At 50.0% G+C, this 121,683-nt stretch overlaps 6 protein-coding genes and 1 long non-coding RNA gene across 24 annotated transcripts; 5 read left to right on the top strand and 2 right to left on the bottom strand.

Moving 5' to 3' along the window:
• Window positions 1–4,162: 4,162 nt before the first annotated feature.
• MYOG (myogenin) lies at window positions 4,163–7,729 on the top strand. Its single transcript, XM_031608677.2, has 3 exons — window positions 4,163–4,666; window positions 6,750–6,831; window positions 7,245–7,729. Exons 1-3 carry the CDS (start codon window positions 4,187–4,189, stop codon window positions 7,364–7,366), a joined length of 684 nt encoding a protein of 227 aa, XP_031464537.1. The 5' UTR covers window positions 4,163–4,186; the 3' UTR covers window positions 7,367–7,729.
• Window positions 7,730–8,112: 383 nt separating this feature from the next.
• Window positions 8,113–51,766, bottom strand: PPFIA4 (PPFI scaffold protein A4). 2 transcript variants are annotated; one of them, XM_090124705.1, is made up of 31 exons: window positions 51,685–51,766; window positions 33,501–34,315; window positions 28,023–28,124; window positions 27,736–27,900; window positions 27,300–27,374; window positions 26,906–27,001; window positions 26,528–26,749; window positions 25,981–26,127; window positions 25,741–25,879; window positions 25,018–25,097; window positions 24,048–24,179; window positions 22,605–22,667; window positions 21,211–21,302; window positions 19,147–19,288; window positions 18,689–18,894; window positions 18,046–18,286; window positions 17,829–17,864; window positions 17,101–17,234; window positions 16,815–16,978; window positions 16,133–16,226; window positions 15,828–15,909; window positions 15,123–15,323; window positions 14,157–14,219; window positions 13,044–13,070; window positions 12,516–12,691; window positions 12,059–12,156; window positions 11,237–11,412; window positions 10,947–11,015; window positions 9,991–10,168; window positions 9,688–9,779; window positions 8,114–9,243 (listed from the first exon to the last, which is right to left on the bottom strand). In XM_090124705.1, the coding sequence occupies exons 2-30, from the start codon at window positions 33,735–33,737 to the stop codon at window positions 9,721–9,723; spliced, it is 3,696 nt and encodes a 1,231-aa protein (XP_089980831.1). In that variant the 5' UTR covers window positions 33,738–34,315; window positions 51,685–51,766; the 3' UTR covers window positions 8,114–9,243; window positions 9,688–9,720. The 2 variants fall into 2 exon arrangements, with proteins under 2 accessions (XP_089980832.1, XP_089980831.1); XM_090124706.1 differs by lacking the exon at window positions 13,044–13,070 and having other exon boundaries at window positions 8,113–9,243.
• Window positions 51,767–53,517: 1,751 nt separating this feature from the next.
• On the top strand, window positions 53,518–65,139 carry TMEM183A (transmembrane protein 183A). Its single transcript, XM_031608519.2, has 8 exons — window positions 53,518–53,678; window positions 54,133–54,222; window positions 57,097–57,252; window positions 58,100–58,259; window positions 59,613–59,793; window positions 63,060–63,140; window positions 63,784–63,939; window positions 64,672–65,139. The coding sequence occupies exons 1-8, from the start codon at window positions 53,582–53,584 to the stop codon at window positions 64,855–64,857; spliced, it is 1,107 nt and encodes a 368-aa protein (XP_031464379.1). The 5' UTR covers window positions 53,518–53,581; the 3' UTR covers window positions 64,858–65,139.
• Window positions 65,140–65,232: 93 nt separating this feature from the next.
• On the top strand, window positions 65,233–72,934 carry LOC116238699 (alpha-1,6-mannosyl-glycoprotein 4-beta-N-acetylglucosaminyltransferase). 11 transcript variants are annotated; one of them, XM_090124709.1, is made up of 6 exons: window positions 65,233–66,654; window positions 66,960–67,026; window positions 67,711–68,347; window positions 70,353–70,492; window positions 70,755–70,899; window positions 71,272–72,803. In XM_090124709.1, exons 4-6 carry the CDS (start codon window positions 70,379–70,381, stop codon window positions 72,411–72,413), a joined length of 1,401 nt encoding a protein of 466 aa, XP_089980835.1. In that variant the 5' UTR covers window positions 65,233–66,654; window positions 66,960–67,026; window positions 67,711–68,347; window positions 70,353–70,378; the 3' UTR covers window positions 72,414–72,803. The 11 variants fall into 11 exon arrangements, 10 of the variants coding, with proteins under 10 accessions (XP_089980835.1, XP_089980834.1, XP_089980836.1 ...); XM_090124708.1 differs by having other exon boundaries at window positions 67,711–67,814; XM_090124710.1 differs by having other exon boundaries at window positions 65,233–66,134; window positions 67,711–67,814.
• A 254-nt stretch (window positions 72,935–73,188) lies between these two features.
• On the bottom strand, window positions 73,189–76,709 carry TMEM9 (transmembrane protein 9). 3 transcript variants are annotated; one of them, XM_090124717.1, is made up of 7 exons: window positions 76,656–76,709; window positions 76,104–76,205; window positions 75,673–75,764; window positions 75,216–75,324; window positions 74,639–74,770; window positions 74,289–74,480; window positions 73,189–73,593 (listed from the first exon to the last, which is right to left on the bottom strand). In XM_090124717.1, the coding sequence occupies exons 1-6, from the start codon at window positions 76,707–76,709 to the stop codon at window positions 74,331–74,333; spliced, it is 639 nt and encodes a 212-aa protein (XP_089980843.1). In that variant the 3' UTR covers window positions 73,189–73,593; window positions 74,289–74,330. The 3 variants fall into 3 exon arrangements, with proteins under 3 accessions (XP_089980843.1, XP_031464380.1, XP_031464381.1); XM_031608520.2 differs by having other exon boundaries at window positions 73,189–73,916; XM_031608521.2 differs by lacking the exon at window positions 76,656–76,709 and adding an exon at window positions 76,590–76,636 and having other exon boundaries at window positions 73,189–73,916.
• Window positions 76,710–76,828: 119 nt separating this feature from the next.
• Window positions 76,829–85,711, top strand: LOC149915059 (uncharacterized). Of its 2 annotated transcripts, XR_016459859.1 has the most exons (6): window positions 76,829–77,141; window positions 77,716–77,877; window positions 81,981–82,129; window positions 82,347–84,115; window positions 84,906–85,108; window positions 85,616–85,711. It is a non-coding gene; the product is annotated as an uncharacterized LOC149915059 (long non-coding RNA). The 2 variants fall into 2 exon arrangements; XR_016459858.1 differs by lacking the exon at window positions 82,347–84,115.
• A 3,099-nt stretch (window positions 85,712–88,810) lies between these two features.
• IGFN1 (immunoglobulin like and fibronectin type III domain containing 1) lies at window positions 88,811–118,566 on the top strand. Of its 4 annotated transcripts, none has more exons than XM_090124451.1 (25): window positions 88,814–89,016; window positions 97,086–97,154; window positions 97,640–97,762; window positions 98,990–99,129; window positions 99,594–99,693; window positions 100,534–100,581; window positions 101,100–101,145; window positions 101,450–101,624; window positions 102,235–102,348; window positions 103,263–103,434; window positions 104,008–104,280; window positions 104,943–107,753; window positions 107,838–108,665; window positions 109,167–109,291; window positions 110,122–110,263; window positions 110,827–111,123; window positions 111,688–111,987; window positions 112,401–112,574; window positions 112,990–113,118; window positions 113,548–113,850; window positions 114,335–114,423; window positions 115,265–115,460; window positions 115,780–116,079; window positions 116,569–116,895; window positions 117,639–118,566. In XM_090124451.1, exons 2-25 carry the CDS (start codon window positions 97,136–97,138, stop codon window positions 117,650–117,652), a joined length of 7,245 nt encoding a protein of 2,414 aa, XP_089980577.1. In that variant the 5' UTR covers window positions 88,814–89,016; window positions 97,086–97,135; the 3' UTR covers window positions 117,653–118,566. The 4 variants fall into 4 exon arrangements, with proteins under 4 accessions (XP_089980575.1, XP_089980577.1, XP_031464479.2 ...); XM_090124450.1 differs by lacking the exon at window positions 88,814–89,016 and adding exons at window positions 92,430–92,550; window positions 92,642–92,781 and having other exon boundaries at window positions 104,943–108,665; XM_090124449.1 differs by having other exon boundaries at window positions 88,811–89,016; window positions 104,943–108,665.
• The last annotated feature ends 3,117 nt before the right edge of the window (window positions 118,567–121,683 follow it).

Genomic DNA, 121,683 nt, shown 5'->3' on the forward strand with positions numbered 1-121,683 from the left:
GCCCGGAGTTCGCTCTGTTCAGAGTTCGGGACACTCTGGGAGGAGCTCAGCTCTCCGCCAAAGGGCAAAACCTACAGCCACCCCGTTATCCTGAGCACGGAGCGGGGCTGGCAGCATCCACCGGGAGATGCAGGGGTGGGAACGGGATTTCCCTGGGGGGGACCTTTGGAGAACCCTCTCTGGGTCTCAGTGCTGTTTGCCCGTCCCCGGGGCTTGGAATGATCCGGGAACCCCTTAGCCGGGGCTGACGCTGACAGCTGGGCATGCAAAGCTCATCCCGGGGAGGGGAAAACCAGCCTTGGGCGGGGGTGCCCAGCCGGGGGGCACATGGGGGAGCTGCGTCCTCATGATGGGAATTCGTTGGGTGAGGCCAGTCCGGAAGGGCTGGGTGTCACCACTGGCATGGCATTGGGTGGGGAGGAGGGAGCTGTTGGTGCTTCCCCCATTCCATTGCATCCCTGAGTGAGGAAATCCCCAGTGCCTTCTTCACCCTGCTCTCTGAATTGTCCCTGTGGAGATTTCAGCCATTTCAGTGCTGATATTTGTTATCCCACGCAGGTGGGGCAATGCAATGTCTACTCATTTACCCTCCTCTTTCCCAGATCCCCATCCCACAGGGCCAGGTTGATCCATTGGGGTCACCTGAACCACACTAGGAATGTGCCCAGGATGGGGACAATGGGACAATCCAATCATCTCCCACTCAAGAGATCCCTCCCTGCTGCCCTGCTGCTGCTGTCCCCAGCACTCGTCCTCGGGCCCTGCGCCATCACCCTGGCCCAGACAGCTGTCCCTCTTGGGGGGGGTCAAATAGGCACCATATGTCACTGCTGAATCCCTTGCATTCATGGGTTTTCCTCCAAGAACCCACCTGTCCTCCTGCTCACTGAGCCAGACTCTGCCACCCCAGGAGAACAGCCCTTTGTTGACAACACGAGTGCCCTGGTCCCTGTGTAACAGCAGGGACGTGGCACAATGCTGGGGATGGAGGAACTGCTCCCGCTTGTGCTGTAGATGCCCCTTGTGTGCAGGATCCGATGGGAGTTGTGGGCATCTTGGGGGTGAGCACCCCTTCACTTGCAGTTTATGGGTGAGGATGGAAAGGGTTCTGTTCAGGCTTTGGGGCCATGAAGTGGAGGGAGTGGGGGGATGGGGAGGCGTTGTGGTGGTGGTGGGGCCAAGCATTGCTTGGTGAGTGTAGAGGGTAAGAGCACCCGGTGTGATCCCTGAAATTGGAACCAGCAAATGAGCACCTGGGTTGATCCCCAGGTGTAATCCAAGGAACTGGGGGTGGAGGTACCCAGTGTGGCTGAGGGCCAACATGCTCCATGATTCCCAGACTGAGGGTTCTTGAACCTGGGGACATAACTGACCAAAATATGGCCATTCAGCTGGGCTTTGTACTCCAAGGATCACTGTTATCCCTGATTTCCTGATGGACAGACGGAGGCACAGAACCCGCAGTGATGAGAGGGAGCTGAGTGTGCTGAGCGTGGTGGTCCCGTCACCTCCCAGCCCAACAGTGAGCCCAAAGTGGGGGAGCTGACACAGAGGGGTGAGGGGACGCTGCTCCCACCCCAGCTGGGGACAGCAACTAAGACACCATCCCCCATTGCTCCCTATGGACCGGACACGTGAGAAGTCCCAAATCCCCATCAGGCTGAGATTTGGCCCTGCAAAGCTGCTGGTTTGCAGTGCTGGGGCCGAAGGGGCAGGCAGTGCTGCGGCCCCACCATGGCCAAGCAGCTGTCACCATCCCAAATCTCTGCCGAGAAGGCACGTCGGAAATCCCGGGTGTCGGAGGAGAGGTCTGCTCTGCATTCCTCATCCAGGAGTGGGGAGCAAGCCAAGCATCTCCCCGCCGCCTGCAGCTGCTCCCAAATATGTTATGACTTGTCAGTGCGGCAGGAAGGGATGTCGGCGAGCCTGGAAAGCAAGAGGGGATGTGGGGCAGCGGGGGCCGGGGGTCGGTGCTGTTGGATGTGGCCTTTTGGAGGGAGCGGTGCAGGATGGGCCCTGCTGGATGCATCCCAATGCCCATCAGTGGGATGGTGCCAAGGTAGGATGTTCCTGCACCACCTGGCTCACTTCATCATCCCATAAAACCACCCCATTCTCCAGCTCTTTCCAACGGAAAGGACTCTACTAACAGTGCTCCATGCAGCGAGCTCACAGACTTCACCAAAACCCCAAGAAAGCCACCACGGTGAGTTGTGGTGTGAGAGCCATCAGCCCTCAGCCACCACCTCTCCCAGGGCCGAACCTGCTGTGATTTTCTCAATGGAGATCAGTATTTTTAGCTCGTGGTGCTGTCGGGGTGAGCCGTCCCCACGAGGCCGGGGCCCCCTCCTCTGCCCGCAGGGGAAGGTCACCCCGTGACGGATTGCAGCACGTTCTGCCCGGCGCACACAGCCCTGCTTTGTGTGCAGCCCAGCCGCCGCCATCCATCACAGGATAACCTGACAGCCGGCAGCACAGCCCTAAGCCCCTGCTGGCTCTGAGCTACCTGGGGTGCAGCCAGCAGCTGCTGTGGGCACCTATGGCACCCGGGGGAAGGTGCCCTGCTCACCCATCCTATGGCTTTGTGCTGTGTGCAGGGTGATGGGTACCCCTGGGGATGCTCAGGGTGATGGGAGCCTCAGATTGTTTGGGCTGCTGGGGGCCCCTGGGAGTGCTTGGAGTGGTGGCAGCTCCTGGGGTGCTCAAGGTGATGGGAGCCTCAGAGTGATGGGGGTGATGGGGGCTCCTCGGGTGCCTAGAATGATGGGGGCCCTCTGGGTGGTGTTTGGGATGCTCAGGATGCTGGGAGTCCCTGGGGTGTTCGTGGTGCTTGGGGTGATGGGAGCTCTTCGGATGCTTATGGGGCCGTTGTGGGGCTGATGGATGCTCACTCAGCTCTGGGGGTGTGTGAACCCACTGGATGCACAAAGCCCATGGGGCCCTGGGGACCAGTTCATCCCCTTCTCCCCATGTTCCCTTTCTGATCGGAAAAGCCCTGGCGCTGCTGCAGAACACTGGCCATGTTTTATGAAGTGCTAAATGCTTGGCCACTCTGCTATATGGCCCTGCCACGTGCTCAAAGAGCTGTTGTTTCACCCTGGTGTCCTCACCCTCCAAACACACTCTCAACATTAAAAAACCCATCCAGAGCTGGAGCAGTGCCACTGGTTTCCCTCACCAAGGCTGTGGACACCAGCAAGTCCCACCAGTGGGACACAGATGGAAACCACTGGCTTGGGTTCTCCCGTCCTAACTGCTTTGTGTCTGCCCCTCATCACCATTTTCATGATTTTCCTCATGGCCCCAAAGAAATCCACGTGCTGGCAGAGGGCTGGCCTCCAAGTGGAGATCACCATGATGAGCCCCAGAATGGCACAAAATGAACCCAAAGTCAGGCAGGGCGCTGCTGAGTGGGTGTGGGGAATGTGCTTCCTCAGAGAGGGTGATTTGGGGAGTAAAATCCCAGCAGGGTCAGCTCTGCTCTTGTCTGACATTCTTTCCACTGACCGATCCCTCCACTGGAATCCGGCCCAGAGCAGGAATAGGAGGAGGTGGGAGATGGTTTCTGACGTTCCCAGTGGAAAAAAGCCCTCAGGATTAGCGACAAAGCCAGGGAGATGTGGTTGGAGTCCTGAGGAAGAGTGAAAACCCATCCCATTGTGCTCACCAAAAGCCCATCGCCGTGCCTCAGTTTCCCCATTAGGAAGGTAGGAACTGTCCCTCTCAGGGCTGTGTTCCTCTGCTGTCCCACAGCTCTGGGGGGAGCACAGGGGGCACAGCACAGCACTGGGGAGCACTGAGCAGCACTGCGTTCTGCGCCCCATGGTGCAGCTGCCCTCACCCTGAACACCTCATCCCATAACTGAAGGGACCAGATGACGCAGGAATTCAGGCTGGGGCCGGCAGCCCCGGTGCCACCCGTGGGCTCAAACAAAGCCCCCGTTGGGGCAGCCAGGGCAGCTCCCACCATGCCAACCCCCCCACCCCCCCTTTGGGCCGTGCAGTCCTCGTGGCCACAGCCGGACAAGTTTTGATGCGAGGCAGCAGCTTAGGGTGGGCTCAGGTTTCCTTTAGGTTTTCTATATTTATCTCTGTGATTTAATGCCAGCGCCGGGGTTTAAATGGCACCGAGCAGTTGGCGCAGGGAAACGGAGCAGCCGTCCCCGAGCCGTGCACACGTCCTCCCATGGAGCTCTTTGAGACCAACCCTTACTTTTTCCCGGAGCAGAGGTTTTACGATGGGGAAAACTTCCTGGGCTCCCGCTTGCAGAGCTACGAGGCAGCCGCATTTCCCGAGCGGCCCGAGGTGGCTCTGTGCCCCGAAAGCAGAGGGGCTTTGGAGGAGAAGGACTCAATGCTACCCGAGCATTGCCCAGGGCAATGCTTACCGTGGGCTTGCAAAATCTGCAAGCGCAAAACTGTGTCCATCGACCGGCGTCGGGCGGCCACGCTGCGGGAGAAGCGGAGGCTGAAAAAGGTGAACGAAGCCTTCGAGGCGCTGAAGCGCAGCACTCTGCTCAACCCCAACCAGAGGCTGCCCAAGGTGGAGATCCTGCGCAGCGCCATCCAGTACATCGAGCGCCTGCAGAGCCTGCTCAGCAGCCTCAACCAGCAGGAGCGTGAGCAGAGGGAGCTGCGCTACCGCCCCGCTGCACCACAACCTGCTGTGAGTGTGGGGATGGGGGGCGATGGGGGGCAGAAGCCAGGGTGGGTGGTGGTGGAGGAATGGGGTGGTGATGCTCAGGTTGCTGTCCGTATGGGCGGGTGTTGGTGGGCAGTGGGCTGATGGCCATTGCATTGAGCGCAGTGGGTTGATGGTGATTGGTGAGGAGTGGGAAGGTTTAAGTCATAGAAACAATCGTAGAACCATGGGATCATAGAGTCATGGAATCATGGGGACACAAAACCATGGAATCGTGGGATCATAGAACCAAGGAATCATGGAATCGTGGGGTCATAGAACCAAAGAATCATGGAATCATGGGGTCATAGAACCATGGAACCATGGAATCATGCATGGGGTCATAGAACCATGGAATCATAGAACCATGGAAACACAGAGTCATGGAATCACGGAAACATATAGTCATGGAATTATGGGGTCACAGAATCACGGAATCACGGGGTCATAAAAGCATGGAACCATGGAATCATAGAACCAGGGAAACACAGAGTCATGGAATCATGGGGTCACAGAGTCATGGAATCACAGAGACATGGAATCATAGGGTCACAGAGTCATGGAATCACTGGGTCATAGAGTCATGGAATCATAGAGTCAAGGAATCATACAGTCATAAAGTCATAGGACCATGGAATCACGGAATGATAGAACCATGGAATCATGGGGTCAGGGAATCTTTGAAGTCATGGACTCACAGAACCATGGAATCATGCAACCATAGGATGTTTGGGTTGGATCTCAAAGATCCCCCAGTTCCAATCCCTGCCTGTGGGCCACAAAGTGGGGTAAAATATGGTAAAGTAAAGTGGTGTGGTGAAAAATATAGTGCAATACAATGCATTACAATACAGTATGGTATTGTATTGTATACAACACAATATGGTACAATACAGTACAATACAGTAACAAAATACTGTAACAACAGCAGTGTAATGTAACATAACAGAAAGTAATGTAAGGTAATACAACCCACCAGGTCTGGCCCCCTGGTGCATGGGGACTTGTCCTAGTGGGGAACCCACTGATTTCTCAGTCCAGTGGCTCCAAACTGGGATCCAGGCAAGAATCCTTCATCCTGCCCTGAGCACACAGGGTGTGGCCGGGCTCTATCCTCCCCATCATGAGATTCTGGTGGCTTAAGCACGTTTTTGGGGGATATTTTTGTCTGCTGGGGGATGATGGCATGCACCTCCTGGCTGCTGAGGCTTTGTACGTGGGAATGTGGAGCTGTGGGTATAGGTATGGGTATGGGTGATACGGATATAGATGAGAGATGTAAATGATATGTAGATATAGGTGATATATAGATTACATATGCATAGGTATGAATAGAGATTGTATAGATGACAGGCATAAATGATACAGATATAGATATGTGCACATAGATGACATTGAGATAGATATAAATTATGTATAGATACAGATACCAGTTATCTACATATTGATACTGATATCAATGGACTTTGTAAGAGGGAGAGACTTGCAGAAATTCATCCTCTTCCAGACCTTGGCACTGGAGGAACAATTCTTTGGTACTGCCAGGCTGCTCCTCCAGGTCAGCTTCACATCCTAACTGCAAAATCAATGATTTGGGGCAAAACCAAAAATCCAGTTTATGCGACTTTCCAGTGTCAGTGGGAGACAATTCCAAGCATTTGTGAGCTGGCTGTGCTGGGGGCCTGGAGTGAGCAGCAAGCTGAGGTTTGGGGGTTCCCCAGCAGCTCTTTGATGCCATCTTTTATTTAACTCAATGAAGTGATTTTCAGTGTTTTGCCCAAGGATGCTTGCCTGTTTTTTTTCTCATAATTGCTGCCTACAGAAATACTGCATAGCAAGCAGGTGGCCATGCACCCTGAGCCCAAATTGGGTTTTTCCAGCATTCATGGAGATTAATGATGAGCCTGGCACTGATGGATCCCTAGGACCCCAAATTTCACCATCTGCTGTGTGTCTGTGACCACACATTGGTGCTGTGCTGTGGGGATGGGGGTGTTGGTGTTTGGGGGCAGGCAGTGGGGTTTGGCTGATGGAAGTGGACCCATGGGTGGCATGTTGGTCCTTGCAGGCACCCAGTGAGTGCGGCTCCGGCAGCTCATCCTGCAGCCCCGAGTGGAGCACACAGCTGGAGTTCAGCACCAACCCTGCGGGTAAGGAACTCCCCTTCCTCAGCCCTCCATCCCAGGGACATCACAGAGCTGGGGCTGAGCATCCCTGAGCCAAAACCCCCACCCTCATGTTGGGTGAACCCTCCAGCACTGCCTGAGTGCCCTCAGGTTTCTCCCATTGCCTGATGTGCTGGAAGCAGCCCGCAGCAGCTCCACATCCCTGTCCCATCAAGGATTCATCTGTGTCTGCCCCATAACCCAGCTCTGCCCACTGCAGCACAGAGCTGCCTCTCCCACCCCCTAAACGCTTCCCCAAGTTTCGCTGCCCGTTGCCACCTGTGAGGAAAGGTCTCAGCCCTCAGGATGGGTTCTGGGAGCAGATCCCCATGTCAGTGTGGTCACACAGGGTGGGGTCATGGGGTCACCATCCCATTGCCCTCCCCCTCCTCTCTCAGATCACCTCCTGAGCGACGATGCAGCGGAGGACCGCAACCTCCACTCGCTCTCCTCCATCGTGGAGAGCATCGCCGTGGAGGACGTGGCCGTGACGTTCCCGGAGGAGCGGGTCCAAAACTGAGCTGGAACCAAGCCCCGCAGCTCTCTGAGCTGGAAACAGGGTGGGATTGAGATGCTGGAAGGATCCAGCAGCTGGAAATCATAATTACCCCTCCAACACTGTGGACCGCAGCGCTGAAACCGCCCAAATCCTTTCCCACTCCTCTCCAAAAACTCCCACCGGTGGAAAAAAGAAGGGGAGAAGTGTGATGGCGGTGGCTGGCGGTGGCCCCGGGTCTCCCAGGCTGGGGGCTTTTCTTCCTTGGGGGCCAACACATGTGCCACAGCCAATGTGGCTGTTTCCAAGTTGCTCTTCGACCAAGGTCTCTCTCCGGCGGGCTGCCTTCGCCGGCTTTCCTACTGACCGCTGTGTGCAGTTGCCATTTGTTTGTGTTTTCTTTTTTAATTATTATTTTTGCTAACTTATTTGGATTTTTTTTTTTTTTTTAAATAAAGGCATTCTTGTTTGAATTGCTCAAGATTTCCTTTACCACTGTTTCATGTCGTGTTAACTTCTCCTAACTCTTAGGTTGTGTTTTTTTTTCCCCCCATATCCAAAAATCCAAGGTCTTTGGATGGACATCAGTGGATGCTTCATGCTTAAATCAGCCCTGCAGAGACAACTGAGCTCACTGGTTTGCTACTGGGGCTCAGCCCTGTGCCCCAAAAGCACTCAGGGCAGCAGGTGATGTTAACTCTGTTCCTCAGTTTGATTATATTTCTAATTTGGGCTCTAGAAAGAAGGCTCAAGCCAGTATTGCTTTAAAATCCTGTTTATTGGAACACACATACATCCTTTCCTGACCCGATCCAGGGTTTGGAGTCCATGCAGTACCAATAATATGACGAAAGAAGTAGGGCATTGATAGAAAGGGTTCACCGACTCTTCAAATTAAAAAAATATTTAATACTGTATTAGGCAAATAATACACCGAAAAGACATTGTGACTGTATAGCCTCTCAGATATTGCACTTCCAGACAGCACATGATAAGTATAGGTCATTCCAGCCATCAATAAATATCACATCAGAAATAGGGGCCACACAAGGCAAACGTGGCATGAGGAGATGAAGAGATCCTACCCTACGGGGAGAAATGGGAAGGGCTGAGAGCCTCCTGGATCACCCCTGCCCGTAGCTTGGAGGCAGGAGGGGAGAGCATCTCCTCTGCACCTGGAGGGAAGGGACGGGTGGTCCCAGGGTGCTGGGTGCCCCTGCTGTGTTCCCCTGGTCCCCACGGTCAGGCCTGACAGCATCCAGGCCAGCAGCAAGCCAGATTGGGGCAGTCCAACCCTTCCCCACTTTAGGGCACAGCACACCCCAAAATGCCCTAACCAGCACCCCAGAATGCTCCTTGCACCCACAGCAGCCACTCCCCACTCTGCCCTGTGCAGTGTCCATCCTGGCGCTGGCTTCAGCCCCTCTGTCCCACCCAGGGCAGCTCCTTGGTCATCTCCCCCAACGTCAGGATTTTCACGCAGAGCTGAGCCTGAACCCTCCTCATGATGCCCGGGGCTCCGGTGAGCTGGTGTGACAGTCTATGGCATATTGGCAACATGAACCAGGCAGGAGAAAGGTTTCCAAATATTGCAGCCCACTTCTGGGGCATCTCCGCTTCTCTGATGGGCTGCACTTCCACCAGGGATGGAACAGGCACCTGGTGAGCACATCCAGAGCCTGGCTGGTGCGAGGTGGGGTGGGCAGAACAGCCACAGGCGGGAGGCACGGGGAGCCAGGGACAGCAGTGGGGTGCACAAGCAGAAGGGAGAGCAGCCTTTTCGGTCCATGGCAGTAGCACTGCGACATCTGTTGGTTCGGGCCGAGAAACAGGCACAGGCTGAGCTCTGGCCTCGTCCTGAAAGGCAGCTGGCACTTGGCCGGATGGATAGTGGGGATGTGCTGAGAAACAAGGTGGGAAAGGCTCCATGAGGACAAGGGTTCACCTCCATCTGGGGACCAACGTTCCAACAAACCCACAGCTCCTGGCACTGGAAGCCATGCCCTGAGGGACAGCAGTGTCCCAGGAGAACCTGCCACCCTCACTCCAATGGGACCCCTCATTTAGGATGGCATCCTTGGAACACCAGGGACTAGACAACTCATATGTACCACCCAGACCAGTGCTTGGGATGCTGAGAATCTCTTCTGCATCATCCCAGCATCGTGCGAGCCTCAGGAAGCAGCAGGCTGTTCCCCAACTGCACCCCTGCGATAGTGAGGCAGACCGTGGTGACAGCAGGCACCCTGCCTAGGTCACACCAGCAGAGCATGCTCCCTTGTTGGTTCCCACCCCTGCTGCTCCCCTCTTGGTTCCCACCCAGCTCTGGTCCTCCTCGCACATACCCAGGGCCGGGCTGGCTCCCATCACACTGATCCTCAGCATGAATATGTCCGGACCGTGGAGGTCTCCAGCCGTGGTGACCCAGAGGCACCAACTGGAAGAGAAACAAAAAGCAGAGCATGGAATTAGCGACTGCCCCAATTAGTCCTCAGCTTCCCACCAACACATTTATTATAGTTGTGTACTAAAGCCACGCGAATCAAAGTGAGAGGCTTTGTACCTTTGGGGATGGGTCAGAAGGTTTAGGACAAGTGGCATAGGGCTATCTGGTCCAGCAGGGAGCCTGCTGGGATGGGGTGGCATACCTTCCGGGGGCATTTTCTTGGCAGGGGCGGACGGAGGTGGCAGTGGCACCAGGCTGGTGACGCGGAAGCCGGCGGGCAGCGTCTCAGCTGAGCCACTGAGCATGTTGATGCTGTGAACATCCCGCGGGCGGAAGCGCTTTCTCCAGGACGGGGTCCGACGGAAGGTTTTGTCATCACCCTGGGATGGAAGAGCAGGTTGTGAACCCAGCAGCAAGAACCTCCCACCCTTGTGAGATATCCTCACTGCTTTCATCTAATTGTGTGGGTGCCGGTATGCCAAGATCAACACAAGCTGTGCAGAAGTGTGTGATCTGATTGGGGCAAGGACATGGGAGTGTTCTCTGGCATCCCATGAGCTGGGCTTCATTCTTCCCAGCATGCCCATCTCCTCTCCACCCTGCCTGCAAAGATGTCAACACAAAAGCCCCAGTAAAAACCCAAAGGGAAGCATCTAACTGTGTACTTATCTGGAACTACCTTGTCTTCATGCTCTAAAGAGAGCTCTGACCAGCTCTGCTATCATATCTCATGCAAGAAAGCTGTATGTAGGACAGATCTAGATAAATTCCCACCTTCAGTGACTCAATGTGAACAGCTTTCTGGCTGCATAACAGGGTATCTCCAACCCACGCTTTACCAGCTGCTACGTGTCATGCCCAGAACATCTGTGCCTCTAAAAGGCTACAAAAAAAGTAGCTGGCAAGGAAAGCTGGGTGATTCCTCCCCAAATTCAACCCTCTAAGCACTAGAAGAGGTACACAAGACCCTACCTCACTTGCTTCCATAGACAGTTTTGAATTTTAAATGATTTAGTTTTAATTTATTCCATTGTTCTTGCAACTGCTAGTTGTCTTCCCACGATAAGCTGGGAGAGAGAAGCAGTTCTGTTTCTCCCATTTCTTAAACAAGAACAGGTACCCAGCACAATTTGGGCATGGGAGAGGTTTGGTACTCACATCGTCCAGCCTCCGATCTGTGCCCAATGCAAGCAGATTGTTGAACTCCCTTTCCAACACTTGTCGAGCCTGAAAATAACATCAAATGAACACTCTCCATCTATGGGAGCAGCTCTAAGCACAACTCCCCAACCCAGCCCTGAGAACGATGGAGAAAAAGCACCCATGCACCATCAGAGCGCTCTGCTTTGAAAGGCAGAACTGAGTTGGTGGGAATGGTGGAGTCACACTGCAGCTATGTCCCATGCCAGCCATCCTCCTCCAAAATCTCCCATGGAAGCTCTCCTTACCTGTGTGTTCTGCGTGGGGATTTGCAACACGAGAGCCAGACTGTTGTGGTCAAAGTTTTCATCCAGGGCCAGGAGTGCTCCGTGCACCCCGCTCTCAACGAGGTTGTTTGCGTACTCGCGGAGCCCGATGGACTGGATCCAGTGAATGACCTGGTCATTGGTCCACACCAACACATCTACAAAACAGCGTGTTTCAAGGCAGCTCAGACAGTACTCTTGGTTGTGCAGTAGGCTGGGATGTGCTGGAGCCCTGCTTCACAGCCCCAGGCTGAGCCTGGCGCTCTCCTTCCTGGGCCTGCAGCAGTGCCATGCAGCTAAGTGCCAGGAAAAGCTCACTTCAAGTTACCAAACTAAATGCAGAAATGACAGGCAGAAAACAACTGTGAAAATTAATCCTAAGAGGACTGGATTGATGATGTAATTTGGGGCATTATAAATAATGAGTTGAAATCTAAGCACAGGAAATCTCAGGATAGCCAACAAAGAAGGGGATCTTGATAAGCTGGGGGTCTCCTAAGCACCTGAAAGGGGCAGGAGAAGCTGACGTGATGCTGGGACAAGGCCCTTGCTGTCTTGACACCCTACCACCCTACTCATGCCTGACTGGGGTGAGCTTAAAGGTACTTGGAGCAATCTGCTGGGGAAATACTGCAGGGACAACAGCCCTACAGGAGTGAGTATTGCTCAGAAATGCTGACTTTCATTTAGCAAGAGCTGCGTTAAGAATACGAGACAGGAGAGAGACCATTACTGGGCATCTCTTTGGATGTTGGAGATTCTTGTCAGCTTTTCCAGAGCAGGATGGTGGATGTGGCTGCTGACCTTTGATTTCGTGCTGAGTCTCTTCTCGCCTCCTCTCAAGCTCTTTGCGGTCGTAGTTGAGCCTCTTCAGGCACATAATGCCATACTGTAGGCTGGTGCTGCAAGGACACGAGACATCACCCAACCTTCAGGAGGGCAGACGCCTTGGAGGGACCCCACAGAGGGACCCACTTCCCTACTAACTCGCCATGTGCCCAAAGGATGTTTTAGTGTAGGATTGAGTCATCACAGATGAAATTCAAAATAGCCAGAAGCTGGGGAACATCCCTTCCTTTTGTGGTAACCCCCCAGTCCTTCAGTTTTATCCTGTTCTAAGAGCAGGCTGTCCCAGATTGGGCCTAGATGAGCCACCCTCCAGCACGGAGGCTGGCCAAGGGGAAAATCCCTCAAAATTCCTCATCCCCTGATTCACATGCAGGTACTGCACCTCAAGGACTTCCCAAAGGAGAGAACTCACCGGTGGAAACTGTCCACCATCTTCAAATGCACTCTGAGGTCTTTCTTGGTGAGGTGATCCAGCATCCGTGCATCAACAAGACACTCCATGAAGTAGCTGCGATACTGTGGGAGGCCCAGGCTGGGCAGCCACTCATTCCCAATCCACTCGTGGTTCATGTCCCCATAGGCCAGTGTCTGTGAACACAAATGGAGAAGCTAGGAAAAAAAACAGGGCTTAGGAGACCTGCAGACAGCCCCAGGAGATCAGTGACAGCTCAGTGCTGCAGCATGGGGGTCCTGAGGACAACATGTGGACTGGGGGAGTTCAACCCTAGTTTGGGCTGGGGGAGCTGGAGGGAATGGTTCTGTTGGCCATGGCCCATGTTCTGCTCAGAGAGCAAGCACCAGGCACAGGCTCAGCTCCAAGCAGGATTTGCCACATGCTGATGCCCCACGCTCATTCCCTGGGTGCCCCGTGGTGTCCAGCTCTCCCTCCCACATCCACCCCACGTACCTCCCAATGAATGAGACACAGCAGGGACCTCACCTGTGCCCAGCTGCCTTCCTCTGTGTCCTAAGCGTGACACATGCAGCATGTCAACAGAAAGGACAGGTAAAGTCAGTACATGACAGCATTGCACTCTGACAGCTTGTGCCAAGAGTGGGACCCCTCAGTTTGGTGTGATCCTGATGGGCTTGCAGGGCTCAGCCTTGCTGTCAGGGTGCTGGGGACATCCCAGTCCTGCAGGGCGCAGGATTCATGACATCTCTGTCAAGCAAGGATGTTGGATGGGGCTTTTTTAACAGGTCTTGGGCATTAGCTGGGGCTTAGACATCCCTCATGGGAAGTATGGGCAGCTCTCGGGTCATCTCAACAGCTGGAGAGAGACACTTAAGCTTCAGCTCACGGGTCACAAACCATGACAATCTGCCAATTTTGCAGCTTGTTATCATGGACTGGTTTCTCTCAACCTCACAAAACCTACAAGGGAAAGTGTGGCATTCCAGCTGTAACTCTGAACTCTCTGTCCTGCCAATAACAAAGCTCTGTGCCACCCAGACAGCAGGCATGAGCTTCAGTAAAATGCCAAATTAATTCACACTGCCAACCCAAAACGCTGCCCCAGCTCTGAGATTCAGACAGAAGATCATTAAGTTGCTGAGAGGGGAGCATGGCTACATCCCTCCAAAGGACCCAGAGCTCTTGGCAGCGTGGCCACATCTCTCTGAGGAACCTTAAGCTATCAACCAGTGATAATGACAGCAGGGGCAATATTTGGGTGTGCTAATATCAGTGGGATGGTGAGTTCTCTGGGTGTTGGCTGACCAGCAGGGCTTAGTCTCATGCATCAACTGAGATCACTCTTGTATTTTGTCTTTCTTTCCTGTTTAACTCATAACTGGCTCTAGAAACCCAGCAAAACCCACAGGGGCTTGACAAAGGAAAATGCATCTGATGGTTTTTAAGCCAGCTTTAAAAATTGTTGGGATATTGAAGGCTGAAAGACGGTTTCTAGACAGGTGCATGGTGCTGGCCAAGAGCTGACACATGAGACACAGCAAAGATCCCCTTCCCTGTCGGGGTTTTTAGTGCCTCAGTGCACGTCTGGAGCTCAGCTCGGTAACTGATCTGCTGCAGCAGCAGGGCGGCCAGCCTCACCGTCTTGGTAGACGTCGCCATGTTCTCCATCTCCTCGTGGGTCACCCAGACATTTCCAGAGGACTGGAAGAGAAAAGGGCAGAAGGGTCAAAGTGAGCTGCTGTAGAATCAGGGCTCACAGCTACGGTGGACGCAAGCCTGGCTCAGGGTGAAGGAGGATCAGAGCCAGGGGGCATCTTGCAGCAGCATTGCAGCATCCCTGCAGTTTGAGATGGCGACATCTGGGCTGACAACAGAGAGTGTAGCAAGGCCTACTGGCATTTCGTCTGCCTTTATACTTTGGTTTATGTTCACAGAGCCTGCAGGCTTGCCTCTGACAGCTGTGACCCCAGACAGGGCCATGTGAGGGCATGCCTGGGGCTGTTCCTTTTGCTGACTGTATTTCTACAGACATGTCTTGGCTTACTGGGGCACCATTAACCCCTTGGGGGCTTTAGGGACCAGCACAAGCTATAATCCTGCGATCAGCTCCATATCTTATCCAGGGCAAGTGGAGGATCTGCAGTTACTCTGACTTGCCCCAGGAATTTCAGGCAGTCTCAAGGAAAGATTTCTATTGAAATAACTGAAAAAATGGTTGTGCATAACTGAGCTGGCCACGCAAATCAAACATGTGCTGTTTAAGTGGGATCTTATTCCCTCAAGATCCGACAGTGCCCAAGCTTTGCTCTTCACTGGCTGCTCTGCAGGGTCAGCCTCCTGTGTGTGTGACAATAAGAACATCTGATGGGGTTTCAAGGCAGGAAAGTGCTTCTGGCAGTAAATAATCTTTGTGCCAGAGGACACATGTCTGGTGGGTTTACTGGTCCTTGAGGCATGTCACCTCACCCTCAGCCTGCACTGAACACTGGCAAGTCTTTCTTGCCGCACTTGCCTGCAATATTGGGACTCCCTGGGGACCAATGAGCCACTGTGGTCCTACAAAGCCAGGGGATGGGGAGAACAGTTGTGGGGTGGAGTGCTTACCGTCCGTGAGGTGGGTGGTGCTGATGGGCTCGTGAGTGAAACCATCTCCTGGATGGCCAGGCGCAGCTTCAGGCGATGCAGCGCATTGCTGATGCCGATCTCCCTCTGGATCTCAGTGTCAGACAGTGCTGACATGATGGCTCCACTCTTCACGTTGGCTCGGCAAGCAGCAACATACCAGGCTGGCATCCCCACCCAGAGCTGTTGAGACAGGGCAAAGTTGAGGACCCACCTGGCAGGGTGGAGGACACCCTGTCTATAGCTCCACATCAAAGCTGCACACCCATCTTGGGCTCCTTTTCTGTTTGGACCTTGCACAGATTGCATGTGGGCAGAGCAGCTTTCCTATACCTCACAGACAGAGCATAGGGAAAGTACACCCACTGTGCCTTTCAACTCAAAAGCTTGACGAAACCCCAAAGCACAGCCCTGCAGACATGAGAGGGACTTGGGGATCTGCTCTGCTCCCCCAGCTCCACTCACTTGGATGTACAGATGCTCCTTTGCCACCTCCCTTCTCAGCTGGGGAGCATAGAAAACATCTCCGTGCTTTGGGAAGAGATTCTGAGTGGCTGAGCATGGGTTGTTTTGCAACCACCACCCACATGCATGGAACAAAATGGGACTGTGGGGTGCTGTGCCCCTGCCAGGGGAGCACACTGCAGACTGTGTGTGGGGACAGTGTGTGAGCATGCTCTGCCTTACCTCCAGCCAGGACACAACAGTGGGGCCATCCCAGTGAGCAAAAGGCAATCCCTTCCTCCGAGCTTCTTCCAGAAGTTCATGCCTGGAGCAAAGAGAAGCAGAAGAGTGATTTATTGGGATCCTGAGGAAAAGTAAGTAGCTCGCAAAAGAGAAGAGACTATCAGAAGCAAAAACCAGCTGGAAACAAAGCAATTAAGGAGTTAACATGGCTCAAGAGGGGGTGAAGACAAGAAGTCTTCTCAGCCCTGTGTCACAGCTTAGCAGCCAGGGCCATTTTCTTGCTGTGGCAGAGGAGGTTCACTCACTTCTTCCGCAGGCGCCGATCTTTTTCAGCCTGAGCACCCAGCTTGCCGAGTCCCAGAGGGTCCTGAATGCCCAGTTCTGTGTCGGTCAGCAGCACTGTTGGGCAAGCAAGATACTCCCAGGTCAGCATGATGCCCCCCGTGGCACTGCATGGATCCTTGGACTGAGGTTTTGGGCATGCACAATTACAGTACAGGAGGTGATGGTCTCCATTTCCAACCCATCCCCAGAGCACCCTTTGTCACACTGGAGCCCACAGGGATCCCTGCCTGCCAGCTTTCCCATTTCAAAATGCTCAACGTTGATGCAGTAAAGGATTTATGAGCAGAAAACGAGCTCCCACCACAGGGCTGAGCAGCATCAGGGAGGTGCCATGGGGAGGGAAACAGATTTGAGAACATTAGGGATAAGATACAGTGATGGGGGATCGCTATCTCTTGAAGCATTAGCACCAGTACCATGCTCGGGTCAGAAAGGTCCATGGGGCAGAAAGCAGCAGGATCTGCCTGCCCCAGGATGCCCAGAGCTGGTGGCCTCGATGTCCCCAGGCCAACCGAGGGTCCCTGCTCCTCTGCCTGTAACCCCAACACTACTCCAAAGCCAGAGAGGGCCAGAAGGTGTGAGTAGAGCCTGACCCAAGAGAATGCCCGCCCCACATGCACAGGAATGGGGCTGCTCACAGACCCTGCCCTGTGGCTCCTTCTCTGCTCAGCTGAATCAAGCGGCCCTTCTCTTTTTTCCCGAACAAACGCCCGATGGAGGATTTGATCCCCTTCCTCTTGGAGCCCTTGTGCAAGGAGTCCTGGCTGCTGTTGCTGCTGGGGTTACTGGCCTGTTCCTCCAGAGAGCTGGGGATGGAGGAGGAGAGGAACAGCAAAGCCTTAGGTTATTCCCAAGCAGCACGAGAGTCACGGCAAACCCCAGCCCATCTCCACGCCAATGACTGAGATCCAGCAGATGCTCCACGTACCTCTTCCCATCCTCCTGACTCAGTGCGGGGTGGCCCAGCTTCTCCAGCCGCAACGTCCTGGGGGAGGATGGGGGAGAAGTCTCGCATTTGATGGTGGTTTTATCCTCTCGGCTTTCATCCCGAGCTGCAGGTGACTAAACAAGCACAGGAGCTATGAGGTTGGATGGCCAAAGCCCAGCTTCATCCTTGTCCTGCTGCCTGCCCCAGAGCCCCTCTCTCTTGTTCCATGGAGGCATGACCAAAAGTGCCAGCAGTGTCCTGAGGCTTTGCCGTGCTCTAGGATAAGCCTGAAGCAGAGCTCCAGTGGTGGCTTGAGTTGCACAGGCAGATGGGGAGGTTTCAGCCACAGGGCCAAGGTCCTGGGAATGTGGGGAATGAGGAGGAGAGAGGATGCAGCTCCATGGCCCAGATCAAGGTGTAGGGACAGAAGCTGCTGCCACAGCAGAAAGCTCTTAGGAAGACAGATGGGAATGTCCCACAGTCACCCTGTCCCCAAAAGGGATGCTCAGTGTTTGAGGACCCAGTGGCTGTCTGACCCTCCCCATGTCCTGCAGAACTTTAGGCTGCCAGCTGGAACATCTCCAAGCAACTTATGGGATCCTCCTGCTGAATCCCTGGAGTCCCCAGCTCCACCCCACACCTGGTGCATCCTGACCTGGTGTGGGCAAAGCCAGGAGCAGGCTGGAAAAGGGGCTTGGACAAAAACCAGCAGAGTGGGAGCCACTCACTAGCAGTTTCCTCCGGTGCTTCCTCAAGTCGCTGGGCTGATTGCAAGGGAGAAAGCAAGAGAGACACAGAAAGGATGGCAGTTAATGGAGAAACCCCTCAGCAAACGCAGGCATCCTGTTCCACACCACTCAGCTGTATGGACGCTGGGATGCCGCTTCCACCCTAAGCAGCCACATGCACACCCCGTGCCCACGCTCCCATCCGCCCCATCCTCACCAGCGTCATGATCCCCATGCGGTCCAGGTCCTGAGCAGCACTGCGGGATGTCAGCTTTGGGGTGGAGCGGCCGCTGAGAGGTGGGGATGAGCTGGCCAAGGACAGGGCTGTCAGCGAGGTGGGGATGGAGGCTCTTTTGCAGAGCTGGGTGAGGTTGAGGCCTTCCATGCTGCCGCTGGTCACACGGGTTTCCAGCTCCTCTGCACGGAGCTCGGTGGATTCCTTCTCCTCTTGGATCATCCTACAAGAGCAGTGGGCTCAGGGCTCCTGGATCCACACCATTCTGGGGTGGTCTCCAGCTTCTGGCACCTCCCAGCTATGGGATTTACTGACACAATGGAAAGGCAGTCTGGGTGCTGTGACTTGAGCCCCTGATCTCTAGGAATGGCAGTAAGACCCATCAAAATCCACATAAATCAAGGCTGAGGGATGTCCCAGTTTCTCTCCTTTTTTTTTAAACAGTGTGAACCAGCTCTGATGTCACCAAAGGACAGGAAGAACCAAGCCCTATGGATTCCTACCCTGGAGCCATTTCCCTGGCTAAAGTTGGAGCAAGACATCAATTTTAGAGCACCAAATCCTCCTCCCCACTCTGAAGCCATTTCATTTCAAAACAGTTGTAGGTTCGGGCTGTGACCTCTACCTGATCTCCTCGTTGATGGCATCCAGCTGCTCCTGCAGCATCATGGCCAAGGTCTGGGCATCCGAGTGCCCACCAGGGGAGAGCACATCCATGGAGCTGAAGAGCGTCTCGCGGTCATCTTCATCCACATCAGAGATCTCAGGATCGCTGTCAAAGGCGTGAGGCCCCGTGGCCAAAACGCTGCCTGCCTGGGCCTGCTCCCAGTCCTGGGGGAACAAGATGCTCCGGTCCCACATGGCACCTCCACCACCCGGAATGACAAACTGGAGGACTCCAAGCAACACTCAACCACAGCACAACCCCAGGGGGAAAGCAATCTTATCATGTCACTTCTGTTCACTTGCCAGGTGAAGGAAATTGCCCCACGTCTCCAGATCAGGGAGATGTGAGACCAGTGTGCAGGGAGACCCCAGTTCTGACCCCGACCCTGGCTCTGTGCTGGAAGGAGGGTGGGTTACCTTTGCTGGCTCCTCTCTCCGGGTGGCAAATCGACCCTTCTGTGTCCGAGGCAGGGCTGGGGCTGCTCCAAAGGGCTCAGCAGGGGCATGGACCACAGCACTCAGAGGGAAGCGCAGGTCTGTGGCACTGCCCATGTGGGACCTGTGGAGAGAGTTCCATTATGGACATCGCCCATGCAAGGATGCTTCTGTCCCCTGGCTGCTTTCAACATAGCCCTCAGGACAGAGGAGGGTGACAGGGCCATTTTGGAATGACCACCCCTCAATACTTCCCTGCTCTGTTGCAAAATCAGGCTCCAGAAGAGAAAACTGTTCCATTCCCCCAGTCCCAACCCAGCAGACAGGCTGTAGGAAGCACAGCCCCTGGCCCTACCCCACTGCTACCTCCACTTTTGCTGTGGTACCCACTGAACATCCATACTGTTTTGGCCTGTACTGTCCAGTAGTCTGCACCTCCCAACATGTCTGGAGTCCCCTTGTGTGTGACCTCATCTCCACAATGGCAGTTAGATGAGCAGTGCCTCTTTGTATGTTTTCTTCAATATTTCCACAAGAAAGACCCTAATGAATAAAATCCCATTTGAAACCAATCTTCCAGGTACAAGGACATGAGCATCACTGGGGACTTCCCACCAGAAACCATTTGGGACTTCTTTATCCTCCTCCTCCAATCTCGTGCTGGTTCTCAGGAATAAAGCAATGCATCAGCTGCAGTGGGACATGAGGCCAATTATTGCCACTGTGGGACTCTGTGCATACCTCCACGTCACCTGCTCACACCTCCTCACCTTAAAGACCATCCACGTGGCTGAGCAAAGCACCCCAGAGCACAGGGTTGTTCCTCCCTATATGCACAGCAATAGGAGGCACGAGGTTTGGGCTTGCTTTAGGAGGACAAAAGCATTTGCCCAGAGCAATCAGCAGATTTTCCACTATGGTGGGTTTGGTTTTCATCAGAGAGCCAAATCTGGGCTCCCCACCCCCAGCAAAATCACCAACACGAGCAGCTCAGTGTGGTGTCAGCTCAGTGTTTGCAGACGAAGGCACAGCCCAAGTCTGAAGAGGATTTAAGCTGTGGAGCTGCTGACAAGCTGCTCCCAAGCTAAAAACAGATAAAGGCGCCTTAGACAAAAGCTGACATTTCAACTGGGGGATTATTCCAGCCTCTGTAACTCAAGAGTTCTGCTAAACCGCCCTTCAAGAAATAAAAAACTAATCAGTGAGCAATGCCCTCATTGATCTTACAGACCCATACAAGGTCCCATGTATGCTCCAGACACTCCTCCAGCACTCAGCTGTCCTTCATCCTCACACGTTCTTCCTCACTCTCCCTGCTTCTTCTTTCCAGTGCTGAAATGTGTCCTCCAGGCACTTTTGTCTCTGCTGCCAGCAGATTTGAGGTTTGCTGCAACAGCTCCCATTGTCTGACTATCAGAGGCTGAGATCTGATGAACTCACCTCACATCTTGGAGCATTGAACTGGGGCCCCCCTACCTCCCTGCTGACTTTAAATGAAAGTGTGGCAGAGCAGAGGGCTAACGGGGGTCTGCACTGATGGTCACCACGAAAAGACAGGTTCCTCCTTCCCGGTTCATCCCCCACACACTGGGGGAGAAAGGCGTTTGGTGAACACCCTGCTGTCATGGGAGACCTCTGCAGGACTGAAAATGAATCCAAGTGAAGAAAATGGTACATGGCAGTTTGAGCTGGGCAGTGAGAACAGGACCATAAAGCCACGCTGGGGTGACACAGCTGAGAGAGAGGTAACACAGAATCTGAGTCCTTTGTGCAGAAAAAGAAACGTATGTGCAGTGGGTGTGGGTTTTTTTGCCATCAGAAGAGCAAACGTGAGGTCATTCAGTTGGGCTGGGCTGCTCTCCACAATCTGTGTCTCACCCCACTTCAGATCTGCTGCGATGCACCACTGCGCAGCTCTGCATCAAGGCTTGCTGGCACTGAAATACCCAACGCCAACAGCATTTTGGGGCCCTAAAAGAAAAGTTCCCCAAAACCATCGCAGTGGGGCGTGTGTCAGAAAGCAGGGTTTCAGCAGGAGCCTCTCACCTCGTATGTACACTTTCCACAAACGTCCCACTTCTGGTCTTGAGCTGATCAACCTCCAGCCGCAGTTTGTCGATCTCATCTGACAACCTCCGCTGTTTGGGGCAAAACAGATGGGCACAGGGGTTGGTTTCGCACCGAAGAGCAGCCAAGTGTGGGGCAAACCACATCCGTAGCTATTTCCAGATTTTCCCTCTAAAAATCCCCATCCCATCTTCAAAGTACCTTTGGTACACCAGTAAAGAAACAGCTCATGCAGGCGACAGTGAATGGTGATGCCGGGGCAATGCTGCGAAGGGAAGGAGTGATGACAGACACATGCGTGCTCGAAGCGATGCTGGCTTGCAAGATGAAGGAGAACTGGTCCCACTAAGGTGCTCTGGCTTTGCTCCAGGCTGCATGTGCACATTCACCGTGGGAAACAGTCAGCAGCAAGGGATTTACCAGCCAAATTGGTGCTGGACTCATCTCTCCCACTGCCAGCCCCAGGGAGGGGAAACTGTGCCTGCACTATGTGACCATGCTGTCCTGGGGGAGATGCTGGGGAAGCTGCAGGTGGGCAGAAAGGCAAAGGGATGGAATCCTCCAGGCACAGCAGGATCCAGTCCCATGGGCAAATGGGCTGAACTGGGGGGGGACAACATGCAGGCAGCATCATGCGGGTCTCTGGGCTCTGCCTCTGAGAGCAGCTGTGGTTGGGGAGCACAGGCAGCGCCCTCTAACTCTTCTTGTTGCAGGCAGGGAGCATCTGGGAGAGCAGAGGCTGCCAGTGAGGGGGAAAGCAGCTCCCCAGCCTTCCCAGCCATGCATGAGACACGGGGCACGTCCCAAAAGCTCCTGTTGCTGCAAAAGATGCAACCTTCCAGCTTCAGGCTCATCTCACAGACCCTACAGAGATGCTTTATTTGAGAGCGGGGAAGGTGTGAAGACCTGTGGGAATTTCTGCAAGCTGGGCATGGAGCTGGGCATGGATCTCCCCACTAACAGAAAGAGGGGCTGGGACAGCCTTGAGGGTGAAGGGGATGTGGCTGCCTCGGCAGCACTTTGACTTGCGGCCAGGCTGCACCAAAAGCACAGGGGCAAACCCTCCTCTAGAAATGAGGACGAAGCCACCACGACCTCACTGCTGTCCTCGGTGGGGGGATGGATGAGCGTGATAGAAATACAGAGATGGGACTGAAACATGCCTGTTAGGGAACTGAACCGGGGGTCTCCAGGGAGGTGGGTGGCAGCTTCCATCCACTGCGTGGGTTAGTTTATGGCCTCCTGCTGCTGGGTGCTTTGGGATCCCAGCTCCTCCGAAACTAGAGTGTTTTAGGTGGCACGACTGCCACTAGTCAGGGGTTAGGAGTGAGAAAGCGCAGTCACTAGGGCAGGCTCCCTGCAGCAGCAATTACCTTGTCGTGCTGGTGTTCCTCTATCTGCTTTTGGGTATTTTCCAGCTCTTGTAACAATGTGTTCTTTGAAAAATGAAACAAAAGAAAAGGGAATAAAAACAGGAAAGAAGAAAAGACATCATTTAGGAAATGGCTGAGTGGGGATGGCCAGCGTGGAATCATTACATGGAGGGTGGGCTGGGCATCTAGCAGGAGGGACAATGATGGTTCCCAAACTGTTCCTCATCTACTTGCCCATGAACCAGTCCTCTCTGCAAACCTCCTGCTCCTCAAGCAGGGCTGCCAGGCCCAGCTTTGTCCCACACTGGACAATTAAGCAGCAAGTAAGAGATTTGATAGCTAGGGCTTGCAGATTAGGAAGTTTGTCTCAGAGGAGATCAACGCCTCACACAGCTGAATCAAAAAATGGCTCCAGCATCTGCACTAGAGAAGTGGCAGGGAGGAAGCAGAACTTGCAACTGCCTGACCTATTTGGGAGGCCAAATAGCAGCATTTTTGCCCAGGGTTGACCTTGAGAAACATTCTGTGTGCGTCAGTGATGGCAGCAGGCTGGGAGCCCACAGTGCCCCTCATAAGGTGCCACCACTCTGGTCCTTGTTGCTTGTTGGGAGAAGAATTTGAATTCGGTCCTGTGTGTCCCTGTTCTTTATCCAGAGCCACTCAGACATCTGCTGAATGGCTCGACACGCTGGCACAGCCAGGTCTGGTTGAGGACAGGAGGTGCAGAGCAGCAGAGAGATAGATCTGTTCCTGCAGGCATTAGCAAGGAGGTGCATCCCCTCTTTGGTCTGATTTGGGGGACCAGGGGAGTCTGGTCCCTGCAGGAACCCAAATAGAGATGAATTACCATGAGCTAATCTCTCATTGATGGTTCAAAGCTTATTCCTGCTCTGGGTCACCCACTCTCCCAGCTAATTGCATTCATGCAGTTGAAAGGAAAGCCTGGCTCCCTGGGTGAGCAGGGTGGGAGCTGGGATGCTCACAGACACTTGGAGAAGGCAGATTGGTCTGGAAGCAGGGCCTGGTGAAAAGGGAGGTTTCAAAGCAGCACGTGGAGGGCTAGAGGATGAATGCTGCATTTTTTCCTGCAAAATGCAGTAGGGTTTATTCTGACAGCTGGGTACAGGCTGCAGTTGAGGCTGCGCCGATGCAGACACAGAGAAGCAAGGGAATGGAGCAGGATGAATCCTGCTGCTGTCAGAAGTGAAGGCGGTGGGGAGTGGATTCTGATAGGCGAGGGCTGGCTGGAGATGAGGGCACGATGCTGAGCACGTTTCCCTACAATCCCACCAGCCCTGGCACCTGGCTGGCAGCCTGCATGGGATCGATTCCCCATCCCTGCATGGGTGCTTCCAAACTCCTGTGTGCAGCTGGCAGAGGCTCCGTGCTGTAGGGGCTGCAGACCTTGCAGCCCTCCAAGGACCCCTTACTCTTAGCCACTACCTTTTCCTCCAAGGCTGCCATCCTCTCCTTGAGGTGCAGCTGCAGCCGCTCGTTGGACTCGCTCAGCAGCCGGTCCACAGTGTCTGAGAGCCGCTTGTTGTGCTCCTCGTTCATCTTCTCCCTTTGACGAGCCTGCAGCAGCAAACAGCAACCAGTCAGCCCAGATCCAGTGGATTCGCTTCTCCTGCTGTGAGGAGCTCAGTGACCTCCCATCCTGTTCCTGCTGTTGGTGTCACAGATGACCCAGGGGATGAATCTACCATTTAGAGCACAGATTGAATCCTCTGTTGGTTCTCTGCTGGTCTCTGCTATTTCAAGGCCAGGGATGAGAGGACAGTGTCTGACTTCCCACAAGCTTGACCCGTGCACCCCCAGAGCAAGTCACAACATGGTGACACTTTCCAGACTCCAGTGGATCCTCTGGATTTGCAGAAGTTTCTCCAAATCTCTACTCTGGGAGAAAGCAACCAGAGACTTCCCCAGCACCACCAAGCCCTGGGGCACATTTTGCAATGGCAGCTGAGTGACCCAAGAAACACGCATGGCAGCCTCCCCCAGCTGCCAGCTGAGGAACACAGCAAGACTGTGCATCCCATGACATGCTGGCTACATGTTTAAGGCTGTCCCATGTTTGGGGTCTTGGCTTGATGTTTTGTTTGGGCAGTGTGTGGAGTAGCAGGCACTACACAGGATGGAAGGTGTGATGCCAGGACAGGAATGTGGAACGCTAACAGCAAGAAGCGAATACCTAGGAGAGAGGGAAATCACAGAGGACTGGTGTAAGCTCCTAGGTGAGGAGACATTTTGGGCAGGAAAATATTAACCAGGTCCTTCACCTCACTCTGTTTTGGAGATAGCAGTGAGCCAGACCTTTACACTGTCTCTAGGAACCCAGCTGCCAAGGCAAGGGAGAACTGAGGCAAGATCAGGACCTGCAGTGACTCCTCCATCCAGGCTGAGCAGCTCTTACCCTGGCCAGCTCCTGGTTCTTCTCCTCCAACTGGCTCTCCAGCTGCCGGAGGTGCTCCTCGATGCTCCCATGCCTCTCTTCTGCCTGGGAAAAGCAGAGCAGCCCTCTCAGATGGTGTTTTCCAAAACCAAAGAAGCCGTCCTCCATCCCTCTCTCCATCCCTGCATTTGAATCCTTTCCTTAGATGTGGCACTCCCTTCTGCTGCCCGCATCCCCAACACGGCTTGCTGTGCTGTGAGCTTTGAAATGACTGCTAGCAAGTGGATTGGAGATGAGGATGCTCCAAAAGCAAATTGGTACTCATCCCAGCACTCTGAAATGTCAGGGTTGGCCATATCCACAACTTCCTCTATGCCTGCACACTCCCAGATCTAGCCTGGTTCTCTCTTCCTCCTCTTTGTTTCAAAGTGGTCCCAGACACAAATGAAGTTCACCCTGACCATGCAGCATCATCGTCATCACACCTTGGGGAGAGGAGCTGAAGGAAAGAAGCAAACCCTGCATGTGCAGGACTCATCAGGAGTCTTAAAAGCTGTGTATTGTCCCTGCAACCACAGGGAAGGCAGAGGGCAGCAAAGCACAAAGGCTGGGACTGCTAGCAGGGCACCCTGAGCCTACCAGGAGCTGTTGCTATAGGTGGGCCATCAGACCTGCCTCACCCCGTGGTTCCTGCACTGTCCCCTGGCCCCTCTGTCTCCCAGCACCCCCCAGCACCCCACACACTTGCCTTGGTGAGTGCAGCGATGCGCTGGGCCAGCTCTGCTTCCACCTCAGGCAGCGTCTCTGCTTTCCTCATTGTCTGCTGCAGTTTCTGCTCCGCCAGCTCCAGCAGCTCCTGCAGGTGCCGGGCTTTCTCCTCGCACTGTGTGACACATCACGATGTACCACGAGGCACCTGCATCGTGACCCCAGCCTCATTTCTCCCTCCCACATCCCTGGGGTCTCTGGGTCCTGGTTCAATACCTGGCGGTGCAGGGACTCCTTGTTGGCCAGCTCGCTTTCCAGCTTGTCGTTGAGGTCATGGATGGAGGTGGCTTCTCGCTGAGCTGCCAGGTAGCGTTTCTCCAGTGTGGTGATCCTCTCCTCCATGTCCTCCTTCTGAGCCAGAGCCTGAGGAAGTGATGGGACTGTCACGTCCTGATCACCAATCTGGGAACAACTGGGCCACAAAGCTCCTCTGAGCCTGGGACACCCCAAGTCCAAGGATGCAATAAAACCCCTGCTGCACACAAAGATGAGTTGGTGAGGGATAAAGGGAGAGTCACAGGGAAATGCCCTGATGTGCACACAGCTCACTGCCCTGGGTCTGCAGCACACCTGCGTATGACAGTCTGCTATGACATCAGGGCACTCCTGATGGTCTTGGGGACAACCCCCAAAAGCAAAGTCCTCCTCTGGGGAAGGACCTTCACCCTCCTCTCTATGTGTACAATCCCATCCCAGTCTAAAACAGCTGTGAATGTCTCTGCAACTGCAATGGGCACTGCAGTGCAAAGGGGCAGGGTCTCACCTCTCGGAGGTCCCTCTGGTATTTGCTGCTCATCTCTTCGGATTTGATCAGATCCTTCCTGGCAGTGCCCAGATCCTCCTCCAGCTCAGCAACACTGGCAGCCAACGCAGAGATGTGCTCCTTGGCCTGGACCACTTCGAAATTCTGCTTCTCCAGGAGCTCCTGTAGTTCCACCACTCTCCCTGCCTCATCATCCGGGTGGACAGAGCCATTGGAGAGCCTCTGCAAAGCAGCAGAGAGGGATGCGGATGCCTGGCTGCCCCAAAGCATGGGCTGGCACAGCTTGTGGCTGTACAGTGGGTAAACATGGCCCTGCAGGGACCCAGCAATGTGCCTGAGAGGGTGGCATGGGGCTTTTATGCTTTCTGGGGCTCTCACCTTCCAGGGAAGCTTCTGTGCTGGCTCCTTGGGCTCTCTCTCATCCCTCTCAGTTGCTGGGGCTTCCCGAGTGGCACCTTGCTGCAGAGCTGCCACCTGCACACCAACAGGGATTAATTAATAACAGAGAAATGAGTTTGGGTGCTCTGGCTATGAATGAGGCTGCAGAATTTACAAGGTTTCCTCTTAAACATCAAGCCTTCATGGAAATAGGGACTTCAGAACAGCCTTGCATTAAGAATACCCAAATGACACTTTTCTGATCTGCACGATCATCTATGGGCCATAGTTCACCAAATTCAATAAGAATCCACAAACGTGGCATAGCTCCAAGCAGTTGTAGCCCAGCAGTTCCCCAGCAAGGGCCTGGCTTAGGCTTCCAAACAGCTCCTACCTGCCGATGGGCATCCACGAGCTGCTCCTCTAAGGTTGCCACCCGCTCTAAGGATGCTCGCAAGCGCTCTCTGACCTGCAGTTGGGTAATACAGTGGGAAATGTGGTTATTTATTATGATGAGAATGCCCAGGAGCCAGGGAAAGCCCCAGTCTCTTTGATCTGGCTGAGGCCCAGGCTCAGATGGTTTCAAGACCAGGGCACAGGCTCAGGAATGCTCCAGGCTCTCGCTTGGGAGAACAAAAGCATGTTATAGAGGAATAGCCGGGGTTAACCTGGCTTTTGGAGGAGAGCCACGGCCAAGGGAGCTTGGAGATGTCTTTCATCAGAGCAAAATGTTCAAAGCAAATGAATCAGGAAGAACTATACATAATGAAAAGAACAAACAGGGTGCCAAAGGCCAGCAGCCCTCATCAGATCCCAGCAGCCCATCTCACCTTTTCATCCAGTGCCTTGTGATGCTCAAAGAGTGACTTGAGTGCCTTGAGCACTTCGACCTCACTGGAAACCCCAGATGGTGACTGAGCCTGACGCTTCACCACGGTCATCCTCAGGGACCGCTCATGCCTCGACACCAGGCACTCCAGGTGCTCCAGCAAGAGCTGTGAGAGAGCAGATGTGAGTTTTTCACCACCTTGGGGCTGGCAATGCCAATATCAGCTCAGCAGCCCACGGCATCCTATGTTTCTGGGGGCTGAAAGCTAGACAGCGTTCTCACACTCACCCGGGTGTTATTGCGCTCAGCTTTCAGCTCTGAGATCTCCTCTTCCCTCTCCAGGAGCTGCTCCCGACATGCACTGAGCTCCCGCGTCAACGTAGCAAACTCCTGCAGAAATCAGGGCACGGCCATTAGCTGGGAGCTTGTGAGATGGTGCCAGCATCCCAACCCCGCTGCTGGGACCACGGAGCATTTCCCACCCCAACCCAGGCAGCGAGTGAAGGAGACAGCAACACAGGCAAGCTGGGAAGTGATTTATTCCTGGCCTCTCTTTGTGCTTTAGACAAGCGAGGAATGCAACATCCCAGTGATAAACCACTTGGTTTGATGTCCAAGAAACAGCTCTCTGGCTCCAAAGGTCCCCAGTGGCATTAAAGCATGTTTCCCAGTTGCCAACAGTTTGTCCTGAGCCACCAGTCCTTGCTTCCATCACCAACCCCTTATGAGAGGTGATATCCAGCAAGAAAAAGCTGTGCACAGGGTGATGCCACAGCTGAGCTGCAAACCCAGCACAACCCTGGGGATATGCGGACTCCTCAGTGACACAGTGATTGCATCTCTGGCTATGCTGGAGCAGAAAGGAAACCTGCTATGAAGTTCCCATGGTGCAGAAGGGTTCATTTTCTCTTTAAAAAGAAGCACCGTGCACCTGGGTGCATTCACCCACTGCTCCCAGTTGCCTTTTCAGGCACCAGTTTGCAGCATTTTGCAGCTGGGACTTTTTAGGGTGAAAAATGTAAATGAGGAAACGCTTCATGAATTTACACCCATTTCACAGCATGAGAAGGACAGAAAAGGAGAAGGGTTGCAGAAGAGGCTGAGAAAGATTTGCTCGAGCATTAACAAACCAAATTTTGACTGGAGGCTGAGAGCGGCTTCCCAGCATGAAAATCTCTTTCACTCTCATTTTCAAGTTAAACAAATAAGAAATCCTTCAAGCCGATGCAAGACGTTGAGGCTCAGTTTGAATTAAATGCTCTGCTCAGCTCAAAGGGGAACCTCTTGCTGATGTCCCACCACAAAATTAAGAGTGCTTTAATCCCTGGTTGTCCCAGCTGCATTTCCCCTCTCCCTTCTCACATCACGCCCTGAGCTGCCTGCAGTGATGTGGTCTTCAGCCTGCAGTACTGGGGGCAGTGGTGTCACTGGTGGTACCACGACCCCATAGTGGGACAGGACCGAAGTGTGGTGCAGTGGGGAAGAAATCCCAGCAGCCAAGCCAGTCACTGTCCCTATGAACGAGCACATTCCTGCCCATCACCACACCTCAGGGCTGCTCCTGCCTCAGCACTGCTGCAGCACCCAAACCCACCCCCATCACTTCCCCATGGACTGCTCTAGACCTGGCATCATCCCCGTCCCCCACAGTGCTCACGTCACACCAAGACCTCCCTTGCCAGCTCCTACAGCACTCAGGCACCATCCCATGTTTGCTCTTGGATCACCCCACAGCCCCTTAAACCACAGGGACAGCAGTTCTCAGCCAAGGCTCTCCCAGCACTGTGCTCTCCCAGCTCGTGGATTAGGGCTCAGCACAGCGCAGTGCCACAGGCAGATGTGTGCACTGCTGTGTTATGCAAGTGCTGGCACACAAGAGTGAGCAGCTCGTGAGCATCCCCATGGATTACACTGGGGCTGAGAGTGGAAAGGGCAGCAGGGAGAGGTACTGAGGTGGGGTGTCCCCATATTATGGCTGCTCTGGGTTGGGGAGCTTTGGTAGGTCTTGCTGCAGGGACTCAGCACATCCAAAGCCTATAATCTGCAGAGACCTCTCACTCTGCCCCACAGAAGTGGGGGCTGTGGATAGGAACGCTCTCTTTGCTGCAGCTCTTTGGAAACCCACAGACATGGGCTCAGAGCAACAGAGATGCTCAGCAAATTGCAAGGCAGCAAACGGTGCTCCCTGCAGCATGGGGCAGGTGGGGCAAAGCACTGGAGAAGCCAGGAAAGCAGGATGGATACGTCACCATGGGGATGGAGATCACCAGAGCTCAGCCCTCTGCACCCTGCTGTGTCTCCTGGACTGGCAGAGCTGTGAATATTGCACCCACAATGGGGCTTTCATTCCAAAAGTCAAAGAGATTAAAAGAGAGAGCAAAAATCAGCAGGAGGGAGTTCCCTGTTGTAAGGGGCCAGCTTTATCCTGGGCTGCTCAGGGCTCAGCATGGAGCTCCAGCCCTGGCCCCACTGAGTGCCCCCCTTGCTGGATCCCATGTACCAGCAGCACAGCTACCAAGCACAGAGCATCCCAAGAGACAGCAATGCTTGTCCTTCCTTGGGGGAAAGCTGCCAAAAAAAATAGCAAAAAACATAGCAAAAAAACCCCAAACAAAAATAGCAGCACCCCTGAGGTGAGACAGGACAGCAGCATGCAAAAAGGGTTAGCTGAGCTTGCAGGGCTGGGGGGCACCTGCAAACCTCATTTTGATGCTTTGGGAATAAAAGTAGGAATAATTCACTCCATCACCCATATATAAGGTACTTCCATCAGTGTCCCAGCACAACGACAGCCACACCACCAGCAGGCATCCAAGAGGATGTGGGGACAGTAAGGACAAATGTCCCCAGGCCCCGGCTGAGGACAGGCACAGCACAGAGCACAGCTTCTGCCCCGATCCGCAGGTGCTTAAGCCTCAACAGCAAAGGGGAGGCAGAGATTTGCCTGTCCCCTGGCCATGGTCAGATGCAGAGTTGTGCTGCACGCATTGGCTCCAGCAAACACTCAGACTAAGCAGGGACACCTCTAAATGGATTAGAAAGTGGAGCAGAGGTGCCTGATCTTCAATCAAATGAAGGATAATCAGACACAGCACTGAGAGCACCCAGGAGCCCTGTGGGAAGCCCAGCAGCCTGGGAAATGGCTAATTTGGATTAAAACCAAACCACCCAAAGCCGGATGAGTGTGACTGGCCGGGCTCAGCAACAAGCCCTGTGCAGGAGGGATGCAGGGGCACGGATGCTGTTTTACAATGCATGCAGGGCTGGAGACGTGGAGCACCACAAGATGCACTGAAATGGGGTGTTGTGGCTCAGGGGTGGGCTGGGCTCTTTGGTCAGCAATGGGCAAATTCAGGGTTCAGGGTCTTCTGGATGGGAAACAGGTGCATGGAGACCTCAAGGAGAGGCACCACAGTGGCACTCATGGAAGCTGCCATCTTCCTTTGTTCTTTCCCAAAGGGGTGATGGTTGATGCCAGCACCCTGCTCAGCTCCTGGGGGATTCTAGCAGGCCTGAAAGTCCCAGTAGGTCTGCCCTCCCCAAAAGCCCAGCTCTCAGCCCCCTGGGCAGCCCCAAGGAGCAGTGAGGGTGTGACAAGGTGGGGTCTGGAATTAAGAATCGCCAGAGGTTTCCCAGGACATCGGTGGCCCTCTGCACAGCTGCCTTGGTGAAGTCTGAGAGCCTGTGTTCTCCCTCATCACAGATAGGGACAGGGATTCTTGCCAAACCCCCAAGCCCTGGGCAGGGCATAGATAACCGCAGCCTGACGCATGAACACATCTGGACACATCTGGAGTGCTGCGCGTGGCATCCCTGGGTCACACCTGTACACAGCAGCCAAGCAGGAGGGAGTTGACAGATGTGCCAGGGTCCTACGGTACTGCAGAGAGCACCCGTGCCCTGGTCAGGGCTTGATTCCCATTGCCAGCACTCAGCTGCGTGCCCCCATGCAGCCAGGAGGGGAGAGGGATTGGAGCTGAGAGCTTTCAGCCCGATTAAGTCGCGTTCAGCACTCCCACATGAATAAATAAATCATGTAAAGAAGCATTAAGGCAGCTTAGTCTCCCCAGGAAATCGCCCTGGAGTTCTGCCTTTTTGGGGGCTGAGGGGTGCCCCTGAGGATTAGGAAGGGGGGTCTCAGCTATGTGGCAGCCAAGCCCCAAATGGGCACAGGGTAGGGGGACAGGAGCTCCAATAAGGAGCATTCCTGGAGCACTGCTGCCTGCCCTATCCATGGGTCTACTCCACACCCAGCCAATATGCTGGACCCATGGCATCCAGCTGAAAGGGTGCAGAGTGCCCTTCCCCAATCAAAGTATTCCTAAGCTTGCACATCATTCACACAGCCAGGGCCTGGCTCTTTGGAGGCACCAGGAAAGGGATGTCAGCCTCAGGCGGCCACTGAGGTGTGTGGGTGCTCAACCCTGCTCCAAAAAAAGGTTTCTTCAAGCAATCAGTCTGACCTCTCCCTAGTCAACAGGGTCTGACAAACTGCAGTAAGCTCCCGGGCAAAGCAGACATCAGGGAGGAAATACCAAAAAGGAGGAATAGGATGGGACAGACACATGGGAAGTCCCCCTGTACCCTGCACAGCACCCCGGGGCAGAGAACCGCCGCGTCCCACTTACCTGGTACATGCACATGCTGGGATTAATCCCATTGGGCAGGTGAGAGCCTTTGGGTTTGCTCCCCGTGTTCATGTTGAGCCCTCATCTCCTGATAGGGTGGCCGTACCCGGACCCCCCTGCGCCCAAATGGGGAGAAGCAGGGCAGCAGCAGCAGCAGCAGCCCAGGGAAATTCCCCATCTGTCACCCACACTCATGGCATCTCTCACCGCAGGGCAGGGAGCAGCAGCGGGGCACCCAGCCGGTCTCTTTGCAGGCACAGAGCTGCCACCGAGTGCCTCTGTGCTGACCCAGTTTGTTCCGTCTGCACGCTGCCCGTGCGTAGCATGGGGGGACCCTTTATTGGAGCAGGAGCAGGGAGTAAATCCGTGCTGTCCCTTAATCCGAGGCGGCAGGGCGGGCCGTGCGCTCAGGGTGACCTGGTGTGCTCTCTGCAGGGAGTGCAGGAGGAGCAGAGGGGATGTGAGCCCCCAGCATGTGGGAAGTGGCAGCACCGCTGCCTGGCATTTGGGCACGACTCAGAGCAACTCTGGGTCATGGGGACCCCAGGAGCTCCTGGGGAAGCACTGCTGGGTGTTTTGCTTTGGGCAGCCTGTGGAGAGCTGAGAGAGCCCAGCTCCACGCACAGGGACACAGGTTGCTTTCCTGCTGAGCTGCCTTCCCCTGTCTGGAGCAGAGAAGGGATGCAGAAAGCTGGCCGGCCACCAGCCCAAGCTCTGCCTTGGCTGATGCCATTCATATTCACCTCCTGTCTCCCTGGGGTGCCCCAAATCCTGATGCCCAGGTGAGGCAGGAGGATCTGAGGTATCAGCACCAGCAGGAAGTGTTTGAAGCCTCCTGCTTCCCTTGGATGCTGGGATCCCCCCATATTCCACTCACAACGAAGCCCCCAAATCCTGCTTCTCCCCGGTGTGGGATGCTGCAAGACCCCACAGGAAGGTAGTCAACTGCAGTGCTGCTCTGCTACTCTTCTCCTGACCTCATCTCTCCTAGCAGAAGCTGAGTCTGAATCCAAGTCTTTGGAGCACCTGGAGCGGGTCCTACTGGTGGAGGAGCCGGGAGCACCGCAACACCCAACTCTCAGTACAGCCAGCAATCCCAGCAGAGCCACGGCAAGCCCCAACTCCCCCATGCCCTTACCTGAGGGAGGGCTGAATTGAGCTGCCTCTGGAGCTGGTCACGCTCCCGCAGAGCCTCCTGCAAGCGGCTCTGAGTGACAGAGAGCGTCTCGCGGGTCTCCCGCAGGGTGTCCAGCAGCTTGTCCCTCTCGTCCAGCATGTTCACCATCAGCTGCTCGAAGTCGGCATCAGCCTCGGAGCCCTGGGGGGGGCCCAGAGGGTCCCCCTCGCTGATGGTGGGCATCACCTCACACATCATGGTGGGGCGTGACAGGCAGCTGAGGATGCTGGAGGTGCCCGCTGGGGTGCTGGTGGGGGCTGTCGAGCCGTGGGGCCCCGATCACATTGCTATGGGCTCTCACATAGCAGGGAAGCCGGCACTGAAGAGGGTAACGCGATGCTGAAGGTGGGGGGATGCCCCATCCCTTCTTGGGTGCCCACCGAGGGCTAAGCAGAAACCAGCATTGCTTGAGCAGGGGCACAGGGATGGCCTTGGCACCCACCAGGTCCTCACAGTCTTAAATCCCCCTGATCCGCTGCGTGGTGCTGTCAGTGCCGTTGAAGCCTTTTGTGCTGCTGCTCTGATGCCTTTTGAAGGGGTTGGGGCATTTGTGAGCCACGGGGATGCTCAGAGGGGAACGAAGTGACCCTTGGGGACACGTCCCAGTGGTGAGCTTGAGCTGGCAGCAGCACAGGGCAGCTCTGGAGGATACATGGGCTGCTTGGGCATGTTGAGAAGTCAGATGAAGAAGAGTTGCTCCCCTTAAGGTGAGTTGAGATGGTCCCAGCTGGTGCAGAAACGTGTCTTTATTTGGAATTTAAACACAAGGTGGTGACCTGCAGTAGAGATGACAAGAGTTCAGATCCCTCCTGCTGCCCCCAAACTCCACAGGGTACCCACCCAGAACACTGTGCACCCAGTCACACCCTGGTGGATCAAAAAGATGGGCTCAGCACCCACAGGAACGTGTTGTGTGGTACCCTGCTCCCATGTAGCTGCTACATAGCAGCCAGTGTGGTACCAATCAGGCCTTCAAGGGGATGATCCTGGGGCCAAGCAGCAAAACACAATGTAGTGAGATCGATGCAAGAGCCACTTCTCTAGTGCTGGTTATGGGATTGTTACCCCTAACACAGCAAGTTTGTTTTATAGTAGATGAAATGCTTGAGACAATGTCTGAAAATCCCTATCTCACCTCCTTTCAAACCAAAAGGTGCACGCTGACAAAAAGATCTTCATGCAGTTATGGACCAGAGCAGCCTGTTCTGGACTTCTGAACTGGAATAAAAGGCCAGCATCAAAGAGCCTGAGCACAGCAAAGGCAGCGTGTGCAAGGAGATGCTTTTGTGCACAGCCGGCCATGCAGGCACCCGAGACTGAGGGAGCTGTAGCTCCATTCTTGAGCTGACATTGGCTCATCAGCTGATGGGAAGTTTGACACAAAAACCCTCTAAAAATAGAGAAGCTCTGGCAAAAAGCACCAGCCCCTCAACGTGCATCCAGCGCGGGTTACGCTGCAGGCCAGCTCCTGTGCAGGGATACGGGGTGGGGGTCCCACAGGTGGCTGTCCCACAGCCTCTGCCTTATAGATATAAGCATCTTGGCAAAAAGGAGTCTTATCCTAGGGCTAAACCCTATCAGGTTGAGCACAAAACCCATACGGAGTGGCTTTCATATCCTGTCCCACTGCTGTGCCTCTGCCTGTGGGTTGAGAATGGAGAAAGTGTGTCTGTGCCATGGAAAGCCAGATGTCCCCAAGCGCAACGTAATGTGAATGGCAAAAGCAGCCCCATGGCTCATCCCCCCCATGGCTGCTGGAGAGGAAGTGAAGGAATTAAGGCGTGAATTAAGAGACATCAATCACAGCACAGAGGAATGAGCCTCATGGGTGAAGCTTTGAGGGAGCTCAGAGAGGAGAAATGCTGCAGGGAATGACCGGGACGTAAATCTGATGGCAGCGATGATGGGATGGAAATGTATCCCAGCTGCAGGAGAGACTCACATGGCACGAGCAGACTGAGACAGCCTTGGTGGCTCCTTGTACCCCATAAGAGGAATCCAAGGAGCTGGACTCACGGGTGCAGGAGGAGGTAGGTCCGGATTTACCCCATGCATCACACAAGGGTACATTTTCCCCGTCCAGCAGGTACAGGTGTTATGGAGGATGTGCACTATGACACAAGTTCTGCTACAAACCTCAACAGCTGGAGAGGCAGGGATGAGCCTTCCTAGCACCACAAAGCACTGCAAAAACCCCTTTGAAGAGCACAGGTGGGAAGCTGGCACATGTCTGTTAGGGCTCTACAGCTGCCCCATGACAGCAGCATCCCTCTGCCAGTGGGTTTCTAGCAGCTAAATCCATGATGATGCTTTGTCACCTCCAAGCACTGCTTTGGAAACATTTGAGCCACATTCGACCATCTCCTGGCTGAAAGCTACACACCTCTCAGGACTGGGAAACACCCCCTAACCGTGCAGGCATTGGTCACATCCACAACCACTGCAGACACACACTGACACTTCTTCAGCCCAGCATGATTTAGCATGGGATCCTGTAACATAAATCCTGCTGGAGCAGCCAGGATGGCAGCTAAGAAAAGGAGAAGTCACCTCCTTTGAATCCATTCATGCTCCCACTCCACAGACTTGGGAGAGATTATTCTTGTATTATTTCTGGCTTCAGTCATCACGGCTCAAATCAGAGCAACAGCAAAACCACAGTCCCCAGAGCAGCGCAGCTAAAGAGAAGGACGGTCATCCAGGGTCCTTCTGTTGCAGAGGTTTTAGCTTGATGCTGAGTGATGAAGCTGGATCCAAGCTGGGTTTGATTGTCTATTGGGGCTGAAGTTTGCTTGGTGAACAACAAAAAGCTGAGCGTGCAGGGATGTGCACAAACACAGGGACGTGCACATTTGCAGGGAGCTCACCCCAAGTGTCAGCTCACACCCTCCAGAGATGGCTTTGTTCAGGACAGACCGCCTCAAACCACTGGATTTTCTCCATTCTTCAACCTTTTATTTCCATTCACCTTCTCTTCCATGTGATGCTCAGCATTTCTCAAGCAGACCCGAATGCCCAGAGAGCCACCTATAAGCTCCCTGGGGTCACAGGTGTGCACTACCACCCACAGTGTTGCACACTTGCCCGTGACTCCAGCAGCAGCAGGGCAGACCAGAGGCAGCCCTTTATTGCTGGATGGCAGAAGGCTCCAAGCCTGCTTGCAAAATACCGCCTGTGAATCTCAACTTTTCAACTGTATCTGCTAAAACCACGTAAATGCCACTGCCTGGGTTTAGAGGGCCTTATCTGATGGGATAATCATTGGGTAGAGGAGTGGGGATGCGAGGAGACAGCTGGTGAGCTGAGAAAACAGACACTGAGCAGCTCTAGCATTTTGCTGGGTATTTTTAGCCCCGCAGGGCTGCCAGGCACAGCCTTGCTGGAAGCAGGTTTGTTGCCGGTGAAAACGTACTTTCTTTACTACCTCTCCCCTCAAAACTCTGCATTCCCCACATTTTGCTATGGCAAATCAGCACAGCCGTGCACTGCCTGCTCGGCGAGGATGGTTTGCAATGACAGAGCCCAGATGTGGAGTAGCTGATGGAGAACAGGGGCTTGTTTTTTTCGCCCCTGGGCTGCTTATTTGCTCAGTGTGACACCGTGGCAAGCCAGGCTGGCAGTGAGATGCTTGGCACCCACACGGTGCCCTCACTGACAGCCCAGGGAGCACACTGCCTTCTCTTATATCAGGGAAAGAAGCACTCCCAGTATCTATCTATGCAGGCAGAGACAGCCTTGTGGGATTCCTTTGAACGGCTTCGCTCTCATCTCAGCCCTGACAAAGGAAAGGGGAAAAAAAAAAAGCAAGATCATCACCCCAGCAGGCAGCTGGCAAAGCGGGTTTCACGCGCACCTCGGAGGCAACAAGCTCGTGGAGATTGATCATCCCATAAAAACGTCAGTTTGATCTTTTCCACTCCTAGAAAATCCTCGTCAGCTGCCCAGCCTGCCCTCACAGGAGCAGCACTGCACAGCCCACACCGACACCCGCTGCTCACAGAGCTCAGCATGAGGGCGGCTGCCCCTCCATGCTGCCCCCCACCCCATGCCCACTCCTTTGGGAGGAAGGAGGAGGATGATGCTCTTTTGCTGCAGGCTTTTCCTTGCAGCGCTTCTTTTTTTCACCTCTTCCTTGTGATGCTGTGTTAAACAGATCCAGGGTCGTATCCTGCAAGCATCCTGCTGATGGCTCTGGTCCTTCCCAGCTTTGCTGGAGCTGAATGCTGCTTCAGAGCAGCCATTCCTGACCCGTGGGACTGCTCACGGACAGCAGAGCATCCACAGGACCTCATGGACATCTCCACGCCACAGGGCCCACCTTCACTGGGAGATGTGTTAATTACAGGCTGAGAAAATGGAGATCACTCCTGCACATGAGACAAATGGGATGCTGAAACGCCATGGCTCAACAGAGCAAACTGTCATTGTCAGCATAGAGCCTGGAGATGGAAATCTCTACTCATGCTGGGTGTCTGAGACGCCTTTGCCATGTGCTCGTGCAGAGAATGGGCTGGGATGTCACCTCCGGAGGCATTTCTCCCACAGCAGAGCTGCTGCTTGTGGCATGCTGTCCAGATGGGGCTTGTCTGCATTGGAGACAGCTGGCTGAGCCCTGCAAGGAGCTCCCCACATCCCTCTCCAACCTCACAGGCTTCAAGGGTCCCTCTCCATCCTTCCTTTCCTTGCTGTGCTCAGGCACAGACCCCCACCTCTATGCTTCACACAGCTCCACTTAGCAGCACTGTGCACAAACTCAAGCCCCTGGCTTCTCCATTCTGGAGGAGATGTAGGAAAAATCTTCATTTCAATAAGAAAACCAGCAGATCCAGCCTCATCCCAGCAGCTCTCACAGTTCCTTACATTTACACCCTCGCCTCAGAGGAACCACTGGGGTACATTGTGGCCTCTGGGACCTCCAGTAACTGAAGAAGGACAAGGAAGACCCAATATACAATGAGGCCCATATGCTGGTGGCATCTCCACATTCCACACTGCAGCCCTGCTGATGGCAGATACTGCACAGATGGCACTCAGCCGTTGCCAGGGACAGCCTGTGGCCAGGACACCCGGGGACAATGAGGGAAATGGGGCATTCTGGCTCGAAGTAAGGTGCCAATTTTTCAGCAGTAAAAGATTGATTCACATACTAAAGGGTGAGGTGGTTTTGCTCATGGGGAGTCATCGCTGCTGAGATCTGTGCTGTGTGTAACTGAGACCAGGTGTAGTGGTGCTTGCTCTCCTTTCTATCTGGTCCCAGTGCCATGTCCTGGCAGGAGATGTGGCAGGTTTGGACCCTGTCTTGGAGGTGGCAGGGATGCAGTGAGTGGCTCTAAAGCATAATCCAAGGATCCTGCAAGCAGTAAGAAAACAGCGACTCCCAGCATCTGATCTTAACGCTCACCCCTGCTCTGAAGGCTTGCTCCAAACCCACAAAGCTGTTCCCATCCTCAGCCTTTGCTTGTTCCAAGCTGCTAACTCAGAGGAGAAACAAGGAGGAAACATGTCCAGATCTAGCTGCTTCTTTGCAGTAAGTAAGTGTTAGTATTCCACTGATATTTATAGTTCCCTGTGGGAGGGGAGGCATTACACACAACTTCCAGCGGGTATTTTCAGAAAGCCACCTGCTCACCACCACTGTGCACAAACACCATTGTTCTGCAACAAAAAAGTTCGTCAGACGATGAGCTGAAATCTCTGCCACGTCCTTCGGGGCTGACATGGGCTGACATGGGCTGACATGTGTGGGGTAGGGGATGGTGAGCACCTCAGCAGGGGCTGGAACCACATCTGAGCTCAGCCAACTGTGCCAATACGCAGGATGTTACTGCTTGGAGAGCTTTGCATCGGTGATGTTACGGTCCCTGACTTAGTTTCCCTGCTTCTGGATGCAAATCGGGCTGTCTGTCCCCCACCTGACCCCAGAGAAAGGCGAAACCTGTTTGTTGCTAGGAGCAATCTGGCATGCTGGGGTAAAGACACCAACAGGGACTGAAGGCCAGATCCAAGGGAGTGACACTGACTGCAGGTAGGACCCAGAGCGGTGGCTGTGATTTCACGTGGGGGTTTTGCCATGGGCACATCCCTCCTGCCACTGTGACATTTGCAATGAGGAGTTATTTCACCCAGGACACCGCAGAGCTGGGGCTGTCCTCCTCGCTGCCAAACCAGCACCCACGTGTGCTACTTTATTCAGCAACTGAGGAAGAGCTGCCAGCACGAAGGGAGCTGCTGAAATCTGCACCGGGGGTGCAAAGCCATGAGAAAAGCCATGGAGGAGCCTCATCACCCAGCCAGGCATCGGCACCCATGTCACAGCCAGCAGCTGGGGCTCACGGCACGGCCCTGGGCATAAGGGAGGCTGCAGGCTGGAAGGAAACCCGGCTGCAAACACAACCCAACGCATCTCCACACCCAGGAGCATCGTCCTCACCTCTGAGCATGGGCTGCACACTTGGAATGGTGTCGAGGAAAAGCCCAGGGAGGTAATTAGTGAGCCAGAGTGGCAACTTGGGCTTTTAATGTGAAATTTGGGAACTGCTGGCTCATATTCAGAGCTAGCAGCGGGCAGACTGGGGAAGTGCCCAGTGCTGCTGGCTCCGGTTTGGACTGCGGCAGACTTGGGAACACATCACTCAATCTCACTCTGGGGGCTTTCACAGCCAATGCAACCTGAATGGGAAAGCAATGCTCCAAGAGCACGACCCACAGCACTGGGAAGCCTCCAGAACTCAGCACTTCACCACCACTTTAGCACACAAGGAGAGAGAGAGGCAGTGAGACCCCAAGCCTTCCCTGTGCCCCACATTCCACATCCAGGGGCGTGAGGACACCACTTTCTCCCACTCTCCCCAGACATGGGAGATGTTAATTCTTCCTACCCAAGACGAGCACCAGGCTTAGGCTCTGGATGGCCGCAACCAAAGGCATCTCAGTTTTGGTAACTCAGGGATGTGGGAGCTCCCATTGCTTTCATCCCCTGTGCTTTCCCTTCCTTATGCAAAGTGCAGGCTGACACCGTTCTCCTCCTGGCTTTCGTTTCAGCAAGTTGTTTAATCAATTTGCTGATGGCAGAGCAAACGTTAACCGCTTTTCACCAGCTACAGACCCTCCTTGGTGGGGAGCAGAACCCAGCATCGCGCTCAGCTCAGTGCAATTGGGCACCAAGATAACGGGGCCAGATCCACACAAGGACAGCCCTGTGGAAATGCCCTCAAGGTTGCCCTGCAAGGCAGAGAGGGTGCAGGCAGCCGGGTGTCAGCTCCTGGCACCGCATCCCTGTGGTTTATGGCAAGTGACACAGGCAGAAGCAGCCGCACGGGGACATCTGAGGACAGTGACATTTAAAAGGCAGCCAGGGGCAAGGCACAGACACTGGAGCTCTGTCTGCCTCTGTCTAACCCACATTGAGCAAGTCCACATCTCCAAGCCACCCTCTTCATTAAACACGATTAGCCCACAGTCAGAGCTCGCTGGCACACAGCTTGCAGGCACACACAGCGGCCACGTGCCGGCCCCAGCCAGGCAGTGCCGCGCTTTTCAAGCCTGGTTTCTTGCAAGAGGGAATTATAGGTGGTGACTCTGCCTCTGCACATCCCCAAATGTCTTGTGGCACGGGCTCGCCATGCCACTGAAGTGTGCGTCCCAAAGGTGCTGTGCTTTGGGAACTGAGTCGAGAAGGGAGATGCACATCATTGTCCCTTAAGAGAACGGTGGAATCAGCTCAATCCTTATTAGCCACCAGAGAAACCACACAGAGCACATCAAAAATACCCAAGCATGGAAAAGCTCCACCTGCAGCTCACTCCTCCTGGACTCCATCCACAAGGAAATGATAACAGCACGGCTTCCTCCAAAGATCCCAGGGTCTGGAGAAGATGGGGAAGAATAAATCTGGCTTTGTGAACATCACCAGCTTTCAGCAGAGCCCCTGGGCTTTGCCCAGCTCCTCTCACTCCCTTCTTGCTCTCTCTGTTAACCAGCACCTCTTGCTCCAGCTAACAATCTCAAAGTACCCCATCAGGGATAGAGGTGCAATAGGGCAACTGGTCCCTTGAGATGTTCCCAGAGAGGCAGAAGATGATGCTGGCACTCTGGGGCATCAAAGGAGAAGTGAGTGTGCTCCAACTCACGTCGACTCCATGCCCAGTCAAACAGAATTGGGAAAGTTTTCCCAGTGAACCCATTACCTATCCTGCTTGGCATGGCCCCAACGGTGCCCTTGTCCTCATCCTCTGCACCAGCACCTGGCGTGGTGGAGCTCAGCACAGAGCTGTATGAGCAGAGAGTGGGAAACTGAAAAGCATCAGAAGCTCCAAATTGAGCTAACTAACATAACTTTGTTCCTAACTAACATAAAATGGTTCCAGATAGCATGGGGACCGTCATGGTTTGCACTGGGGCTCTCCTCTGTGCCAACAGAGCTCACATCTGACCTTTTATCATCACAAAAAGCAGCATTTGTTCAGCTCAATTTCCAACTCACTCCCTCTTAAAACGTCAGCTCTGTGGAGCCAGGCTGACACAGTGAGATCTGCATCCTTACCAGTGTGCCCCAGGTGTGTATCCACCATGCAGAGCCCTGCAAAGCCAGCCCCACAGCCCACACCCCCATCCTGTCACCAGGCCTCAAGCTGTGCCTGGGTCACCCACAAATCTGCAGAGGCAGTGACCCAAACCACACTGTTGTCATATTTCCTTCCATCAGCCCAAAGGGCACGAGCTGGTTTCCATACTTTCCCTCTGCCTGAGGAAGGCTCCTGTGGGCACTCGAAATGTGGAGGTCAGGAAAGCTTAAAATGCTTGGAGGGTGGATGGGGGCATGAGGGTGAATCCAGTGATGGGTGCCTTCTCTATTCAACACATGCAGCACAATAAAGCTCACGAGCTGAAAGGATGCACACAGGGTTAGGGTAACAGGGAAGTGGGTTTTGGAGGATGCTGCAAACTCTGTTTTAAGAATGTCTGAAGTGGCAATACTGAGTCACAGCCTGAAGCAGTGATGGAACACCTGGTGGGAAAACAGGGCCAACCCAGGAGAGCTCAGGTGCATGCAATGCTGCTGAGTGATAAAGGGGTGGAGTCAGGATCCACTCCTTCCCAGACCATATTTAAGGGCTGGCAGTGTAGGTAAGGGGATTTTGTTGGAGATCCTTGCATACTTGAAGCCCTTCTGAAGGTAAGCAGCTTCTTTCCTTTATTTCTGTGCCTACAGCTGTTGCATTTGAGCAAATCCTTACTTGCTACAGCCTGGGGCTTTGCTGCTCTGCTGCTGTTGCTTTTTCCATTGCATTACACCATCTTAACACCAAGGGAGTCTCAGGAATGAGGGGAAGAGTGTGCAGGCATCCAGCCAACACAGCGAGGTAGGGAGCAGCACCCGAGGAGCCCTGCAAGGACCAGAAATGTCATTTCCTTCAGTCTCTTTCTACAGGCAAACCAAGCACAGCAGCTAAGATGCTTTTTAGTGAGTCTAATTACCACATTTGCAGGCAGTTTTAAGCTTCTGTCTTCTTTATAGTATGGATTTGGATCCCAGATGTCTTACAGTGCCCAGCTCCTGCTGATGTTAGTGCAAGTGCAGCCAGCTACTCCTGCCCAGCTCCATCAGCTATGGACTAGGATAGTTCATCCCAAAGCAGCCTGTCCCTGGGACTTACGTGGTCACCACTGCAGTGCTGCAGTCCCTCCAGGCAAGACAGGGGAAAACAAAGTGCCAGAGGTTGGTGGGATGCTCATCCAAACAGACGTGGCTCCAGCAGCATGCTCTGCTCTGACCTTCCCAGGCTCAGATGTTCCCTGTGGCCATCAGCCCACCTGAGATGACCTTTACCTACTGTGTGATGTGGGAACATTGGATGGTGCCCAGGATACGCACACCCAACAGACAGAGCTCCCTGAATTGTCTGCACAAGGAAATGCACCGATTTATCTGATTTTGGAAGGGGTCTGGGTTGGACAGCTGCAAGCTCTTCCCTGCTGTCACACAGTGGATCGAGGCCACCTTGTTAGGAGTGAAACTTGCTGCTGTGTTTCACCTTGCTAATATCCACATCAGGGCCTTTGCCAAGCCTGAGAGATGAAAGAAGATAAAGATCAAATCTTCCAAAGACATGGAGGAATCTAGTTCCTGAGTCCCAAGAACTGAATTTCATCGCAGATTGGCTCTCCCCACTCCCTATACCCCATGTGAGCATATGGGCATCCTCTAACTCAATATGCTCAGGGAACCTGAGATAAGACAAGAAGGCTTCTGGGTCAACCTTGGTCTTGCGGAGGGTAACAGATGGGTTTTCTGGTGGGACTGACATCCTGAAAAGCAATTACACATGAAGACATCCCCAACAGACTATGATGTGCTCTGGCCCAGGGCCCAAGTCATCGTGGGTTTGGATTTTAATTAGGCCCGTTTTGGGTATCTGTTCTCTACTTCCCTCCAGATAATGATTTAATTATTACAGACATGCCTTCAAATTAGCAGCTTCCTCAGTGGATTATTCAGCTGGGATCTCCTCAATTACAGTGCCCATCTCACTGCCATTAAAAGAAGAGGCAGGAAAACACAAAGGAAAACTGAAACTTCCTGGAAAAGGAAACCATGCAGGCACCCACCTGCTGAGCAGGGGCCACTGTCAAGCTCTTCTCCTCCCTTTATCTGTATCCCACAGTGGATTAAGAAGCCTAGCTCTAAAACACATGCTGAGTGCCTGCATGATGCAAGACCATGGATGGCATAACGGCTGCTCATGTCCTCCTGTCACTGAGCCTTGGTACTCAGCAGACCACAGGCAGGTGGGGAGTCCAAGGGTGAGAAGGAGAGAGGGATAGACTGTAAGGTAGGACCCCAAACTACTTCTTTCTAGTAGGATGGCGTGTCTGGTGATCCCCAGAGGGAAAGGAAATAGGGAGACATGGTGAGGACCCCATTTATTGCCCTCTCAGACAGCTCCCTGTTGTGAATTACTACGGGGGTAAAGGAAAGGCAGGTGATGGTGGGAGCAAGCAGAAGATAAGGTACAAGTCCTGACAGCAAGCCAGACCTACTCCTTGAGTAGTGGAACCAGGCAGGGACTGTGCCAGGCTCCAGCAAGGCTCCAAGCCTCAGGGATGAAGGAGAGGATGTGCACATGTAGCTCCCCATCCCTTGCCACAAAGCTCCAGCCGCACAGTGAGAATCTCTTTTGGTCCTTTTCTACCAAAGCATGTGAGCTTTTGGCTGCAGGAGCTGCAGGATTTCACCTGCTGGTAGTGCTGGGACTCCCATGCTACAGCCAAGGAAGTGGATTTTGCAGCAGTTGCTGGAGAAGCACTGCTACCTCTCCCTGCTGCAATGGGAGCTGGGGCTGCAGTGGGAAATCTCTGCTGGCTCCTCTGTCACTGCAGCTCACAGCAGCTTAAACCAGCTGCAGCTCTTGCTGCTGCAAGAAGAGCCCTTGAGCACAGCCACCCGTGAGTCTGCATCTGGAAACACAGCCTGGGTCTCAAAAGGAGCCTATCGCCCTATTTTTGTGAGGCTACAGCAGCCCTTCTCCTCTGGTTCCCTGCCTGAGCACACAAAGCAGCTGGGCAGTAAAACAGCTGGTGATGCAGCCTGTTTCCCAGCTAACAGGGCTGGGGACACAAAGGCCAGGCATTGCCTGTGTCTGTCCACCTCTCCTGTGGTTCACAGGCCTGGCTGAGCTCTCTCTTCCATTGGATTTGCTACGAGACCATCATGCTTGAGAGGGAGTGGGGTGAGGGAAAAGGCTGTGCCAACACAAGCCGTTTCATTTCCTTGAGAAACTGGGCTAAAGAAGATGGGAGTGGAAGTGACACAAAAGAGAAAGAGGATATTCATTAACCCGATAAAACCTCCTGGAATATGATAACAGCAGCAATAACAGACACCTCCCCTCTGGCTGAGGACAAAGAAAGGCTTCCTAGTTATGAAGAACAGGAAGAAAATTGGAGTGGAAGAAAGGAAATGATGTCTGAAATGTCAGATGTTATTAAAAAGCCTTTATCTAGGGGAGAAACGATGAGAATGGGGATACGATGGGAAGCTGAACAGCTGGAGAATGAGTGGGATGGGGGAGAAGCATGCAAGCAAGACTCTGCTGGCCCCTGACAGCCACACAGTGCCTACGGCAGAGGCCAGCTTCTGGAGGCACACGTGGGGCTGTGCAGTGAGGGCAGCAGCCATGGGAGCCCCATCAGATCAATGAGCCCCACAGAGCTGCTGTGCAGCATCACCAGCCCTGCTCCCTGCCAGCCCTGGGCCACGCTACTGCCATGATGTGACATCCCTGCTCTGCAAGTGGATGCTACCACGCTTTCTCAGGGCATCATCAGCACAGCCAGGAACCCACACCTACCAGAATCGTGAGCTGAGAAGCAAACGGAGCAGCCCCTCCAGCTTCCCCATGAGCAGTGGGACCAAGCTGCAGGTGCTGTCCTACCACTGCAGGAGCTGAGCTGTAGCACACGCAGCTGGGCAGAGCCCCAGCTGGTGCCCACACCAGGTGAGCGTGGCCTCATGTGGCCCCAGCTTTTCAGGCTGATGACCAAGGAGAGGAGCATGTGGGCTGGATCAGTGTCACGCAGCATTGCGGGCTCTCTGGCTCCCACAGCAGTGAAGGCAGCTCCAGTCCAGCCCAGGAGGCTCAAACAGAGCTGCTCTGGTTCTTCCAGCACAGACACAACGTCCCTCTGCTGCTCACGCTGCTGAGATGAGCCGGCCCTCCCCAGCCTCTTTGGCATCTTGCAGGCAGCGAAGCGAGGAGATCTGCAGGCAGGAGTGGCTCAGACTCCCCACTGCAGCCTCCCTGCTTGGCATCGCTCTCTGCTGCTTCCCTGCCAGCTGTGTTTGTGGGTAACACCCCCAAGGGGAGACCCTGACATGTGCAAAGCCAGCTCCCACCCAGCAAGTGCTGGAAGCAGGCACACGCATGCAGAGCCTTGCCTCGGCTCTGCTTTAATATGCATGCAATATGGCCAGAGCTGCTCTGAATCTGACAGGATTCACTTTTCAGAAGAGAACAAGCAGCAGCCAGCAAACCGCACGCATCTCCCTGTCAGAGCAAGGCTGGGGCAGGCAGGGTGCTGGGAGCTGTGGCTGCACATGGGATGGACTCTATTGAACTCAGACATCATCTTCAGAGCATGATACGGAGACAACAAAGCTGTCACAGCGGCTGCTGTCATCTCAGCATCCTCCCAGAGCTGCCAGTCTGCACCAGCTGCAGCCTAACTGGATACCAGCATTACCAGCACTCACCCTGTGCCAAGGCGTCCTCCCAGATGCACTGCGTGTGTCACCATGTGTGTCTGGAAGCTCCTCCTTCCAGAGGATCAGCCTCAACCCAAGCTGATGGTGAGTGAGGTAGATGGAGACCACAGATCACCTGAGCACAACCTGCAGCACCTCGTGCTTTGGGGAGGAGGAGCTCAGGCAAACCCTCACATGTGCCATAGCTGCTGCTTGATGGAGACTTTTCCCTTTCCTCCTCCCCAGCATCAAAACTTGGATGATGATCACTGGATTGTTGCCATCGCTTTGGGGCTGCTATATTAAAAAAAAAGGGTTTTCATTTGATCATCTGCTTGTAGTTAATTTAGTTACAAGAGTTTTGCAGTGATCATTTTTGGAGATGGCAATCAGAGCATCTCTGTAAGCAGAAATGGCTATCGCTCCCCATCTCCTTTGTGTTTACATGTATATAAAGACATTTTGTCTCCTAACATGAAGCCAAAATAAGCCCCAGCATTGCTGATCATTGCACGGCTCTCCATGAGCGCCGGTGTTGCTTTCAAATCACACGTCGTCAATAAATCTAATTCTAACTGCCCTGCAGCAAATGGCACCAGCCTGCACTTTGAGATCCCTCCCACATGTACTCCACTGCCTAAAAATACCAGTGCTTTAATTCTCAAATGACTTGGCTATTGTACAGCCACCTTTTTTTTCTTTTTTTTTTTTTAATATATATATATATTGCTGCATGGCTCGGTACAGGACATCTGTTATGCTACAAAGGGTGAAATTCTGCTCTTGAGATCCGGTGTTTAAATAATGTAACAGCTCTCAGAGTAAAACGAACAGAGTCCTTTTGCTCTGCGTGCTGTGAGGTGTCTCACTGAGGGGTGTTTGGGGAACCAGAGACCAGGAAGGGAAACTCATCCCTGATGTCTCACCTCTGCATCAACCAAAATACAACCCAAAATTCAACCCACTGCCAAAGAGAATGCAAACTGTCTCTGGTGACCGTCCCAAGCATGCTGGCAGCACTCAGCCAGTGCTGCTTCTGCCTCAGGACAGAGCACACATGGATCTCAGACAGACAGCATGGACAGAGCAAACCCTGTCTGGACCTGGGCTGGAAGAAAAGATAACTTTTATCAGGAAAGATGAGTTTGCTGGCCAGGAGAGCTCAGCATTAAACACCGACAGGGCTACGATAAGCCATGTTGTTGTGCTCAATGATAGGAGACTGTAGAGCCCTCGCTCTGCCCTCAGCATCCCGAAGATGCAGGCATCCAGCACTGCACTGCCAATGAGGAGCAAGGACAGCAACTGTTCCCAGGCAGATGGGAATCTCCAGGACTTCCACTCATCAGCTCTTCAACAGAACCAGCACTTCCAAGTGGGAAAGCAGTTCCCAGCCTTTTATTTGCCATGGGTCCTTGAGGGGTTTTATGTTTGCACAGAGTGCAATCCAAACCCAGGCACGGGGCAAACCCACAACCTGGCCAGGTTCTCCTATGGATGGTGCTAGGATTTCAAGGCATGATGCTCCATCTCACCTCAGGGACGTTGGTTTTGGACCCATCCCCAAAGGACAGGAGAGCACAACTTGTACACCTTGACTGTGGGATTGCTCTGAACTCCATGGCAGGCTCACAGCACCCCGAGCCACCCAGGTGCTTTATGAGCTCTCTCCCACAATGAGAATGTCATCTCACAACCTCACCTGGAGAAATCACACTCTCACAAGGAACTGATGTGTATGTGGGACAGTTTGGGACCAGAATAACTTCACCTCCTGGCTGATCAACGTGTGAATAAATCTGCCTCAGCCAAAAATAACCTCTGGACCTTTTATTGCTCCTTCCTGCAGTACGCTTGAGGGGGAGAAGCCAGAAAGAGGCTGAGATCTGGTCAGTGAGTACAGCTGCCAGGCACTGGATTACAGGGAAGATTAACTGGATGTTTGAGGGTGTAAACTTTGTATGAGCCCATCTTTCTCCTCGCTGTCTGCAACCCCTGGCACCAAAAGTTCTTGGATAGGGAATAGCACCAGGCACCACCAGGAAGATTAAGGGCTTGGGATCAGGTTTATGACACATATGTTAATGCCTTGGCAAGGCTATAAACACCCTTCCTCATTTTGGAAACCTGAAAGGCCAGGCTTAGCAGGAGAGGCTCCATCCCAGGATGCAGCACACTCACAAGGCTTCTGAAGAGGTAAGAAATGGGGGAGCATTATGGCTAAGCAGCACTCCTTTCCTACAATCCCAATGCCCAGCCCAGCCCTTGCCTCTTGGCTACTGAACCTACTGGGGCACACAGTGCATTTATTCTGCCCCAGCACATTATCCACATCTCAAACGATGCTAGCAGGAAAGGTAAAACCCATCTGTAATTATGAAGACAATTCATTTCTACCGAGAAAGGGTGAAAACCAAAGCTTTAAACCAGCAGCACAACTGGCAAATGAACAACAATGTGGGACAGATCCGTTCTTCCCCAGGCTGGCCCATAGTACCCAGCCACTGCTGCTCTCTCCTGGATGCTGAACGCCTTCCCTGCTGCACGTTCCCATTCAAAGGAACCAGCTGCACACTGCTGAGGAGGTTGCAGTGGAGGGAGGCACCACATCAGGCAGCAAAACGCCCTGGGAACTGCCCTCTCCTGGAAATCATTTGCAATGGGCAGGATGAAGAAAAAGAGCTCTCATTTGTCACTTATTTTCTTCCTTTTTTTTTTTTTTTTTTTTTTTAATGCAATTAAAGGCAGCCACCCAGCCGGTGCATCCGTACGCCTGCTAAGAGAAGCGTGGAAGAAATTGAAAAATGGGAGCTGGAAAAAATCTGCATTTCAGACAAATTCCAGCCGTGTCGGTCCTGCAGGATTACTGCACTGGAGACAGCAACCTGTGAGCTGATTTAAAACACCAGGATGGAGATTCAGGAAAAAGTCAATGTTGAAGAGATACAGTCAAGCCCTTCATGTCTTTGGAGAAGTTTTGGCACCCAGTTCCAGGATGCCTCCACCTGTGGGACAGAAACCACTGCACTGTGGTGCAGCACAGGGGCAGGCAGGGCTGCTTCCAGCACAGCTCTGCACAAAAATGACAGAGAGAGATGAAAACCTACTTCATCCCTTTGTGTGTCCTCACCATGCAACCTAAACTGAAGGCTTTACGGTGTCCCCACAAGCATTTCAACCTGCTTAACCACAGAACAAACCAAATTAAAATCCAATTATATCAGAACAACTTTCCTAATAGCAAAGGGCTCTGAATCATTTCACTACTCCACAGCCTGCACTGATGCCGGAAAGTCATCTTGCATCTGAGCATCACCAGGCACCAGCACCAGCCACCTGCTCTTGCAGATCCCTGACAAATCTCCAGGAAGATCCTGGACATCAGTCCCACCTCCCAGCCATCACCCTCCTGAGATGCCCACAGGGATGTACGTGTTGGAGCATCATCAAGAGCAGAGGTACCCATGCCTCCCAGAGCACTGGAGCCACAGAGACACCAGCTTTCCATCTCTACAGGCAGCACCACAAGCAAGAAGCTCCCGGACCACACAGGCACAACCATCCAGGTACCAAACTCCTGTTGACACCTTGCCTCTGTACCAGCTCACAGTGCAGTGCCATGGTGTCAAACGCACCAGGAGAACCTCATTCTAGCATATAAGCAGATGGTGGAAAATGAACTTAAGTGAATATTTTGCCAGCACCTACTTGGCCAAAACTGGGGCGTCCCCAGAAGGTTTTGTACAGCTTTAACAAAACCTATCTTCCTAAGCCAATTGCGGTTATAATGATGCAATTTGGGGGATAAATGAGGCCCTGAAGGACTGGTGTTATTCAGGAGGAAATCACAGTGTCTGGAGGCAGCTTGCCATGGCTGTACTGAGACAGCATTGGCTGACAGGAGAATAGGAACCAGTGTGAGAACAGCTGGAGGCAGCCAGGCTGGCTGGATGCTCACTGGGCTGATCCAACCCCAGGTTTGGAGAACATCCACCCGGTGCTGAGCTCAGGACCATCCCTGTGAGCTTCCCTGTGAGCTGGTCCAGCCCCAGGCTCAGTGCTGGCTGGATGCTCGAGGGCTGATTCAGACCTGAGTGGATGCTTGCAGGCTGGAGACAACACTGAGGGAGGCAGGAGGACGTGGCACATAGAAATTGGAGCAGAAAGCCACAGGTAAGGACTGGTCTCATCAGGATGTCCACCCATAATGGAAAATGGGAGCCAGAGGTGCAAAGGGATAGCTTGGGTCCACAGTGGGAGGCTGCTAAGGGCAGAAGGCAGCTGGAAAAGCGGAGAACCCCCCCCTACTCCACTCCAGAATTACAGGAATCGCTGCCCCCCCAAAACCCTGCAGCTTGGAGGAGGTCTGGCCACCTCTTCACCCCTCCTGCCCACACATCCAGTGGGGATCAGGCAGCCCCCTATGGGGCACAGCAATCCCTGGGCTCAGATTCCTGGCCTATGTGTGATGCCTATGGACACAAGATCCCGAAGGCGAGGATGACACCCCCAGACTCAGACTCTGTCCAAGGAAAACAGGGATGCTCAGCACATCCCTGACTCACAGACCCCCTCCAAGCAGCAACGGGGTGGAACAAAGCTCCCCCAGACGCAGCACTCTCTCCCGCACAGCCTTTGGAGGCAGCGCATTCCCACCTGCCACGGCGAGGCAGAGCATCCCCAATCCAACCCCACCGGGGGTAACAACCGGGACCGAATCCCGGCCGGCCCAGCCCCAGGATGGATGCAGAGCATCCCTCGGGATGGCAAAACGAGGAGAGCTCCTCCGGACAGCTCCACCGGATGGAGGATGCAGAATGGTGGCTGAGCATCCCCTGCCCGGCCCCGCGGATAGCTGAGCATCCCCCGGGGCGGCGTGGGCCCGGCCCCGCCCGCACTCACCGAGCGCCGAAGTCGCTGGAAGCCGCCGCCGCCGCCGCCGCTGCCTCCCGCCGCCCGCCCCGCCCCTGCGTCGCCGTCCCCGCCTGGCCACGCCCCCCGCCACGCCCTGCCCTGGCCACGCCCCTCCCTCATGTGGTGGGGGGGTCGAGGTGGGGTCCAGGGGGCCGTGGTTACCCCTGAGAGGGCAAAAAGCTCACTTGTGGGGCAGGAACTTCCGTGGGCAAGAATCTTTTTGAAGGGGCAGGAACCTTCCTGGGGGCAGGAACCCCTGCGGGGGAGCAGGAACTTCCTTGGGGGTAGCAGCCCCTATAGCAGGAAGGATCCTATAGCAGGATGAGGTCCTGAGGTCTCATCCATCCCCATGGGGAGTGAGGCAGGAGCAGACTCAGGCTGTGGGGTGCCACCCCGTGAAGGGCAGCTGTACCCTGGGTGCCCCTTTCCCACCCATACCCCACCATGCCAGGAACAAAGAAAGTGTAACACACCCCAGCACTGTGCCCAACGAGCCCAGCACAAGTAGGCTTCATCAGAAGATAAGCAATTAATCTGGGGCTTCTTAAACCACAGGCTGCTGCTTCAACCCTTGCACGGCCTTCAGCATCCCCTGGGACATCCCTCGCCTGGACCATCACTGAGCCCTCAGCAATGCAGCACTTCGGTACCCCTGGCAGCACTGCAGTGAAGCTTCCTGTGTCTCACCAGATTTGTGCAGGGACACGGAGCTCATTCTGTGATATTTTTGCTGGATGGCTTCGGGAGGCCTCAGAAAATAAACGCCACCAATGTTATCAACCCGCTGGATGAGCAGCTGTGCTGGGCACACCTGGAAACAGCCATCTTTGCACAGCTATTGTCCTGTGCTGGTAAAACTTCCTATATTTCCCATGTGCCAGCGTTACCCAATAAGAACTCTACTTTTAAAAAATACTGTGATACAGTTCTCAAATAGCAATGATAACTCTCGTAGTCCAAGGAAAACATTTTCAGGTATCTGTGCAACCAAAGAGGCAGGTAAAGCTATTAGTGTCAGGATCTGGCTGCATTAATTGCTGTTCTCTTTAATTCATATCAGTTGCTCCAAACCTAGATGAATACAATTAGAAACAGCATTTTTGTCAAGGATTGAACTTTCTTGTCCAGAATAGACAAGACTGTTCTATTGCCATGTTTTTTGCTGATAAAATACTCATTGTATTTTAAGAAACTCTGAGAGGAAGAAATGCACTGGGCTGTGCAGCATCCACTGGGATGGTGCTGAGATGCTGGGGCTGGGACTGAGCTTGTGCCTTTCTTCCAAGCCCATGCTGCAGGACAGCCATGTAAATGCAGCTCAGGGAGAGCATGTGGACTCCCAGTCTGACTGCTTGGACATCCAATGTCCAACAGGAACCTCCGGTAGGAATCTCAACTCTTCACAGCACCTTTGTGATTCCTTAACCAGGAGGTGGCATCACCAAGCTCTGACAATACAGCACGGCCCTAAAAGAAATAGGAAAAGCAGCCTAGTGCCAGCTCGTACCCATTACCAGACCCGCAGGAGCTGGGTGGGGTCAGTACGGGCTGAGCTGCCTGGCAATAAACAGGAGCTGTGACAAAGGGTGGCTCAGCTGCAGCCCCCTGGGTGGCGGGGGACCCCAGTGCTGGGGTTGGCGGGGCAGGAGGCTCATAGGGCCGTGGCTTTGGGGCATCCCACAGGGCTGCGGGCAGAAAGGACTGCTTACTGAGCGCCAGTTACTCCAGAGCTTACTGGGACCAGCTGCTACCCACGTACCCCCATTACTGACACCGCGATGCAAGGGCGCGGCGCACAGAGATGACGTCACACTCTCGCGAGGCTCCGCGAGAGGTGGCGCTGTCCCCGCGGCGCCGCGGCGGCCCCGGGCGGGACGGGCCGGACATGGCCCCGCGCGGCCGCCCCGAAGCCGCCGCCATGCCCAAACGGGGCGCCCGCAAACGCCTCAAGTTCCGTGCCGACGATGTCTGCTCCGAGCGCGGTGAGGGACGGCCCCGACGGGGGAGGGGATGGAGGGGAGCGAGGCTGTGCGAGGGGACGGGCCCAGCGGGCCCTGCGGCCTGGCTCGGAGCGGAAGGGGCTCGGAGGTGGGAGCGTTGAGGCTGTGGGTGAGGGGAAGCGAGGCCTCTTCAGCTGGTGGTGCGCGGCCTGCGGGCGAGGAGCCTCGGGTTGGGCGGGTTGGGCTGCCGTGAGGAGCAGCGAGGGGTTTGTGTGGGTTGGGCACAGGGAGAGCTGCTCTGTGCTGGAAGGCGATGGCTGTCCGTGCCTGTGGTGGATGCTGTGGGGCTGCCGGGCTGCTTTTGCTGCGTGCTTTCTCCTCGGCTCTGTCCCCGTGCAGTGTCCTCCTTGAGAAGGGATCGTACCTGTGGGACGTTCTCTCTCCCCTCCTTGTAATCCGTAATCCCCTGTCGCCCTGTCTCCTGACTCTCCTGCAGTGACGGTGGCAGATTATGCCAACTCAGACCCGGCTGTCGTGAAATCGGGACGGGTGAAGAAAGCTGTGGCCAACGCAGTGCAGCAGGAAGGTGAGCACTGTGCGTAGGGAGCCTGCCCTGCCAGCTGGCATGAGGAAAGGCTGACCCCCATCCCTCCAGCCTCTGTGCTGTGGGGCTCCTTTTCATCCCCGTGGCCTGAGAAAGCAGTTTGGTTTGATGCCTGAAAATGAGTCTGCATTTTTCTGTGGGATTATTCAGATCATAGACAGGATTTTTTTGCAGAATTCCAGCTGCAAGTCCAGCATGAATTGCTGAGTCTTTCCTGGTGCCTTAAATGGAGGAGTTTTTTCCTTTTTTAATATCTCCTGCTTCAAGCAAAAAAAAATCCACCACCAACAACCCACAGAACGAGTGTCTTTATTACTATGCTACCTCATACAAAACTGTAGATAACTTTATCACCAGATAAAATTATTTGAAATGAGAATAATGGAATAATGTTAGCTTTGGTAAATTGTGCTGCAGGCTGCAGTGAGATCTTTTGAGAGTATTGCTGTTGTTCAGTTGTAAGCTGTATAAGCAAACAATTTCCTGAACAGCTATTGCAGTGCTTTGTTCTCTACTTCCTCCTTGGTTTTCAGCTTCTGAGTGTAATGGGAACATTCTGGACTAACTCAACCTGCTTGCTCAAGAGCTGTTAATATTTAGGATTTGATTCCTAAATGCAGCTGGTCTAATGTGTAGAATTGGTTGAAGGTGAATGTTACTATGTGGACAGTGACTGCTGTAAAGAGAAGGTGCTCTTTGCACTGTGAAGTTGTACAGGATAGTGATGCCACTAAGTTTTCCTTTCTAGTCACTACTCAAGGTTTTCAGATCAGGGCACTTTCCATTCTTTGTAGAAGGCTGGAGGCTTCCCTCTCCCTGTTTTGTTTCCTGTTCAGTCTTATACGGACTCTCCATTTGAGGCGATTCCTCCCACTACTGCACTTCAGCTTCATGGCAAACTGTATCATCTTTCCCTTCTTGTCCCCACTCTGAGTCCTTGCATTGCCTGCCCCGTGCAGTTTAACCCCTCTCCTAAAATTCAGCATCCTGTTGCTGGTTCATCTTCTTGCTGCTCAGATGACTGCAGATCACAGCGATTCCCTGAAGAACTGTTGGGGTTTCACCCTTCTGATGAACCGATCCTCAAGCTCTATCCTTATCAGCCCCAGGCTGTTCTGCAGCCTTATCTGTCATGGTCACGACCATGGTGCACCTTGACAACAAGCAGCAGGAAGGAGATAGCCTCTGCCTGGGGAACTTTGGCCTCGCTCACCTCCTGTCGTGCTGGTTCTCAAACATTGCCCTGCCCGTGGCTGCCAGGAGGCAGGGAAGGGAGCAAAGGCCAGGTGGAATTTTCCTGAGCATTTATCTGTCCCTTCCTAACCTGCAGGGACAAGGTGGGGATGACTGCTGTGAGATGAATGGGATGGAATCTCTCTGGCAAGATTACAGTGCAGTGTGACTCAGTGTGAACAGCCTTATGTTGTCAGCTCAAACGTTTTGTTGAGCTCTCCTTCCTATAGTGACTGCCTTTCTCTGAACCCCTCCCCGAGTCTCGATCAGTTGTCATCTCTTGCTTGGCTGTATTTGATGTCATAACTGTCATGTGTTGCCATCTGCTTCTATTTGGTTTTGCCTGCATGAGGTTGTATGTAGAGAGGTCAGTGCTGTTACAGAGTGAGGGATATCACTGCCACAAATGCATACAGTTTACAAAGTAAATTGAGCAAAATATGGTAGAACTCAGTTGGCAAAGCACTGCAGTTCTCTGATGTGGCCAGAAACCAAGTGATGCAGTCCCTCTTCCTAAACTGCTCAAGCTCTGTCTTACGACTTCCTTTCCATCTGCTCTGTTATCATTTCACAACCTTGCTCTGTGGTTAAGAAATGAGGAAAATCTCTAGCCTAGGTTTATTTATAATCAATACTTAATGATTTTTTTTTTTTCTGCCACTTCTTGCTCTCTGATGGCTCTGCTGGCTGTATCTGCAATATGTAAAAAGTTCCAAGGGTTTACTTTACTAGCTAGGCTAGAAGAGTGAGCAGCACAGATCTCCTTTGGGGTAGCCAGGTGCCTCTTGATAGTGGTACTTTTCTTCATCCAAGCAAATTAGGCTGTAATTCAACTTTCTTGAATATTTGTGGCCCCAGATTTTAGGCTATTTGCAAAGTGTTTATAATGCTGTTATCATGCTTGTTCCTCTGTGTCAGTGCCTTGCTCGGCTATAACACAGGACTGCACCTTTCTTTTTTAAGACTCCTGTTACTGCCTCACGCTTTTTCTGCCCTAGTGAGTCCTCAGTTTACAGTAAAATATTTCCTAACTGTGATGTGTTTAAACATCTCCCCAGAGGCAGCAAAAGAAATACTGTCTTCACTTGCTGTTGCTCATTAGACCCTTCAATAAATTCTAAAGTGGAGCTTGTGTACTTGGCTCTGAGTTCTGTTGCTGATGGATTGTTTGTCTTCAGCCACAGGATCTCTTTGTCCTGCTGAGAAGGAAGTATACTTCCCTGTGTTCTGAGGACAATTAGAGCATGGGTGCTGGCTTTATGCAGACTGAATAGTGGTCATACAGGGATGCTTGGTATGCAGGGCAACCAGTTGGTGCTGCACAAGAAGCCGTGTTGTTTTATTCAAAGTTATAAACAGCTTCAGGGAAACCAGTGGGATCATCCTCATTGTTCCTTCCTTAAAACAGTAGGCTGTTGTTTCTAATTCACTCACCTGTGCTAATCTTGTTCTGACAAGGTAATCCCAGGGCCTAGGGTTTACATGCGTCACCAGGAGACTTTAATGCAGTTATGTTGCTTCTTAGCAGTGGCTCTGGTTCCCCTGAAGTATCTCCTGAGCTTGAATCATCTTTTTTCTGTCTATCTACTGTCACATTTATCGTTTCATTGCTTGTCATTCTAGTAAAATCCCTCTGTGGTTTGGAAGCTTCTTGTGTTCCCTCTGAGGAAGTTCTCTCTGTGTCAGGAGAATCTTGTGACAGCAGTGATGAAATGGATACAAAGGAAAGTATCAGTGGGCGAACTGCATCTAGAAAAAAGAAGAGCAAAAGACACAAAGGTATGTTCACCAGCCTCTCCTGGGTGCTGTGTGTGGGTTTCTTTAATTAATGACTGCTGTTTGCAGGCTAAACCTGCAGCTCTTCAGGGCATCCTGTAATTTGTATTTTAAAATATAAATCATAATAATGCAAAGGATTAGATCACTTTGCCCCATTTCTCCAAGGAACCTGCTGTGACTCAGATGTGTTGTCTTTTCACTAAGGCAGAGCTTTGGGTATGAAATCAGAGCCAAAGAGCTTGCTGCTTTCAGCAGTCTTCTCTCAACCTTGGAAAATTCATGCTACTTTGGAGAAGAGTTGTGAAACTTTGCCATGGGATGTGTGTTACAGTTCTTGCCTGAAAGCAGGGTTTGCTTTAGGAAGAAACAAACCAACAAAAACAAACATTGGTGCCTATGATGTGTTTGTTGGTAGAATCCAGGCTCTGTTGGTTCCTTGTACTTAAGAAAAGTTTAACTTTGTTAATACTGATAGCAGTTTGATATCCAAGGCTGTGTATGCACAGCACTGCACTGGGGTCACATTCTGTTGTGGGCAAGTCAGTCTGTAGGTAAATAATCACATCCAGAGCTTCCCTTGGCAGTAGTGAGCTTCCTTGAAGCCCCTTTCAGCCTAAGTTATTCTTTATATCTGCCACTTTGCACACTTGTGGAACCTGTGCAGCACTGATAAATGATGGCAGATGTCCAGCAACGTGAAGTGAAATTGTCTCAGACTTGTTTACATGACTGCATTTACATCCATCTTCCAGTTACTCACCCCATGCTAACAGCACTAACGTATGCCTCTAGCTGTGATTTGGTGAAGAAGTTCTTTATTACACTAATGTACCTTGATTGCATTTAGAAAATCCTGATGGTGATGGTGGAGAGGAATACCCCATTGATATCTGGCTGCTGTTGGCTTCCTACATCCGCCCTGAGGACATTGTCCGGTTCTCTTTGATTTGCAAGAAAGCCTGGACTGTTACTTGCACTGCTGCCTTTTGGACCAGACTCTACAGAAGGTGAGACTCTAGAGAATGTCTTAACTATTCTAAGAGATTTCAGCAATGACTGGCTTTCAGTAGAGCTGTAACTAAGAGAACATTTCCCTATGGTCTTAGGACCTTAATATTTAGATGTTCAAATGATGGTGTGGGCCTCATTTGGGGAGGACTTGTGGTATATTGCACCTGCTTTGACTGTGGAAAAGGATCTGTCTGTGGCATGTTCCCATATGCTTTCTATAAGATCTCAAAGCTTTGTGCACTTTTCTGCTTGCTGGAGCCCATACACTCCTGTTCTCAACTGTAAAGTGCTCAGGAAGCACTTACCTTAAAGACTGGCAATTACCACTGACAGAAACCTGGCTCTGCTTCAAGCTTTCATCATAGTCACCTTCCTGTACTTAGGATGGCATGAAAGAAACTAATGCGTTTAGGAGCTGTCTCAGTAGCAGAAGTAAGTTTTAAATGAAGTAAAAGAAGAGAAAGAGTATCAACATCCAAAAGAAATCCTTCTGTCCTTGCACATCTCACTTGAACTTTCCTTCAGGACAGAATATTTTCTCTATTGGAGAAGACTGGGGAGATCTCACTGTGATCTTCCAGTACTTATAAGGAGCTTACAAGCAGGAGGGAAATCCAATTTTTTATTCAGTAAGATAGTGATAGGACAAGGGGGAATGATTGAAACTGAAAGTGGGGAGGTTTAAGTTGTATGCTAGTAAGAAATTCTTCACTTGGAGGGTGGTGAGATGCTGGAGTGGGCTGCCCAGAGAAGCTGTGGAATTCTCACCCCTGGAGGCCAGACTTGATGGGTTCCTGGGCAGTCCAATCTAGTGGTTGGCAATCCTGACCACAGTAAGGTAGAAATAGGTTGGAAATAGATGATCTTTGATGTCCTTATAAGTGATAAGGTGTATATATAAGTATAGAGCAAACCACAGCTATGGCCATCCTTGTCTTTTTTTTAGTGTGAAGTTCCCTAGCAAGTGCTTCCTTCGCATGTTTTCTCTGATCAGAGTAGCTCTCAAGCCCAGGCATCCAGGCTGTTCAGGCATTTGTCAGCTGAGCTTGACTGCATGCTTAAGTGGGTCCTGGGGAACTTGAATGCACCTGCAGGCCTTTACGTATCCCACAACTAAAATATCATTTGGTCTGTTTGGGCAAACTGTCTGCAGGGGAATTACTGGGGAGCTGTAGCATCGTGTGCACACGTGTGTTGGAGGCGGTATACAAACCCTCACGGACTCCGAGTTGACAACAGGATCAATCAGATGTTTGCTTTTCTCTCAGTGCTGATCACCTCTCTCTCTCCTGCATGTCTCTGCCGTTCAGACTCTTTAGTTTGAGTTGGGTTTGTCGTTGGCTTTTCAGGCACTACAGTCTGGATGCATACCTGCCCCTCCGCTTGCGGCCCGAGTCCATGGAGAAGCTGCACTGTCTCCGTGCGTGTGTCATCCGGTCGCTGTACCACATGTATGAGCCTTTTGCATCTCGAGTCTCCAGGAACCCAGCTATTCCAGACAGTACTCCCAGCACTTTAAAGAATTCCAGAGTAAGTGGGATCACTGAGGAAAAGTGGGATGTCTGAGGCGCTCCTTTGCTATTTTCTCCTTCTGGAAGAAAAATAGGTGGTGTTTAGAATCTTAAGAGAGCTGAGGTTGGAAGGAACCTTGAAAGATAGCTGAGTCCAAACTTCTGTGTGAGGGTTGGGGTGAGAATTAGCTCTGACTATAACTTTTAATAGCGTGGTGGTTATCTGTCTCTGTGTAGTTCCTCCTGCAGAGGATTTTAGTTACTCTTCTGGTTGCTTCAGTCCTACTGAAGAAGCAGAAAGGCACTTGCTTCACTGAGAATGAAAACTATTAGGGATATTTGAAGCTCTTCCCTCCTCTGTTGCAAATGTGTTGCTGAAAGGAGGTTGCAGGAGAGACAGTTTTTATATTCTCTGCTTTATTCGGATGCTGCCTGCCAGAATGCATCTTCTCTTCATAGCAGGCATCTGAAGAGATCAGAAGCAACGCTGACAGCCACTGAAAGGGAATCATTTTATACTCCATTCCTGTAGTTCATGCTCCGTCTTTGGTTTCTGAGCAGGGGAAGGTAGTGATGTTGTGAGCATGGCAAATGTGCAGTGAACAACTGCTTTAGGACTGGGGCTGTGGTTGTGTTTGGCTGTGAAAGGTTTGTCACTGGCGTGGACAGGCAGCTTCCCTTCATCTTGCAGCTTGGGGCACTTGTGTATCCATTCCTCTTTAATCACTGTTGATCATTAATTTGGAAATGCCTGTGTTTCTTGTTTGGTTTTTATTTCACAGCTGGCTGGTACTTCATGAACAGCTTAAGCAGCAGTGTGAATTCTCCATCCTCCAAATCAAAAAACTTATTGAATGAGCTTTTTGAAGATGAACTGCAGTGGCTTTGTTTCAACAGTTTTACTTTATTTTCAATGCAGAATAGAGCTACCCATCTATCTGTGTGCAGCATTGCTTCATTCCTCCTTCCTCTCCCTGGACAAAAATGTTGTACGTCTTAGGGAGCATCGTGCAGTAACGCAAGCAGGTGGTGCTGCAGAGCAGGAGAAAAGCACTTAATTCTGTGTAGGAATTCTGTGTCAGAAGTCTGCATCCAGAGCTGTTTATCCTCTTCTTCATTTTCCAGTTTTTGTGTCATCTTTCTTAAACTAAGCAGTCGAACAGTTCTAGGAAATGCCCACTTAGCCATAGTCCTTCAGTCTCACTTCTTAATGGGCACACCTGCTGCTCAGATATGTAGTGTGGCTGTAAGGGATGAGATGATGCTGGCAGGATTTTGGGAGTGTTCATGTTGACATCATAACGGCTTTGGTGCCCACTGCTGATGCTTCTACTGCATTTCAGTTTGAAGATGGTTCTTGAAGTGCAGTCTTTCATTGTTCAGGTCTTAAAAAAAGGAAATTAAATGATGATAAGGCTTTGCTTAGGACAGCAGAGATCTGACCTAATCCCCTGGAGCGCTAAAGAGTCGTCATAAGCCTGGTCTTGCTGTACTACTGCACTTGCAAGACAGTGTGCTCCACACGTGTGTTACTGTGCACTGAAATGTCAAAGCACAGTGGGTATGGAGGAGGGTCTGACATTTCCTTCCCATGTTCTTGCTTTCATGGGCTTTGGTTACACCTTTATGGGTCATTGAAAATAATGGCAGATTCTTACATAAGCTGCATGTGGCAAGAGGAGACTCCAGTCCTCCATGTTATCAAATCCAGCTTTTCCTCTTTAATTTCCTTTTTTCTTTCCCTAGCCTAGCTTGTGTGGGACACTGGAGCTGTTATGGTGTCAGCAGAAGTGTTTGCCCTTTAAAGACATCCCCCATTATTTTTGGTGGAGCAGCAGGCCGTACGGCGCGTCTGAAGGGCAGGACGGCTGACCCGTGGACAACATCCTCTGCCCCTTAGGAGGTACTGACCATTTTGTGCTTCACTACTTGCCATGACCAAACAAGTTGCTAGACCAGGCTGTCTGTGCAGGTGAACTACAAGCAGCACTGATGGTGGAGTTAAACTCTGAGATAAGAAAGATCTGGAAAATGTTTTTATTGGCAAAATGTGAGGGCTGCCTCCTCTCCTCCCACATGGAGGTTACTTACTTGATGTGTATTTCTGAAAGTGACTGCTCATGGCTGTGTTGGTCACCTCATGAAGACTGTGGAGGTAAGGGTCCTTCATGAGTCTTGCTTATGGATGTGACTCAGAGTTGAGGTAGGGGTCCTGCATCACCTCTAGTCTCTAATTACAGAGGTCCTGTGGTGGATGATGGCTCTGGCTTTGACTCATTTAGGGTTCCACTATACTGGATTTAAATTAGGTGTGAGCTTCCCAGTGTGACCCAGTCAGGCCTTCTTGGTGTGCAAGAAATGGTGTATGGATCATGAGGAGTTGTCTCTATCAATGTTGTTCTTTCTTTACATGCTGACACTGTTAGAAGGACCAGATAAGACCAGCAGTGGTGGGCTGGCATCTGTGCTGTGGAAACTGTGGTGTGTGGGTTGACTTGCCAGGTTCAGTCGTGGCTGTTGAAGAATAGTTGCTTCTGCCTGTTGGTAGGCAGTGAAATTTCCCCCTCTTCATTTTAGTTCTGGAGTTCTGCTGAGACTTCTGCTAGAACTGGTGCTGTGTGCTGGGATAGATCCTATGACCATATTGTGATAACTGGATTAAATTGGAGCACGGTGCTGCTTACCTCTGCTGCAGGAGGCCCTTTTCTCATTTCCTTCTAAAATATGAGCAGTGGGTTGCTTAAACTGTGCTAACTTGGCAGTGTTTTTATGCTCTGCAGTACAACAGTCAGTGCCTAGTGATGTCAGGACCTTCTTTTGACTCTAAAGCGGCTTCGGACCTTTCTCATCTGTCACCTCAAAGGTCATTACATCATTCTTGGCATTTTCCTTTGGATTCTCTCCTTCTTGATTCTTATTCAGAGTTGTTCCTTCGCTTAGTCTTGTTTGGAGTCTGATTTATTGGGAGTTCTTGGTGGGTGAGGGAAACAGGCGAAGCTGTACCACTCACCTCTGCCTTCTGGAAGGGATGGATTGTTCAGAGAGATTTCTGTTCAGTACATCAGTGGCTGTAAGTTGCATCATCCTTTTGTATGATAAGTTGGTCAGCTTGAGACTGGAGACCGAACTGCTGGGTGTGTTCTTTGGTAATAATTAATTTGAATAAACGGCTCCTAACTGCTCAGTAATTGTGTTTGTAATGGGAAGTCTCAGCACTTTGCTGTAACTTATTTAAAGTGATTCCTCCGCAGGTTTCATGGTTTTGTTTCTTTTTTTTCACCTCAGTGTCTGCTTTTCTGGTGCAAAAAGATTGAAGGGAACAGACAAGAAGCAATGTGGGAATTCAACTTCAAGTTCAAAAAGCAGGTATGGAAGCTCAGCAGTTGTGAAAGAAGAACCAGAATGGCTTTGACTTGTTTGGAGAAATAATGATTTTTCTGTGTGGTGGAAAGGAATGAGGAAACAGTTTTATGGGTTCAGACATTAAATGAAAACTCTGAATCCTTTGGTAAAACTAAAATATGTCCTGGAACTGCTCTTAGTTTTCAGTCTGTATTACCAAGATATTTAGAATCTTGCGTTTTTATTTTTGGTATTTCTTTCGCTTGTTGCTCCACTGTAAGATGTGAATTGTTTTTCAACCCAAATAATGTAATCTTTGGATCATGGTTTCTGACTCACCAGAAAACAGACTGAATAGTCAAATAGTCCACATCTGAAACTTCTTTATATTGGAAAGATTTCCACAAGAAGTGAAGGAATGCCTGCTAGTGGAAAGCCTCCATGGGTGGTTCTCAGGCTGCTTAAGGCACCCTTGGGAATTCTGCAGCATTCCAATCCAAAAAAATAGTCCTTCAAATTCTTTGTTCTGAGTGCTGGCTTTCTGTTACTCATGTAGCACTGCCCAGGTGTGTGGGAATGCTCTGTGAACCTGCTGGACAGCATTGGTCTGAAGAAACCAAACTCATCATAGATTCCTGCTTGGCTAACTGTCTCTCTTTTTTTCAAGTCTCCCAGATTTAAGAGTAAATGCTCCAAAGGTCTTCAGCCACCTATTCAGTATGAAGAAGTCCATACAAACCCCGACCAGGATTGCTGTCTGCTGCAGATCACCACCTTTAACTTCATATTCGTGCCAATAGTCATGGGTATGACGTTTACCTTGGTAAGTGTTTGAGATATCTACCACATGATCTTTGCACGTGCAGTTTCTGAAAGGGGAGAGAGAGCTCTTCTGTGTTGTGTAAACGATACTGCTCCATCAGTCAACCAGTTCTGGAAATCTCAGTGCTAATTATCAAAGGAATTGCTATCAGTCTCCTCAGTTAAGCTTCTGCGGTCTCTCGGCTCTTCTCTATTCGATGCAGGAGAAGTGATTTGTGTAGAGCTTCAGTAAGAAGCTGAGTCTGTGTGTGCAGCAGCTGGGAGCAGAATAGTCACTACCCCAGTGGGGGAACAGGAGGTGGGATGCAGGAAAATGGAATCTCTTCTTGCCTGAAGGCAGCAAATTCTGAGAGCAAAACATGTATGACCAACATTCTGCAGTGTGTCTTCAATCCTTGAATGCAAAAAACCAGCAGCTTTTGAGTTAACCCTCACAGATTCATTTCCATACAGAACTGTTGTGTTAGAAAGCAGCAGAGCAGGTGTGCTAATGCATGGGACAGCACATGTGTCTGTTCTTGCAAGTCTGAGAGGTGTGGCCAGTTCTCTTATCTGGGGCTTCCAGCCACAGGGAACTGGTTTGGAGTCTAACTATTGCAGTGCCTGTTGTAACACAAAGAAGTAATTTTGATACCTAGTGGTAGTGATTAGTCTGCAATCACACTTACCTGGAAACAAATGCATGTTTCTGCATGTCTGCCTCCTCCAGCACCTCCGTGTGTCTCTTTTGCAGTTCACCATCAACGTGAGCACAGATATGAGGCATCATCGCGTGCGTCTGGTCTTCCAGGACGCCCCTGTTCACAATGGCAAGAAGCCACGCCTTGACCAAGGAGTGCAGGTGGTGCTGGACCCCGTGCACAGCGTCCGGCTGCTGGATTGGTGGCACCCTCAGTACCCCTTCTCCCCAAAAGCTTAGTGCTCCCTGCGCCCGCAGCAGTGACCCGTCTGGCAGGCTGAAGGAAATTTCCCAGGAACCAGGAAATCCTATTTTTTTCTTAAATAAATTCTGCAGCCTCTTTGAGAGAGTGGTTGAAGCTGCTGAGCTAGTGTGTATGTATATAACTTCTGGTCAGTGTTGAGCTGAGCTGAGTGTAAAGCAGAAACTATTTGTAAACACTTTTATGTAAAATTCACGTTTTATGATTTGAAAGGAGCTCCCTGGAACTGTTCATTTAAAATCCTTTTGGTGCTAATGGAAGTGGTTGTGTTTTCTGTTCTTCAGGAAGAAGTGAGAAATTTTGCTTTCCAGCTTGGATGTGACCAGAAACAACTCACAAATGAAGTCCCTGATTTTTTTATTTTTTTTTTAATTGGCACACGATTGCATTCAAATGCAGTGTGATATTTCAGTGTCTGAGATGCAGTAAGCAAAGCAGCAGTGTTACAGGAATGCTGATTCACAGTCCATGTTTGTGGATGTTGGTTTTTTTTAGGGCATAAACAATCAAAGGAGTTATTTCAAAGAGGATTTGTAAGGCAAAGGTTTTTGAATGTAAAGATATTCCAAGTTCTCACAGTGATGTTCTCCTTTGGAAAGAAGATCTAGACTTCTAAAAGCAGGTTTTTCAGAGAAGACAAACAGGGAGAGGTGATGCAGGTTGTGAACTAAAGCTACTCGAGCAGTTCTAAAGGACTCAGGTCTGGGCTTTTTGTTAAGGCCGTGGAGCAGCATTGGCCTGTGGGCAGTGGAAAGCCCCGGAGCAGACAGATGTACTTCTTAACAAAATAATTGTCATGAGGAAGAAGCAGCCCCTGAACTCTGCAGCTGCAGTGTCTCTGGATTATTTGTCAGTGTCACAGAGCAGCCTGACTTGGAAGGGACCCACAAACCTTATCCAGTCCAACTCCAGGCTTCACCAGTACCAGCCAGAATCCAAACTGTTCAGATATTAAATGGAACATCCCAAATTCCTTCAACTGCAGCAGCTCAGGGCTGTGCTCCCTGCCCTGGGCAGCCTGTTCCATGCCCACCACTCTCTGGTGGGGAACCTTTCCTTAACCCCCACTTGACCCTCCCCTGGCACAGCTCCGTGCTGTCCCCAGAGAGAAAAGATGTGTGAGAAGGGAGCGGTGCTGAGTGTGGGTCTGATGGCAGTGCAGTCTGCTGTGTCCAGAGTGAACTGAGCGGGAAATCCAGCACGTTTCACCTCACTGCTGACAGATGCAGCAGGCAGAGGACATGCTGGAGTCCAGGTGAGCAACTGCAGGTAGTAATGAACCCTGTTCTGAGTTTTAACATCAGGTCTCGTCTCAAGCAGGAGTAACTAAGCACCTCCTTTCTGCTGGCCAGCTGTCCTGTTGGGCAGAGCTTTTGGAAAACAGAGTGACTGGAAGGAATGAGAGTTCAATTTAATAAGCAAATACCCTACAGTCTCCACATAGCTACCTGGAAAGAGTTTCTTGTATGCATCTCCACTGCCATGTAAATCACCACCAAGGGCATCTAAACCCAAACCTGGATCTGCATTAGACTCTGTGATGTTGACTTCAAACACATTTGAGAAAACTCCAGCTTCAATTGTTGCTGAACAAGTACACTGAAACTGACGTTAAGTTGTGAAATGAGATTAGTGAGAGTGCAAGAGAAGCACTATAACTGATAGCAGAGCTGGGCTCTGCGATAAGGGAGCCTGCAGCGTGTGATAGGATGTGCTGTGTGACTTCAGGTCGGGTGCTGGGGGAAGGGGATCGTCTAATCTTTGTGCAGCAGTGTGTGAGTATCAGACCTCGTGGTGGCCTTGGTGACAGTCCCCTGGTGGTGGACTTCGTCCAGCAGAAGCTTCCAGCAGCACATGGCTGTGCGCTGCTCTGCAGGGCAGTGCAGGAAGCAGGTGCAGGGGGGGGTGTGGGGAGGAGCTTCCTGCAACTTGTGTTGTGAGGGTTGGAGATTGAAATACTCATAGGTCCCTAACCCAGGGAACTGCCTCTTCCACTCCAGCCTTTTTCAATATAGAAACAGATAAGAACAGCTTTGATTTTTTTTTTACAAATTATTATTATAATTCTTTTGTTTGCAAGCATCCCAACACAGCGTGGGGCTGACATCCCGTCCTGCAGGAATGGCTGTAAGTGCTCCCATTGCCAGGTCAGTAACACCACATCCACAGCCTGGTGTGCGGGGCCCTCTTTCACCTCTGCTTTGTTCCACTCAGGACCTGAATAATGCAGGGCTGTAAACTGATCCTGAACGCCTCTCGGGTTTCCCCACAAAGCTCAGAGAGGCTGAACCTGCAGCTGCAGCACTGAGTGGTGGGATGCACTGTGGGGCTGCTGCCCTGTTGGGTCCCCTTGAGCCTGGCCTGGCTCCTCAGTGCAGGCAGCCTGGGTGTCCCACAATCCAAAATGCAGTGAGGATAAGGCCAGGCTGTGGGCTTTTGGGGTGGTTGGATGTTGCACATTGAGCCCAAGCAGCCCTTGGGGTTCATGGAATCATTCTGGTTGGAAAAAAACCTCTGAGAACCCCAAGTCCGACCCCGCTGTGCCTGCTGACCACAACCCACAGTGCCGTATCTCGGCAGCTCTGAACACCTCTGGGGATGGTGATTGCCACCTCCCTGAGCAGCTGTGCCAGCGTATCACCGCTCTCTCTTAGAAATTGTTTTCAGTATCTAACATCACCAGTCACAGGGATGGGGTTGGACTGGGAAGGGCTGACACACAGCCGCCCTTTCTGCTGCCCTACAGCACTCCCCGCTGCAGGCCCAAGCCCCGTTTCCCGCTTCCTCCCACCGGGGCAGGAAGCGCTGAGCCCCGGTTCCTTCCTGTGCAGGACGGGAGAAGGGCTGAACCACGTCCTGCAGCTCGTAGCTGAGCGGCCCTGGGCCCTCCTCAGCTGGGAGCATCCCTGAGCTGAGAAGCAGGGCCTGGCTGAAGGTAGGGAGCACCGCGGCAGCATAAGGGGAATGGGAATGGAGAAGGTGGGGAGGGCAGTTCAGCAGTGGGACACATCTGCCAGGGCTGTGCCCTGTGCTGCACTATGCTTTGGGTGTGCAGGAAAATGGGGGGGAAGGGGGTCCTGGTGCCACCAGCTCTGCCTGGCTGAGGTGCAGCTGCAACTCAGCAGCCATGTGGCTCCCAGCCATGAATGGGAGCAGAAAAGCAGCCCAGCTCTGTGTCCCGGCCACCCTGGCAGGGTGTTTCTCGCTGGGTTCCCCCACCGGTGCTACTTGTGAGCAGATCTGCAAAGCAGTTTGGGGTGTAGGAGCCCTGGGGGTCCTCCAGTGGGAATCCCCATCCCAGGGGGGAGGGCAGAGGTGCCCATTCCCAGCTGCTGGCTTACCTGGCCAGCAGACGCTCCTCCTCTGCAGGAGAGGCCGGGGTGGGGCTTTGAGAGCCAGGTATCGGAGCCCAGCGGGGACTCTGCCAGGGCCCAGCACCCCACGAGCCCACAGCCGCCCCACGCACCTGTAAGTCTGTGCTGCCTGGGTGGGATCGGGCGCCGTGTGCGAGCCTTCACCCTTGGGCTGCACGGGGAAGGGAGTGTGGGGAGCCCGGGGTTGAGAGCAGGGGGTTGGGGCTGCTGTCAGCTGTGGGGCTCGGATCAGTCACGTCCCTGTCACACTGCCCACAAAGAGCTCTCTGTGCTGCATTGACTTAAAGCTTTGGTTTTGGGTCCCGCTTGGAGAAATGTGCTTTTTCCCTTTCTTCCTCTTTATGGGATGAGCTTTGTGCCAGGGGATGCACGGCGTGCAGGGCAGGGCTGCCCTGAGCCGTTGGGATCGCTCACCCCAGGGCAAAGTGCTGCCCTGATTTTTCATTTCCTCTGCTCCAGCTGCGTGAAACCACGTCTGTGTCTGCTCTGCAGGTTGAGCCCCAGCTGCTCTGCTCCCAGCACCGCGGGCAGCCCCTGCAGCAGCAAGGCCACGGCATTTCCTCATTCTCCTTTCTCTTTGCTATGGGAAGAGCCCACTTGGCCAGGAGGCTCCAAACAGGAGGGAGCAGCGTGCTGGGCTCCTGGCAGCTGGCTGTCCCCAGGGGGCAGTTCTTGGGGACACCCCTGGCAGGGTGCTCTGCCCAATACAACCCCGTGCTCAGGAGGAGCTCAGCTGCGCTGTGTTCTCCACACTGGCAGCCAGGGATCCCTTTGGCCATCCTCATTACCACCACGAGCTGCCCAGTGCAGAGCTGGGGGCTGAGTGCCAGCTTACCCCGAGGCTGAGCTTCCCTGTGCCATGGGGGAAGGTGAGGCTGGGAACGTGGGAAGAGCTGACTTCAGGGCGGTGAGCACTAACCTGGGCCTGGGAGGAGATTTCAAGTGGGTTTCAGAGGCAATTGCTTTGAAGAAACGATGACAACTAGAGTACAGCCAGTGCAGCATTTCCCATGTCTCCTTCCCTGACACCACTTGGCCTAAGCTGGAAGGAAGCAACTGCTCCCAGATGGGGAGAAAATGAAGTCATCCCCAGTAATGTGATGCAGCTGTGATCAGCTAAGATATCCGAGCTCCCAGGGACCCAACTCAAGAGAATGGGGTGTAAGAACAACCCTTAATGAACATCAGAGACCACTTGCAGAGTTCCTGCAGCCCAGCTGGAGCAGACGTGACTCATCACACCCAGGACAAAGGGCGAGCTCAGGGCAGCTCCATCTGATTTTAGTGCTTATCTGAGTGATGAACGTGAGGTCAGCTCAGCTAGGATAGCAACAGCTGCTGCATCAAGGGGACGTGCTGTGTGTCACCCCATTAAGGTGTTAACACCTCCCAGCAAAGGATTTCTGGACCAGAAAATGGATTTTCTCCTTAAAACAGTCTGTTTTCTGCTTGTATTTCCCCATCAGTGCTGAATGAGGCTGTTTTCCACAGCAGTTGATGTATTTAGGAGTTCTGGGCAGCTCTCAGTTCTCGCTATGCTGTGTCTCCACGTGTGGCTCACAGATGCTTTCAGCTGAACACAGGTGCTGTGAGTTGGGATGCATGTGCTGCAGCTGCAGGGCTGGGTGCTCACCTGCACTCTGCTTTCCCCCTTCTAGGGCAGACCCAGTTGCATTAATAATGGAAAAACCCCAGGTAAACTCAGGAGCCTTTTAGCCTCGTGCCACGCCTCTGCTGCAAGGAGAAATATCTCAAGGGCACTAATGTCTTTGTGAAGGTGACTTCAAGGCTTTCTTGTCCTCCTGAGTGAGGGACGTGGCTGTGCTGGGCTGTTGGCAGCTGCCTGGGTCAGTAGTGCCACTGGTGCTGCCTGTGGGGCGTGGGCAGGAGGGGATGTGCAGCATGCAATAGGAAGCTGCAGAGTTGGAAGAGCAACGTGGGCTCTTGTGCCTGGTGGGTTTCTCCCAGCTGGGCTGTGTGGTGCCCCTGGGTGAGCACTCCTGTGTGCATCCCAGTGCCACCTTGCTGTCATCCTGCTGTCCCAGTGTAGGGAAGGAGCTTTATCGTGGGCTGTGCTCTGATGCATCTCTCTCCTGCAGGGCTCTCAGCAGGCCAGCCCAGTGCTATGCGGGTCTCCCTGAAGCGCTCCCTCACGGCTGTGTTTGCAGCCTCCTTCTTCCTCCTCCTCCTCCTCCTCCTCCTGCACAGGGGCAGCTGGCAACAGCAGGATTTCCAGAAGGTGAGTCCTGTGCTGGAGGAGTCCCCACCTCTCTGCCCTATATGGGCACCAAACCCCAGTCCTGCTCCCTTCCTGCCCCACTGGGACTCCAACCTCTTGTTCTCCTGCCTTCCTTGCCCCACATCATCCCCAAACTCCAGCTCTGCCTTCTCCCTTCCCTTTGGGCTCCTCCAGTCCAGGATCTGGGGAGGCCTTTGGCCTCTTGGCTTACACGTGTCCAAGACCCCAGGTTCTGACCAGTCCACCTTTCACTGCCATCCAGGTGGAGTTTAGGAATCTACCTTCAGATACGGTCCTGAAGACACTGAAGCAAGGAGCCCTGCACATCCACCAGGACACAGACAGCCTCTCTGCACTCAACAACATCACCTACCACCTCCTTGTTGGTTCCCCATCACCCCACAAAAGTGAGTGCCTCACTGTTTTGGGCTGGGCTCTGGGAGCTGCATCTCTCACCTATCGTGGATCTCCCCATCACTGTCACTGTTGGGTGCTCTCCCCCCTAACCAGCCTTCTCTGCTCTGTCCCCTTGGGGTGTGGGGTGACCACAGCCATTTTGGATTTCCCAGATTTCTGGACAAGATCCATCTGCCTGGGGGTGGTTTTCCTGCTTTCCCAGTGGGGAGGAGGATCTTCTGACTTTGGATGTGGGGCCATAAATAGCATTAACTGTGCAGGTTGGCCACGGGGAGAGCTTTTTGAAGACCCCTTCCACATGGGAGAATGTCACTGTGGTGCATCAGTACTCAGGCTGTGAATGCCTTTCCTTTGCCTTGCAGAGTTCTTAGCTGTAGGACTGTCATCAGTGCGACGACCGCGTGGATATTACCTCCCAGACACGCTGCAGTCCCTCTTCAAGCAGTCATCAGAAGAGGAGCTGCAGGAGATGGTGGTGGTGGTGCACCTGGCCGATGCAGACCCCAGCTGGAACGCCCAGGTGGCCGCTGACATCAGCCAAAGGTTCGCTCACCACATCCTCCTGGGCCGGCTCGTGCTTATCCACGCTCCCCATGAGTTTTACCCGACCCTGGAAGGCCTCAAGAGAAACTACAACGACCCAGAGGCGCGGGTGAAGTTCAGGTCCAAGCAGAATGTGGATTATGCCTACCTCGTCACCTTTGCTGCCAACCTCTCCTCCTACTACTTGATGATTGAGGATGACGTGTTGTCCGCCAAGTCCTTCTTCACCGCCATCCGCAAAGCTGTGGCCTCCCAAGAAGGCTCCAACTGGGCCACCCTTGAGTTCTCCAAGCTGGGCTACATCGGTAAGCTTTACCGTTCCAGTGACCTTCCTCGCTTGGCTCGCTTCCTCCTCCTCTTCTACCAGGAGATGCCCTGTGACTGGCTGCTGGACCACTTCCGCCTCCTGCTTACTCAGAAGGACGTGATCCGCTTCAAGCCCTCCCTCTTCCAACATATGGGCCTCTACTCCTCCTTCCAAGGTAACATCAACCGACTGGAGGATGACGAGTTCAAGGCTGATGGCATGGACCTTCCAGACAACCCACCAGCAGCCGTGTTCACCAGCATGCTTGTCTTTGAGAACTATGAGCCCTCCAAGGCTTATAGCACAGCAAAGGGATATTTCTGGGGGAAAAACCCAGCAGCTGGCAGCATCTTCTGCGTTGTCTTCCACCAACCAGCCCGTGTTACCCGTGTCCGGGTGCAGACGGGCTCCAGTGAGCGCCATGGGGACTTCCTGCGTGCAGGGGTTCTGGAGTTGGGTCAGAGGCGGCGGGCTGATGGCCGGGACTGCTCAGTGTACACCACTGTGGGCACCTTTGAGAAAGGGAACTTAGAGCGGCGGGAGCTGGAGAAGGGAGCACCCAACCCTGTGGAGTGTGTGAGGATCCGGGTCACCCAGAGCCAGAGCGAGTGGCTCATCATCCAGAGCATCGACATCTGGACTGCAGACACCTGACCAGGGCTGTGATGGGTCACCATGGTGGTTGGATTTTGCTCTAAGAAGAGGTTTATTTTTCTCAGTCCTTTTTTTGATGGAGAATTAAATTATTCAGTCAAGCTGGTCCTACCTGCTGAATGTAGAGGGGTGGCAGGGCAATTGTGGGGTCTGCTTCCTGCAGGAAAATGGACAGGGTTGGCTATAGGGCCGGCTGTGCTGCAGCAGCCTGGGGGATGTTGCAGAGAGCAGTGCCCAGCCCTACAGCTCATCAGTATGGGGAGAGCGGGGTCCTGCTTCCTTTGTCCCTGGTGCCCTTCTTGGTGCTTCCCTAGGCCCTGACTCAGCTAATTAACAGCAGTGAGTCTATTAGCCAGGTGACAGCATTTTTTGCAACTTCTCGACACCACCCCATCCTCAGTTGTCTAACCCTTACCTTCTGATTTTCTATCACACAGCTGTTATCCTCTTATCCTGTTTTCAAGCTGTTTCTGCAAGTCTCCTGAGCAGCACCCCATGTGGGAAGCCGGGGGTCCAGGCACTGGCTGCAGGAGCCACTGCTATCGCTGATTTCTGTGCTGCTGGGAGGGGCAGCGGCCACCAGATGGACCCACAGCACCGGCTCAGCCCTTGCAGGGCAGCCGGGGCAGCTCTCGCGTTCAGACCCAGCAGGGAGATTTCTGGGTACGTTTGAGGCCAGCAAGGTGCTGAACGCTCAGCTCCAGGCCCTGCAGCAACCACCTGCCACTCAGTGCTGCAGGGACATGGCGTTACCCTGAAAAAAGTCAGCCACATAGAAGGTCTTTGTCTGCCTTTAATACAAAGATGCTACATGATAAATTCCAGCACCTTCCTGATGTTCTAAGAGTTCCAGCCAAAGCACAGTCAGAGATCTTGGGAATTTTGAGGAACGCAAAGGTGACCTTCCTAGGGCTAGGGCTTCCCAGACCATAGAATGACTTGGGTTAAAAGATACCTTAAAGATCATCTAGTTCCAGCTCCAAAAAAGAAAGACCTTTATCCATTGAATAGCTCAGCCTTCAAACCCATATCTCTCCAATTCAGAGATAAGGTGTGCTCCAGTAAAGTCACTGCCCCACTTCTCTTGGACACAATGCCTTTCATGCACTGTGTGAATGTCAAGGGTTACAAGCAGGGTTACAATCCAAAAGCTTTCTCCCCAGTGTATTTTTATCTGCTGCTGAAGGAGGTAAACAGAGATAGAAACATAAATCAGCATACCTGTTCTTTTACTTGTTAATCTACTAATCAGTTCTGTGCAGCTCTCCTGCACAGAAACAAACTGCAGTCTCTGTTATGCTGGTGTAAATCTGGAGAAACTCCATTGAATAACATGGACATCCACTCAGGTTACACCAGAGTAAGTGCAAGCAGCAGCTGACCAGCAGCAGGGATCCCACATGCAGTGCATGTGTCTCGTGCTTTGGAACTCCCAATTAACATCAGTGCAAACTGGAGATGGAAGTGGCTTCTTCATCCTGGAGCAGCACCATATAATTTATCCTACAAAAATGATCCCATTATTTTTATCCCACTAACCTCCACACCAAGACTCTCTCACACAGGGCTGATGGAGATGTCAGCCCCAGCAAGCAGTGTCTGTGGCATCGTGCTGGAGGCACAGCGCCCTGGAGCTGCAGCCCCCACTGACCCACACACTGGGTGGCAGAGCTGTGTACGGCCGTTTACATGCAGCCAGGGGCCAGCAGTCAGTGCAGATCTCAGCCTATGGGCTGATGTACAGGGCAAGGGGACAAAAACCAGGGACAAGCACTCTGGCCTGCCCCTCTCTACAAAAGGGTAAATCGGAGAGGGTTAGAGCTTTCAGGCCAACACCATGGCTGTCCTGAAGGATGGCTTGCTGTCCGTCTCTACCTGCTGAGCTACCCGGGGTCTTGGTGCTGCAGTGCTGCTCCTCTAGCTCAGCATCTTGTGGCGGTCAAAAACTGTCTTCCTCTGCTCCTGCACCTGGCGCTTCCAGCGCTGCTGGGCTCCCTCCACCCTCTCCAGCACTGTGTTGGCTCTGGCCCCTGACGGGGTTGGGGCTGCAGCCAAGGAGTGAGAGTCCTGTAAAGAAACAGTGGACAAGGTGAAAGCAAGGCACGCTCGACCCAAACACAGAGGGAACGAGCGTGAGGTCACACTGCTCCCCTGTCAGCTGTTCTCTTCTGTCCTCACTGCCCTGTCCCCACCACAACAGCAGTCACCCATCTGCACAGCCTCACCTCGTTCTCCTCCTCATTGTGCAGGGGCTGTGTGTAAGCATCTGGTTTTCGGATCAGAGGGTCCACCAGCACAAGGAAAGCCATGTAGAGCAGCAGTGCCCCCACCACAGACAAATAAATGATGATAATGACCTGCAGTTAAGCACAGCGCAGCAGAAAGGGATTGTCAGTAGAGATAAGAAGTACCACAGAGGCCAGGAAGCTCCCTTCACAGATATTTCTGATGTCTTATCTCTTCCCTCATTCAATGCTCACTAGGAAGTTTCTTGAATTTCTTAATGAAGACTGGTCTTCTCTGCAGCATCAGATGAAACTTGTGCTGCACATGGCAGGAAACCAACAGGATGGGTGCCCAGCATGAGATACTTTGGCACAATCTCAGCAAGGAGACAGGTCTCCCATGGTGCCGCCTCCTCAGTGCCAGGAGTGCCCCAGACTCCAACACGGCGCTCTGGTACTACCACCGTGTGCTAGCTGTGCTAGCTTTGTCTTCCCTTTCTGGGCTCTGCTCCAGGAGCCCACCCTGTCAAGCTGTGCTGGGATGGCACAGAGCCACAGAGAGCTGACCCACAATTACCTTGATGGTGGTGGTGCTGCGCTCCTCGTACTTGCACTCACACAGCAGGCAATACGCTTCCACATCGTTCCCAGGCACTGGCATGGGCTCCACAACATGCAGGCAGTTGCTGCAATGCAAAGAAACCAAAATCAGCAACAGGATGAGGAGAAACCAGTGCTCTGTGGAAGGATGCTGTGGTGACTTTGCCCCAGTTTTCCCACTGGGCTGATAATGCTGACTGGGGTTCCCACCACAGCTTAGCTAGCCTGAAGTTCCTGGGACAGATTTGCTGAAGCACCTTCTGCAGGGATAACGTCCAGGTGAAGGGGACCAAAGGGCATAACCTACATCTGCTGAGAAGAAAACACCCGCTCACCTGGGCTGAGCCTACAGAAACAGTTTGCTTTACACATTCACAGGCAGCAAGTTGCTGACTTCCACAGATCAACCCCTCCGTCTTCAACATGCAACTCACCAGTCCTTCTGTGACACGTTCTTGTTGTAAATGTGCCCGCTGATGTTCCGGTACGGGGGACAGATGCATTTGCAGCGGATGTCCGCTGAGCTCTGCAGGAACACGAGGGGACAAGCATCAGTGAGCCAACACGTGGGTGCAGCTCTGCTGCCCTCACACACAGGGCTGTGGGAGCAGAACGTTCTCTAAGAGAGAGATGACTTCATGCCACGTCTCTCGCTTCTCCTCTCCAAGGCCCTCTTCAGATGTATCGCAAACCACAACCAAAGTCAGGGCAGAGGCCTCCATCACACACATTCGCAGCCCTTCACATTACAGATACTGCTGCGGTCTGCAATTTGCCTCTGCAAATCTCCCGTGGGAGAACAGTTGCTTCTGTGCCATTTTGGTGCCCGCTGTGCCACGCTCGCTGCCTGACGCTGCTCACTCACCTTGCCAGCCCGTGCCGGAGGAGAAAGGCCGCAGCTCAGCAGCGCGATCAGCAGCGCGGATCCCGCACACCTCCGTGAGCAGCGGGCAAACATTGCGGAGCCCTGAGGAAACAAATTCCCGTACAGGACAGAGAATCTCCCACTTAAGCTCATTTCCCCCAGGAAATTCAAGTTTCTCCCCGTCTCCAGATGCATCCCAACGTGAAATCGTGGAAGCGCAGCTCGCACACCCCAAAATATCCCTGTCCACAGCGCTTCTGCCATTCACTCATCGTTCACCGAGCCCTGAATCCGCGCACCGCCGCTCGCACGCCGCCAGCACCGCACCGCGTCCACGGAGCGCGGCTCAAATCACCGCAGAGCAGCGGTGCACCAATCCAACGCACCGCGAGCTCCGTTCGCACACGCATCGACCCCACAGCTCTCCCGACCTCCAACCCCCCCCCCCACCGCCCCGCTCCTCACACCCAGCCCCGCTCCGCTCACCCAGGCCGCGGCCGCTCCCCGATCCGACCACCGCCCCCCCCGCCCGCCCGCCGCTCCCGGCCCCACCTGCCGCGCGACGCCGGCGCCCCTGCGAGCCCCGCCCCGGCCCTGAGCGCCCATTGGTTGCAGCGTGACAGGCAGAGCGTCCGGCCAATCGGAAAGCAGGGCGGCCCGCCGCGCTTTGATGAGAAAGGCCGCGCCTCGCTGCTGCCCCTCAGTGTGAGGGAGGTGCGGCGCGGTGCGCGGCGCGCGGCGCGCGGCGGGGCGGTCTGTGTACTGTGTTGAGTCGGAGTGGGAAAAGCTCCGTTACAGCGGGGCATAGCAGCTTGGCTCGGGCTGTTTTACCTTGATGAGTCACGGTTAGCATCCTCTAGCTCGGAGGGTGCGGGTCAGCAGCGTGCTGTGTTAGCAGCCTCAGTGCTGTGCTTCCCAGAGCCGCGTCCTGGTGTTCAGAGGGGACGTTCTGTGGGCCTGGCGATGCCGAGGATGCGGCCCTCTGAGCTGTGTGGGCCTTGGGGTTTGCTGTTTGAGAATGGAAATCTGGAGCCCACGGTGAGATAACGTTCAACTGGAAGTGTGCATAAATGAGGGGATGAGGTGCGAGGTGAGGCAGCCGGGGGGAGGTTTGTAGAACATGCAGGTTGTGGAGGCTCAGTTCTGTGTTGCACCCAGGTGTGGGAATTCCTGATGTAAGGCTGTTTTCTCACCCAGCTGCCGTGTGTGAGGTGCTCCCCCACATGCTGTATTCCCCACACATCAGTTGGAGTCCATTACGGGGTCACAGCCTGCTGCAGCTGGGCTGACCCAAGGAAATGTTCCATGTGGATAATCCTGGCTATTAGGTGCACAGGAGACTTCTAATTCCTTCCTCCTACTCCAGTGCTGCCCGGCGGAAGCGCTGCTGTGGTGCTAAATGGCTGCTCTCGCTTCTGAGCACGACCTCAGCCCTGGCTGTGGGATGCTTCCAATGTTGTGAAATTGTTGAGTTTTTACAGGTTTAAAGGCCAGATGACCACAGGGCTTTTATGTTAGCAACTTGCCCAGCACAGCTGGTAAGGAGGTATTTTTATCTGCTCTGACATCTCTGTTGTCACAGTAATCTATCCTTCTTTGTTTTTTTCTGCAGCATAACTATATATATCAGTGCTTCTTGTGGGATTGGAATAAGCTGGATATGTGCTTGAAGGACACAGCTTCACCTAGTGACAAGATGCTGAGCAATCCTCCTGGAGTGAGTAAAGAAATGACCCAGGCACTGAGACGCTGTGTGCAGGGGTCAGTTTTTCAGGTGAGTACCTCAAAGACAAGTCTGCCAAATACACAACAAGTTTGGAAGCTTCCAGTCCCTCTTTTTGAAGGCTGGTTACCTTCGTGTGTGTGAACTTGTATTCTGTAGTGCAGGGGAGATGCTTTATTTGTAGTGATGGGAGGGACCACGAAGCACATCCAGGAGATCACTTTCTGTTCCTTTCCTTGCTGGCTTTTTCCTTGCAGCCTTAGTGTCTGTCCCACATACCTCAGACAGTGGGCTCAGTTATTTTCTGAGTTCCAGCCTTGTCCTGTACCTATGAGTAAGAACTATACAGGTCTACCAGGTGTAGTCATGTTTCCTGAATTTTTCAGTATACTGAATGCAGGACAATGGCGTGTCCTGGACCCTTAGAGATCTTGCTTGGAATTCTGTGTAGTTTGGGTTGATGTTAGCCACTGAAACCAGCCTTCAGAGATCTGTGACTTCTACAGCGCTCTGGCAAGAGGCTTCACTGTAACTGGGAGAAGAATGTAGGATGAGCAATCATCTTGTAGGGCTGTGAATTCTGAATTGCTGCCCACAAAACCAGAGGCAGAAGACAGGTGAGAGAGGTGTAAACCTTTTTCCGAGATAAAGATGGGATCACATCAGGTTCTTGATATCTAAAGGGCAATTTAAATTAGATTATAAACACACAGATTGGCTTGTGAATATCCTGGAGGTGTGACCTACTGTAACAAAAAGCATCCTGTAATTCAGAGAGAAGACACTTTGTCTTCAGTCAAATGATTGCATCTTTGTGTTAAGCACAAAATGAAATTTGCTCTCAAAATGCTGTCATAATTGTACACTGATAAAAGAGGATGCAAGTCTGTTCAGGCACTGAGCCAGCTTCATTGAGCTCTCTTTCTATCTCTGGATGGTTTGTTAGACTGAGGAGTAGCAATTTGTTTTTCTTTTTGCTTTCAACTCCCTTGCAACTCAAAGGAAGTGGATTTTGGTGATGTGCCTCAGTTCTCTCAATCAAATAGTACACAGTTGTGCTCCAGGGTTTCTGTGAGGATGACTGAAGAAGTCCTTGTGAGGGTCATAAGAACTTCTTGTGAATGTGTTCTGAGAGCTCAGTGTGAAAGTCCTGATGACCTTAAAACCATATGTAGAAACCTCTTGAACTTCTGATGAGCATCTGCTAATGAACAAATATTGTCAATCACAGGCAGGAGCAGCTGGTCTGTGCGTAGGGGTTGTCAGAAGATGTGGCTTTCCCAGCATGCAGGACTCTGATAGCCCAGGAGATACGGTGTCAGTACACATCCTTCAGTCATGCACAGACAGGCTGGTACTGTGAAGGTCCCTCTGTCAGGCATGGCCTCCCATGGGATGGGCACAGGGCAGTGAGCAGCCATTCCTGTAACAGCTGTGAAAGGATAAATGTGGAGCATGAAATTTAGTATTGGTCTTGTGGTTCACAGCTGCAGAGCAAGTGCTTGCTTGCACCTTGAAGTGTGACAGTGAGGAGACCTGTAGCATCAGCAGCAGAGTTTCTTTTGCACAGCAAGGGAGGAGCAACTCTGGTATGGCTTGTGTCCTGAATTTGGACTCATGCTTTTCCTCCTTGGTTGCTTTTAACAGTTTCATAGGCTGCCTCTGCCCATAGGTGGGAAAACATTTGTGTGTAAAGGTACCTGTGAGCAGTCAGTGACAACCTTGTTGCTATCCTCCCTTTTTCCCATCACACAGAATAGTGGGAAATGAACAAAATCAGGCTGTGTGATAGATAATGGAGCAATTGTAGCATCCTTTGATCCTTTGCTGTCTGGGTGCCCTCCACCCATCACTGCACTGTGCAGGCTTCCTTGTAAGATCACTTGTGACTTGGCAGGGGATAGAAGTGAAGTACTGCAGTTGGCAATCTTTTCTGTGTTGCCTGTCTTGTTTAACTAACTCAGTTTCCTTTTACAACAAGGTTATCTGACCCCTTGTCTAAGGGAAGCCAGTACAGGTAATCTCTTTGGTGTCAGCAAAGGTTTCGATACAGTTTCTCATGATATCCTTTCAGGCGAAATGTCCAGCATGCAGCTGGACAAAGACATACTGAACAACTGGCTGACAAGTTGGGCTCAAAGGATTGTAGTAAATGGGGTTCTGTCAAGCTAGCAGGCACTAGTGGGACTCTGCAGGGCTCCATTCAGGGGCCAGTCCAGTATTGTTATAGATGTTGTATATGCAGAAGTTGAATTAATGCTAAATAAGTTTGCAGATGATACTAAATTGGGAGAAGGTGTTGACTCCCGTGAAGCTGGATGTAGACCTGACAAAAACTACAGAGACAGCAGTTTGTTACCAGCTGAAGAGGGCTACCTCAATGTATGATCAATTGTAGGGACATATTACAGTTACATTATGTCACTGCCAGTCAGCCCAGCTGTGCTGAAGTCAACCCAAACTGCTGGAGCTCCAGCTGCTCTTTTGGGGACTCCTGTCCGTGAGGGATTGCCTATGGTGTGGGATTTCCTTGGACGTGACTCTTTGAGGGTAGACTTGCTCCCCGTGAGCCCAGTGACACTTTTGTTAGAAAATAGTCCATCCTGTCCAGATTAATATTTTTGTTGCTAATTTTGGAGGTAATAAGACACCACCGTGGCAGGCATTGCTCTCCTCGTGTGTGTAGGTTGTATTAAAAATAGACTTTTAAAAAGGGCCCAAGAAATTATTTTTTAAATGGCCCTGGATCTTTGTCAAGAGGGCTCTACGCTGCTTCTCCCCCAGCATTCCTCTTTCTCAGGAGTGCTGCTTCCTCTGTGCCATTTGGGTTTGCCTTGTTTGCTGCCATAGATATTATTTCTTATATTGTGTTTCACCTTTCCATGTCCCACTGAACAGGACAATTCCTTTGCCAGTCTCAGCAGGACAGGAGGGGATAATGTTGCTAACAGATTGGAGAGCAGGTTGTTCCATAGCTGTCAGGGAGCCATGGAGTGCCTCTTCCCTTGGAAAGGAGGACCTGGTGTCATGGCAATGCTAAATCACAGTTTGAAGCAGTGATTGAACACCTATGGACACATGAGTGAGCTGCACAGCTGGGACCTGCAAAACATGGATGCTTGGGTGTCACAATTCAAGGATGTAAAGCTATTAGAAGGCATCCAAAGGAGAGCTGTGAAGTTGGTGAGGGGTGTGGGGAGGGCAAAGTGTATGGTGTGGGATCTGTGTGGATCTGCTGGAAGTGCTGGAGTTCAGATGAGATAGGAGAGATGGAGAAATGTCAGTCTGCTATGGAGAGGGCTCTGGGCTGATCAGTGATCTCCAGGCTTCCCCAGCCTTGCAGGCCCAGACCCTTGACTTCCTACTGATGTGTCTTCCTAGAACTTGCTCCCTCCAAAGGTCTGCCTCAGCCTAGCAGGTTTCTGCTTGGTGGCAATGCTGATCCCATTTCTTTCCCAGTTGGCCCTATTTATAGATTCCAAATGATGGCAGCTGGGAAAAGTGAGACATGTGAAGTATGATGGACTCTCACCAATAAGGGAGGGTATTTATTGGAGCTGAAGCCTTGTTGTCATTGCACACCATGAGGAACTCTGCACATGTGTTGGGGGTTGTCATTTCCAGGACATTGGGCCTGTCATTCAGTACAGAGCAAACAAAACATTGTTAGAATGGAAGGAGGGATTTCTGTCTGAATAAATTATACCCAGTTATCACCACCTAGATAGCAGTCAACGCCAGGAAGTTTCTCCTGAGGGCTAAGATAACATCTCTCCCTTCATGTTTTGTTAGCAGTCTGATCTCCCAGAGCAGTATCATTTGCCTTTCCTGCACACACAGGACAAGCTGAGGGAAAGCCAACTCAGCCACATCTCCCAAGTGATTTAAAACCTGTGGAGGGTGTTTCCATCACTCTTCCAGTACTTCTGTTGTCACTGAGTGTGATAAAGCTGGAAGTTCAATTGAGCTTTCAAATGTGCATGGACAGCATATGGTTGCTGTAGGAACTATCATTACCAATGTTAAATGGCATCATGTGGTTTAGCCTTGAAAGGGACAGCGTACACCTAGTATTTATCCTGAATTGCTGCCTTGGATTGAAACATTTAGTCTGATGCTCTCTCATTACTTCTCTTTTTTGTGTGCAATCCTAGGAGCCAGCAGCTGGGCTCAGAGACAACAGATGCAGACAGTGGTCAGTGCTCCAGCCAGCCTCAGCTTTCCCTGTCTAAATGCAATGCTGTGGCCATGGTGTTGGGTAAATGGAAGGGGAAGAGCCCTGAGGAAGCAGAGGAGAGAGCAGGTATGTGGCTTTTCTCTGCAGCCTCCTCCCACTGCAAAGGTGTTTATCCTATTGACAAGTGCTGTGGTCCTTTCATAACTGCTGCATTAGCAGAGGATCAAGTAGCACTTAATGGGAGCAGACTCCCTCCTGAAGTGTGATTGAAAAGGTCACCGAGGTGGAAAGGGAGAATATCTGCGGCAGGCTGACATAAACCTTGGCTTCTGATTGACAACAGGTGTATAATTGATGGGCTGCCCTCTCCTCCCACGTATTGACTCAATGTTTTGCAGCGGCGCCGTCGAGCATCTGCTGATCTCAGTGGGTGGCAGATGAGAACACAGCCTGGCTGCAGGATTCAGGGAAGGGGTGATCTGAGGCCAAGTTTTGCCTTCTGAATTAGCAAAAGCAAGGAAATCGGGCAAGTTGTGAATGGAGCTTTCTCATGCAGCTGCCCCAGTCTGAATGGGTAGGTTGACCACGACTGAGCTCTTCTCTTTTGGTACAATAAATAGTTGTATTACTCAGGGCTGCCAGTTTTGCTGGATTTGCCTCTCCCTTCTGCTGGACCTCCAGTAGATTTGCTAAAATGAAGTTAGTCTCAGATTATGTACATTTTTAACATCCCCAGTTTGGCCAAGCCAGCAGGAATCTTATTACTGCCCCTGAAGTTACAAGCAGATACTGATTGCTTTAAGTGTCTTCTTACCCTACTCTCTTGCTGCTTTTGGTGTTCCATCTGTCTTATATGGTTTCATTTCGGAGAATGCAGAGCATTCAATCCAAGCCAAACTGCTGATGACAAGCTAATTAAAGATCTAGCAAGAGAGGAGGACTTTAATGAGGGAGAAGTGGGAGGAGAGGCAATTTGCCAGGGCTGTGCTGTGACACTCTTGCTTAGGAGAGCTGATTGTGTGTTGTAATTGATGGTTCAAGGGAGCTATTCAGTACATGGACTGTGAGGCAAAGGAACAGATGTGTTTTTATGGCATATCCTGAAATGCTGTGATGGGATCACAACACCCAAGGGCCAGTTCTTCCTCCATATTGCCAAATAAACAGTTTGAACATGCAGGTGCCCTGCAACCTATCCTCTCAGCTTCTAAAATTCTTCTCACCAGGGTGATTATTTCCTGATTCTTGACACCTGTTTGGACAGACAGACACACTGACATTTACAGAGCCACAAGAACTGCAAGCTTTTATGCATACCTATATAAAGAGGTGTTGAAAATGGCTGTCTGTAATTTACAATCTGCAGCAGGAGATCCACTGGACACAGCATGCTGGAGCATTAGCTCTGCTGTCAGCCCAATTGTCAGCTGGATGCCAAAGGAGATGGAGTGGATACCCTTTGGGTCACAGCTTTCTGCATTTTTGATGACAAATTAGCAGAGTCATGAGTCTTAAGAGAACTGCTGCACTTCTTAAGCACTCGGCAGACCTTAATAAAATGCTCTTATACACTCATGTACACAAACACTTGCATACATGTGCATGTTGAATGGTGGCTGAATCATCACTATTTATTGGCAGAGAAGAAGACGGGGATGTACTGCTTCATCTACACAGAAATGTCAATTATCTGTGATTTCTACTGAAGAGATGTAGAGGTATTTCTAGTAGGGAAGAATTGGTGCCTCCTGTCTGAAGGGCTTTGATGGCAGTGTTAGTGACACTCAGTTTCTGTATACTGCTGCCTTGTTAATTCAATGAGTACTTTGTGTTACTGAAAGCTTTTTGAATTGTTCTGCTGCTGGTTAGGTTATGTCAGTGCATAGGGTTCAGTATGGTTTGGCTACTGAAGGAGAATGCACTGGAATAGGAATAACAAATTGCTCTAACAAGTGCATAGCAAGTCACTCCCACCTGGCATTTACTGCAGCCAACAGTTTCCAAGTTCAGTGTCTCCTGGCCATTTGTCTTCCCAGACTTGAATACTGACCTGTTCTGCAAGGCAAAATCCTCATGTTCACAAGAAGAAGGAGCTAAATCAGAGTCCTCTCAGTGAGTAGCTCTTCTGTCCAGCCCTCACCTCGCCATTCCTCAGATCTGATTTGAATCATGTAGCTGAATGTTTGTAGAGACAACATGCTGCTTACAGTGAACAAACAGGAAAAGGATCTGGGGTCCTGTAGGAAGGGACACGCAAGTCATAGTGGATACCACGTTGAATATAAACCATCTGTGGTGTGCTCATCATGAAGTTAACTGCATCCTGGGCCAAATCAGAAGTATGGCCAGCAGAATGTGGAGTGGTTATAGAGATTATAGGGCCAAACACTTCTTGGAGATGCCACTTAAAGCAGGCAGTGGTCACAGGTTAGCTCAGGGGTTCAGGTCTAGGGAGCTGATATAGCAGAGAGCACTGCAGGACTTGGCTGCTTTGGAAACTCACAGCTTTCCTGCCACCTTCTGACCAGGTCAGCATGGCTGGATCCCTGGGGCCTGTGAATCATTTAAGAAATTGCTAGAAATAATGATGTCTGAAAGAGCCCTCAATACTTCGAGACTTATAAAGGCAAACTGGGATCATCCCTCTCCTTTTACCCTCTGGTTGGGCTCAGAAATCAGCTGACATAGTTAAGCTGACAGTCATTAAATTTATGTGTCCTTTGCTTCTGTCATTCTGCCCTCCTGTCTGATCCAGCAATTTGGGTCTTTTGACCTTTGTGGCATGTAGCAAAGCCAGTGTATCTTGGCCTCTGCCTCAGACGCCAGTGGTTTGTTGCTTAAGGAAGTTTATTTCTCAAGGATATAGTCATAAGGCAGCAATGTGTATGTTCTATTTTTGTAGGCATACCTAGAGAGTCAGGAAGGAGGCCAAAACCCTTCCAGAGAAGATGGGCAGCAGATCTCAATGTTCTTATCAATGAGATGTAAGTTCATAAACTACAAAGGAGATACAAACTGTATTTCAGGGTGAGTGAAGAAGACTGGAAAAACAAATGTGCCTGCATGGTGAGATGACCCCAGAGGAAGACAATGATAAATAGCTAGGTAAGCACTTCGGGAAGAAAAAGCTGAAATCGTAGGGTAGATGTGCAGGACAAGAAAAAAGCTATTTTAAAACTGAGTATGTAGTCTCAATATAAACAAAGCTCAAATATTGTCTTCAGAGTCCTGAAGGTGAGCAGCAGCCATTACTGATTTGATTGCTCTGTACTTTTTGAAATCCTTTTTGTGCCCTCCTGGGCTGATAGGCGTCTTGTTCTCTGTGCTACGTTGTCCATCCTGCATCAGCAACCTTCCCAGCCTCCCATTCTGCTGCTGCATTGAGGTGGGACCCCATTTCCTGAATATTGCCTTGAAAGGAGTGATAAAAATGGTCAGGAGGAACATCTTGCTATTCATTCTTTTTCCCTGTGAATGAGAAGTTGTCAGTGTGACCCAGCTGGCCCTGGGGACCAAGGGAGAGTCCAAAATTCTAATGACACTGAGGAATAAAGGCCAATCCTCTCAGATTATAAGCATGCGAGCTTTTCCCTCTTCTCTCCTCCACCATAGGCAGCTCTGCCCCTGTATGGTCACCCTGGGAGGAATAACACCTTTGTTCTGTTTAAAAACCCTCCAGAGCAGACACCACTACTGGGTAAAAAGAGGTGAGTAAATGGTGAACCCAAAATAGGACTTGCCTGAAAAATGAGCTGAATGAAATAGAAAGCACATGAATGGCTGTGAGGATGGCCCGTTTGCTGTCATGAACATAGACAGCTCTGAATCATGTGTGACTCTGAATTCTGTCAGTCAAAGAGATTGACAAGGACACATTGGCTTGGTAAAGCCCAAACTGCACACGATTTGCTTGCCATTCAGCTTGCCCCAGGGCAGTGGACCAGCTCCCTCTAAATGCAGGGTTACTCAGGGCCTTCATCTGGGTCTTGTTTCCTCCTGCTCAGCTTCTGGCACTGGTATTGTCTGTCCAGCCATCCCAGAAGACAGCCCTCCTCATCAGTCACCAGTTCTGACACAGGATCTGTCTCTGACACCCACTCCTCCTTTCCTCCCTTCTCCTAGCCTTGCCTTGGTATATCAGCACCCCTGACATTATGCAGCCCATGTCAGCGATGCATCTATCCATCCGTCTGCCATGAATAGTGACCTGCTCACTATGTCCCTCCACCCTTCAGTCAGGCAGGAGTCTGCCTGTCTATTTGACTGCAGGCACAGTTGTGCTTTGAGGCAGAAAATACAGAGAGCATGTGACACCAGAGGCAACACATAAAAAGTAGCTCATGGAGGCTGTCAGAGGACCAAGTTGTAAATTGGGCTGCAAGGTACAGTAACATATTCAGAGGCTTTGCCTGTGGCAGTCTGTCACACATCAGGTCACTGTCATATGGGAGAGTGTATGAGGAAACTGGTTGCCACATGGTGCTTGGGGGTTAAAAGCTCAGCTTTTGTGATTCATGATGCAGCATGGTCCCTCACAAGGCCAATAAGAACTCCCAGTTGTGAGCCAAGGCAGTGTTATGGGGTGATATCAGAACTGCTTTGGGCCTGGACCCAAGAAAACATTTGTAGGCTGGGTGCTTACTGTCTTGCTTAGTGTCATCTGTCCTGTTTTGTGCCTGCACATGGGAGCTCAGGTTACCCAGAGAGCAGAGCTTGGAAGGACACATGTCTGTCTGGTGGTGGTGCTGGGCCAGGTGAGCTCTGCTGGGCTCCTTAGCCACAAGCAGACAGTAATTGCATTTGAAGGAGTCTGGAAGAGGTGAAATAGAAACCCAGTTTGGTGATCTCTGCAGGTTAGGTTTTGGCCAGTTTCTTGTATGTGGTGAGTGCTCGGCACGTGCTCACATTTTCCTGCTGCTTCTTAAGATGCAATAATTGATCCAGTGTGTGCAGGTAGCACAGGGGTGGGAAAAGGGACGTGCAATAGTTGTGTAACTATCTTTTGTGACCAGGTCTGCTTCCTTGACTCCACTCTTCTTGAGCATAAAGCTTGAGAAGAGCACAGGATGGATAGTATTCTGTTTCACAACAAGGGTTCCTGGTTCCCAGGCTTCATGCACAGGTTGTACATTTGTGTTTTACCCTTGTTTTTATTACTTTCAGTTCAACTCCGAACAGGCAATTTAATGACTGAGTTGCAAACATAGGAGTGCAGAGGGCCAGAGCTGGCTGTGCTTTAGGGTAATACTCTGTGGGTGAGCAATAAAGTCTGCCTACGTCGTAAATAAACCTGAATAGCTTATTTTGGCAAAGAATTCTCATTCCTGACAAATGCAATTTTGAGACAGCCAATTACCACTTACTAATCTAGGATGAAATACTGTTGGAAACTGACATCCCAAGTCAGCTCTGACACAGCATTTGGTGGATTTCCAGTGGAGTCTTCTCTCACATGTGCGATAGGAAATAATCTTTATGAGGGCTGTCAAAGGGAAGGGAATGCTCAGGCTTACAAATCACTGAAGCGGGTTATGGGAAAGGGATGTGTCAGGATTGCTAAGTAAAGCATGTTACATAAGGCTGCCCGTTAAGTTTGAGGTCTATTGAGTGAGACATTCTCAAGTTTATCAGACTGATTTTAGCATCTCCTGTGTTTATCTTCTTTTTGAAGCAGAAGTTCTTGTTTTTCTGCAGCAGGACCTCCTGCATTTTGCTGTTTAAGTATGCATTAAAGGTGTATCAGTGTGATTACTTGGGATGTCACTTGCCACTTCAACATCTTAAATCTGGTACTCTTTTCTCAGCAGATTGTGCCATCATGAGCTCACACCAACAGGAAGGTTCTTAGCTATTGAGGGAAGGTTAGGAGATCCTTAGTTCAGGTGGCTGCTGTGATGCCAGGGAACTGAGAATCTAACCTCAGAGAACTAATTTTTTCAAAGTAAAAGAGTTAAGCAAAAATAACTCCATGTGAGTTATCTGATTTCTTGCAAAATACACAAAATGCAAACCTTCAACTGTCCTCCTGCCATTTTATCCTGGTGTACCTCTGCCCATGCTTTCTTTACAATTAATTTGCTGACCCAAACTCTGACCCATTTATCTACACTAGATCCAGGTGATTCTGAATAAATGTCTCCTACCAGAGGAATCCTTTGCTGATGAGCAGGACCTGGTGTGCATCTGATCTCTGTTTCCAGCCTGGCCTAATGATTCCTAATCCTCAGTGGATGGCTCCTAGATAGCTGCAGCCATGAAGGGATGCACACAGGTATGTGGGTAACAGCCCCCCAGCTGCTCTCAGCCTCCCCACAGGGGCACAGGCTCGTGCTTTTCACCTGCAGGCTCCTGAATTCACAGTACAGGTGAGCTGGTGCTGGAAGTGTGCTCAGTCCTTCTCTTTTATTCGTAATACCAACTCTAAAGAATTATTTCAAAAAGGAATATTTTTTTTGAGACTTATCCTTAAATGTGCTTGGCTGCTCTCTTTAACTCAATCTCAATTTATCTGATCAATTAGTAACCTGACTTATTCTTGGGTTTGGTTTCAAAACAATGAAGCTGCGGTTTCATTCAGAACGTTCAGGGCTGTTCAGTTGTTTTGAATTGCTGTGAGGAGGAAGTGCAATCTGCAGAAAAAGCAGAGCTTCAGCTGACTTGTGAAATATTGCAGAATGATGTTTATTAATGCCAGATTTGTGCAGCACCATTACTGGTATGGACTGAAATAATAACGAATAGGAGGCAGGTGCCTCGGGTTCCCATTAAAAAAAAAAAAAATGATCTGGATGTCTGGCAGGATAACAGCCCTGTGACAGCCTGCACCTACCAGAGGGGGGAGAGATTAAGTGTGAGAAGGGAGAGAGGCAGAAGGCAGGGCAGTGAGCAGCTGAGGAGGATCCCAGGGACCCGGTGCTGATCCCACAGCTGAGCACGGACTGCAGGAGGGAAGCAGGAGCTGCAGCTTCACCAGCACCCTGAGAAGAAGGGGACCTTTAGGAAGACCTGTGCAGGTGAGGGCTGTGTGCCTGTTTCACGTGAGTAGCTGGGTTTGCTGTGAGCTAAAGGCTTGTTGGAGCTCCTTGAGAGCCTTCAGGAGAGGGGATCAGCAGGAGGGGCAGACCCTGTTCAGCTCATGCCCACATGAAGGGGAGCTGTGAGCCCTTTGTAGCACTGCAGTTCCAGGGGCAAGCAGAGGTTGAAGGGGAGAGAAAGTCACTCCTTCCATCACGGTTATTTCTTTCTATTTGGATTACTTCTCTGTTGGATGCTGCCATGATTTTTTAGCTCTGAATAAGACTTATTTTGTTCCTTTTGGATAGGGAGAGAATTTGACAGAGGACAATCTTCAGAAGGAATAGGGCTGCGTTCCCAGCAATGGCAACCTCTGGCACTTTTGTGGGTGCTCAGCATTGACTTCTGCAGGCAAAGATCAGGCAGAGCACTACGGGAACAATGTTGAGGTGTATGTTATGTGGAAATATTATGTATATGTGTTGAAATGTGTGTCTGTGCATCCTGCAAAGAAAGTGAGAAGGCTGCACGTGCTGCAGCCTCGTGGAGTTTCACAGAGATTTTCACTATCATCCATTTCACTAACAGATTTCCTTGCAGGTGAGGGTATGGTGTATTAAATAGCTTATAGTGTGAAGATTGAGCTTTTTTTTAACCTGTGGCCATTGGTAGGTTGGGCAAACAAATCAGAAGAGGGGGATATTTGTTATCTGTTCTAGTTTGAAGTGGGGGGGAATGGGAAAAAGCCATGCAAGTTGAATCCCTTGTGGCTTCTGGATGTGCACAACTCCTACTGAGGCTTTCAATGCTTGGTGCATTTATTTGAGAACAGTTATTATGAGCCCAGAAGGCACTCATACACCTGATGCAAGGTGGTAAGGAAAAAAAAAAATACTGTTTCCTGATCCACCTGGGTCCCAGCCACATCTGACAGAAAGGATGTCCTGAACTTCATGTGTATGTGACCAGCGAGAGCAGTCTGTCAGAATCACTTGGCTGAATGTTGTACGTAGGGCTGCAGGTAACTGATGCAGACCTTCATTCCATTTTCTTTGCCCTTCCTTAAGTGAGTGCAACTTTTTCTCACTTATGTCAAAGTAAAATTTGAACCTGACTTCTGAATTTTGCATACCTTGCTCACTGCTTATCCCTAAATATTTCTGTCCCAAGGCCTCCCTGTCATCCCCCTGACTTTCAGTGGAGGGAGCAACTACCTGTGCTGCAGAGGAGTGCTATGGCTTGGCTGTAGTGTGAGACTGGCTTTCAACCCTGTCTGTTTGTTGGTGTATGGGAAAACATAGCCAGCTTTTTGGACCCACCAGGTCTTGTTTTCTTTGCTTCTTGCTCTGCCTGAGCTGTGCAGTGGGCACCCATGGGCTCTAGGAAGAGCTGCTTCAGTCACTATTGGTAGATTGGTAGATTTGGTAGATTTCATACTGATATACTGGGGAGGACAGGAATTAAAGGAAAAACAGAAAGTTGGAAGAATTGTGTTTCTAATATCCTTTTAAATTCAGTCCTGGAATATCTGGCTTGCAGCTGTTGCCTCTTTGATGCTTCTTCACTGCCCTGTGTAAGGGGAACGAGCTTGCTTCCATGGAAAATGCATCCTGTTTGCATTGCAGGCACTGGGAGCTGCTGAGTGTTGCAGGTTTTCAGCAGGATGCAGTAGATTCACCGCTGGCATGCAGGGGTTAACAGGGCTTTTGGTGGGCGGGTTGAAAACAAGCTGTGAAATGGAAGAAGGTCAGCCTCTTGGAGGGGTTTGCTCGGTCACAGATGGTTTTAAGTTATCAGTCTGTCTGTAGGGGAGGTCTCCCTTCCCTCTCCCCAATACAACTTAGGTAAACCAGGACTGGAAGTGAGGCAGAGCTCCATAACAAAATGTTTAGGTTCAGAGAAGCAGGCAGAACTCTCTTCTGGTCATTGCTAGAAGCAGCTATCTAGCTAGTGGTACAAGCTGACTCCAGGAGCTAACAGCTGTTTGTTGCTAGCTACCATCAGTAGTGCAGTGTTCAGTATGGAACACATCACTGGGAAGGGAGCATTGATGGGAAGGGGAGTTGCAGGCAGCCCTGGGGCTCTGGATGGCTGTGGGGCATTCCTTGGGCTCACTCTGCAAGCAGAAGGCTCTTGCTGAAATAGATGAAAGCTGCATTTGGATTTCAGTAAAAACCAATGTATGCTTATTCCAGGAGTGTTTCCATACTTGACATGAAGAGTTACTGTCTTTAGATACTTGTGTAGTGACTGGTTTTATTAATGGTGCTTAATGCTCAGGCTGCAGTGTATGATCGACAAAGTGATGCAACTGCTGCTCTGTGCCAGGGAGATGAGTGTCAAAGGAAGGACTTTGGGATGACTGTGGGTCAAAGCAGGTGGAGGAAGGGGCTTTAGGAAGCCCACTAGAACACTGCTGGGAAGTGCTGTCTGCTGTGGTTTCTCCTGTATGCTCACCCCCCATTAACTCTAGATTTTAGAACTCTAATCTGGTAGGACGTCAAAGGAAAACTTTATTCTGGTTCTCGTAGCTTTGCAGCATGATAACAATACTTTCACTGCTAACTGCTGGAGCTAGCCCTTCATCTCAGAATTGAGCATGAGGTTTTGATGTTATGTGTGTTACGAATTTAAAGTAATACATGGTACACAGTGCAAAGTTAAAAAATAAAAAATGTGTGCTTTCAGGCAGGAGTGAATGGAAGGGAAACCCCAGCCTGAGCAGCCCTGGTCGTGTGCTGTGCTGCTGGGATGGATTTCAGTCACAGACTGGCCAGATCTCCAGGCACAGCCAGCTTTGTGGAGGAGCCTGTGTTCCCAAGCTAGCTTTCTGGTGGAGGAAAGAAGGTTCTCATTTTGCAAGGGTAGATTGGAAGCAGAAGGTTTTGGGGTGCAATGTGCTGCCTTTGTGTTGCCATGATAAACCTGCCCTGGGATTAAGTTGCTGCTCATGGGAATGGGGATCAGTCTGTGGTTGCACTGGAAGTCAAAGGCTGCAAAGGGAAGTGTCTGCTTTGCCTGTAGTAGTGAAACTGTTGCAGAAGGAACTGTTTCCTTCAGGCCTCTTAGTTGTCTGATCTGTGGTGTTCTATTATGAAGACCTAGCCTAGACTTGGTTGCCCAATTAACAGATGCCAGAATCCATTATTTTTCTTCTAAGGAATTATGAGCTTTCCTAAGGTCTTGTAACTTCTGAGAACCAGTCTACTGGTGTGTCCTACAAAACTTGGATGTACGCCTTGTCCCTTCCTTAAACAAACTATGGATCCCCACGAATATTTGCACCTTGAGACACAAAGTCTTGACCCAAGTGGCACTTGGAAATCCAGCATTGCCTTGACTGATGGTCGCATCTGACCATGCTGGCTAGCTGCCGTGTTTGAGGCTTGCCAAAGGCACTGGGTTCAAGCATGCTTCCCATGCTGCACTGGGAACCAAGGGTGTATAATCCTATAACCACAGACAGCACCCTATAGAGACATCCTGGTGAGGCTGCTGCTGAGTGCAGGCTTGGCTTCCAGGAGAGTGGAGAGGTGAGGAAGGAACAAGAATGTATCATTTCTCTTGGTATTTCTTAGTGATGTTTAGATCAGACTAATAAGGGATGTGGCTTCTTCCATACAGATTGCTAATATCTGTGACCAGGAGACCTCTTCAACTGCTATGAAGAGCTCTGTGATCTTAGGCAATGAACCAACAGCTGTGATCCTGGGAGGTGCAGAATTGAATTAAAGCAGAATCAGCTCAGAAGCTCGACCTCTAAGGTAGTGAGTTTGGTCATATAGAGCTGGGAGAATGAGATGCAGCCATCACTGCTATGGTGGGCCCTGCTCTGTGATGCTGTTATCTGAAAACTGTAAATATTCTGGGTCTTCCCAGTGTCCTACAGCATACACTGATTTCCCTGGTAAGATGGCAGGCTGTTGGAGTTCTGCTCCGATTGTCCCATGGAGCACCATGTAGCATAGGTATGCTGTGGTTTCTGATCTTGGAGACATTATTTCTTGTGATGGCAAGCAGGGAATACATTGCCTTGTCTTCTGGATGTTTGGTAAAAGTGAGGTATTTGCTCTGCAGATCTTGTTGTAAATTTATTGACTATGTGAAAATGGATGTCTGTTAAGAAATTTATGGATGTATTGTGAATATTGGAAGGAACAGACTGACTTGTGCTCGAGTTGCTATCCCATGCCTGCTTCACCCAACTGACATGACCTCAGTGTCCTGTTCACAGCTCTTAGAGCATCACTGTTCTAATTCATGCAGGTAATACAGATGGTGTGTGAATCCTTTTGGTATTTTGTACCAATGCTCTTTCACAAGTACACAGCAGTAGGGGTGACTGGTGTATATAAACTGTGGGCAGCGTGAGCCATCACGTTATATTCGTAATCCCTGAGGCAGGAGAGAAGATGGAGTCAAATATAGATTTACTGGAGGAATAAGTCACACAGAATCTGATCCATGGGCGTTCCTCCCCACTCCACACAAGACCTCCATTCATCACTGGAACACTTGTGACCTGCTCAGAAATTCTCATGAAGTCATCGCTTCTACAGTTGCTGGCCTTCAGTTTTGTGTTTCTAACAAAGTATGAGATTTTTCTTCAGAAATCTTCTGAAATAGGAGGATTCAAGCTGAAAATAGTGCTCAAAGTTAACAAACAATACAAGCTCACCCAAAGCTGAAAGAGAAGTTTTAAGTAGAAGATTCTTCTTCTCCATGAGCGTCTGGATCTGCTAGTGCAAAGTTCTGGAATTTGGAACAGGGCACGCAACAGTTTGGTGTTTAGATCTCTCACTTTGTTGGGCATCTCTTGTTTTTTTTATATGAATTACAAAGAGAGAGAGAATCTTAGAATGGCTTATGTTGAATGGAACCTTAAAGATCATCTGTTTCCAAGGGTTGCCAACCAGCAGATCAGGCTGCCCAGGCTCCAACCTGGCTTTGAACACCTCCAAGGATGGAGCATCCACAGCTTCTCCATGCAACCTGTTCCAGTGCCTCACCCCTCTCTGAATAAAGGATGCTGTGTCTGTTACTATTTATTTTTTTATAATAGTCTGCATTATTGGCTTTGTACCATGTCTGCACTGTGCTTGCACCAATGTCTGCAGTCCATCCTGTGCTCCTGGATCCATTCCCTGTGCATCAGTCCCTTGCTACCTGTCACTTCTCTTGGATTTTCCCTAATTTTGTTCACCAGTTTCTCTGCCAGCCATTATGTCACCTCTTTTCTGTGTATTCACTTAGCTGATACATGACTCTATCACAAGTGCCTGGTCAAGTGCAGAGGGAATGGGCTCATCACATCAGATTGGTGCACAGGCAGGATGAAAGGCAGACCTCCCATCAGACTATCTGGTTTATTTTGCTGGTTTAAAGATATTGTCAGTAGTCTTGCCCTGGTGGGAGCAGTGGAAGTTTTGTTGCTGTGTCCCAAGGGGCCATCTTGCAGCTGAAAACCACATGGCCTTCTGCAAAGGGCACCAAATAGCCAGGTCTTGGCTATCTACATGAGGCTAGCGCGTGATGATGAGACACTTCTCAAAGAATTGAGAGTGCTGAGCTACTTCCAGCATTAGCACTGCTGTGCCAGGACTGGTGGTGAGCAGAGTTTCATGCAGGAGGGGTAGATTGCCCTTTGGAAGTATTTGGCTGCCTGTTTTGAGTAAATAGCAACATCAGTGATCATATTAGTTTGGAGAGCTGTAGTGCAGGCAGCTGTGAGTGGAGATATGAATTCCAACATGGCAGATTTGGGAAGGCTTTTGCTGTCTTTCTTTTAAACATTTTATGATTTCTGTATATCAGGGCTGAACCCAAGTGAGGGTAAAACAAGGTTATCCATGTCATAAGGGAGCCAAATTTTTAGAAATAAGCAGGACAGGTTCGGAAGGTTTCTGTGCCAGCTGATATGGTATTTTCAAGTGCGCATTTTAACACGGAAGGCATGAGAAAATGTGATGTAGTTGGATTAATTACACTGAAGGAATGTTCTCTTGCATATTCCAGCACTGTTATTTTAACTGTGCAGTCAATGTGTGGTATTAAGATGCTTCACTCTCGCTCTCCAGAAGACAAGAATTCACAGGAGTGTGAGGACTCACAGCAGCTTATCTTTAATCCATGTGAATTTCTGAAATACTTATGGTCCAGTAAACTCACCAGTTTACCCATAAAGTTTCTCAGTGGCTTTGGACCTGAGGACCGTGTTCATGTTTCAGTATAGATGCTTGTCAGAACTGCCTCGTGGGGGAAGAAGTCTTGAGAAGCAAAGGGTGAATGTGAGCCAAACACAAAGAGAGCTTAGGGGAATGCTGTTGCAAGCTAACGACAAGCAATCATGTTTGTTTAGAGTTGGACATTTCAGCTTGTGGAGTGGTGACATGTTTAGGAAGATGCAAGACTGCAAGAGGCAGTAGGGGATTATGGTGTTTGCTATTAATACAGTTCAGTGCCTTGGAGGGCAGATGAAGACCGTCGGGAGGCAGTGATGGAGAGTCCCTGAAAGGCTCTGCTGTGCAGTGCCCTGCATGCTGCAACCTGGAAACATCTTCTGATATGTCAGTTGTGCATTTTCCCTTCCCACAAGCTCTTCCTTCCCTTCTTAAAACACTAGAAGCTTTTTTTGTTTTTTTTTTTTTAAACAGAAGCAGATACATGATAATGCCAACATGTCAATGCAGGCAGGTTAGAATACGGATATGTAACACCCACTGCAGATTGGAGCTGAGGTGGAAAGAGAGGAACTGGCTGTCATTCACAGTCTCATGTATCATTTTCCATTCCTATTGTTTTATATGCGTCTCCACTAAAGTTAGAGAGGCAAACAATGATTTTCCAAGGAGTCACTGTTGATCCTGCCATTGTTATGAGTTAATGTAGAGTGTAGAGCCCTAAAATGAGGGTTAGGCTGAGGACAACGTTAGAGCCAGTGGAGAGATGTCTGTGTTCTTATCTGCAACTTCTGATGAGTGGGAAAACAATGCTTATCCTTTTGGTTCAGAATTTGACCCTAGAATACTGAGTTCCACTGCCTTTGGTCTGTGAGATATGGCACAAGTGATTTTTGTTGGCTGTGTTTTACCCTCAGTGAAACCAAGCATCACACAGATAAACACAACTCTGACCAAACGTATGACAAGGAAATGCTGGGGTCCTACCCAGAGCTTTCATCAGGCACAGTGTAGCAATCAGGGAGCAGAAATAACATGGTAGGTGTGCTGACCAAACCCATCTGCCTTTTCAAACTGTGAAGAGTTGCATGTTCTTGTGTGACTCTCGTGTTGAGTGAAGGAGTGCAGAGGGTAAATAGAGACAGCATTTAATCCCACATGGGAATCTAATCTAATTGCTCTTTCAGAGCTTCAGTAACTCTATAGTTTCAGCCCATATCTCTCTCATATGACAAGGAATCTGCTTGCACGGTTTGCTTGCAGGATGATGATGTGTTACTTTACATGTTGACCACTTTATAAATACAGAGAAAGAAGCACCTTTAGCAGAGGGTCACACAAGAGACAATAACTACTTAATGCCAAATTTACACTTTGCCATTTCCTTCTAGAGTAAGTACTAGCTTATGGTCTGCACTGAGGCTTGTTGCTAATTTAGACAAGCTAATTTAGATCAGGATGTGCTTCTGCTTCGTGCCTCAGTTCAGACATCCATCTCTGTAGCTTTCTTCTCAGCAACTGCTCTTACCATCCATCAGAACTCACCATGTGAGTGCCATGTGGTGTATTTGCTTGAAACATGAGAGGAGGTTTTGGAGGGAAGCCAGATGACATGGAAACGAGGAATGTGTCTGAAGGATGCTGTTAGATGTGTTTGTTTACTGTTTAGACCCTCTAGGCATTTTTCTACCTGGTTTGTGTTGTGCTGGTGGTTCAAAATTGTTGTTATGTGCTTTGGAAAGAGGCAGCAGAGCTGTGTTGCCTGGCAGGCCTTTCTCAGCTGGGATGTAGCAAGTGAGGAAGGAGAAACTGCATCATAAGAGCAAGCAATATTGGGCCCTTTCATTTCCCTTGTGAGTTGAAAGTAATGAAATGTTTTTTCTTTGCAGGAGGACCTGTAGTCTATTTGTGTTGACCACAAGCAGCCAAGCAAAGCATCATGACAACCCGTCCAGGAGGTGAGAGAGCAGTCACAGCTGTGAGCCCTGTGTGGACTACACCTGAGAATAAGCCCAACTCGTTCTTGGTGTTATTTGGCAATTAGGTGTTTACCTCACCATGGCAAGGAGAGACGCTGCTAATAGGCTCGTCAGGTTGTGCTGACCTTTGCAGTAGTGTTTTCCTAATGCCAGATTTTGAAATTTTATTGATGTAAAGCATTTTCTATCCAAAGCATTGCTAGGCACGTAAGCTGATATGCCCCTGGATTGCCATCTTGATTGCAGATCTTCCCACTTTGGTGGCAGTAAGTCACAGGCAGTAATCCCCCAGCCTTCAGGCATGTTCCTAGCCTGTAGTATAAGAATGGAGAGGTCCTTTCTGGCTCAATAGAGGCTGAGCAGAAGCAGTTACTGTTCTACAAAGAGATTATATGGATTGTGAGACCATTTCTAAGGCATAAACATGTTATCTTAATGGAATGTGTTTTTCCTTGTCTTTCTAGTGAAACCTCTCCAGAAATCTTCCATCCGAGGAGTTCACATTACCCAGTTTGTGGATAAGATTCCAAAAGGATGCAGCACACCTGACTTTGAGCGGAAACCTGTCAGTCTAACATTGCAGGAAGGTGAGATTCTTTAAAAGAAATAAATGAAAGAAACCCAAACCACCAGTCAGAGCTGCAGACCTGCAGCCTTGATTCCATGTCTCAAATCTGAGTCAGCAGACTAAACAGCTTCTAGCACCCTGCATTTCTTCTCCTGCCTTTGTGTCCATTCTCATGGTCTGCTGAAATTTTATGAAGGTGTGCAGTGGCCTCTAGTGGTGTATTCTTCCTTCTACCAGCAAGTTTCATATATGAAGCAAGGCAATGCTGTATCATCCTGTCTGAATTTTCTGTTGTTTCATCTAATATAGGCTGTGCATAGCTCATATACAAAATACTAGGGTATTAAGGTCAGACATTGTAAAACAGAGTTCACTGTTTATAAAGATACTGTGAGTATCTTTAATTATATCACCAGTGCTTCATTTCATTCAGTGTGTTAACAGGTATTCCTAGCTGTTAGAATTTGACAGAAGTGTAATCAATTGGAATCAGCCTTGAATAATAAATAGTTCTGATACTGCAGTCTCAAAAGAAGTTTGAAAGAAATGCCCTTTGTAAGAATCTGCTGGCTACATGGCTGCACCATACCTGCTTGGTTTTGGTGGTGACTCTTTAGAAGGGTGTGGGAAATATTGCAAGACTTTCTGGGGAGCTGTTTTTATGTTGTTGGTCATCTGAAGACCAAAGTTATTACAAAGGAAAGATAGTAATCGTTTCCTCTGTGGGTCACATCCACTAATCTCCATTACTGTCCCAGTGTGACACTCCCACTTACCTACTCGTGAGTCACATCTCTGAATTGTTGTTGTATTATATTCCTATGACTTTGAAGCTCTTTAGAAAAAAAAACAACAACAAAGCATTTGCATGAGATAATGGTAATGCTGTTGGGGATTTCAGTGGTCAGATGCAGGATACTCAGGTTGTTAGAGGAGCAGAGGTGAAGGAGGGAGTTCACAGGTGAACCCCATCCTCTTCTCCCTTGCATCCTCAAATAACAGAGCCTGTTGTGTTTGGAGTGGAAGGGAGTGCCAGGCCAGCAGATTAGAAAGGTATTGCAGAAAGATTAGATGTACATGTACATGAGGAAACACCCTGGCCTGCATGGGTGCTCCCATTTGTTCTTTACAGACAGTTAAAGTACAGCAGTGGTGGCTTACTCTGAAGAATGCTCTATTGATAACACAGGGAGCCTGTCATGAGGTCTTCGTGTTCAAAAACTAATTTCTTGCCTCTTTCTGAAAGGTAAAAATGCCATATTCAGAGCTGTGGTCAAGGGTGTCCCTGCCCCTGAGGTGAAATGGAAACGTGCAAAAGGAGAAATAAACGATCCTGCCAAATATCTGATGTTCTACAGTCCAGCTACAAGCGAACACATTCTGCAGGTAAAGATCAAATATTGTAGAGAGGACACACAGAACAAAGAGTGCAATGAAATGTATAAATGTGCAGTGATCGATGGGGCTGAGAGCATCAGCATCTAGAATGTGTAGGTAACCAAGTACTAGAAAAGCATAAAACTGAATTTTATCACTCCGTCTGCGTAACGATGATCAGGATGAAATAGGAAGAGGATCTGAAGGCCAAGATAGATGCAGATTCCAAAAGCTAGAGATGATTTCATGATGTGGATTTCTTATCTTAAAATGTGTCGAGGGAGAAAATGGTCTAAGTGTCTCATGAAGAAAAGCTGATCAAGATGTCACCAGGTCTGAAACAGCACAAAAGTTGAGCAGAGTAACTGTAGGAATAAAAGATCTGAAATTCCAGCAAATAATGTTTTGTTAGGATTTGTGTAACTGAACCACAGTACATGACTGTGAGTTCTTACTGTGTTCTTCTTTTTAAGATAAATAAAATCACTGCAGGTGACTCTGATTTGTACCGTTGCTTTGCTGTAAATGAATACGGGGAAGCTTCATGTTCTGCTGGCCTCAGGATCATACAAGGTAGGATTGACAGTTTCTGTAATCCAGACATCCTGTGGTCCCAAACATTGGGCTTCGCTGTCCTCTGCAAGTGGGTGCCCAGAGCATTGTCTAAGTATCTTCAGTGTGGAGAGCTAATTTCTTCTCACTGAGGACTGGAGTTCTGCAACTCCCCCCCTCTTTGGTGCTCCATGATAACATGAGCTTTAAGAAAAGACAGAAGAAACTGGATGTTGTGATCATTGCACTGGACCGTGCTCAGAAGCTCTGGGTTTAGTGCTGAATTGACTTGATCCTTTATGATGCTGGGCAATTCAGGCAGTCTTTTTGGAGTGATCCATCTCATTTCATTTCAAATGTCTCCACCTGACCTAGCCCACTGTTCCCCTTCATAGTCAGTGGAGAGAAATGTGTTCTTCATGTTCCAGGAATCTACTTGGGCTGAAGGTGTGGACTAATTTGGAAGTGTCTGCTTCACCTGCCTACCTATAAAATAAGCTTAGAAAGCAATTACCTGCATTGTGCCTGGTAATCCTTGCACCCTAGCTCTCTGAAAAAAATAATACTGGTATTTCCCAGCATTACTTAAAATACAAGCTTGCTCTACAAGGGCAGAGACAGCATTCCCCACTGCATGAAATAGCTAATGAGCTCAGACACAATTGCAGTAGAAATACAGTGTTAAGGATGTACAGGAATCAGCATCAAGTTGACAAGGAAATCCAAGCTAGAATTAATTTTCCTCTTGCATTAATGACAAATGTATTGGTTTTATAATTCATAGTCTTACTGATATATAGTTTGTTATCTTGTTTATCTCATTGATTGTTTTTTCCTATTTTTTCTCTTCTAAACTACCAGTTGGCTTTAAGAGGAAAGCAAACTATGTTACTGGTCGTCCTGCTGAAGGTGAGTTAGATAAATATTTTTGGCATACTGAACACTGCTAAGTCTAGCACATTCCTACCTATTTTCCTTGGTTAACGTGAGGAGAAAAATCAGCACAGAAGGTGGGGAGGAGCGAACACAAAGTGAGACATTGCATTGTGAATGTAGAAAATGCCAAAGGCCTTTGAGGAAGGAACACAAGAGTATTGCCAGCTCTTACCTGCCTCCCAGTCTTTAACAGAGAATACAGTGATTAATTCTTCAGTCATTACAGCAGAAACAAAAGGGACGTGAAGAAATTGTCTCCATTCTGAACGGGAAAAAAGCCCAGCAATGTAATTTAGGAGTTTCTCTGTTTTTTGTGACCTTGAAACTTATCCCGAACTTGCAAAGAATGCAGTAGGAGAAAGGTTATAAATTTCTAGAGTTCTGTGCATTCTGTCTGCTTGGTACTTACCTTTGGGTGAAATGACATGTTAAAATATGGCTTTGAGCTGTTATAATTAATGATTTCTTTTCCCTTTTGTCCTCTGTAATAGATTTGAAAAAGAGTCTTCAGGACCTCAAGAAGACGCTGAAGAAGCGGTAAGCCTCCATATAATGAAGACCATTTTAATACTTCCCAAGTGTTTCTTGACATGATAGCTTCTTAAACCTTCGACTCTTTTTGTTTCTGAAGTTGCTCACCTTATGGAGAGATATGACAGAACAATTTGCCACCCTTTGTGAGGCCAAAAGACCCCAATATTTTTTCTTTTCTACGTGCACAGGGACAAGTAAAGTACAGAAGTAACAGAGAAAGCTGAAAAGAGGACAAAGTGTAGAGGAATAAGACGCCTTGTTTTCTATCAAAGTTTCTTGATATATTTTTTTAATTCTTGGTTCTTAGGGCTCCACTACCAATACAAAAAGTACTGGACAAAGAGGCAATCTTCCAACTGTTACTGCATGCAGATAAGAAAGATTATGAGAGAATCTGTATTAAATATGGAATTTCTGACTTCCGTGGCATGCTGAGAGCACTGCAGGATTTGAAGAAGGATACGGAGAATGAACAAGCGAAGGTAGGATAAACTCTGGGGCACTGAAAGCACTGAGTTTTAAACAAACTGCCAAGTCCCACAGTTACTCAGTAGCTTCTGAAAACAGACTTAGACCTTCCTAAATTGCTTTGAAGGTGAAAATTTTATTGTGTGGCAAGGAATGATTTACGGTGATGTTTTGAAGTCCTATTTCTGTGCTTGATGAGGATCAAAAAGCTACTGACTTTTTTGAAGTTGACCTCATAAATTTCAGGAGATCCTAAGTTTAGGATGATCTGTTTATTAAATTGCATATCTTCAGAGACAACTGATTACACAATTTAGCTAATTTGAACATTAAATTGGAGGTTTATATGCATATACAAACCATGTAGAAACCTGGGCAGGAAGAGGTTGTGTGCTGTATGAATGACCAGTACCTCACACATTAAATACAATTTAGCCACAGGAGGTAACTCAGGAAACTTACAGGTGCTTCTTCCATACACGTACAGTCAGAGGTAACTCTTTCCTGTGCAGATGGAAGGTAGATTTCACACTAGTTCAATAGCTTAAGAACTTCTGTCATGATAGTCTTAACCTTATCTTTTACTAAATTCTTGTTGGTTTTTTTTTGTTGTTGTTTTTGCAGTTAATTCACAGTATCAGAAACATGGAACACATTAAGGTCAACAAGGATGGAAGTGCTTCGTTTAGCCTGGAGATGGACCTGAAAAGTGCTAGCAGCAACATTTATCTGCTTAAGGTAGGAGGGGAGAAATGAGTTGGCCAGTTCTTCAGACACTGTAGTTGTCTGCATGAAATACTTTATCGATTGGGCAGCATCTGGGGGCAAGAAAGTGTCTTAAAGAAGTCTGTCCATCACAGAGTCCTTGCCTGGCTAGGTAAAAAGTGTTGGCTTGGTGCAGCAGAAAGATTTCAGCCAGTTACTGACATCTTGTTGACTTCAAGAGCTCTTCAGGTCAGAAGAACTCTAACTATGGCTTTCAGGGTGCACAGATTCTGTCGTCTCATATTGGAAAGACGGATTTAATTCACTTAATGTTATATGCCATTCTAATTCAATTTTGTGAAAGAAAATATCAAGGAAGGAAAACATCCCATGGAGTCCTGCAGTTACTCTGCTGTGATGCCTGTGTGATCGGTGTTGTGGATGTTCTTCTGGAAGATTTCAGTAGAACTGTCGTTAGTAGCTTTAGTACAGGGGAAAATGGACTTAATTAAACAGGAGGTCAGACTGAGGGCTTCCAAATTGCAATCTATGCAGTCACAGCAAGAGCAAGGGGACTCAAATGTGTCACAGATGGGAGAGTGGCAAACTTGCCTGTTTACCTGTTTGTGGAGATACTAAATCTTTGAAGTTTTAGCAGCTGTGTATTTGTTAAGCTTCAAAACCTTACATAAGCTTGCAAAGCACTTGGCCTGACGTGAGAGTCAGACACTATTCTGTACAGGTCTTATTGCACATATAATTGCCTGTGTTTTATATAAACAGTGAGCACTGTCCACTGCAAGTTGTAATAGAGTGTAGACTTTTCTCTTGTTTCTCGTTAGTATCAAGAAAGCATTCATAGCAAGAAATTTAGCCTGATTTTTTTTTTTTAAATGTCTTCTGCTAATTGTATGCTGCCTCTAAGAGTACTTTGTTTCTCTTCCTAGGATGGTGAGAAGGTCCGTTACGGAACAGGGGATGAATACAGAAAGTATTACCTTAGACAGATTGGAAAGAAGTATCATTTTATTGTCAATGATGTGCATCCAGAAGATGCAGGCTTGTATCAAGTCAGAGTGGAGGATGTACCTATTTTCTCAACTGAACTGGACGCTGAATGTAAGGTTTGAGTTAAATATGGGTAATGTGCAGCTGTAACAAGAATTTATTTTTCACTGCAAAGTTTCATGTAAGGCCATGTGTAAAGCTCAGCAGCCAAAGCTGATAACAGCAGAAGACTGGTTTTTGTGTTGCCACATAAGGGTTTGTTCCTTATGACACAGGTAGAAAACAGGTGATCGTTGTGGATGGATGTTGCATTTGTATTCCAAAGGACGAGGTTCAGGTTTTGATCTCTGGATGGCAGAGTTCATTAGTTTATGCTATATTTTTGTCAGCTCAGAATAATAACTGCCAACCTTAATGATGATATCCTACTGCTGAAATAGATTAATGACAGCAAAGTACAGCACATCACAGTGATGGGTAGTATAAATGTTGATGCTAAGATTAAAAAAAAGACAAAAATCTGCCTTTCTCTCCCTTAGAACTGGGCACAGGAGCGCATCCCAGTTTTTTTTTTGCTGCCTGATGTGATCACAGGCATAGCAAGTCTCTTTCTTCCTTCAACAGCAACACGTTTTTCTGGGAAGACAGAACCGGCTCCATTTCCTTTCTTTTTTTCCATTCCAGCCATCCCTGTGAGATTTCAGAAGCCGCTCACGGATCTGCGTTGTCATGAGGAGGAAGATGTTATCTTTGAGTGTGTCCTGCGCACTCCCTGCTATGATGCTGCGTGGTTACATAAAGCCCACCCCCTCGAAGCAAGTGAGAAGCACCAGATCTCTGTGAGCCCCGATGGTCTGATCCATCAGCTTATTATCAAAAATGCTGTGACCTCTGACAGTGGCTTGTATTCACTCGACACTGGACTCTGCTCCTCCAGGGCCTGGCTTCTTGTGGAGCGTAAGTGGCACACAAATAATATTCCTCTCACTGTCTTATTGATTGCTGAGAAGTGAAATGTGGAGCCTCTAGTTTCTAAGTAGTGTTTGTAGAAATGGCAGTCTGATTGGAGCTTCTTTCCTCCTTAAATGTGACAACATTTTCCCTTGTTATTTGTCCTGACATGAGGTCCTGCTTCAGAGCTGGGAACTGATGGACTCTGTGCATGGGATGTTCTGTAACTCATTCAGGTCTGCAGGGAGGGAGAAGGCAGGAGGCACAAATGAATCCCAGATACTGCTTATGGTCCTTTTAATTGGACTTATCATGCTGGAAATGTGCCCTCTTTTTTCCATTTCTTAGAGTTGGTTTTTCCTTTTTGCTTTTATTTGTTTTGTTCTTTTGCAACAAGCATGTTTCTGCTAAAAGTAGTTGTTATCTTAGCTAAGAAATATAAAACTGTCTTAGTGTGACAAATAAAATTAGGGTTTGAACTGAATATAAGTTTATTTAAATAAAATAAAGAAATTATATTTCTGTGACTTAGAATGAAGAACTAATGCTAATATGTTTTCTGTGGTTGTTGATGCAGTAGGTGACATACTGATTGCCTGTTGCTTTTTTTATCTTTCTTTTGCTCTAAATTATTTCTCCTCCAATCAAACACTACATCTTCAATACAGATGCCAAAGAGGCAAAGGTACAGGATGAGGAACATGAAAAATCTGACCATCAGAAGGGAACACCAGATCAAGACAGAGCTAAGAAGCTTAGACGTGGAGAGTATCTTGGTCATGAAGATCATCCTATGGATGCTGGCATGAAAAGAGGTGGCTGGTACAGGAGTGACCAACGCGGCAGTCAAGGCTACTCCACTGATGCTGATGGAGAATTTAAATTTTTAGGAAAAGAAGGGCTGCACAAAACCAACAGAGATGGAAGCATGGGGCCTGGGCAGTTTTCTAGAGAAGAGGGAGATGCAGACTCAATGATGGGTGGTGCCAGTAACATTGGATTAAAAATTGGAGAAGACAAAAGTGGATTGAGGCATGCACAAAGCCAGGGTTCTATGACAGGCAGAGGAGATACTGATGATGGATTAGGAGGAGGAACTAAATCTTATTCTGTAGATGGCAGACATGATAGCCTGTTAGGTGCAGTTGATGTTGACATGGGTGATGCAGAAGGGGTGAACTCTTGGCATGACAAGAATGCTAAATTAGGTGATGCTAGTTCTAGAGCTGCTTTTGGTGGTATGAAGAGTTTAGATGCTACTGATGGAAGTTCTGTGTCAGGTGGAATCAATCTTGATTCAACCAGAGTGGGAGGTGCACATTCTGCATACAGCAAGGGTACTCTGCCTGCTGCAGTTGATATGGATGGAGTCACTATAAATAGAGAAGGAGAAATAGGGTCTCCCTACAGCAAAGGCAACCTGATAGTTGATGCTGGTGGTCATGTAGGTCAGGCGGGAATGTCTGGCTTGCCGTATGGTCCAGGTAGTCTTCCAGCTGGAGATGGGGGTAGGCCTGGTGCAGGTGGCAGCTTTGTAGCAGAAATGGAGGTTTTATACGGTCCAGATGGTCTGCTAATTGGGGCAGGTGTTGATGCTACTGCAGCTAAAAGGGGGGATCTGTATGGTAAGCCTGGTCAGTTAAGTGAACATTATGGAAAGGATGGTTTACCAGCAGGAATGGAAGCTGGGCTTGGTGGTGCTGGTTTGGAAGGTGCTGGCTCTATATATGGAAAGGTTGGTGTTGGTGGTGCTGGTATAGCTGGTGCAGCTGGTGCAGGGGAATTTGGGCCGTTATATGGAAAAGATGGACTCCCAGCTGGGGCTGTCATTGGTGGCACTGGTGCAGGGGCAGTTGGGTCTCCATATGGGAAGGATGGTCTTCCAGCTGGAGCAGGGGCTGGTGTTGGTGGTGCAGGTTTAGCTGGAGCAGGTGGAGTTGGGTTTCCATATGGGAAGGATGGTCTCCCAGTTGGAGCTGGGGCTGGTGTTGGTGTTGCAGGATTAGCTGGAGCAGGTGGAGTTGGGTTTCCATATGGGAAGGATGGTCTCCCAGCTGGAGCTGGAGCAGGGGCTGGTGTTGCAGGTTTAGCTGGTGCAGGGGCAGCTGGATCTCCATTTGGGAAGGATGGTCTCCCAGCTGGAGCTGGGGCTGGTGTTGGTGGTGCAGGTTTAGCTGGAGCAGGTGGAGTTGGGTCTCCATATGGGAAGGATGGTCTCCCAGCTGGAGCAGGGGCTGGTGTTGGTGGTGCAGGTTTAGCTGGAGCAGGGGGAGTTGGGTTTCCATATGGGAAAGATGGTCTCCCAGTTGGAGCTGGTGTTGGTGGTGCAGGTTTAGCTGGAGCAGGGGCAGCTGGATCTCCATATGGGAAGGATGGTCTCCCAGCTGGAGCTGGAGCAGGGGCTGGTGCTGGAGTTGCAGGCTTAGCTGGAGCAGGGGGAGTTGGGTCTCCGTTTGGGAAGGATGGTCTCCCAGCTGGGGCTGGTGTTGGTGTTGCAGGTTTAGTTGGTGCAGGGGCAGCTGGATCTCTGTATGGGAAGGATGGTCTCCCAGCTGGGGCTGAGGCTGGTTTTGGTGGTGCAGGTTTAGCTGGTGTAGGTGGAGTTGGGTCTCCATTTGGGAAGGATGGTCTCCCAGCTGGAGCTGGTGTTGGTGTTGCAGGTTTAACTGGTGCAGGGGTAGATGGATCTCTGTATGGGAAGGATGGTCTCCCAGCTGGAGCAGGGGCTGGTTTTGGTGGTGCAGGTTTAGCTGGAGCAGGGGCAGTTGGATCTCCATATGGGAAGGATGGTCTCCCAGCTGGAGCTGGGGCTGGTGTTGGTGTTGCAGGTTTAGCTGGTGCAGGGGCAGTTGGGTCTCCATATGGGAAGGATGGTCTCCCAGCTGGGGCTGGTGTTGGTGTTGCAGGTTTAGCTGGAGCAGGGGGAGCTGGGTCTCCATTTGGAAAGGATGGTCTCCCAGCTGGAGCAGGGGCTGGTGTTGCAGCTGGAGCTGGGGCTGGTGTTGCAGGTTTAGCTGGAGCAGGTGGAGTTGTGTCTCCATATGGGAAGGATGGTCTCCCAGCTGGAGCTGGAGCAGGGGCTGGTGTTGCAGGTTTAGCTGGTGCAGGGGCAGTTGGGTCTCCATATGGGAAGGATGGTCTCCCAGCTGGAGCAGGGGCTGGTGTTGCAGGTTTAGCTGGTGCAGGGGCAGTTGGGTCTCCATATGGGAAGGATGGTCTCCCAGCTGGAGCAGGGGCTGGTGTTGCAGGTTTAGCTGGTGCAGGGGCAGTTGGGTCTCCATTTGGGAAGGATGTTCTCCCAGCTGGAGCAGGGGCTGGTGGTGCAGGGGCAACTGGATCTCCATTTGGGAAGGATGGTCTCCCAGCTGGGGCTGGTGTTGGTGTTGCAGGTTTAGCTGGAGCAGGGGGAGCAGGGTCTCCATTTGGGAAGGATGGTCTCCCAGCTGGAGCTGGAGCAGGGGCTGGTGCTGGAGTTGCAGGTTTAGCTGGAGCAGGTGGAGTTGGGTCTCCATATGGGAAGGATGGTCTCCCAGCTGGAGCTGGAGCTGGTGTTGGTGGTGCAGGTTTAGCTGGAGCAGGGGGAGTTGGGTTTCCATATGGGAAGGATGGTCTCCCAGCTGGGGCTGGTGGTAGTGTAGCTGGTGTAAGGGATGCTGGCTCTTCCTATGGAAAAGATGGTCTCTCAGCTGCAGCTGCGTCAGGAGCAGCTCATTTTCCTTCAGGAGGTGAAGAAGTGATGGGATCTCACCATGGTCGGGATGCTATGCTAGGCAGAGCTCAAGGGTCTGTAGGTGGAGTAGGAGGATCTGGCCTATCCTCAGAAGGTGGGGCTGTTGGTGGCTCTGCCATACAAGGTGCTGGATCTGCATATGGGTCAGCTGGATCCAGGGCTGGTGAAAGTGGTGCTAGCAGATTGGGAGGTGGTGGGAGTGAGTTGCATGGTAAAGAAGGTGTGGTAGGTGCTGTTGGAATGGGTGGTGACTATGGGCTGGATTCACGTGCTGGCAAATCTGCATATGGTGAAGCTGGGAAGGGGGCTGCCAGTGATTTCAGAGGATCGGAGCACAAAGGTTCATCCCATGACAAAGAATCACTTTCAGGTCAGGGTGATGCTAGGGACAGAGACTTAGGACAGTCAGGCTCTCTTTATGACAAGGATTCCTCTTTTGGAGGTGCAGAGGGCAAATTCCATGATAGATTGTTTGGTGGGTCGAAGCCAGGTCTTTTCAGTCAAAGTTCACAGGGTTCTGATCAGATGTCAGCCCTTTATGGTGGTCCTCCAGTAAGCCAGAGAAAACAGGTACCTAGCCTTGATATTAAAGGAAGTGATTTCTTGAAGAGTACAGAAAGTACAGAAAAGAGAAGACGTCATCACCTCGATGATCTGAAAGGTATGTGTTTAATTCTGTATCACTGATCTTTGCGTTTCGATACAAACAAGAACAAGCTCTGGATCTTCCATTTAGGATGGTGCAGCCCTTTACATTTATAGAGACTGGGAGACGTGAAGCTAGAGAACACTCAGGAAAGAAGAATGTTGTGTGTGCAGCCATTTGAATATTAGCAGTGGTTGCACTAGCGAGATGACAGCATCAAAACCTGGAAAAATGAGAAAACTTACATGTATGGTGGAGGGACTGTACATGCCTAGTGGAACTGCAAGAAGCACACAAAAAGTATATTGTACATACAAGGGCTGTATTGTATGCATCCAGCTAGAATGTCCTTCAGTGCAGCTGGCCAACATCATCATTTATAAAAACCCACCACAATGTGTTATGACTGAAGTATTTAGAAAAAAACAAAGCTATCTTTTCTCCTCACTTGCACACACTCTGTCAGTGCAAGACAGACTTAGCATCTTTTCAACATTTTCTTTTCTGAACATTCAGCTCCACGCTCTCGTGTCAACAAGCAGTTAACTGATGTCAGAGTCCTGAAAGGGGAACCAACTGAACTGTCTTGTGCTGTCAATAGACATGACTTAACAGGAACCTGGTTTAAGGATGGGTTAAAGGTAAGTGTCCCCTCGCCTGTTTTCTTCACTTAGTAATGCCCTGCTCTCTGACTTCACTTCTCATTGAGTATCATGCCAAGATGTCCATCCCTCTGCCAGTCATACTGTGATCTGAGTATAGTCCTAGGAGGCCTCTGCAGGAGACTGTTTAAATATTCTGGTTAGAAACTCACCAAGATTTTTTTCACCTTCCTACTGCAAGACGTTTCCATTCTTGCCTCCTTAGGAAGCTTTGGATTTTCCTTTGTGTTTTCCATTTGAGGGCTGGAACCAGATGACCTTTATGGTTCCTCCCACCCTAAGCCAATCTATGATTCTTTTACATAGGTGGAGATGAAATGGGGCTTTTCTTTGTGCTGCAATCCTTTTTCTTTTCTTTGGTGTGCCAGAGAAATACACAGAAAACAAGGGAAAACCTTCAAATGATCTTCAGGCAGGCATAACTTGCAGTACTCATTCAAATCAGTGCTTAGAATCAAGTGTAGACATCATATTCTATATCCCAAAAGAACATTAAAAAACCTAGGTCAGACTGTGGGATCTGCGTGATACTGTCAGAAGTTCCAAGGTGCCATCCTGGAGCCTGGACCAAAGTTTAGCATTAAGAATAGAAAAAGAGGCTTTGGTGACAGTAGTATTTTAGGGTCAGAGGTAAAATTAATGCTTCTGTTTATGTTAATGGACTTTGATTCAAGCTTTTGTGGTGGTGAATTTGTTACCAGGTATGTAATCCCAGGTTAATATTGTAATTAAACATGTATTACATTCATAAATGTTTCCTTTTCATTTTAATTTTTTTTGTGAATGAGTACTTGGGCTTTATCTTGTAGTTAACAACCATGGATGGAGTCTCTTTCGAGAAGGAAGGTCTAGTCCACAAACTCATTATTAGCAAAGCAGAAGATATTCATGCTGGGAAGTATAGGTTTGAAGCTGGAGATATAAAAACTGAGGCTTCAATTTTTGTTGAAGGTGAGTCTGTTCAAACTACCCATGCTTTTAATGCAGAATGCTGGCCTTGCACTGCTTGAAATGTGATAGGTTCCCTCAGGACCTATAGTTGGTTATTGGGATTTTATTGTGATTATTATGTGGGAGATGTTACAAGCTGATACATGAAAATATAACTATGGAGCCTTTGTGAAAAGCTTCTCACTACTAATTTAAAGACTTGGTGGGTGCACATACTGCTTTACTAAACCAGGCTCTTCATTCTTGTGCTGCTGATGAAAATTTGCTCCGGTGCAAAGGAGCAAATTGATACCATAAATGCTTTATGAAAATTATCCTGTAGCAAAGTGCATATGTGTGTGTGGAGCACTGAGTGTACAAATGAAGGTGAAGGTACACATTTTTGCATCATGGATGTCACTGATTTGGATAAGCCCCCAGAGAACCAAGTTAAATTTTTTGGAATGTATTTTGGAATGTATGTTTGGAATATATAGCAACAGTGAATGCAGAGTTCTTTCCTCCAAGGTTAGCCTTATCCTCTTTGATCTGCAGTTTTTAATGACCTTGTATTGTTGTTTTAGATCCTCCACAGGTTGACGAAATTCTCCTAAAAAACTTAATGAGTGTTCCTACTGTGGCCAAGGCAGGGGAAAAAGTTGTGATCAAGATCCCTTTTGAGGGCCGGCTTCCAGTCAGAGCAATGTGGCTAAAGGACAAAATAGAACTGGGAGATGACTCAAGAGTTCGTGTTGATAAAACAGACACCTTTACCATGCTGTCCATCTCCAGTGCTGAGAGAAAGGACTGTGGGGATTACAAAGTCAGGCTGAAGAATGACAGTGGAATCCTGGATATTGACCTAAAGGTTGAGGTAATAGGTAAGATCCTCATTAAATCTACAGTGCTTCCATCATAAGGATGAGGAAGCAGAACCAGTAGTTCTGGTCACAGCCTTATTTAAGACTACCAGCTATTCCAGGATGAACAAGGCTATGTTTCCAATAGATCAGGATGCAGGCAATGGTTGTTGACATGTTACTTGCCCTTTAATACGACACATATCTAGTTTCATTTAGACAGCCTCATTAATTGAGTTTTGAACGTTAAGAGATTGTGGAAGGTAGGGCTACACACAGCAGGCAAATATACAGACACAACATCAAGGTCAAATTCAGTCCTACCATAAATGTCTGTACTGTCAGTGCAGTGCTTATGAGAGCAGTCAGCCCATGGGGAAAGGGCTTGGCTTCCTCCCCTGTTTATCAAAATTAGAAGAGTGGACATTTGAAGAGACAGCTTAAGTACCTGGATTTCAATCTGCAAGTAGGCATAAGTACCATCAGAAACTGAGCATTCCTGCTTGTGAGCAAGAGAGACTGTCTGCTCCAAGCCTGGGAATGCATCTGGATCTGGAACTAAGCTGCTTGTGTTTGTCTTTTCAGACAAGCCACAGCCACCTGCAGGACCCCTGAAAATTGTAGGAAGCTCTGCACATGATGTCACCATTCAGTGGAATCCCCCGAAGGATGATGGGGGCAAACCAATACAAAACTACGTTATTGAGAAACAGCAGGTAGGCAAGAGCAACTGGGTGACTCTGGGAGAAATCCCCAGGAGCTGCACTACTTTCACTACCAGCAAAGTGGAACAGGACATGAGCTACTACTTCAGAGTGAGAGCTGTGAATGCAGAGGGAACCAGCGAAGCACTGGAATCAGATGAGGTGGTGACTATCAGTAAAGGTGAGGAACAACTTGTTATGGTGGTGTCCCAAAACCCTATGGGAAATTCATTGTCAAAGTTTCACATCAAGAAAACTGCTTGCATTTTGGATGTTGCGACAGATTTGAACCTGAGTCATGGTTGTGAAGTCTTCACACAAATCTGTGCTTGCCAGTCATAGCCTGGGCTGCATAAAAAAGAGCTTGGTCAGTAGGTCAGGGGCAGCTCTGGGGCTCCCAGGCTAGAGAGATGCAGACCTCTTAGAGTGAGTCCAGAGGAGGGCCATGAAAATGATCAGAGTGGTCTCAGTCAGATTTTCAAAACGCACCCGTATAAATACGTTGGAGAAACCTGGAAGAAATGATCTAGCAGGTATATTTCCATATCTTTCAATAAAGGTATTCTAATAATAAAACATTGATGTCTTTCTTAGCTTCACCTGGTGCCCCAGATCCTCCCGAGATCATCGGTGTCAGCAAAGACACCATCACAATATCCTGGAAGGCACCTCGGAAAACTGGGGGCTCCCGAATTTCGGGGTACATCGTTCAGAAACGCAAGAAGGGTAGCATGACCTGGGTGCCAGTCAACAGTGTGCCCATAGCAGGTGGGTAGCTTACTTAAACCCTGGATCAAGTTTGAAAGGCTTGAAAAAAGGCTGAGAGCTCATTGTGTTGAGGTCAGAGGGTAACATGTGCTATTATATCCATCAGGTGCAGGCTAGGACCTGTTTTCTGATACAGAAGAGTTTAGGATTATCCTATAAGGAAAAGCAATGTTATCATTTCTGTAGCTAATAGCTCTCAAAGAATATTTTCTTTGGAAGAGAATACAATAAACACACCTTAGAAGTATGCATACTTTAGGATAGGAGAAGACAAGGGAACTTGGGGCAGCATTTGTACTTTACTCCTGAGAATTCAGTCTACTGTTCTGTAAGGATTAAAAGTACAACACTATCTCACTGTTTTCTGCTTGGGGAACTGCTCACTCAAGCCAACATCCTCGTTTTCTGTCTGCAGACAAGAAGCTGAAAATAACTGATCTCAAGAAGGGTCTGCAATATGAATTTTGTGTGGCAGCTGTCAATGCTTCTGGTATGGGAGATGTCAGTGCACCATCAGAAGCTGCCTTTGCTCGGGACTCCACAAGTAAGTGACCTGCCACCATCCTTCTGTCTTGGGAGCACCTGAATGGAGACTGGGGATGTTATTGAGGAGGCAGTGTTGTCAGTGCTTTGTAAAAGTACATGAAGATAACAAATGGGGAATGTTTCATGGCTGAGCGTGCGCTGCCTGCATGAGAAAGGAATGGAGGGATTTCCTGTGTGATGTTTAAGTCAGGATATGGTGGATGCCCTGTGCAGAAGTTGTGCGGTGTGAAGATTGGGTCAGGATGGGCTGCAGACCATTTCAGGAGTGTTGCAGGTACTTTGATCCACCTTTGAAAGACAGAGACAAAACGGTGGCAGGATAGCAGATATCCAATGCACTGCAAAAACATTGAGGATCTCAGGAAGTGACTGAAGAGAGGGTACACATATACTAGAAAAATAGCTTAAATAAAATTTCCCTTTTCAGAACCTCCAGGTAAAGTGAGGGACCTTAAAATGACCATCAGTGACAGCAGTAGTGTCACCCTGACATGGAATGCACCTGAAGCAGAAGAGGGAAGTGGTGCGAAAGGCTACAATGTGGAGATGCGGTCTTCTAACAGCCTCAGCTGGACCAAATGCAACATTTTTCCTATAGAGACGACCACTTACAAAGTTAAAGGCCTGCATACCAAGGAGACGTACTTACTACGTGTGAGAGCCATCAATGACTGTGGCCCAGGAGAAGCCACAGAGCTTGAAGCTTTCACTGAAGTTGTTCCTCCTGTTGGTAAGTCTGTTACGCATCAGCTTGTATTACTGCTCTTCAAGATCCCTCGAAACACAAAGAATTTTTGAGAACATCAAAAAATGCTCTTAGTCCAGCTCCCCTTGTCATAAGTGTCCATTGCAATTTCTTTTTGCATTCACATCATTTTACACAGAGGATCATCCATGTAATGGGGTGAAGCGTGTCATCGTTTTTTCCGTGACTGAGACATCAGATGTATGCAAACATTGTAGTGAACGTAGCTTAACATCCTTTCCTCTCATTTAATTAGAGTGCTAAGTGAAAAATAATAAAACATGAAAGGTGCAGTGATTAGCAAAGAACTCTGCTAGTGAATCAAGGAACTTTTTTTTCTACTTTACCACTGACTTTATCAACAGCCTGCAGACAAGCTGTTGGAAAGGCTAGCACATGCATGTGAGTTTGTCAGCCGATGATTATGTCATAACATAAAACTGTTTACAGTAATCACTGTCTTTTCCAGTTTCTCCCAGGTTCATAATAGACAAAACAGTGAAAAATTTCCTGGTTATAAAAGCAGGAAATGCCATTCGAGTGAATATTCCTTTTGAGGTAAGTTTTCAGATTGAAATCCTTCTTTTTTTTTTTTTTCATGTGTACAAGACACTGGGCAAATCCTTTAATCTGCCTGTGCTGTGTATGCTTTCTGCATGAGGAAAATAGGAAAAAAGAATTCAGCTGTCACTCTTGACCATTCATGGTTTATGAGATTTGTAGTCATCCAGTAACCCCAGCAGATAAAGTGCTTGGAATGCTCTCCATCCAACCATCTCAGAGTTGTCACCATCTGTGATCTGGAACTGATCTCCAGCTCCCTCAGAAAGCCTTAGGGGGTAGCATTTCTAGCAGCATTCTTTTGACTGTGTTTGTCTTACTGCACAGCAGGGCATAAGTTATCACTTATAAAACCAGTGTGCTTTGACATAAGGTTGGAACAACACAGGTAGAGTCTGGGATATCAGGAGGAAGGTAGGAAGGTGTTGAAGGTGAAGTGTGCATACTGCTGACCTTGCTCCAACTCAGCTGCTCTTTTGGAATGTAGAGCCCAAAGATGGAGAAATAGAAATATACACTTCTAGGACATTGTTTTTCTTTCTTTCAGAAACAAGTAAATGTTTTTTAAAGTAGAAAATGTTAACTACTGATGTCTGTTGTTTTTGATCTAGCATACCTTGTTTAACAATAGCTGTACCTGAGCACCTTTGTAACTTTGTACTAAGAAACTCTTGAGCAGCTCTCTATCCAGGGCTCTTAGAGCCAATCTCTGATAGTCCAATATAATACTTACTGTGTCATGTAGATGTGCATTTTGAATGAGGTAATGAAACTTTGGATGTAAAGACAGCATTTGGAGGCGAAGCACATGTGCTGAAACCAGACTTATTCTTCACAGGCACCTCCAGATTTTGTGCTGACCTGGTTAAAGGATGGGGTTCCTCTTCCAAGCCGTGCTAAAATAAGCACCCAGGATGGTACCTCCCAGCTGCTGATTAGAGCAGCTGAGTTCACTGACAGTGGCATCTATACCGTTGAGCTCATGAGTGGGACAGGGAAAAGAGAAACATTCAGCTTCCAAGTTCAAGTTACGGGTAACTACATGCATTTCTGTGTGTGTTTGTGTGCATAACAGATTTACAGGTGAATATGTAGTAGGCAGCGAACTGAGTTCAGCCCTCTTACCTTTATCCACAAGAAGGAAAGAACTCCCAGAAGTTCAGTCTAATGCAGCAGAAGCTCAGTTGCTAACAAATAAGCTCGTGCATCTGGAGAAGGAATCAAATTTTGTCCCATCTAATGACCAGGATGTCTCCCAAAAGCTCAATTACGAAATATGAGATGGACTTGAAGCTTTTAGGGTGCTGTGCCACTTTCCCTGCATCTTCTCTATTGCTTGTTTTCATCTGACAGATATCCCACAACCACCTGGACCTATTGAACTGAGAGAGAACGTGCCAAATATAGTGACAGTAACCTGGGAGCCATCAACATCTGAGAAACGGGAAAGCAATCTCTTCTACACAGTCTTGAAACGCGAATCACAGAAAGGCTTGTGGCACGTGGTGGGTGACCTGATCTACACCAACAAATTCACTTACACCAAAGTGATCCCAGGCAGGGACTACTACTTCAGGGTTGTGGCAAAGAATCACTTGGGATCCAGTCGTCCATCCGACACTGTGCAGCCTTGGAGAATTCGAAAACAAAAAGGTAAAATGCTTTTACAAATAGCTGTCATGTAACGATGTTGTTGTGCTTTGCTCCTTGTTTCTACCACACTGTCTTGGAATAGGATCCTCCTCCTGTAAACATTTAGTTGCCCAAAATGAGAGTGCGTAGAGAATACCCTAAGAAATTCCATTTTGGTAGGGAAGGATTATCATTTCTGCATGGTTGTTGTTGCAGACCTTTGTTTCCTGCTGTCACGTAATTTGTTATACTAATTCCCAGCAAGATCTAAGGTTTAGATTTTGCAGAAACGAATGTTTGTGGCTGCAAGTTAAACTCTGGCCAATTTGAGAAGGAACACCAATTGCAATCCACAGCTGTGTTGCATCTCAGACTGTTTGTGGTGCAGAATGCCAGATGTTAATTGTCATGCTTTTAAACCAATCCTTTGCTCTGACTTCCATCCCCACGAAGCAGTGTCTGGGTTAGTATGTGTCATGTGGTATGTTGCTCTTTTCCTCCTTTCACCAGCTGACATTCAAGTCAGACCACAGAGGTACAAGGGAGTTAATCAGAACCAGCCCCCAAGATTCCTCGTCCCCCTGAAGCCCCACGTGGTGACCACTGGCAGCGAGTGCCGCATGAGCTGTGCAGTTGGAGGCCATCCACCTCCAAAAATCACGTGGTACAAAGATGGGAGAGACCTCTCCAATAATCCTTCCTATTTTGGCACAAACGACTTTGGTGTCTGCTCCCTGGTGATCTTTGGTGTTTCCAAGGCTGATGAAGGTGACTACACGGTTGAAGCCACCAATGATTCAGGCCGTGCTTTCAGCAAAGCCTCCCTCACTGTTAAAGGTAACAGTCTTTAAATATCCCTTCCTCTCATCGTGTGGTGTCAAGGTAAATGTTATTGTGTCAAGACACCTTAAAAGTAGTAGCCATACAGGTGTATGTATTGATAGGAGCAGTATCCTATGATGCAAAATGTGTCTGGACCGCTTTATTGAACTTTTAATTAACCTACAAAGTGGTCGAAGTGAAACGGAAATGAAAAGGCAGATGTGGAAAAAGAAAAATACTTGATTTCCTCATGAGTGCAGCAGTTTGGATTGACATCGAGCAAATCTTTTAGAAATAAATATCCAGTCTTCATTTAATAAGGCAGTGTCTGTGTTAGATTTCTCTGCAGTGAAGGAGATGCAGGATGGAAGATTTGGGTGTTAGGAAGGTTAGGTGAAACAGTGAGAGAGAAGCTGGGGTTGGTTGAGCAAAGGCAATGAGAAGGGAAGAATGAAAGTTAGCCAGAGTCAACAAGGGTCCTGATGTGAGTGCAGAATGAGTGTCGTTGGCCAAGAGGGACATGTGGTGAATGGACTTATGGATAAATTTTGTTAGCAGTTCACTCAGGTCATTATGAAATATCCTTTAGTTTGAGATATATTTCTCTATGTAGGTCAGGATGCTGTGGTGAGATTATATGAATGGAGAAATGGGTCAAATAAATCCTTTTTCAGATGTTGGTCATTTTGACCCTCTAACATTTGAGGGTGCCCTGTCAGACCATCTCCCCTGCTGAGTTGCTTCTCTTTCTCTTTCAGACTTCCGCCTGTAACAGGACCTTCCTGAAACCTCCTCTGCACTCCAGTGTGAATAAGGTTTTCTCTGAGAACTGGCCCTGCACAAAGGCTACGTGTCTGTTTTCAGATGTGCAGTATAGTCTGAGTGCTTTCTTTTTCAGATCCAGTAGTTGCATTTTGAACAGGATGCTGCATTGTAGTCAAAACGGTGGGGAAAAGCTTTGAGAATTGTATAATCCTGATTTTCTTCTACGACCTTTAAAATACAAATGAGAAGCTTCCGAAACTCAGAAGATGAGAGGGAGAAATAATTGGCCAAAATGAGACTTTGCATGGAGAAGACAGGTGTGAGACCATTCTGCCACACCTCTTACTGCTCAGGCTGCCAGCTTTATCTGTGTAAGAGGAATTCTCAGACAAGGCTAACATGAGGTAGTGCTACTGGCAGTGAAAGTGGGTGGACAAGAATGAATGGAAATCTAGAACCAGTTGTATTTGTGTGAGCAGATCAGCTATAAAAAAGGATGTAGCAGTCCTGAGCTACCACATTAACATCACCTTTGAAACATAGCTGTCCCTACCTCGTGGCATCCCTAGAGTATTATTGCTTAATGCTAAAAGAGGTTAAAAATCTTTCATGTTTGACCAGAAGTACGAAGTACAACCAAAGGTCCTCTGCTATGGCTGGAGGATTCCATCACTGAATGGAGAACGAGAGTGGAAAGCCAGAATGTCCTGGTGACCACACAGTGCCTTGGAGCTTTGGCACCATAACAGTTTTCATGACAGCATCTCAGAGAATAGGAGAGTCTTAAAGCCACTGGATCCTCAGACAGCCAGCCAAACATTTGTATGGGGCTGAAATGTTTTTTGGTTATATTTTGTACGATGTTGTACAGATATAGGAACAGCAGATCATTAAATGAAACAATTGTTCAGTAAAATTAAAGTGTTTAAATGTAAAATGTGTTTATTTTTGGGAAGGAGGCCCAGCTACTTCTGAATGCTAATCCAGCTCCATTAGAACAGCATTTTCACATTCAGTGACCATATATTTCTTGCAAAGCTGAGTGATAAACACCAGCAAGGTCTCACTAGCTGTGGATTTACTTACACTGATGAGATACTGTAGGACTGTAGTGAATGTGTGGCATTACATTTGCTATTCTTGGCTGGCACCTGCAGCAATCACGCAGTTGCTGGCATAGCAGGGAGGAATCGTGTTGCTCAGGCAGTGCTGCTAAAACTCTCTTGCATTCCTTGTGCTGCTCATTTGCTGTTGGCTTCATACGAGGATCTCATGCTGTGGTCCCTGTGGGCTGGCAAACCACTCCTGGCACCTTGATGGGGCTGAACACGTGCTGCTGTTTGGTGACATCTAGAGAAATGACTACAACCTGTTCTGCAGCCATTCTGCTATCACTCTTTGCAATAGGTCTGTGACTTTGGGAGATGATAGCTGCGGAGCTGAGCGAAATCTGACCACTCTTCCTGCTGGGAAGAGCTTGTTACAATCAGTTGCCCAGGTACCTCAGAGCTTTGTGTTGCCTAGGGCAGAGTGGGGCTGCTGGTGTGGCACCTCTTTATGTGACAGAAGATCCTGTTAGGGCAGAAAGCAAATCCTGGAGTAGGACTGGAGCCACAGCTGCCATCTTTTGTAGCTCATGCCCTGGGGGTGGGCAGGGAGCAGCAGCTGTTGGAGTGGCCTCTGTCTGTGCTCCTCTGCACAGCTGGTCCCATCCCTCCATCTCCAGGGAGAGGTGCTGTAGGACTGCAGAGCCCTCCAGGGCCGCCATGCAGAGAGGGTTTGCTAACCCTGAGGGTGTTTGCAATTCCATCTTCAGAAGCACGGGACACTTCAGAGCCCTGCTATCCACCATAAGGATAAGAGCTGCCCTTGACATGTCTTAGCAGTTGTTGAGAGACTGAACACCTCCTTCCTGGATGATGAAGGTGGCACCAAGTTGGAACTTATTTGCCTGAGGGTAGGAAGGCCCTACAGGGGGATCTGGATGTGCTGAGGCCAATGGGATGAACTTCAACAAAACCCAGTGCTGGGTCTTTGCCTTGGTCACAACAACCCCATGCATTGCTATGGGCTTGGCAGCCCAAGGGGTCACAGTTAGCAGAGCCAAAAGGCCAGCTCTGAAGTGAAGAACCAAAGTGACCAGAAGGTCAGCAGCCTGCTATGTGCTCCCCTGGCTGCCTTCCCTGAGCCTCACTGGTGCTGCTGGCTCCTCCTCACCCTCAGCAGGCACAGCCTTCTCCTGCAGATGCACATTTACATGACAGACCCAGAGGCACTGACCTGGGAAGTTCTGTTACCCTGCAAATGACATTTCCTCCTATTTGCTTGCTCCCATGCAAGCAAAGCTGCTCTGACGTAGCTCAAACCTTAGGTCTGAGCAACGCCAGCCCCTCCAGGTGGCCCACATGGTGGGTTTCAGGAGCTGCTGGCTTTGCAGATCTTCCTTTTCAGTGCTGGCAGTTCAGCATTTCTCCCCACCTTGTCTGTGCACAGTGCCTGCAGTCCCTTGGCCAGGACAGGCATTGCCCACTGCTGCTTTTCTCAGCCATTCACAACCCCACAAGAAAGAAAAAAAAAAACAGCTTTCCCTGCCCTCTTTCCTTTCATCTTCCTCATCTTCCAAACCACAGCTTCCTCTGGCAGCAGCAGCCAGCAGGACCCTCCATCCCTGATACAGCCCAGCAGTGGGCTGTGCTTTTCTGCTTCCTCCAGCTGCTGCCTGCCATGCTGTGCCTACAGCCAGCCCTCAGCCCTGCTGTGGCACAGCCTGGCCTTGTTCTCACCCATCGCATGGTGAGCAGATGAAAGCCAAGCGGGAAGCATAATTTATAGGTAGCTTGAAACAGTTTTGGCAGGGCAAAACACGCCAAAAGATGAAGCAATTCCTGGGGAGCCGCGCTCATACTGGTTATCAAATGATGCTTGAAAGGCTCAGTAATGCAAGAGGAGAGTTGAGTTGCTCAATTCCAGCAGAGGATAAACTCTCTATGACGGACACGTGTTTGGGAGCAGGAGCTGATAGCTTGCTTTTGAAAACTCGTCTGGCAGGGCAAATCACAGCTTAATGTCTGGGTCCTGAGGTTGGCGGAGCTGCAGCAGAGCACCTGTGCACATGCACATGTCTCAGCAGGGCTGCACCACCTCCTCCCGCCCTGCTGGGAGGCTGCCCTCACTGCCTTAAAGACAACCAAACATGAGAAGCTTTGCACCGGTGACCCCGAGATCCCATGGGGTGCCTGCAGCTGCTGCAGCATCCTCAAGGCTGAGCAATCCATGGGTGTGCAGCACAGACCGCGTCCCTCGGAGCTTGCTTTGCCTTTTCTGTGCTGGTGTTGGACTGTGGATGCCTGGAGCATCCCTGCCTGTGCTCATCTCTGCCATGAAGCACCGCAGTCCTGGCTCTGTGTTGTTGTAGGGCTGTCGGGCAGGAGAGTTTCAGTGAGCTTCAGCTGCCCATGGGGGGAAACTCACCAGGAGGTGAGGCGTCCAGTAGAGCTGTCCAGATAAAATGCATTAAAGCCCATAAAGGTTCTGATTTTTGTTTCATTTTATCCTGACTGACATCAGAGGTTACGAATTCTTCAGGGCAGCTGCTAGTTAATAACACTTGGAACATCCTTTCTGCTTTTCTACATCAAACATTTGTATAGAACATCAGACTGTTTTTGTTACAAGAGGAAGATGAGGCACTTTGATCTACAGAAGGAAGGTAAGGTGTTTTTTTGTTTTTTTTCCAGCCATTCCTAAGCAGCAGAGCAGTCCTTAATGATTTAATTTTAATAAAATTAGCTGTGTATTTCAACCTCAGCAGTTACCAGGCCTTTAAAGAAAAGAGAAACTGCTTTTTGGTGTTACAGAAGTGGTGAACCCACCTCGCAGCCTTGGCCTGCTCACACTGCAGATCTCTGTCCTTCAGTTTTGCAGGAAGGGTGAACAAATGTTATAAAGCCCAGCAGCAGCCACAACCAGCTGCCGTCCTGTCTGTTCTCCAGATGATATGGCTGATTTTGTAGCTCAAACCACTGTGTGTGACCATCT

Source organism: Phasianus colchicus, chromosome 25, assembly GCF_987193195.1.
Source record: "Phasianus colchicus chromosome 25, bPhaCol1.hap1.1, whole genome shotgun sequence".
Taxonomy (NCBI): Eukaryota; Metazoa; Chordata; class Aves; order Galliformes; family Phasianidae; genus Phasianus; species Phasianus colchicus.

Coding starts and splice junctions, on each gene's coding strand:
- MYOG (XM_031608677.2), top strand. CDS start 4,187: ATGGAGCTCTTTGAGACCAACCCTTACTTTTTCCCGGAGCAGAGGTTT. Junction 4,667..6,749: donor CCGCTGCACCACAACCTGCT/GTGAGTGTGGGG, acceptor TGGTCCTTGCAG/GCACCCAGTGAGTGCGGCTC. Junction 6,832..7,244: donor GTTCAGCACCAACCCTGCGG/GTAAGGAACTCC, acceptor CTCCTCTCTCAG/ATCACCTCCTGAGCGACGAT.
- PPFIA4 (XM_090124705.1), bottom strand. CDS start 33,737: ATGATGTGTGAGGTGATGCCCACCATCAGCGAGGGGGACCCTCTGGGC. Junction 26,128..26,527: donor ACCAGAGGGACCTCCGAGAG/GTGAGACCCTGC, acceptor TCACTTCCTCAG/GCTCTGGCTCAGAAGGAGGA. Junction 15,910..16,132: donor GATCGGCGCCTGCGGAAGAA/GTGAGTGAACCT, acceptor TCTTTGCTCCAG/GCATGAACTTCTGGAAGAAG.
- TMEM183A (XM_031608519.2), top strand. CDS start 53,582: ATGGCCCCGCGCGGCCGCCCCGAAGCCGCCGCCATGCCCAAACGGGGC. Junction 53,679..54,132: donor CGATGTCTGCTCCGAGCGCG/GTGAGGGACGGC, acceptor ACTCTCCTGCAG/TGACGGTGGCAGATTATGCC. Junction 54,223..57,096: donor CAACGCAGTGCAGCAGGAAG/GTGAGCACTGTG, acceptor TTGTCATTCTAG/TAAAATCCCTCTGTGGTTTG.
- LOC116238699 (XM_031608516.2), top strand. CDS start 70,334: ATGCATCTCTCTCCTGCAGGGCTCTCAGCAGGCCAGCCCAGTGCTATG. Junction 70,493..70,754: donor AACAGCAGGATTTCCAGAAG/GTGAGTCCTGTG, acceptor ACTGCCATCCAG/GTGGAGTTTAGGAATCTACC. Junction 70,900..71,271: donor TTCCCCATCACCCCACAAAA/GTGAGTGCCTCA, acceptor TTTGCCTTGCAG/AGTTCTTAGCTGTAGGACTG.
- TMEM9 (XM_090124717.1), bottom strand. CDS start 76,709: ATGGGCGCTCAGGGCCGGGGCGGGGCTCGCAGGGGCGCCGGCGTCGCG. Junction 75,765..76,103: donor CTCCGGCACGGGCTGGCAAG/GTGAGTGAGCAG, acceptor GTGTTCCTGCAG/AGCTCAGCGGACATCCGCTG. Junction 75,325..75,672: donor AACGTGTCACAGAAGGACTG/GTGAGTTGCATG, acceptor TTTGCATTGCAG/CAACTGCCTGCATGTTGTGG.
- IGFN1 (XM_090124449.1), top strand. Junction 104,281..104,942: donor GGCCTGGCTTCTTGTGGAGC/GTAAGTGGCACA, acceptor TCTTCAATACAG/ATGCCAAAGAGGCAAAGGTA. Junction 111,124..111,687: donor CCTAAAGGTTGAGGTAATAG/GTAAGATCCTCA, acceptor TTGTCTTTTCAG/ACAAGCCACAGCCACCTGCA.